The 144,179-nt window shown below is 40.5% G+C and overlaps 1 protein-coding gene and 1 long non-coding RNA gene across 2 annotated transcripts; one reads left to right on the forward strand and one right to left on the reverse strand.

Annotated features, from left to right (window-relative positions):
* The first annotated feature begins 25,675 nt into the window (after positions 1 to 25,675).
* On the forward strand, positions 25,676 to 99,108 carry GRIN2C (glutamate ionotropic receptor NMDA type subunit 2C). The gene is made up of 12 exons (XM_058173116.1): positions 25,676 to 25,903; positions 39,637 to 40,232; positions 42,450 to 42,564; positions 48,640 to 48,851; positions 53,641 to 53,803; positions 56,282 to 56,435; positions 71,109 to 71,234; positions 83,799 to 84,028; positions 86,582 to 86,742; positions 88,571 to 88,758; positions 93,168 to 93,400; positions 97,218 to 99,108. The coding sequence occupies exons 1-12, from the start codon at positions 25,676 to 25,678 to the stop codon at positions 98,760 to 98,762; spliced, it is 3,951 nt and encodes a 1,316-aa protein (XP_058029099.1). The 3' UTR covers positions 98,763 to 99,108.
* Positions 99,109 to 120,210: 21,102 nt separating this feature from the next.
* Positions 120,211 to 126,106, reverse strand: LOC131192054 (uncharacterized). Its single transcript, XR_009153634.1, has 3 exons — positions 125,816 to 126,106; positions 123,714 to 123,932; positions 120,211 to 121,689 (listed from the first exon to the last, which is right to left on the reverse strand). It is a non-coding gene; the product is annotated as an uncharacterized LOC131192054 (long non-coding RNA).
* Positions 126,107 to 144,179: the final 18,073 nt, after the last annotated feature.

Genomic DNA, 144,179 nt, shown 5'->3' on the forward strand with positions numbered 1-144,179 from the left:
TTTTCATTTCGAGGGGGAAATAGAATACTTTCTGCAGTAGTTTAGCACATCTTGTCTACAGGCTCTTGGGTGGAGAAATTGCTGTGCTGTGCTTTTCACAAACCTACCACCTGTATCATAAAAGACATGCAGAATTACACACACTCACACTCACACACACACACACACACACACACACACACACACACACACACACACTGTATTGTATATATATGTGTGTGTGTACATACACACATATTGAGTAAAAGAGTTGAAATGGACTTTGGAGGTCTTCCAGTCCTCCCCCTTGCTCAAGCAGGAAACCCTATACCATTTCAGATAAATTGTCAAATCTCTTTTTTTAAAAAAAACCACAATTTCTGGAGGCAAGTTGTCCCACTGATTAATTGTTCTGTCAGGAAATTTTTCCTTAGTTTTAGGTTGCTTCTCTCCTTGATTAGTTTTCATCCATTGCTTCTTGTCTTGCCTTCTGGTGCTTTGGAGAACAGCCTGACTCCCTTTTCTTTGTGGCAGCCCCTGAGATATTGGAACACTGCTATCATGTCTCCCCTAGTCCTTCTTTTCATTAAACTAGACATACCCAGCTCCTGCAATTGTTGTTTATATGTTTTAGTTGTCAGTCTCCTAATAATTTTTCTTGCTCTTCTCTGCATTCTTTCTATACTTTCAACATATTTTTATATCTTGATGACTGAAACTGGATGAAGTATTCCAAGTGTGGTCTTACCAAGGCATTATAAAGTGATACTAACACTTCATGTGATCTTGATTCTATTTCTCTGCAGCCTCGGATTGTGTTGGCTTTTTTGGCAGTTGCAGCACACTGCTGGCTCATATTTAAATGATTGTCCACTACAACTCCAAGGTCCCCCTCGCAGTTACTGCTATTGAGCCAGGTACCACCTATTCTATACCTACTCTATATTCTATATTCTATACCTATTTTGTGTGTGTAGTATTAGTAGTGAAACCTTTGAAGGTATATCCATCTAATGAAAGCAGACTTAAAGGGGTTACATTTCCTGTTATTTCAGTTTATTCTTTAAAAAACGAAGCAGCTGCAAATGTTTCAGTGTTTGTCCATCATTGCCAATGGATGATTTTTAAAAACTGAATCTTGAAATAGCATGTATCAGGACAGTTTGTCTTCGCTTCTTGAATCACAAACTTGATTTCAGCCACACCCTTTTCAGTCCCCTAGGTAAATAATCTTATTGCTGATTTGCACAGCTCTAGAATGTACATCAACATACACTGCCTTGAGGTGATTGCCATGCTCCTTTCTCTTTCTTGTTTGAATGTGGCACAATTCATATGTACCAGTTCAGAGTAGACTTGTATCTGTTTAGATCATTGTATGTCTATGAGCCGGGAAATATCTTCATTGACTCTGACATTCAACTGAGTAGTTTTGACATTTCTTATTGCTACTGCATTCAGAGTGTCTAGCAACAATTTATCCATTGTAACCCTCTAAAATACACAGTATACTGACAAAGATAGATTTTTCTTTCTACATCCATTTCTTTGAAGATGTCAGTCGGAGTGGTGAGTGCTCTGTTTCCCTTTTACCTGCCCTAATGGGATATTTTCAACTAGCAAACTTGGTTAATAGCATCAGGCCAGAAGTTCTACATATTAACACTGCTAGGATCTCAGTGCTTTGTTTCAAAAGTCTGACTGTACGCCTCTTCAAAACTGCTTCATGCAGCAAGACGGTCCCCTTCTTTCTAAGACAGAATGTTGCTTCATTGTGCTCTTCTTTGGAAACTCCTCAATCCTTTTTTGTGTGTGAAGAACTTGGGTTTGTACAACTGTCTAAGAGGAACCTGATCTGGGTTCCCACACTAGGCAGTGATGCTTCAGGAAAAAGGAACAAATGAAACATTAGGCTGGAGTATATTTCTTTTCTTTATTATTTATGAAGTTTACTTTCAGATATTTTTTTAAAATCACAAATGCAAGCTGAGATGCCTTTGTCAATTTTATCACATTCTTACATTGTTTGCACAGATTGGTCCTTCTCTTCACCCATAGCGTTATCTGTCCACTTAATATTCGTTTTTGTTTTTCAATTTTCCATAAAAGGGGGAAATCAGATTGGTTGATGATCTCAACAAATTCATTGGGAGCAGAGGTGGGTTTCACATAATTTTACCACTGGTTCGCTGTGCACCGAAAATGTGAGCACACACACACGCTCCCTTTGCTCTTGCACATGACTTGCAAGCATACATGCGGCTTAGAAAACATGGCTTAATAGGACGGCATAGTGCCAGGGCGGGTAGGCAGGTCCACATGCAGGTCGCCACTATCGGTTCGCCTGAACCGATCCGAACTGACTGAATATCCCCACTGATTGCGACAGAGATCCCAGTTATGCTAAAAAGGGTAAATTTCCATGAACCTGAGTATATATAGTTTGGCTCAGATCGATGAACTCTATCCTGTCCATGGCTACTCCTCTATGAACAGTGCCAATTGGCTCCCCTTTTGTGCTTTATAGAAAATAATTTCCATATTTAAGAATCTTTTTCTGAAATTTGCATGGTAAATCCAGCCCCAGATGACCTGGCTGCAATTTCCATGGCCTTCGCCTGGAGGGCTTCAACTAGAACAGCCTACATTAAGGTAGGAGGAGGCCTGGGGTAGAGTCCATTCCTGACAACATCGCAACCGTATCATGCTCTAGTTTGATGTGGTGATACTTTGATGTTCTGCATGAGTTGTGACAATGTGACATGCTCTGTTAGAAGGCAGAACTCTTTTTTCTGTGTGGAAATAGTTTAGAGGTGGTACTGCAGGGAAAGTCTAGTTCGGTTCTGCTTTGTCCCAAGGACTGCAAAATGAGATTTGCTTGTTTTTTCTGCTGTAATCTAGGTTTAAAGCTCAGAAGTTTGAATTTAAAAAATGGTTATCTGTCCATGGATTAGAAATTGCATTGTTCCTTAGTTAGAGCCAATGCCAAAGGGACAAGCTTCAGTAAGCTTGAATGATTTTCCTTAAAGCGAAGCCATTGAGTAAATATACACTACATCTTAGTGGTTCAAGTGTATTAAACAAATCAATTTTTTTTTACATTTTAGTACGATACTTCTGATTGACCAAAATAACAAATACCAACAGCAATAATAACAGGATGTTACAATACATGGAGACTACAGAATAGAAAAGAAAGAACTGGGGGAAAAAATCACAAATATATAAAGATATAATAGAAGTAGAATGACTGTGGCAAAAGAAAGCAGAGGTAGTACTAATATTAAAAGGTGCTTTGGGTACAATCCCAAAACCTCTGGCTCACCACTTGAACATCATCAGCATTGACAAAATTCACCATCAGTCAATTGCAAAACGCAGCTTTATTTGGAACAGCTTACATCCTATGATGATACTTTTAATACTATCAAACAACATCAGCCTGTCCCAGGTCCTTGGGAAGGACTCAATAAGTGGATTCATGGCTAAAAATGTGGAATCCAGTCTAAACATCTGACTGACTACTACTAAAGAGAGCATGACAATTTAGAGCAGGGATCTCCAACCTGGGCAATTTTAAGACTCGTGGACTTCAACTCGTGGAGTTGCAGTCCACGAATCTTAAAGTTGCCAAGGCTGGAGACCCCTGATTTAGAGGGATGCAGGGATGCGGAAGTGGTGCCGGATTCACCTTTTTCTTTTTGCTATTTTAAATAATTGATGGCCCTGAATTTAGAACCTACCCTGTGATTCTTGTCTTCAGAATAGGATAGAGACATGCAGTATTTTTCCATTTTGGGTATTCCTGATCAACCTGACAACTCTTGAATTTTGCTATCTCATGGCTTCTTTGGTTAGCTTAGTACCTGGCTCTGTGCCAGGCGGGGGGGAGGGGAAACAAAACTCCTGGATCCTTTGGATTCCAAGAAACAAGGGCATTGAAAAGAAAACTAGGGAAACTGGTGCCATGTTTAGGCATGTGCTTTGGAATCTTTCCACCTCCACCCTCCTTTTCCTGAAGCCATGGTTAATTCTCCAAAAGTATTGGACCGGCAAACCTTGTTAAGGGGAAATTTTCTGATAGTGAGAACAATCAACCAATGGAACAGCTTGCCTTCGGAAGTTGTGGGAGCTTCATCACTTGAGACTTTCAAGAAGAGATTGGACTGCCATTTGTCAGAAATGGTGTAGGGCCTCCTGCTTGAGTTGGGGGTTGGACTGGAGTACCTACAAGGTCCTTTCCAATTTTGTTAATCTGTTGCACCCAAGGGACCAGGGGAAGGGGAAAGGATAATTGTAGATTGCCATGAATGACTCCTTCTTTCTATACAGCAGAGCTAACCTGACTTTGAGCTAGTTTGGGGTGCTACACTGGCTGAAGCATGAGGTACAAATTCTGGTATCAAAATAAAATATCAAACTCTGTTGCATGACAAAAGTAGTAGCAGTTGGGACCGATACAGCCTTCAATATAGTCAAATGGCCTTGCAGAGAAATTAAGACAGGCAAATCATAGATGTAAGGCTCTCTTGGTTCCCCCCCCCCCCATCCTCTCTCTCCAGCTCTTGGGTAGTTGATGCTATATCCTTCATGAAATATTGATGGCAGAACTAAAAATACTTGAAATTTACTGCAAACATGAAAGAGATTCTTTCTCCTAGCAATTCGGTTAGATGGAGATTGTGATTAGTGTATATGTGTGTGTATTTGGATATGTGTTTATGTATATTTGTAGTTTCTAGGACCATGAACTCAATCTACAGTCCACCATTATGTTTTATTTTGTGGCCTTAATGTCTATTCCATTGGGGTTAGAGATATCTGGAAGGGGCTAGGACCTAATCTCCATCTTTAGTTCAAGAGCAGTTGAAAGGGGCAGAAAGCAGGTGCAAGAAGTTCACACCTTTTCTTCCCTCCTCATCTCTGCAATCTAGTACACTGACCTCATCTCAACCTTATGATGAACAGAACAATTCCTCCTTGCCTTGAATCATAAGAGGGATGAATTGCTGTGGTCCAATTCATGCAGATACATATCCACAGCATGTGTGGGAGAAATCTTGCAAATCAGGAATAGATCTCTCTCTCCCCCTCCCCCTCTCCCCTCTCCCTCCCTCTCCCTTGTTTTAATGCTTTATTTTGTTACTTATATTGATTCTAAGCCACCTTGAGCTAGCTCTATATGAGATAGGTGGCATATAAGTTTACTAAACAAATAAATAGGATGGGGGGGGAACTATCAGCTTCCAAGTTCAATCCAAATCAATGCACATCTGAATATCAGGATAGTTGAGGGGGAAGGGAGTAAAAAGAACCCAGCATATGTAACTATGGTTCCCTCTTTCATATCTACTATCTCCTCCCCCCCCCGCCCCAAACACATGAAGGGACCTTTGCTGTAATCGATATGTGAAGGGTTTAAGCCCTAGATTTGGATGAAATGCCATCTTCAAATCTCAACTGAGATAAACATTTGAGTAATCAAGATCTTGCAAAGAAAGACAGAGCCTTTCATATAGGGAGAAATGTCAAATGAACAAGCCACTTTCAAATCAGATAGCTAACATGAATGGAGAAGATCTGATAATTCTGAGGAATCTTTACAATAAGCAAGAAGCTAATGTAAGAAATTGAATTTGGAGAAACTGCTTCAGAATAGGAAAGGGGGGTGGGACAAAGGCACATTTTTTAAATATAGCTATTTAATTTATATCTGGACTATATTGTAAAATTGGCAGGATTGAAAGATATGTGATAGCTGGAGTCGGTATTGGAAGCTGAATCACTGAAATACACAGATGACACTATTTTGTAAACCTAAAGTAAGGAAAGTAAAAAATGAAAAATGAATAATCTGGGTAAATGTCAGTTATTAAGACAAAGTAACATAACCAACATGCTTCATGAACTTACATCTTACAGTGAAGATATAGTTAGATATAGAAGATAGATAATTTTGGTGTCTGGGATTCAAAAATAAAGATGGACCTTGTGAAGGATTAAACCTAGGGAGGAAAGCAATGACCAACTTATGGTAGGTAAAGCCAGAAAAGGAAAAGAATATTTCAAAGATCAGAATAATTACTGCAGTGGTCTTTCCAATGGTAATGTATAGCTGTGAAAGCTAAAAAGAAAGAAAAAAAGAAAGAAAAGAGAAAGAAATAAGCATTTGAATTATTGATTAGAAAATAATTAATAAGATTATCATTAACTCCAAGAAAAATTGGTTAGTCCTGAATCAAATTAAAGGCATACTGCTCCCTTGAGGCAATTATTAGCAAGCAGAAACTCATATACTTTGAGCATGTGACATGGACAGATAATAACCTTGGCAAGATTCAACAAAGTAGAAAGGCAGACAAGCCTTAAGTTGGATAGATGGGATCAAAGAAGTCATAAGATTGTCCTTGGAGGAGCTACAAGTTATCACTGGATCCAGATTGTGGTGGCAAGTATTCGTTCATACTATTACTAGAAGTCAAGCTTGACTCAATAACAACTAAGTACGGTAACTATTTTATCTCAAGGATGATTTTTACCAATGCCTCCCCTGATATCAGAATGTTCTGTATGGAGAAAATAATAACAAAAGCAATAAACAATCAATTTCCTAATAATATGCAGGGAATCTTTACTGTCTTTCTCCATTAGGGTTGGTCTATTGCATTAGTTTTTCACCCCTCCATGATTCAATTCTCATTAAGCATCTTTTTCTGACTGCATATGGCTATTACCTTTCTTCAAAAGGTATTATTGTTATAAAGTACAGTGATTTCTGGGTTTTCTTCCCTGAGCTGTACCGTTGCCTTTCCATGAGGACAGGTAACAAATAACAGTTGTTAACTCCTGTTCTCTGGACTGGATGCAAAAAAACATAATAGCATCAGGTAAATTGACTCTCATTAGCCAAAGATGGCTAAGATGATGAGAGCTGGCTGCCTTGCTTGGTCAGTAAAAGTGGCAAAGGGAAAGGCACATGAATCTGATTCACCATCTAAAGGTTCTCTTGTGCCTCTTTTAAGGGTCTTTCTATGGAGCATCCAACAGAATGTTTATTATATTGAATTGGACCACGTGCTATTTAAGTGCATCATCAAGAATGCGATAATTCACCTTTTTAACTCATAACAGAAGCTCACTATAAACTTAATAACTTGAACAGCATATATGTAGGACAAGGGATGGCAGAACCTGGGGGTGGAGTGAAAAGGAGGAGTAGCCTAGAATCCTTACCTAGTCACAAGAGAACTGAGTCCAACACCCTCCCCCCTTTATTGTCTGTTGACTCTTTAAGCAAGTGTCTGTATCTTTAAGCAAGTGCCCATCCTTAGTTGAGAAGATTCCTGTGCATCGGCTATAAATCCATTTAATTGAACCTTCACATGTGCACTTGATCTTTTGCACCTGACAATATAGGAAAGAAAGGAAGTTTAGATTTTGTCCACTGTGGACATAAACACTTCCTCTGTGCTTGCATCTATTTCTGATCTTTACCAACTCTTTCAGAGTAAAGAGAGCTCTGGGCAAAGAACTCTGATTGCTTACCCATTCCCTTTTCCTAAACATCGCATGGACAATTTTGTAAAGGGTTAGGCAAAAATTTTGAAGGATATGACTGCTAATTGTGGTGGCTAATAGGACTTTACTATGGCAGGATATTAATATGGGTGCTCATGCTCAACTAAGTTAATGAGATGTCTGCGAAGAAATGCACAAACTGAGAAATAACTACTACATAAGTGGGGTGCTGAACTAGAGAATCCTCTGTGCTAAGCAGGGCTCTTAATAAAGTTTAAATGATCTGAAGCATTGAAGAGAGTGGAGACAGTCTGACAGTCCTCTTTCATGAGGTGGGCATAGAAGAGGTAATGAATGCTTTGGGGTGGGGGGGACCTAATAATTCCCTGCTTTCTGTGTATGACTTCTATGTTTATGTTGTGAGTGCTCCCATCCGAAACAAAGCCTGATTGACTTTGATGGACTAATGTCAACTGAATTAATATATTGAACATTTGAATTCTATGTCAGTGCCATTGACCTTGAATTAAACATTCAGTTCGTTCATTCAATTATAATTTAGGGTATATTGCAGGGATGGTTAAGAATTTGTTTATTTTTTAAAAATAAATAGAACTAACCAAAAGTATAAATTTATTCATAAATGGAATCTAAAAATGTTGGTTTTTTTAAAAATGCAAACTTGGAAGAAAGAAAATAACAGCAGCACTGAGGTTGAGAGCTCTTAAAAATCTGCTTTGCTACCTGACGCTAAGAAAATTCTGTCTACGCTGAGACACTTCATAATAGCTACCACATTCTCCCAGGAGACAATTGTCCTGCTCCTGTGTCATCCTACTACCAATAGTTTTCCTTTCTATGGGCAGGCTATATTGGATGTGGGTGGGTGTGTGTGCGCGCGCATGCATATGCATGCATTCATACACGCACATAGATAAATAGGTAGACACTTATACACAAAATGTTTGTATTGAAAGTACTATAAATTGAATTTATGCTACATTAACACATCAAGAAGCACATGCAACAACTAGACTAACATTTTAAAAAACCCTTTCTTACCACTCCGCTGGTCTATAATCTAGATTTACTCTTATCAGTTAAATTACAATAATGCAGTGGTTATAACATTTGCCTTGCAATGAAAAAGTTGTTGGCTTGAATCCTAACTTAATATTTATTACCATTTTTTTTTATTCCTGAGTTACCTGTTGGACTTTATTACTTTTTTTTTAATGTCTTGTAGTGAACCATTTCATTATTTCTCCAGTCATTTGAGGTGAAACTGAGAGGGGATGAAATCCTTTTCCCTCAAGAGACTGATGAAATGGTGAAATGATCCAGAACTGGTTTTAATAAAATAAAAACCCAGGGGAAAGGGGTCACTCAGGGCAAGAAAGATACTATTTTGAAAAAAATCTACCAGGTTTCCAAATAGCAACCTTCTACTTACAAGCCTTGTGCTATTATAGTGATACTGATAAAAGTAACTCTAGAAGCTCTAAACAGTTCTGAAAGTTTTAAAATATCTGAAATATTAGAGAACAGGGAAACTATAGTATTGATTCAGTTGAAAGGACATTGCTGCCTCTGTTAAGTAGCCAATAAACTGCGGGGCTAGACTGCAATGAAGCAAAGCATACAATATCCCAATTAGATACAAATTTCAAGGCAACATAAGGGATAAAATTGTACTTTAATGACACTAAAACACATCTGAGAGGCACATCTGCAATTGTGTGAAGCAATATCATCTGTTCCGGCCTTCCAAAAATGTTTCTGATCCATTCTGATAAAAGAGCAACCAGGCAGATAAGCTGTTAAGAGAAGAAGGATCTGCTTGGCTTACCACTCATTTGTCTTTTTCAGCAGCTGTTTATATTTTGAGGTTTCATTAATATAAATAAAATTTTATTATAAAGAGAGTTTGTCCATATATTTAATTGGCATAAGCCATTTCTCATAAGGCGTACAATCAAATGGAAACTAAGAAATTTAACATGAGTAATGGGTTATGTTACTACTTGGTAATAGAGGACATGCTTAGAATGCAGAGTGTTCCAATTTTCCTTTCTGGTCTCTAATTACAAGGATCACAATAAGCTGCCATGCCTTAGACCTCGAAGTTCTTCTGCAAGTCCAACAGGACAATTTTGGTTGGTTCGGTTCATAGGAGGAATTGTAAGTTACATATTCTAAATTAACCAGTGAGAGGATTTATTCATTATGCCAACCATCATGTATTTTAGCCTTGGGTTTAGTTGTAATCAAAAACCTAAACAATGATGTTTAGACCACAGCTAATTCCAGGCCAAACAAACTACATTGTACAGTAATTCATTAGGTAAAGATAAAGGTTCCCCTCGCACATACGTGCTATTCGTTGCCGACTCTAAGGGGCGGTGCTCATCTCCGTTTCAAAGCCGAAGAGCCAGCGCTGTCTGAAGACGTCTCCATGGTCATGTGGCCGGCATGACTCAATGCCAAAGGCACATGGAACGCTGTTACCTTCCCACCAGTGGTAGTCCCTATTTTTTCTACTTGCATTTTTATGTGCTTTTGAAACTGCTAGGTTGGCAGAAGCTGGGACAAGTAACAGGAGCTTACCCCGTTACACGGCAGCACTAGGGATTCAAACCGCTGAGCTGCCAACCTTTCGATCGACAAGCTCAACGTCCTAGCCCCTGAGCCACCGCGTCCCTATTACAGTAATTCATTATTTGAACTATAGCTAATCTGGTATGACATTTAATAAGTTTACATTTCTGTTCTTAAGCCAGGGATAGAGAGCCTGTGACCTCCAGATATTTCTGAGCTACAGATGTTGTCATTCCTCATTTTTAGCCCTACTGATTGGTCTTGGTGGTCTTGTGGTGTTATAACATCTGCAGATGCTATTACAGATTCTCATCCTGAGGAAGATCTCAGACAGGAAGGATATTCCATGCTGGAACATCAGCAGTGTTGTCTCTGGAGAATCTCAAACATCCAGATATGGTCCATCTGCAGTTGAAAGACAAAGGCCACTCTTTTGAAGACACCAAAGTCCACATTTTGGATAGAGAGGACCATTGGTTGAAAGAGGGGTAAAACATCTGTGTTAGAATTGAACACCACCACCCCTCAATAGGGAGGGGGAGGGATAAGACACAACCTATCTCTGCCTATTTCTGCTTAGTTTACAACACAGGCAGAAATTCCAAGACCAATTGCACTCTGATACAGATAACTGAGAATACAGATAAACCCTTAGGTGGCCTCAACAGCTCTCAGAGAGTACTAACAACAAGACCACCATTCCCACCCTCCATCCTATCAGAATCTATCCTTCCACCCACACGCCTACCATCAGAACTGATGAAGTTTCTTGAATGAGAAGCGAAACGTTTTCTCTTTCTTAAAAAAAAAAACCTGTCCAGTTGCCTTCTGAAGAAGAAAAAAGCACCTTTGACATCAGCAGTGGTGGTGGTTGTAGGAAGAGAACGCTCAGAAGATAGCACTTATCCATAGCACTTAAGACTTATATACCGCTTCACGGTGCTTTATAGCCACCTCTAAGCAGTTTATAGAGTCCGTATATTGCCCCCAACAATCTGGGTCCTCATTTAACCGACCTCGGAAGGATGGAAGGCTGAGTCAACCTTGAGCCAGTGAGAATCAAACTGCTGAACTGCTGAGAGCAGTCAGCAGAAGTAGCCTGCAGTTACTGCATTCTAACCAATGCGCCCCCATGGCTCCCAGTGAACTGATGGAATCTGCTCTGCTGGGATACTGTGGCAGTGGCCACAGGAAAGAAGGGATTAAAAAAAAAACCTGGGCTGGAGTGGGTGCTGCCTTAAGATATTGGTAGGAGTGGTGGTAGGAAAGCAGGGTGGAAAGATTCTGGGAAGATCAAGAACAAGTTGTCCAAAGGATATTTTGTAGTGGCACATTAATAAATGTAGACAACCTCCTACAGAAAGGAGGGAGGGGAAGTGCTGGAAAGATTGGCAACAGACCAGGGGCGGGTTTCAAATCACGTCACTACGGGTTCGCTGGTGCATGTGCACACAGCACTTCTGTGCATGCGCATAAGCGTCCAGGTGGGTGGGCAGAGCCTCCCACCGCTGCTGCTACTGGTTCGCCTGAACTGGTGCAAACCAGTAGCAGCCCACCACTGCAACAGACCAATGATATATACTATGATGAGAAGTTCATACCAGTGATGCAAGGAAGGAGAAAAGTTTGCAATCCCATACTGCTTGTCCTGATTTACAACCGTTCATTTAGTGACTGTTCAAAGTTACAATACCACAGAAAAAAGTGACTTATGACCATTTTTCACATTTACAACCATTGCAGCATCCCCATGGTCATGTGATCCAAATTTGGGTGCTTGGCAATTGGTTCATATGACGGTTTACAGTGTCCCAGGATGATGTGATCTCCTTTTGCCATCAGTCAATGGGGACTCCACATTCACTTAACAACTTAACAGTTACTAACTTGACAGCCACAGTGATTCACTTAACTGTGGCAAGAAAGGTCGTAAAATGGGGAAAATTCACTTAAGAACTGTCTCACTTAGTAACATAAATTTTGGGCTCATTGTGGTTGTAAGTCAAGGACTATCTGAATGGGCTGGTGGGATATGCTTCAGTGAATATCGGGTATGGTAAAGACTGGAGGGAGGGACAGAAGTTGTTTGGAAGACCAATGATGGGCAGGCCAGTGGAATGTGCTATGCTGGGAACTGTGGGGGGAAGCCTTGTCCTAAAGCCCTATCTGGATTTGATGTCATATGAATCCTGAAACCACCATAGATGAAGAATGGAAGAAGAAGAAGAATAGAAGAAGAATTTTTTATTGGCCAAGTGTGATTGGACACACAAGGAATTTGTCTTGGTGCATATGCTCTCAGTGTACATAAAAGAAAAGATACGTTCATCAAGGTACAACATTTACAACACAATTGATGGTCAATATATCAATATAAATCATAAGGATTGCCAGCAACAAAGTTACAGTCATACATAGCGTTTCAAGCTGCACCAAAGGTGCTTTTTCAACAGGAAACTGGACTTTCTGGCTCACACTGAAGAAGCTTCTTGGATGAGAAGTGAAACATCTTCAAAGGAAAACAAGAAAGTCCAGTTGCCTCTTGAAAAAGCATATTTGGGGCAACCATGACCTGGATGACTGAGAATCTCCATAGACATTTTCAAACTGTAGTTCCGAGGAATCATGGCTGATACAGAAAGGTTCACCAGAAATACTGGAATCCTGCGGGTTTTGTTATAGGCTTGAAACAAAATATTTTCTCAATTTTATGCACATTTCTATTCAAAAATATTTGGTGAGGGACTTTGTCAAGGCTTGATTCAAACGTTCTCAAGACATTTCAGAATAACATGTAAATCACCCATTGGATTGGCTCATCTATTGTTGGAATTCAAATTTGGAGGCACAAGTTATTTTCATCTATAAGCCTATTGATTATTAGGAACAATAAATGTAGCGATAATTAGCAGAGGGATTTTAAGCCCTTTCGTTGTCCAAAAGATTTATGCCTCCAATTGTTTTGAAGATATTCTTGGGGCTGCCTTTACTTCCTTTTTCTCTTCTGCACATGTTCCCATTTCTGTTCTGATTCTGACTTCTACAATTTAAAGAGTGATTGGATTTTTTTCTCCATAATGAAAAATAACACGCTAACACACTCTTAGAGATAGAAACATTTAAATAATTTAGGCTTGCCTATCACCATATTGTTTCCTAAATACAACGGAGACTTCATTTCTTTTTCACACAAGCTGTAGTCTGAAAAATAATACACCCCTAACTTTGATGTGTCTCTCTGCCTGCATTCTTTCTCCTGCTTAATTAGCTATATGCTAGAGCAGTTAGAATGCTATGTGAACCCAGGCATTGATTTTGTATTGTGTGAGAATCAGGCCACTGTAATTCAGTAAATCTACATTTTTCAACCTTTGAAGGTCCACAGATCTCCTCTTAATTTTCTAGCAAGCACTTTTATGAAGTTACTGTTGCTGCTGCAACCTACCTTAGATTAAGAGGTGACCCAAAATTGCTATTTGAAGGCCAATAATATAAAGAAGGTAACAATTCACATTGATTAGGAAAAGTGTGTGTATAGCTTTCAGTTGTCAGCTTTGGAAGCCATACTAGGCCGGAAGCTTCCGTGCTGCCACTTTCTCATGTGTGGGAAAGTAGGAGGGGGGGGGATTTAGTAGAGGTGTTGTCTTTAGACATAATAGCATCCTTCCTGTCCGTCAAGGTCAGGTCAATCCTGCATCTGGAGAAGGAGTGGTCGGAGTATTGTCTCGAGATGGGACAGATGGCGATTGGAGCATGTGATCAACTGCGGAGTCAGAGGATGGTTTTTTTGTGGGGGGGGGGGTTTGATTTACTGAGGAAAAACCCGAACCTCTCAGATTCGGGTTTTCCCAGATGTGCCAGTTTACCTATCCTAGTAAATAGAACTTTGAAAGATGCTTCCTTCAGAGTTTTTACCTGGAGTGAGTTTTTTTTTTTTTCTGGAACGCTGACATCAGTAGGAGAGTGATATTGCTTACAGTGGGCATATAGTCTATAAAAGAGGGATAGGAAGATTGATCGGTTTTGATACACATTCATAACTTTTATGTTCCTCAGGACCAATTTGGGGGGGGGATACATTCACTAAATGATCAGTTACAGGTTTTTTTAAGTCATCATTTGATGAATGAAAGCTCTTCACCTGTGGGTTGACATAGAGAATGTGTACCCTTGTCGCTTAACCGGTGAAGCCTGAAAGGACCAGCCAGCTAAGGTGGGAAGGCCACTGCTCCACTACACCACTGCCAGCTTCTACTATCTTGACCTGAGTGCGGGCATCAGAGCAAGTAAAGCACTTGTGGGTGAGACAGTCAGGAAGACAGTCTGAGCCATAGCAGCACAGGCAATGTCTATGGTCATTTTGCCTGCAACACTGAGGACCTGCATGGAAAGGGAATCATTTGGGCTGCAGTTTGCCATCCTTATGAATCCATCACTTGAGATAAAGGGCTTCCTTTGCTTCAGGAGTTGTCCAGTCCTTAGGTTATTCAGTGCACACTTAGTACAGACCTATGTGAACGCTATGGGAAACATTGACCTTTAATGCTGTTATTTGTTGCTTCAAGCGTGCAATGCAAAGGTAGAAAAAAGCAGGTTGATGCTCAGGACCACGTGGAATTTATACGACTGTTAGTTAGACTGGGAAGTCAAAAAACATCCTGGAAAATAGCATGACATCACACCTGTATGGCTGCCAGTAAAATTGCATAGATGCATTTCCAGACGTCAAATGGACTTAAGGATGTCTTTTTTTATATGTACATGCCTGTAAGATTTCCAGATTCATGAGTATATGGATGTACACTGACATGCACATGCAAACATGCTGGTGCATTGGATGTAGGAAACACCACTGTAATACTACGTTTCCTCATAACAATCACCACTCTCAATTGCAGTGCCTCCATGTGAATTGCTTAGGATCAGGGCCCCAGGGTAGCTGAAGAATCCTTTTCCAAACTTGTTTATATTTTGCATACCCATGATTGGCAGCTTTAAGTGCTGCATTCTCCAAAGTCATTAAACCTAATTTCTTTCCCTTAAAGTGCTTTAAATTTTTTATTATTGCTGCTGCTTAATCTTTCAGTTGATGGAGTTGAAGGTACCTATCAGGCTGTGAAATACATATACCCAGACATACACAACTGAATGGAAGACAGGCTGTGCCGTGGCAGCTGACACCATGGGAGACAGAGGAGGAAGGGAATGGGAAGAGCAAAGACAGTAGTCCTCCATAGCTTCACTTCAAAGGATGTAAAATTGCACAAGGGCATTGAACTCCTTGGAAGCAAAGGACAAGTGGGGAGAGAAAGAATAGATATGAGAGGGAAATATATAAATGCATACATGCATATATATTGATCATCAATAATCTCTATCATCTATGATATAAAAAGGAAGGGATTTTAATTGAACACTCAAACATTGAGAAGCATGTGTGTATGTAGGTGAGAAGGAAGGAAGGAAGGAAGGAAGGAAGGAAGGAAGGAAGGAAGGAAGGAAGGACGGAAGGAAGGAAGGAAGGAAGGAAGGAAGGAAGGAAGGAAGGAATTATAGGTGAATGTGTTATCTGAAACAGAATACTTCAATCAAGTGACAAATATGTCACACTGTTTCAAGTCACATTTATCTGCCTGTGTTTTGTTGGGTTGTGGAGCATCTTAACTATAAAATAAAAACTCAGAGTCCCTATTCCCTATAGAAGAAAAGTTTGAGATATACCTGCTCTTTTTTTAAAGGTTTGGCAAACTTTTTTTTAAAGGTTTGGCATCTTTAGAGAAGATGCCAAACCTGGTGCTGTTACCACCCACCTTTGACTAAAACCAATTTGCCTAAATTTTATCACATTTGATGGTGGATATGATTGTTTGTGTTAATAGGATTTGAGTTGTCCATATACAGAATTAAAAATGGTTTTTCCCCCCCTTCCTTTGAACTTTAGCAAGATACGCTTTTTCAATGAATTTCTTCCTCTGATCACACTGTTATTTCCTGTCACGTTTGAATTCTGCTGTTAGCCTAGATTTCTTCGAGCTTTACAGATAGGTGCACATTGAAAGAAACAATGTCTCATTTCTCAACTTTCTTCCTGATCTTTCTTGATTACTCCGAACATCCATTTACTACTTTTCAGCAAATGCCCTGCATTTTTCCATTTTTCTCTAGCAAATACTATTGCAGACCATCCAATTTCACCAGATTATACTTCTCTAGGTTCAGAAGAAGTGAAAACAGTTTCATAGGCTGTGAAATAGGAAGACTGGGGGAATTCTCAATTCTTTCTCAGGGTTAAAAACCAAAAAGACCAGACAGAAAAAAATGTGAAGGCTGTTACACTGAGATGACTATTGTAGCTTGGGACAGAGAGTCCGGAATGGGATAATTTGGTGTATCCAATTCACCATGGCCAACTCACCAGGGGACAACTTGCTGTGGGACAATTCAACAATTCAATTTAAGTACTTAAAATAATTATTTTATTATTATTAATTATTTTAATTTCTATCATTCACATTTCATTTTGTCCTTTCTTTCGCATTTTTTAAAAAATGATTCTATTCCACCTTTTCTTCATTATTAGTGTAACTCTTGTCCTACAGTCAGTTGGCCATGGTAAGTTGACTGCAGCATGTTGACTGTTGCGAGGTGGCCGCGCCTAGTTGGCTGCACTGAGTTGTCCTAGACCCTAGAGGGTCAGCATGATAAATGATATTATGACAAAGGTCATGGGCCAGACTCAGATTTCAATTGGCCAGGAAGCTAGTCACTCTCATAGAACTTTTATAAGACTAATGTCTCTTTGTGTTTCTGGGAAGAAGAAAACAATGCAAATCGTCTTGGGAAAGATGATACAAAATTGACATCTTATCTAATACTGTTCAGATTAATTGATTTATAAAGGAACACAATTAGTGATCAGGAACAGATGAGAAAAAAAACATGCAAAGATATCTTTAGTGGATTCTTTGAAATAAAATCAAAGCAGCATGTTTATCACATTCAATATACATACATACATACATACATATATATATATTTATTTATTTTCTGAGGTTTTCGTGGGTGTTTGTATGTAGGTCTTTGGTTATTCGGTTTTTCTCCCGTGTAAAATTGGAAGTGTCTTGGCGACGTTTCGACGAAGTCTCATTCGTCATCTTCAGGCTGGTGTTATCAGCTTCATAATTGCTCCTAGAAGCACTGAAGCTGATAACACCAGCCTGAAGATGACAAATGAGACTTCGTTGAAACGTCGCCAACACACTTCCAATTTTATGCGGGAGTAAACCCGAATAACCAAAGACCTACATACACACACACACACACACACACACACACACGTTAGATTTAGCTGCTTATTTGTGAAAAACATTTTCCTTTCCCAACAGAAATATCTTATTTCTTCTATTCAATTGTAGGAAACCTCATAAAGCATTAGTGCTCAGCTCCATGTGAAAGTTTTAATATTGCAAATGCCCAGTTTAATAACTTTTGTGGCAATTCTATTATGTTTCATGGGTATTCTAAAACGTAAGTTCAGAAATGTTACAATGGATGGACAATCACTTTTACGTACCCACCTCTGTTAAAGCACCTGCAAGCTATTCACTCTTCATTATTTTCCTTGGGAGGAAAAGGTATTTGCATGGACTTTACGGTGGTTTAGAATATTTAAATTGGGTGATTCGGTCATTTCATTTCTATTTTCAGAAAAAAACGTAACTGTAATATGTATTTTGCCAGCAAATACGTGTACTCTGCAAAATTTAGACTGTACAATCTAATACAAATATTGCTCTAAATATTTGTATTAGGGGCTGCTGAAATGTTTCCAGGTAGCCTAATGTGGATGGCAGATGGAAATAACAGGAGGGCCAAATCCAATCAGGACTCAGATCTATGTCCAATGAAATGAGAATAAGATACATTGAAAGCAAGTTCAGCCAACCCCTCCCCCTGTATCTCTTCCCCCATTCCAGGCCTCTGCCTACCTGATACAGGGGTTATTCAGTCATCATGCAGATGTTAAGTCCAATCCAGCATCTTTCCCCAGATTTTCTTCTGATCATACGGACAGCAACATATAGAGTTTTAAAAATATTAAATCTGGGATAATCCAGAAGGCATCAACTCTGATGGATTTAATGGAGGGCCAGCTTTATCATGAAGCAAACTGAAGCAGTTAAATGGGTGATTGGTATGTGTGTTTATGATCAACTGGTTTAATATATTTTTAGTTTTAGAGTTTGTGATATTAGTTGCTTTAGACATTTACGCAACATGCTAAAAAGAATAAAATCATTTTAAACAAATAACGGTTTCCTATATTTCTAACAAAAAAATTAAGCTACAAGAATATATGGCACAAGGTGGCAATATAGTAATGATGATTGTAATTTACTATAATCACTATAGTTCAGATCTTCTCTATCTGAAGTAGCGGGTCTTTTTACATAATTTCCTTCCAATATGCCATTGGGCTAGAATGAGTAATAAAAATGAGTGTGGATTTTAATAATAGAAATATAAATAGCTTTCAGGAGAGAAAAATAATAAGAAATATAATAATTGAATAGTGAGGGACATGCTGTTTGTAAAATTAAAACAAAGAATTCTTTCAGTATTTCAGGAGTAAGAAATGGTTGCACAATGGGATAACAAGGGAATACACGGATTATAAATGGAAATTACATAGGATTGGCCCAAAGTTATCTTTCTCTTCCTCTTGGCACATACAAGAGGAATGTGGTCTTTGTGGTTTTTCCCACTACTTTTAGGGCGCATCAAATTTTTCAATGTTCCATTTCTAAACAGGGGTGCTCAAAAGATGTGACATGCCTTGGGGATTGTAAAGGTATTTTGGTTACTTTAATATAATTTAAATGTGCTTGGTAAGTAACTACATAAGTATCATAACTTTTTAACATTTTGTTTCATAAGTGTCACATTCACTGCACAGCGCTGCTTGACAAACCCTATAAGTTGCCCTCAAATCTTCTTAACCTGTAACCAACAACTTATGTGCTCCAGTTTTGGTCTCGTTGCCTTTCTCTCAAAATATCCTAGTTATCTTCCAGGGCTTTCTGTATATCCGACCTGTTGGCAGCCCTCCAACATTTTCCTTCTTCATAAATTTCCATAAAAGGGTGGGGAGGTTATTGTTTTTTATTGTTTTTTATACTGGGATTTTATCCTTGTAATCTGCCTGGAGTCACTGAGAGTGTGTTGGGTGGTCATATTAATTTTATTAAATAAATAAATTATGACACCCCTTAATCCCAACCTCTAGTGACAAGAAGGGGGGGAGGGGGAGAAATTATTCATATAAATATGACCAATGGTTTGCTTTTAGCTTCTATTTATTCTATTTTTTTATTTTTTTTGAACAAGGGTACCGGGAGGGGAGTAAAAGTAAGGGAGGAAGGAGTTGTTGATCACAACAGTGTTTCTTCCCTTAAAGAGAAAATATAATTTTAATTTGTTTGGTTTAATTAAATATTGTTTATTTCCATTGTACAACATTGAGCCACGTGATGTTGGTTGGGAGCCATATCAGTACTAGAAATAAGTAAATAAATTTAAATAAATAAAATATAAACTCATTTAAAACCATTACTTATGTTGGAAGAAATATCCATCTGGGTTCAGTTCCAAGTGGGGACAAAGACACTGGAAACATGGAGACTGCTTGGAAAGATGGTTTAATGGTGGTCAAGATCACATGGCTTGAGATCCTGAACAGAAAAAAAGGGGCGAGATCCTGTGTGCTCCCTGGTTTTATGCTTTTTCTGAGCTTTGAATTTCCTGGGGCACAGGAAGAGTATCCTGATTGGCTGTCAGACTCCCAGGGGGTGGGGGTCTTAGCTAGCCTTGCTGGCTGATGTAATCTTCCCAGGTGCCATGTGGTGAGTTTCAGTTGCTAAATGGGTTCTATTATGATGCAGATGATGGCCCATTAACAAAGGTGGAGGGTGGCAGGAAGTTGCAGGGAGCTGCTTTGTCTTTAAAACATGTTTCTCCATTTCTCATCCAGGGAAACATATTCTGCTTTTTTAAATATTTTCTAAAATATTTCATTCTTCTAGGAGGGGGATGGGTGCTAAATTCCTACACTTATCATTCGTGAATTCATCAGATAATAATGTAAAACTGCTACCATGTTAAGGGAAGTATGGATGTTTTCTCGATATTACAGTTTAAGTTTAGTTATCAGCCCTCAGGACATAATGATCTGATCCTCTAGAACAGAGTTCTCAACCTTGGCAACATTATGGACTCCGTCCCAGAATTCTGCAGCCAGTACACTGGATGGGGAATTCTAGGCGTTCAGAATCAAGAACAGAGCTGGAAGGGACCTTGGAGATCTTCTAGTCCAACCCCCTGCTCAAGCAGGAGATCCTATACCAAATCAGACAAGTGGCAGTCTCTTCTTAAAATCCTCCAGGGATGAAGCACCTACAACTTCTGAAGGCAAGCTGTTCCACTGGTTAATTGTCCTCACTGTTTGGAAGTTTCTCTTTAATTCCAGGTTGCTTTTCTCCTTGATTAATTTCCATCTCTTGTTTCTTGTCTTGCCCTCTAGTGCTTTGGAAATTAGGTTGACCCCCTCTTCTTTGTGGCAGCCCCTCAAATACTGGAAGTTGAAGTCCACACATCTTAAAGTTGCCAAGGTTGAGAAACCCTGCTCTAGACTAGACCATTGTTCTCATACATTAGGCTCTTACATTTGTATCTCTGCTAAAAGAAAAACATAATTCAGCAAAAAGGGCTGCATTGGATATGAATGTTCCCACTCATATTAACTAAAATGCACTACTCTTCCTATCTATACAGAAAGAGGGTAACACTCCAGTGCCTTGTGTGTTTACCTGGTGACAATGCTTCCTTTCAGAGGTGTTATCGTTGTGTTGGAAGAAATGTCCATCTGGGTTCAGTTCCAAGTGGGGACAAAGACACTGGAAACATGGAGGCTGCTTGGAAAGATGGTTTAATAGTGAACAGGATCACATGGCTTGAGATCCTGAACAGAAAATGGATGAGATCCTGTGCGCTCCCTGGCTTTATGCTTTTTCTGAGCTTTGAACTTTCTGGGGAACAGGAAAAATATCCTGATTGGTTGTCAGACTCCCAGGGGGTAGGGGTCTTAGCTAGCCTTGCTGGCTGATGTAATCTTCCCAGGTGTCATGTGGTGAGTTTCAGTTGCTAGATGGGTCCTATTATGTTGCAGATGATGGCCCATTGACAAAGGTGGGGAGAATGAGTTTCTGCCTCTGACCCATTGACAAAGGTGGGGGGAGTCAGGAAGCTGCTTTGTCTTTAAAACATGTTTCTCCATTTCTCATCCAGGGAAATATATGCTGCCTTTTAAATATTTTCTAAAATATTTCATTCTTCTAAGAGGGGGGTGGGTGCTAACTTCCTACAGTTGTATTGTCTTTTACCTTAAATATGTACACTTTGTTCAGCGTACAAACCATCAGCCAATTTATCCTTAAGTACTTTGCAACAGATGAGGTGAGGGAGAGAGAAAAAGGCTTCATAGCTGTAGAAGCATTATAGTAGCCAGGATAATAATAGGGAATAAAAATGAACAGCATAATAGTTCTCGGGCAGAATACAAAGACATAAAACATGAACTAAGGCTGGGTACATTAGTTCAAAGGGATCGTGAATCTATAGGAAATTATACAAGGAGGAAGCTTCGAGATTGGCCACTGAGTGGCAATAGAGGGAACTTGAGAAGGGAAAGGATTCAAATTTAGGAAAAAAGTGGGGGAAACGCGAAGCTTTTATGAGTTCAGCCGCAGGAACTTTTGTGAAAGTAATTGAATCAAACACATTTTGGAAAATAAATGCAGATGTTCACTACTGCAGCGGGTTTTGAATTTTTTTCCTTAGGGTCCTAGTTGTACCCAGAGTTCTGTGACTCCTTTCTTTCCCCATTGTTGAGTTGCTGGAGTTGTGTGGCTGTAGCTTTTTGTTTTTGTGTGTCTATGTGAGTGTCTGAGAGAGAAAGAGAGAATAGGCTAGCCTAAATGGAGGAAAGGGAGCAGATTAGTCAGCCTAATTTTTGCTCTTTTTAATGGGGGGATAATGAAGTGAGTAAAAGATTAGGGATTGGGAGATTGGGAGAAGTCTTCCATTATAAGCCATTCCCTATTTAACCATATAAATATGCACAGTTTAGTTTTTGAAAAGAAAAGCTCAGTGGGAATCCTTTCACAGGTCATCTGAATAACAACGTGAGGTTTTATTCAGAAAGAAACCAGTTAGTGGGGAAAAAGACTCAAAAGTTCCTCTTGCATAAATGGACCTCAGACAATATAGAAACAGCCGCCCCCCAGCAGCCCCACTTGGCACTCCCAATTTTATCAGCTTAGAAAAAGGGCTAATCTAGCCAGAAAAAAAGGCAGACAGAAAGAAAGAAATGCAAGAGGGATGGGGAGGGATAGACAGATGCAACAGCTTTACCCATAACAGACACCAGCCTCTCTTCTGACCTTCCCAAGAAAGCTTCCGGTCAATAGAAAAGAATGTTGTTTATTCTACGTTTATTCTACATCTCTCCTCTTTCTCATTGGACTTGGTGGATTATTTCCCCCCCAAAGAAAAGATGTTTATGAAGTAGAATAATAGAATTTTATGATATTCTTTTGGGAGGATGTGGGAGTGTGGTGCTTAATAATACGTTAAAGTATTTGTATCTTTAACAATTCTGATTCTGTGTCTGACAGACTATACAGTTTTCCTTCTTTGCACTTCACCACACAATAGACTTCCTCTCATGGGCCTTTTCTGGATTGCAAAGTGTGGGCAAACAGTAACAGAGTTGGAAGGTACCTTGGAGGTCATCTAGTCCAACCCCCTGCTCACGCAGGAGACCTGTACTAAGGATTCAAACCGCTGACCTTTCTGATTGACAAGCTTAGTGTCTTAGCCACTGAGCCACCTAGCCAGGGAGTTGTGAAGCTGTTCAAGAGAGGCATAACAGAAAACGCCAGGAACAAGGATTACATCCTTAGGAAAAAATATGTTAGCTCACGATTGAACTGAGGGTCCTTGGTGCTCTTTGAGCTTGGTGGTTTTCTTACAGACATTTGATTACCAAATTAGGTAACATCATCAGTGCTAGCATTGATGATGTTATCTAGTTTGGTAATGAAATGTCTGCAAGAAAACCACCTAGCTCAGAGGCCACAAAGGACTCCTAAATTACATCTCTTGACACCTTCCAACAATTAAATAAGCTCAAAAAATAAAGTAATCACAAACTAGAACTGGATCTGAAGTTCAAAATAGAGTGAGATAGTTTCTTCAATAGACAAAAATGATTCTCAGAATACAAAAACCAAATATTTGATGCAGTAAAATATGAAGATGGAGAGAAAATTGAGGAGGCAATAGATGTAATATGTTGTATAAAAGGTTACTGTAAAACAGAATGATGGAATACAGAATATCAAGTGCCCTCCACACTTATTTTATTTATTAATAAACTTTATAGAGCCATCCATCTCAACAAAGGTGATTCTGGGTAGTGTAAAAAACAACAACAAATAAACCCATATATAAAATCAACAGATATAAGAATAAAAACATCATTTAAAAATAAATAGTATAAAACAATGGTGGGTTTCTACTGGTTCACCCCAGTTCAGGCAAACTGGTAGTGGTGGCAGTGGGAGGTTCCGCCCACCCACCTGGATGTCATCACGGAGGCTCTGTGCATGCGCAGAAGGTTCGGCACATGCGCAGAAGCACAGTGTGCGAGTGAAGCGAGTGTGCACGTGTGTGCACTCCCAATTCTGAACCAATAGTGAAGGTAAGTGGAACCCACTACTGGTATAAAAAACAGAGATACAAATCCTAGGGAAGAGAGGATAAGAAGAGCCAACTCAGCAATGGAACCATAACCTAACCAGGTTTTGAGGGCCTTGGACTGTCAAAAGGGATGGATCTAATCTAATTTTTGCGGGGAAATGATCCATAAGGCGGATGCCATGGCAGAGAAGACACGTCTCCTAGGACCCACCAAATGAAGGTTCCTAGCTGATGGTACCCATAGCATGTCTTTTCTGTCAAATCTCTTAGGGAAGGCTTATATTACCGGGGAGAGGCAGTCTCTCTGATATCCTGATTCCATGCCATGAAGGGCCTTACAGGTCAAAACCAGCATTTAAATTAGACATGAAAGCAAACTGGCAACCAATACAGTTTGTGGAGTGGAGGTATAACGTGCTGTTCTAGGAGTGCACATAATTGCCTGTGCTGTGGTATTCTGTACCAGCTGAAGCTTCTAGATACTCTTCAAGGAAATTTCCATGTACAATGCATTGCAATGGTTCAACTGATAAAACAAAGGAAGAACCTTAATAAGGATGAATGAAAGACAATAAGGAAAATAGAAATGGGGGAGGAAAACTTGATGAACAGATGACATGCTTAATTATAGAGCAGGGATGGATGAGGCAAAGAGGTCTTGAATTATGAGAAAATGAGAGTCACTAGGGTTGAAATGCTAGATAGTTCAAATGTTGGGCAAAGTTCACTTCATCCATGAAAACGCTCTGTGTAACTTTGGACCAGGCACTCTCCCACTCCAATGGACCTCACAGAATTGTCATTGTAGGATAAAATGAGGAAACATCCTAAGGAAGATCCCTTGAGAATGGAGACATGATGGAGTATCAATCTCAGAAGCAAGCAATGCCCCCCCACATACCATTATTGCTTAGTAATATTTGATAGAATTTATTTTTCTATAACTCAGGACTGTTTCACCCATTACATATTCTTAGATGCCTATTTAAGACTTTCCCCTAAGTCTAGAGATAAAACTGAAGAAACTATCCAATGTGGGAAAACTGTAGATTATAGTTTGAACTAGTGTATAAGGCACCAGATTAGAAACTGGGAGATCATGAGTTTTAGTCCTATCAGAATCACACATGCAGAGCTTAAGCTAGCTACTTTTGTGGTTATGCAGTGACTCCAGGCTAAATATGTGCTTGATCCTTGCTCCCTGTCAGCCTGGGTTCTTCTCAACAAGTCCTGTCTTAGCCATGAAAGCCAGCTGGATTACTCTGGACCAGTCGCTCTCTCTCTCAGCCCAATCTACCTCACAGGGTAGTAGTTGTGGGGAAAATAGGAGGAGGAAGGAATATTGGTATGTAATAATAAAAGCAGGATATAAATAAATAAATGTGCTTCTCCTAGAGCTGTGGTTGACCCTCTGGGTCCTGTATGCTAAGAGGTGTAGTCAGGTTTCTTGAAATACAGTGTGTAAAATAGCTCCCCAAGGTCCAACTGATAAAATACATCATCTGTACTTTCCACTCATTCCTCCCTTGGATGCTTTCCATAATTTATCTTTGTTCTGACTTTCAGGGGCTCCTTAATGGCCATGGACAGAACATTGGCAAACACCCTGGTGCTGTCTATGGTGCTGGGCTGTTCAGCTGCCCTAATGGATACTTCGGTGCCAAACTCCAGGGAACCTGTGGTAAACGTGGCTGTGGTTTTCAGCAGCTCTTCATACTCTCTCCATATCCGGAGCCGACTTACATACCAGACCTTCCTGGACATGCCTCTACAGGTCCATCCAGTCACCGTGGTGGTCAATGACACTAATCCCAGCACACTCTTGACTCAAATCTGTGACATGCTCTCCAGCACAAAAATCCATGGAATTGTCTTTGAGGACAACATTGGTACAGAAGCTGTGGCACAGATCCTTGATTTCATCTCATCCCAGACCTATGTACCTATCGTTAGTATCAGTGGAGGATCTGCTGTAGTCCTTACACCTAAGGTGAAATTTCATTGTTATTCTGGGAAATTGAGCTGGAATGGGCCTGTAGATTATTCTCGGATAGCTCCTATGTATTCATTTATTTATCTATTGCCACAGTTTTCTACAAGACCATTCAGGATATAAATCCTCTTAACTTAAACAGTGGTATAATTCTATTGCAGTAAATGACTAACAGCAATTGTTGTTCACTAAGAGTCTGGTTTTTTAAAACAATATTGAATTTTGTTTAATCTAGACTTGAGTCACACTGTACACTTAACATCTGCAAGTGCCAGTGCAGATTGGGAGATTCACTAGTTAGTTAGCTGGGCAGGAAGACAAGGCTTGACAAGGGAAATTGACAGCAAAAGATTAAGCAACAACCAGGGAAGACAGCCATGCAAGCTCCAGGCACATATCATGTAAGACTTAAGTAGATTTGGCTAGGAAGCCACTTCTGCAAGCCAGAGCAAGGAGACCAAAAAATATGTTATTTTGCGAATGCTCTCTTGAATACTGGCTGCCTTGGTGATGTTGCATAGAGTATATTATATATTTACTCACTGATGACAAATCGATGGTCATGTTATTATGCTCTCTGTTCAATTATTTAGAACCTATTTCTACCTAGAGCCACTCCTTGCAGGTAGAGCAGTTCCTCTTCTCATTCAAATGGTCTCTTTTAAGAATGCCAACTTTTTTTTAATGAACTAGCACTTGTGCCTATAACCACAGTGAAATGAATAAGAATTTAAAATGGAAAGGAATTTGTCAGTGTGTGCACAGAGTGACTATTTTGAGACAACCCAGGATCAAAATAGTGTATATAGAGGTTTGTCTTTCAAATAGTGTTTTATATACAAGGAATATATACATACACATACTAGGCAAAATCAGGCAATCAGTCATCAACTATAGCATGGAAGCACACACGGAGAGAGAGAGACGCCCTGACAGGGCCTCTCTTATATATACAGCCTCTTAAAGTCGTATCAGCCCAAAAACTTTGCTGACTCATTCCCTGCCTTATATCATTGTAGCTGCTGGTCAGCTCTTAAAGTATTTCCCTGACAGGGTGGAGGGGAATCTCCTTGGAATTTGACCTGAAGGACAAATTTGCAAAGATCAATAAGAAGAAATGTGGAGGCCCTGATGTGAATTAAGGAGGTATATTTCTGAGTGGTTAAACAACAGTCTCTTCCAATTGGATGCCTCCAGATCTATGGGATCAGAAATCCCCTTCACCTTGCTGGCTGTTAGCTACTGTCCAATAAGTCCTGATGAACACCACGTTGACCGAAAGGCTGAAATGGGAAGTCATCACTGCAAAGGATTTATACTTCCCATTGAGTTTTAAAAACTGGCTTCTGATTTTGTCATTTCTATAAGAAGGAGAAGTTTTTTCTTCTTTTTTATAATATCTAGAAGTGTTGGTAATAATATTTAATGGTAGAGTGGCTCCATATACATAGAACTATTATTTTTTTTAAAAGTAAGGTTCTTGAAGAAAAATGTATAAAAAATAAAGCAATTAAACAGCATTATGATAGAAGTCCTTCATTGATCAAAAGTTGATCAATGAATCACTAAGCACAAGTAATCTAGTTCTTGGATGAGCAACCCAGAGAGAACAGTTCAATTGCAGTTGTGGTTTTATCAAGCAGGATTGCTACAGTCCAACATGATTGCTTGGGATCTACTAAGTATTTATAATAAGGTAGCTGAATGATTCCTAACCTGAAGTTACCTCTGATACAATGAATCCCACCCCACCCCACAGCTACCCTCCTGCTTCCCAGACCTGTCTAAACTAAATAGCAAACTGTCTAAATAGTTTGGGTTTCTTTTGGGGAGTTGCAGTTTGAATAGTGAAAGTGGATTGATTATTTATCTGTGCATGTCTTTGTAGAGGTGGGTGATATGGGAATTCTAAACGTAATATGTATTATGAATAGCTTATATAAACTATTTAAAATGTAACTTTTTATTCGCAGAATAAAAAGGTTAAATCTATCCTTTAAATACCACTTCACTCCTTATGTAAACTAAGCCAAGCCATAGCATTTATGTGTGATTTCCTTCCTTCCTTCCCTCCTTCCTTCCTTCTTCTCTCCCTCCCTCCCTCCCTCTCTTTTTCTGTAAGGCTATTTTTTATGGAGAAATGTGTATTCTTTTTATGGAGTTTATCAACTTTGTAATGTTATGAGTTATGAATTATTAAGGTTTTAAGGCTATCCTTTTGATGGATGTTTGTAAAACTATTCCTTTATGGACACAAACTATAACCTAGAATTGTGGAAGCTAAGGAAGAAGGCACAGTATTTTGACCACTATTTCACCAGATTATTCAGAATTCTTACAATATATACGTAGAAACAAATATTTTTGTCAGGCAGGTCAACCAGTGTTCATTGAATGCTGCTAAAACTAGTCTTTTGATAACCGTTTATGTTGCTGAAACAGGTATAAAACTGGAATATATTAATTTCAGGAATAGAGGAAAGTACAGTCAAAATCTTGTCAATGTGTAACATTTGTTTATTGATTTCTGGATCAATAATCCTGTACGATTGGGATGCAGCTCATGTTGGCAAGCGCAAAATCCTGTTCTGTTTTGTTCTAGAAAAGCAGCACTTGTGTCTTAAATCACTAATTTAGGGCACATGCAACTACATTGCAGAGACTACTGTAGGACACACTGAATTTTTTTTACAGATGGGCTGTGCACTTGGGTAATTATTTTTAGCTTGCTCACCTGTCACAAGTGTCAGTGGTGGTTACTGTCAACTTCTCACAGGAAAATAGGGTATGTTTCTGTGCCTTGTTAGCAGCCAACACAATGTGGTTTTATTTGTCTAAGTCTGATCCTGGATCATTGTGTTATCTATAGGCAGAAGAGCTCATTCAGACATGATTAGAAATAATGAGGATATTCTTCAGCCTGTTCCTCTGGCTTGGCCAGATCTCTGTTTATAATCATTCCAGTATCAGAAAATGGCCCATAAAGTAATATATAGGACTGTGCAATGGTGACTAATGACAAATTTTTGTTCTCCAGTCAAAAAAAGCTTTAGGTTATTGAAAGGAAATTTCTACCTGGAAGCAATTTATCCATAGCAGTTCAGCTTGACTGGCGATGATGTGTTTATGGCAGTCAGTGGCAGAAATATTAGGTATACTGTCCACTATTCTAAAGAGCAGGCTTCCTGCATGGAAGCAGAGAACGTAACAACCTTATTTAATTTGTTATCGTCCAGATATATTGGGCTTTGGTTCAGATAGGTTAGTATCTGACTAGCCATAAGTAACTAGCCAGCATGAGTATCGTCAGGCTGAATTAATCGACAATACAGAAAGTCACCAGTTTCTTAGCAGGTGTACATGTTCGTTAACTCAGTGGATCTTTGTCTGTTTTGGAGATAGTTACAAAAGTTCCTTCTTAGTGGTCTTTCTTCCGTTGTTGATGGTTTCTGAATTGGGTTAAGAAAGTGTGCTGTATTACGCAGTCATGAATATATTTCTGTGGCTAGTCATTTTGGGGAAAGTAAGGATAAGTCATCATAAAGATTACCAATTGTGGCAATATGGTTTATAAAGGACTGGAAGATTTTTGCTCTGCCCAATCTTGGAGGAAAATGATCCAATTTTTTTCTCTTCTAAGCAGAGTGCATTGCAAATGATCATACTTTTCTCCAGGCATGCTAGCAATATAACCCAAGCAATACCTTTGAGTAGAATGGGTAGAATTCAGGCTTGTGGGATTTACTTTGAGATATTTACTGGATAATTGACATACAGCAAGTGTTTGCATAGTAGCTCATTGAGGCATATTAAAGAATGGAAATGTTTGATTTAAGTCTTGCAGAGATTTAAGTCACTTGAAATTAAGAAAGGCTAAATAGTACTCTGAGCATATATTTAATCCCAGAATGTGCAGGAGATAGGCTATTAAAAATCCATTCCTGTTTCACCACAACTTCCCTTTACTTCATCAACTAGAAAAAGAGAGATGTATTTATGATTCAGCTTTTTTTTTTAAAAAAAATGCTTTGCTTCCAGAAATCACATAGTTGCTGATATTAGGAGGTCAATGGGGTAGAACCATTTCAACCTTTGGGGATGGGTAAATATTTTTGTCCTGTAAACCAATTGGAAAAATTGGGCCATGTTTTGTTGCTGCTTTGGGGTTTTAAGAAGATGAAAAAGTGACTCTACTTCTCCCTTAAAATCTTCAGATAGCCACCAAAAGGTACCCCTCAACTTCTCTGGGAATATTCTCAGGGCCACAGAAGTGGTGTTGAGGAAATGCATGTGGCCAGTTCTTTAAGCCACAGATTGCATGGATATGCTGTCAATTTTTATAAGGAAATGTTTAATAAATTTATGAGCAAAAGGAAAAGAATATAAAATTCAAGTTACTTTAAAATATTGGGCATCTATTCTATTTAAGTGGGTGGAGGGAAGAATTCAGGCTTAACTTGACACTAAGTTTGACTTTGTTTGACACAATCATCACAGCTAAACTGGAATGTAGTCTTTTCTTGTTATAAAAAGAATCCTTAGATTTTCTTATATATTGTATGATGTAATACCTTTCAACATTTCTATAAAATTAGCTGCTTTTGTCTGCCTGCCTGCCTGCCTATTTGTGTAATTAACCTTTGTCAGTTTGGGATGGGGAGGGGATGCAATTTCAGATCTATTTTTCCATTATCATTTCATTCAAGCATTGTGATAATAATTATGTCATTTGTTTAAACATGAGCAATGTTGTGATGAATTGGTTGTATTTACACAACAGGTTCCACTAAGTCAGTTACACATCTTTGCTAGGTTTAACTGTTTTCATGTATTTATCTCTATGTGTGAATGGTTAATGTCGATAACCCCAAGTTAGTTGCTCCAATGTGTTATGAATAGAATAGAATAGAATAGAATAGAATAGAATAGAATAGAACAGAACAGAACAACAGAGCTGGAAGGGACCTTGGAGGTATTCTAGTCCAGTCCCTGCTCAGGCAGGAAACCCTATACCATTTCAGACAAATGTTGTCCAATCTCTTCTTAAAAACTTCCAGTGTTGGAACATTTACAACTTCCGGAGGCAAGTTATTCCACTGGTTAATTGTTCTTACTGTGGGGAAATTTCTCCTTAGTTCTAGGTTGCTACTCTCCTTGATTAGTTTCCATCCTTTACTCCTTGGTCTGCTCTCAGATACTTTGGAGAATACTTGACTCTTCTTTGTGGCAACCCCTGATTAACCCAGAAAATGGGAAAATGGGTTAATTCAGTAACCAAACTAAATAGATTGTATTTAGGTGCCTATGCTTAAATTTCACTAGAATGTATATATTTCATAAATAGGCAAGTTGAATGTTCCCTATGATTCCTAGATATTCCATTTAGGTAGATACATAAGTAGATCTCATTTAGGTACCACATCTATTTCTATCTACCTATGCATGGAACCTACATTATGCTGAGAGCTGAAGATTATAAGGAGGTGCTTCAGGTCAAGTCTAATTAAGACTCCAGGAAGCTCAAGAATATCTGCACCGCTTGACAGCAGACAGGTGGGATTTTGATGAGCGCATCTCTGTAGAGATGGTAAGGAGTACATCTGGTCCTTTGTCATGCAAAAGCGTATGCAATACTGCTGACCTATATGTCTTCCCTAAGGAAGATGGCTGCTGTTCTAAACCAGTGATTTAACTTTATTGGCATGCTTATTTTTAAAGAAATAATCTTCTTCAAGGTCTTAGCTGGCTTGCATTTGATTGCAACAATATGTTTTGTTCATATTCATTACCTTCATTGCTAAATTAATCTGGGAATTACAGAATAATGACACTTTCCTATTCTGAAGAAATGTCCTTTTCTTCTGCAAGAACAATTTATTCCTTCTGCTGTCTCAGGGTTCCTTTTTTAAAATAAAATATTAAAAGTTTTAATTGCAATAGTAAAAGATAATGCAAACTAAAAAAAAATAGAAAAAGGTGCAACAAAGCAAAGAAGAAAGAAAGAAAAATGAAAGAAAAACCCTAAGAAAGCAACTTCACCTTCATCTTGAGAGGTCTAAACCATTTCCCAATCTCTTCACCACCTCTTAATTAACAGATACAGTTCTTCTTTCCATAACTCATCTCTTAACTATGGGCAAATCCAGTAAGTAACTTTCTCTCCAATTCAGGTGTCCAAAAAGTCCAAACAGAGTCTAAAAACATTAATTAACATATATAAAATGCAGCACTCTTAACAGTAAGCAAATCCACATTTAGGAGGCATAAAGCAGTCCCACTATCCTAGTATGAAGAAAAGACTGAAATTTAACATGACAAAGAAGAATAATTTCTCCTTTAAAGAGAACAAGCTCACAAAAATTCCTCGCTTTAAGTGAAAGGACAGTTAGAGACAAAGCCAATTTAAATACTGTCATATTAGGATACATAAAATACAGTAACTGTACTTAAAGAGGCTTAAATATCTCATTAACTGTAAGCTTGCGGTTTTAGTTTCTGAGACAGCTTGTCTCCCACCTTCTCTGCCAATTTATTTCATATTAAAATCTTTGCTTTCTAATGATTCACTTTGCTGGGATTGTTTTAGATCTCTCTCTTCTTTTAAAGAAAAATAACACAATTTATTTGGAAATTACAGTAAGTTGCTCTGAAAAGTTATGTGGAACTTCCATTTGAATTTCACAAGCAACGAAAGCATACACTCTCCTGTACACATTTTCTAAATGATTAAAAAAAATCAATGCACATATATTAAGAAAGGGCTTAATTAGTACTGAATATGTGTATTTTAAGACTGTAGGTTTTACTATAAAGAACAATATATCAAGGATAAAGATTAATACCGATTTGTTTAGAAAACTATTAAAATGTGATAAATGATCTTTCTACAAAATGTTACACTGAACATTCATAAGTTTGGGGGGGGAAAGTGAAGGTTTGTGTTTTGTTTTAAAGTCTGGTATATTCCATTGCTGTGTGGTATTTATTCAGTAGTTTAGAATTCAGGAAAATTACTTTTTCTCTACATGGGTCTTCTATGTATGTGTATTATGTCTACATCTATATTAGAGGGAAATAGTGTGAAATGCAATCAAACATAAAGGGTGGGAATTAGGAATTTAAAAAGGCACAACGAGTCAGAATACCCGATACAGGGTTGCTGAAGCAGACCTAGTAGGTGTTGGTTAAGAAATGATTACTATAATTTAAGTTCACAATAGATTTAGAGATTGTAGTGGTGATAATGCTTTCTGTTTTTACTTGGAAATGATTCATATGAAAGCAGATATCTTTTTATTTATTTATTTATTTATTTTGTCACACAGTATATATAAGCATAAGCATGAAATAACTATACAATACATAAGCATATATATAAATATGAGTATGTAATAACTATATTAATTGGATATAACGAAAGGAAACAATAGGACAGGAACGGTAGGCATGCTTGTGCTCTTATGCACGCCCCTTACTCTTAGGAATGGGGTGAGGTCAATAGTAGACAGTTTTTGGTTGAAGATTTGGGGATTTTGGGAAGAGACCACAGAGTCAGGTAGTGTATTCCAAGCATTAACAACTCTGTTACTGAAGTCATATTTTCTGCAATCAAGATTGGAGCGGTTAACATTAAGCTTAAATCTATTGTTTGCTCGTATATTATTGCAATTGAAGCTGAAGTAGTCTTCAACAGCAAGGATATTGTAATAGATGATTCTATGAGTTAAACTCAGATCATGTCGAAGGCAGCGTAGTTCTAAATTGTCTAAATCCAGGATTTCAAGTCTGGTGGCATAAGGTATTTTGTTGTATTCAGAGGAGTGGAGAACTCTTCTTGTAAAATATTTCTGGACACATTCAATTGTATTGATGTCAGAAATGTGGTATGGGTTCCAGATAGTTGAGCTGTATTTAAGAATTGGTCTAGCAAATGTTTTATATGCTCTGGTTAGTAGTCTAGTGTTTTTGGAGAAGAAGCTACGCAAGATTAGGTTTACAACTCTTAAAGCCTTTTTTGCGATGTAGTTGCAGTGGGCTTTGGCACTTAGATCATTGGATATGAAAACTCCAAGGTCTTTAACAGGGTGGGGTCATCTGTAAGGTAATGTCCATCAAGTTTGTACTTAGTGTTTAGGTTCCTTTTTCCAATATGTAAGACTGAGCATTTGCTGGTTGAGATTTGGAGTTGCCAGGTTTTAGACCATTCAGATACAAAGTCAAGGTCTTTTTGAAGGGTAGCTGTATTGTTGGTGGTGTTAAATAGTTTGACATCGTCAGCAAAGAGAACACAATTACTTCTGATAGGGTCACAGAGATCATTAACAAACTGCGCATGTCCAAGATGGCGCCACGCCGCTGAGTGGGAGATGCGGCGACGGGCTTTTTCTGGACCCAGCCGGGCCGGGGGGGGGCTTTTTGAGAGCTTGGGCCCCCTGCCCAGGTAGAGGACAGTGTGGGCACCTGGAGGATGGGTGGTTTGATGCTGGGCGGCTCCGGGTCGCTTCGAGAGGAGCCCCGGAGCTGTCTCTCCCCTGCCGGCGGTGATCTTGGCAGCCTTCCAGCCTTCCGGCAGCGGCGGCCTGGCTTTTTCCGGCGGCGACGGCCTGGCTTAGCGATTAGCGGCTGGGTCTGGCGGCCGGCGTCTCTCCCTTGGCGGCGATGATTTCGGCGGCCTTCCAGCAGCGTCGGCTTGGCTTTTCCGGCAGCGACGTCCTGGTTTGACGGTTGGCGGCATGGCCCAGCAGGCCCGGCGGGTGAGCGGCCTGGCCCGGTGGGCGAACGCGCGGCCTGGCAGCCTAGCGGCCTGGTGGCCTGGCGGCCTGGCTTAGCGGTCGCCAACTGGCCCGGTGGATGCCTTCTTTGTCATCTGGAAGGATGTCCACGGGCCCAGTGGACGCCCTCTTTACCACCCTGGAGGACGTCTATGGGCCAGCTGTGGGGGACCCTTTTAAGATCTTCGGTCCCCCCCCAGACCTTGGGAGAGAGATGGCTCGGCGGGTGAGCGGCCCGGCCCAGTGGGCGAATGTGCGGCCTAGTGGCCTGGCGGTTTGGCGGCCTGGTGGTTTGGCTTAGCGGTCGCCAACTGGCCCGGTGGACGCCTTCTTTGTCATCTTGAAGGACGTCCACGGGCCCAGCGGACGCCCTTTTTATCATCCTGGAGGACGTCTATGGGCCGGCTGTGGGGGACCCCCTTAAGACCTTCGGTCCTAGTTGGGGGAGTTGAGGATGGTCCTGGACAATCTTGGCAGTGTCATTGTAGGACTCCATTTTTTCCCCTCCCCCCTCTTCCACAGACCACCCCTGGATTGTATATGAGGGGTTGGTGAATTGACTGAACATAGCGATTTTTGTCCATCTACCGCCTAAGAACTATTCCTCGACTGTTTCTCACCCGGAATTGCTGGCATTGTCATTTACCATCTTGACTGGTCCAGGATGGGTCTGCTTGCCGGACTTCTGTTATGCGGACATTTACAGCGGCTGACCTTCTTGCCCTGCGAGATTCCCCTCTCTCATGGGTTTGGCCCTCCACATTATTGAGGGCCCACCTTGAGGACGGGTTTTGGAACCCCGAGAGGTGGCATGCCAAAAATAGGAGACTTAGGGGATTTTTAATTAACTGTTTTAGCCGATTTTTTAAGGGGAGTTTTAATGGGAATTTTAAGGGGAGGGTGGAAATTGACGGGTTTGGGTTGGGGGGAGGGGAAGGATGGGTCGGGGGGAAACCCATCAGGGAGGGAGCCAAGTCCAATGTGCGTTCGGGGCGTCAAGTTAACAGGTCCGAAGGTGATGGGGGAGGGTTTTGTTCCAGTTTATCAGGGTTGTGTTATTGACACGGTAAGTGGGAGAGGCAGATATGGCGGGAAGGGGGGGCCATATCAGGTTTCGGGGGTACGCCCTCGCTATTTAAGAGTGATCACGTACTCCAGCCCCCCAGATTTTTCCCGTTCCCCGAGTGGCCAGAGTACTTGGGACTTGGGCCTCCGGCTGATGTTATGCAATGCAAGGTCCGTGGTTAACAAAGCCCCCCTGATTTCAGATCTACTTCAGGAGGGGACCATGGACATTATGGGCATTACGGAGACCTGGTTGGGCACAGAAGGGGGGGTCCCCGTAGTGGAGATGTGCCCACCAGGTTTCCGAGCATTCCATCAGCCGAGGGCCCAAGGTAGGGGTGGTGGGGTGGCGGTTATTATTAAGGAAAGCCTGGAACCCATTGTGCCTCAGATAGCTGGTTGTGAATCCCTCTATGTGAAGTGGGGTCGTAGGACTCAGGTGGGCTTGTTGATTACGTACCTGGCTCCTTGCTGCGTAACAACAGCCCTGCCTGAGCTGTTGGAGTTACTGGCCGGGTTGGCAGTTGAAACCCCTAGACTGTTGGTCATGGGGGATTTCAATTTGCCATCAACTGGCGTGGCATCCTCGACGGTCCGGGAGTTCATGGCTTCCATGACATCCATGGACCTGACTCAATTAGTGGACGGCCCTACCCACATCGGGGGAGGCACTCTAGATCTGATTTTTATCTGTGGCCAGTGGTCGAATGATCTGATTTTAAATGATTTAGTTGTTGAGCCTTTGTCATGGTCAGATCATTCTCTTCTTCGTCTGGACTTTCGGACCGCTACTCACCACCGCAGGGAGACGGAACCAATGCGTTGGTTCCGTCCCAGGCACCTGATGGACCCAGAGAGGTTCCTGATGGAGCTTGGGCCGTTTCCCGAGAAACTGGCCCGCGGCACGGCTGAAGAACTAGTCGCGGCTGGAGCTTTGGACCGTGTCGTGCCTTTGCAGCCTCAGACCCGGCGTAGGTCTCAACCAGCTCCTTGGTTCTCCGAGGAGCTGAGGGAGATGAAACGCCGGAGAAGATGCCTAGAGAGTGCTTGGAGATCCAGCTGTTCGGAAGCTGACCGGACACTAGTTAGGTCCTATAGTAGGACCTACCTAGTGGCATTGAGGGATGCAAAATGTTCTTACGTTTCCTCCCTCATTGCGTCGGCAGATAACCGCCCGGCCGCCCTGTTTCGGGTGACCCACTCTCTCCTTCAACAGGAAGGGCGGGATGACCCATTACAAGGGCATGCTGAGGAGTTTAACAGTTATCTATACGATAAAATCATTCAGCTTCGGGATGGATTGGATCAAAATTGGGTAGATCCAGGCGAGAGATTCGAGACACGTCTTGTTGAGACTGTTTGGGATAGTTTTGACCCTGTGACTCCCAAGGACATGGACAGGTTGCTGGGGAGGTTGAATGCCACCACATGTTTGCTGGACCCGTGCCCCTCCTGGTTGGTGCTGGCCACGCAGGAGGTGACGCGAGGCTGGCTCCAGGGATTACAAATGCTTCTTTGTGGGAGGGGGTCTTTCCTGCTGCCTTGAAAGAGGTGGTGGTGAGACCCCTCCTCAAGAAGCCTTCCCTGGACCCAGCTGTTCTAGGAAATTATCGTCCGGTCTCCAACCTTCGCTTTATGGCGAAGGTTGTAGAGAGTGCGGTGGCACGTCAATTACCCCAGTACCTGGATGAAACTGTCTATCTAGACCCATTCCAGTCCGGCTTTCGACCCGGATACAGTACGGAGATGGCTTTGGTCGTGTTGTTGATGATCTCTGGAGGGCCAGGGACAAGGGTTACTCCTCTGCCCTGGTCCTATTAGACCTCTCAGTGGCTTTCGATACCATCAACCATGGTATCCTGCTGCGCCGGCTGGGGAGTTTGGGAGTGGAAGGCACCGTTTATCGGTGGTTCTCCTCCTATCTCTCTGACCAGATGCAGACGGTGTTGGCAGGGGGGCAGAGATCGACCCCGAGGCGCCTCATGTGTGGGGTGCTGCAGGGGTCGATTCTCTCGCCTCTCCTGTTCAACATCTATATGAAGCCGCTGGGTGAGATCATCAGTGGCTTTGGGGTGAGGTACCAACTGTACGCTGATGATACGCAGCTGTACTTTTCCACCCCAGGCCACCCCAACGAAGCTATCGAAGTACTGTCCCGGTGTCTAGAAGCTGTACGGGTCTGGATGGGGAGGAACAGGCTCAAGCTTAATCCCTCCAAGACGGAGTGGCTGTGGATGCTGGCACCCCGGTACAGTCAGCTGCAGCCATGGCTGACTGTTGGGGGCGAGTCATTGGCCCCGATGGAAAGGGTGCGCAAATTGGGCGTTCTCCTGGATGGGCGGTTGTCTTTCGAAGATCACTTGATGACCGTCTCCAGGAGAGCTTTTTATCAGGTTCGCCTGATTCGCCAGTTGCGCCCCTTCCTTGACCGGGATGCCCTATGCACGGTCACTCATGCTCTTGTTACCTCTCGCTTGGACTACTGCAATGCTCTCTACATGGGGCTCCCCTTGAAGAGCACCCGGAGGCTCCAGTTGGTCCAGAATGCAGTTGCGCGGGTGATAGAGGGAGCGGTTCGGAGCTCCCATGTAACACCCATCCTGCGCAGACTGCACTGGCTGCCTGTTGTCTTCCGGGTGCGCTTCAAGTTATTGGTGACCACCTTTAAAGCGCTCCATGGCTTAGGACCGGGATACTTACGGGACCGTCTACTGCCATCTTCTATCTCCCAGCGACCTGTGCATTCTCACAGAGAAGGACTCCTTAGGGTGCCGTCAGCCGAGCAATGTCGGCTGGCGGCTCCCAGGGGAAGGGCCTTCTCTGTGGGGGCTCCTACCCTGTGGAACAAACTTCCCCCTGGACTTCGACAACTACCTGACCTTCAGACCTTTCGCCGCGAACTTAAGACTTATTTATTCCGTCTTGATGGACTGCCTTGAATTTTTAAATTTTTAGCTGATTTTATGGGTTTGTAATTTTTATTAATTTTATAGGGTTGATTGTATTTTAATATGGGGCCAAACTGAATAAGTTTTTTAATGTTTGTTTTTAGTATTGTATGTGTTGTTGCTGTATTTTATTTTGGCTGTAAACTGCCCTGAGTCCTTCGGGAGAAGGGCGGTATACAAATTAAATAATAATAATAATAATAATAATAATAATAATAATAATAATAATAATAATAATAATAATAATAATAGTAGTAGTAGTAGTAGTAGTAGTAGTAGTAGTAGTTGTTGCTGTTGTTGTTGTTGTTATTGTTATTATAGTATGAAGAGTGTTGGTCCAAGAACGCTGCCTTGGGGAACGCCACTTTTGACAGGAACAGGATTTGATAGAGCATTGCCAATTTTGACCACTTGTTGTCTGTTTGACAGGAAAACTGTTGTCCAATTGTGGAGGGATCCTGAGATGCTGTAGGATTTTAGTTTTAGGAGAAGTTTATCATGTACTACTGAGTCAAAAGCTTTACAGAAGTCTATGTAGATTGCATCTGTTGCTTTGCCCTGATCAAGATTTGTAGTCCAAATATCAGTCCATATCCTGATATGCCCCATTTTTATGAAGCAAATAGGTGGCAAGGCTGAAAAGCAGGATGAATTTTCTGACTTCAGAGCTGCAGCCATGCTATAAAAGCCCTCAATTTGAGAGTGTTAGGAATAGTAACAAAAATGTTCCTCAAGGCCACTATTCTGAGATAATAGCTATGGGTGGCTTTCCCCAATTTTTCAGGTAGGTCACATTCACTTGCATAGAGGCCACGCTGACTGTAAAAATTATGGAAACTGAAGTACAGCACCAGGTTGGGGGAGGCTTAGTTAAGATATCAAGAAATATACATTGTTTGCTAAACTCTTGCTTATCCTCTTCATTCATTCTCTCTCTGTTTCTTAGGAGCCTGGCTCTGCCTTTCTACAGTTGGGTGTCTCCATTGAACAACAGATACAAGTGATCTTCAAAGTCTTGGAGGAATATGACTGGAGCTCCTTCGCTGTTATCACCAGCCTCTATCCAGGATATAACATCTTCTTGGATGTAATTCGGTCCTTCACAGACACCAGCTATTTTGGCTGGGAGATCCAAGATGTCTTGACCTTTGAGATGTCCCAGGATACGAGCATCTCCAAACTGCAGAAGCTGCTGCGCCAGATAGACGCCCAAGTCATGATCGTCTATTGTTCACGAGATGAGGCAGAGTTCCTCTTCCAGGTGGTCGAGCAGGCCGGTTTGATTGGCCCTGGCCATGTCTGGATTGTGCCTAGTCTAACAGTGGGGAACATGGATGTGCCACCTACCTCGTTCCCTATTGGCCTTGTCAGTGTGGCCACTGAAAGCTGGAAAATGAACCTGAGACAAAAGGTCCGGGATGGAGTGGCTATCATTGCTATTGGAGCTGAGAGCTATTTCAAGGCCCATGGTTATCTCCCCATCGTGGGCAGAGACTGCAATAGCAAAACTCCTTCTAGAGCACCAACGAACACTTTCTACAGGTCAGTAGAGGTAACACTGATTTAAACCGATGCTTGTGGGTGTGTATTAGAAATCAGAATTTGATTGACAACAATGTTTCATCATGAAATAACGGGCATTTTCAGCTATGTGAGAGGCAGTTTAGCGGTAATCCTAATAAGGCTTCTTAGATTTCTATAATTTAATAACTGTAGCTTTAAAAATTAACACACGTCTCTCCTCAGCATTTCTCATAGCCAGATATTTGCATGTTCAATAATAAGAATTCTTCAGGCTGAATATATGTACAGTGAGAATTTCTGAAATGGTGAAAAAGGCATGTTCATCCAATGGAAGAGTGGAGACAGTGGAGAACAGTGCAGCCATAGCAAGAGAAGCTTAATGGTTTTAGGAGCAATCAGAGAAGTTATATGCATTGTGCATATTTATCCTGATCCTCAACAGCCTAAGAACAAATTCTTGTTTCTGAATTCTGATTTAAAATAGATAGGCTCTCAATAAATTCAAACTTTATAACTCTTAATTTTAAAAAGTTTTCAAGACTGCCTCAAATTCTATCATTTCTGGACTTTGGGAATGAATGACATTTTCAATCATGATGAAGTGGGTTGATGAAGTGAATCTGCCGTGATAATTTTTTAGTCTTAAAGGATGACCCAAGTCTTTTATTTCTGAAATCCAGAGCACTTGGTTGTGTAGGAACAAGGACACATTTGACATCATACCACTAAGCTATAGCAGGGGTGTCAAAACTCGATTTCATTGAGGGCCACATCAGGGTTGTGTTTGACCTCGGGGGGGCCAGGGTGGGTGTGGCCAGGTTGGGCGTGGCTACCTCCAATTCACTCATGTCGGGGGCACCTATGGTGACCTGAGCTCCATTTTTACTGGCAGAGGTACCACGGGCTGGTCCTTTGCTGTTTCCAGGGCAGCCCCAAGGGCCGGATCCAGCCCGCAGGCCTTGAATTTGACACCCCTGTATAAGAGGATCTTGCTTCCTCTCGCTTCCCTTTCAAATAAAAGAGATTATAATTACAGTTAGTCCTTGACTTACAATAGTTTGTTTAGTGCCCCTTCAAAGTTACAACAGCACTGAAAAAAGTTACTTATGACCATTTTTCATACTTACGACCATTTAAGCATCCCTATGGTCACCTGATCAAAGTTGAGATGCTTGGCAACTGTTTCATATTTATGACGGTTACAGCATCCCGGGATCACGTGATCACCTTAGCAGTAGAAATGTTGGATTCAAATGTGTTCATTAGTTGGGGACTACCTATACTACCAAGGGAGTGAAGGAAGAGAGGAATACTAGCATGAAGTATGTGGAGAGGTCACACCAAGCAGTTGTCACTGCTGTCCCACCCAACACTCCTCTCTGTTTGAGATCAATCGCGCAAGGAAAGTTCACCTCCAAGAAGCAGTGACAGTAAGAGTGAACAGCCAGCAAAGTCCTGAAGCAAAGCAGCTACGCTGATGCTCCTCTGTTAAAAAAATGGATCTCAGAATATAATCGCAGCACTCTGAGTCTATTTTACTTTAATTTTATCTTTATTTTTAAACTGGTTCATCATCCAGAATTAAGAGCTGCATTGAATGCATTAAAAAACAGATCTTTCTTACATACGCTTAAAATGTAGGCCACAAAAAGACAATGTCATCTGTAGCAATTATAAAGACTGGGAGAAGTCCAATGAATAAGCAGATCAATATTTGCTATTGCTGATACTTTGCAGTACCAGTACAGTCCACATGGGGATTGTGCCCCTTTTTACATGGGGCAACAAATGGATGGCAGTGCCATGGAGAACTGGTGCCAGGACAGTGGATGCTACTGGCTTGAAATTCTATCTTGCTGGTGGTAATTGCTGAGTGGTTTTTCCAGCCTCATCCACTTTGAAGGCCTGTGAGGCTAAAAGTGGAGAAGCTCCCTTCCTGTGTGCTGCCTTGGAAATGAAAAGATCACCGTTCAGCTTTAACTAATAAATATCTTCTTCATAGCCAGATTTGCAAAATAATTTAATTTGCAAAATTAAAATACTTTCTCCCACTTTATGTTTGGCATCTGAGACCTCAGAGATCTTAGCTGGCAGCAAGGACGGGACTTGGTATAAAGTGTCCATTTGCCATCTTTTACAAGGTAAAGCCAGGCCAATTTGGGAGCATTTGCTTTCAAAAGAAATGAAAGTGTTATACCAAAAAATAAGATGAATGGCTTTCCTTATTCTCCATAGGCATTTACTCAATGTGTCATGGGAAAACAGGGATCTCTCCTTCAACAAAGGTGGTTATTTGGTAAGGCCCACCATGGTGGTGATTTCACTGAACCGGCATCGACTCTGGGAGATGGTAAGGTCCTTCCTCTGTCCTTCCCTCCCTCCCTCCATGCTCATCATCTTGTCTTAAGTGCATAGTCTCTTAGAACTATAGTTTCCTTGTTCTACAAATGTGTTTGTCTATAATTCACCCCCAGTTTTAAGCTTACATTGCAAGATTCACTAATATCTATTAGGGCTATGCAGGCTTTGACAATGATTGAAAGAACTGCTTTGGATCTAATGCAAACCTAATTGTGATACATAAGCAGATGAAGCCAATCTGACTTCATATCATTTGTCTACTTTATTTTTCATTGAATTTTCCTGTGATTGGAAACAGTGGAGGATATCTACGTACCTGGGAGTTCTTTAGATTAAGAAGCCGCCACCTCTCCTTCAGATCAGTGGTGGGTTGCTGCCGGTTCTCCCCAGTTCATGCAAACTGGTAGCAGAGTAGGTGTTCTGTTTCCCTCCCCCAATACTCCCAACAAAGAGTCAGTCAAAGGCCTTCTTTTCTAATTTATTTACATAGATAAATGTTCTGGCCACGTCTACCCATGGGCCTGCCAAGTCTCTGGAGATAACAAGGAAATTATAGATAAGGCCAGAATTACTCACGAATATATTCTTCCCTCCATTGATACAGTTTGCCCGTGCAAATTCACTGCTTTGTCCAAGACAAAAAACCAGGAAGTTCCGCCTCTTTTTTATAGTCTCTGCAGATGTCACTGCATGACTATCATTCTTTGGCTTTGTCCCAACGCTTCCTCTACTGTGCGCGCCGGTCACATCTGCGCAGTCTTGCATCACTCCAAAACTGTTCTTGGGGCGTTGCCAAATCAGAAGAAGGCCCGGGAGAATCAGGCCTTGCCGGCCCCTCCTCCTCCCTTTGGGTGGGTGCCAGGGAGGGAGAGAGCACAGGAGAAGCAGGCCTTGCCAGGTCTTCTCCCTCACTTTCTGAATCATCCGAGTCCAGGAGTCCAGGTCCAGGAACCTGGGTCACAACAGTAGGTGAGGTGAGAGCTCTGATGGTTAGTTTGGCCCTTCCGCCCGCCCCTGCATTATACATATCTTATATTTGGTCGTTTTTAGCCCAGCTGTTCCTTAATACACTGTGCTTGCACGGAGCGAATGCATGACGCGAACCGGTGATAACACCAGTTGAAACCCACCACTGCTTCAGATACAGAGAGACTGTGTCTATCTGAATTCCCAGCCAGCAAGACCACAAAACCAACATTTTGGAAAATGCCAAATGGGAAAGACTGACTCAGAAACTCTTCGATCGTATTTAAAATCTTATCTCTGTTATGAATATTAGGGCTACGCCCAACTGACATGATTCGTAAGAACTGCTTTTATACCTAGGTCAGGCATAGGCATCTCTCTGGAATTCATTAAAACAGCCCAATTTCTTTCTGGCTTTTGCAACAGAAGGCTGGCAGGTATGAGAATTCTGAGCAAGAATTGGCAATTGACTATTCCTAAAAGTCACCTCTTATTGTCCTTCTTACTTGCGCAGTGCAGGCTTTTTTTTTTAACATGTCATTAAAATAAATAATTTCATTTGATAAATAAATTGAAGCACCATGAAATGAATTTTTAGATTCATTTATTTTGTATGTTTGCAACTAATTTATTTAATTTGCAATGGAGGCTTGATGCATCACATGCCATAAGGCACATAACTCAATTGGATGAATGCTTGTTGAGCAAGATGACTTTGTTGTTTCTTTCCAGTCATTAAAAATTGAATTAAAAAATAAAACTCAACAAATGTTGTGAAAGCAGATTGGTTTAAACTGCTTATGTACCAAAGATTAGGTTTTAAAGAACATGTAGGCATATTAGAAAGCTTGCCAATAAATTACTGTCTTCCCAGAAAAAAAGGATAAATTTTCATCAAGAGTCAACCACAACATCATTAATATTGGTGTCAATCCAAAAGATAATTGCTTCCCAGATTGTCCTTTTTCTGGAGAGTATGATCAGTGCTCTTCAGAAGAAAAAGAGTTCAATGAGAGAAATTTATTTAGATATTTGGCTTCAAAACTCTGCATGTTAATTTACATTGTTATATCACATATCATGTCCATGTTTGATGTAGCCTATGCTTCACAGGGTTGGTTGTACTATTAAGCTAAATGAGGAAGCCACCGTAGGTCATTGGTATTCGTTTATCCTGAAGGGACAACAGTAATTGAATTAAATTCTATCTCAAGCGGCAAAGAATTTTTACTTATGTTTACTTTATGAATAACCTTTTGTGTGAGAAAGACTGCATGTTATGTTGTAGGAGTAAAATGCAACTGTCCATTTATTTTCTTCCTTACAAATCAGCCCAAATGATCACATTTTAAAACAAGGCCACCTTAAGCAACAAAAAGAACTATTTTTATATAAAATAATGTGATGTTTTGTTTGTTGCTCCATCTCAAATAATATGTCCTGAGCCCAAATTACATAATTTTTTTGCAATTTCTGCCGTTCCAAAGTCATTTCATTTATTCTGACCAGGTTTTTAATTTTGAGGAATGTTCCATATCTGTTAGCTCTGAAGCTCTCATCCCATTTGCCTACAATATTCCAGAAAACTGGAGGAATATTAGAATGATTTTAGCTAGCTGGGCATTTAGATTGCACCATCAATTTTCCTAGAATCTATTCCTGTAATTACGTATTTCTCTTAATGAGAGAATATTGATGAGGTTACTCTCCTGCTCTCCATATGCGCAAATGGACATCTAAGCATCTGCAATGTAATTTTCTATATTTCAATTGGAAAAAAAAAAAAATCACAAAGGAAACCAAGTTGCTTGTGGTATCTAAGTATTTCTCCAATTTTCCCTCTTTGCGGGTTATCTAAGTATATCTGATTGGGTTTTATGTTATCTTTGGATAATTACAAAAATAATCAGAAAGAGATGAACACTATTAGTAGAAAAATACTGGTGTTAATTAAATGAGCTATTTGTATAATTGCTTTCCATTATCACTTTTCCTTTATGATATGACTTTCTCTGTTCAAGTGTTTTCCATAAGTCACAGTAATTTACTACTGAGTTTTCGATAATTCTGTTAGGAATAAAGAATACAATTCTACTCAAACATTTAAAATTTATCTACATTTGCAACTTTAGAGTAAACTGTTCTTTTAGCTGCTTCCGAAACTCCATGGATGAAGGGCTTAGGAGACATGCCAGATGATAAATTCTCCACTTTATATTAACTCTTCTTCCTTATATCATAATATTCTATTGAGTTCCACTGAGAATAAGAGTAAAACCAAATTTGAAAGGAATTGTTTAGAGGTCTCAAATCTGAAATTTGTAAATTTCAGAACCATTATAAATAAATAGAATTTGGCTTGAAACATAATGGAAAAATGTAAGGTTTAATTTAAACTTTTTTTAAAAAAATAAAAGAAATGTTTAATGAATTTCAAGCTTTTGGGGAAGTATATCTGGAAGAGTAACATGTTTTGAGGGCTGTCCTTCAAAGGCCCTTGCTGTCGTATGCAGAATATGCATTGGCTAAGGAAAAAGGCCCTATTTCCATTATGCTGTTTTCTCCAAGGGGGGAAATACCTACATCTACTGTAATGTTGTATAGCTATCAAATGAAAGCCTTTTGATTTTTGCAACATTTTAGTAATGTGTTAAATGTCCAGTTTTCTTGTTTATTTCTGCAATAGATTAAAAAAAAAAGTTAGAACAGTTTGGAGGCAATAGGCTGACTCTCTAAACTGCTTAGAGAGGGCTGTAAAGCACTATGAAGCGGTATATAAGTCTAAATGCTATTGCATCCATCAAGGCCATATTATAGTGTCTGTTACATTTTTATGACTTTGATCTAGCCATACCAAGCCTTGGTCGGTTCCTTCCTTCCTTCCTTCCTTCCTTCCTTCCTTCCTTCCTTCCTTCCTTCCTTCCTTCCTTCCTTCCTTCCTTCCTTCCTTCCTTCCTTCCCCATGTGCCTTGGTAAGGCCACACTTGGAATACTACATCCAGTTTTGGTTGCCACGATATAAAAAAGATGCAGAGACTCTAGAAAGAGTGCAGAGAAGCGCAACAAAGATGATTAAGGGACTGGAGGCTAAATCATATGAAAAACAGGCTGCAGGAACTGGTTATATCAAGTTTAATGAAAAGGAGGACTAGGGGAGACCTGATAGCAGTGTTCCAATATCTCAGGGGTTGCCACAAAGAAGAGGGAGTCGGGCTGTTCTCCAAAGCACCTAAAGGCAGAGCAAGAAGCAATGGGTGGAAAGTAATCAAGGAGAGAAGTAACTGTTGGAAGAAATGTCCATCTGGGTTCAGTTCCAAGTGGTAAAAAGACACTGGAAACATGGAGACTGCTTGGAAAGATGGTTTAATGGTGGATAGGAATCACATGGCTTGAGTTCCTGAACAGAAAAGGTGATCACATGTTTCAAGGTGTTGGGTGAAGAACCAGAGAGGAAAGGAGAAGAAGAGAAGAAGAAGAGGGCAGAAGGGCAGAAGGGCAGAAGAAGTGTTAGGTGCCTGAGTTTATACCCTCTGTGGGGCCCCACCTTGGTGTTTCCTGTTCTTGTATAAGAAATGTGTGCTAACTTCCTACACAACCTAGAACTAAGGAGAAATTTCCTGGCAGTTAGAACAATTAATCAGTGGAACAACTTGCCTCCAGAAACTGTGAATGCTCCAACACTGGAGCACTTTTTAAAGAAGATACTGGATAATCATTTGTCTGAAGTGGTGTAGGGTGTCCTGCATAAGCAGGGGGTTGGACTAGAAGACCTCTAAGGTCCCTTCCAACTCTGTTATTCTGTTTTCTGTTTTTCCCTCTCCTATTCTCACACAAAAGGTTATTCATGAGGGGGATGACTATCCTAGCATATTGATAAATAAATTTCCCCCCTTGCTTTCCATGCATAAGTAGAGTGATTATAGCAATAGCAACAGCACTTAGACTTATACACCGCTTCATAGTGCTTTACAGCCCTCTCTAAGCAGTTTACAGAGTCAGCATATTGCCCCCAACAATCTGGGTCCTCATTTTACCAACTTCGGAAGCTGGCTGGCTGAGTCAACCTTGAGAATTGAACTGCTGCACTGCTGGCAGCTAGCAGTCAGCAGAAGTAGCCTGCAGTACTGCATTATAACCACTATGCCACCACAGCTCTTTATTTTAACCTGTGCCATGATCATATTTTTTTCCTGAACAATTGTTATTTCAGTAAGGAAAATAATACACTAGCCCTCAGGTTTTCTGGGTTGGTGCATTATTCAGTGGTTGGCTGCAGTGTCTAAGTAAAAAGAATACAAGTGACAGCGCAAACGGAGGGCAGAAGCCTAATGAGAACAGGCTTAATGGCAAGGTTGTCCATTTTATAATTACTTATTAGAGTTGCTCAAATATTCCCGAAACAACAACAACAACAACAACAATTCTGTACCCATTACTCCATTTTAAATCTAATTTTTTTCTGCTAGGAGTTACATCCCATTCATTTCCAATCTTTGTAAATAAATCTAATTACCTAGACTATTTCCACTGAGTCATTTAAAAATTCAGCACAGTTTAAAGCTAATATAGTAATATCTATTTGCGAAGTGCTGTAGCTTAATGCCATTTGCAGCACGAGTGCAAAAATGATCACCATCCATGAGGATAACAGAAATAAAATGTCTAACTGCTGTATCCATATAAAACAGATGGAACCTTAATAGTCTCAGATCACTCATTATTCAGTGATTACTGTCAAACTGCTTGGCAAATTGTTCTAGATTATGATTACCCAAAGGCTATAGATATTTTTCTGGGTAGAGCAAAGACTGTCAACGGCATCCAGTCCCAGAGCTCTAGAATCTGTCCTGGTATATATATTCTAATCTTGTAAGGATCCCTTCATGCTGCTGGTTTGCTTTAAGCTATAAAGTAAGAAAGAGAGTTGGTTATTCTTCCCCATGGTCTCCTCCTCCTCTGATGTTGTTGAAGGTGATGATGATAACGATTCTCAAGGAGCCTTGTTTACATAACCTATTGACAATGGTATATAAAAATCCAAAAGCACTCTTATTTACATGGTTCAAACAGCATCCCCCACTCCTTTCCTACTGCACAGGTGGGAAAATGGGAAAAGGGAATTATCCGCATGGAATATCCAGTGTGGCCACGCTATGGATCCTTCCTGCAGCCCATGTCAGATAATCGCCACCTCACAGTGGCCACTCTTGAAGAAAGACCATTTGTGATTGTGGAGAACACAGACCCTTCCACTGGAGTATGTGTCCGCAATACAGTCCCTTGCCGGAAACAGACCAACTCCTCCGTAAGGTAAACGAGAGGGATGAATTCAAAGGATGTAAAGCAGTACTGGAGCCAACAGAGGGTTGGCTTGCTAAAGGGAGGAGTGGGCTGGCTTCCAATGTATATCTTTTCCCAGAAACCCGAACATGTTTTCTCATGTAAAACAAGTTACATTAATTTTATTCCTAAACTAATTGCTTACTTCACTGTTCACCGTCATTCATTTGTTTTTGTTTTTTACTTGCCTTCTGTTTCATTATAAAAATTTTTCCAGTCTGGTGTCCTTCAGATAGGGTTGACAACTCCTCCACAATTCCAGACCAGGACATCCCTCAGTCTTTGATTGTGTTGCCTAGGAATTATGGGAGATTTAATCCTATTTATCTGTCATAGAAAGTAAGGCACAATCTATTAACTTTATGATTATGATAGTGAATTTTGGATCCCCGATGTCCACTTTCCATGATTCACCAAGGGAATTAGATAAATGTTTAAGCAGCTTTAATAATTTAGGTTTAACCCTTTAGGTTAACTTAAACTAAAGGTTCTCAGCCAAGTGTCTCCCTCAGTAGCAGAACCTGTGTGTCACTTATGCATTTGTCTATCCAGTATTGCTGCTGCTTCTATCTTCTTATTGGCATCCTAGTAAGATGGAAATGTTTATCCAACTTGGGTGAACATCTGAGAGACTGTGTCTTTTCTTTAGAAGGTGTGCTTGGAACACGCCAATCCTTCACTCTGCAGGATTTCCCATGAAAGAAGGAATGGTGAGGAAGCCTGAATAGTAGCTGCTGCAAGCTTTGAAAACTTTCCAAATTAGTGGATGAATTCCGGCATAGGCAACCCCTCTAAAGCATGGGAGGAGGGACCAAGTTTAGCATTCAAGTCTGTAGCGCTGGGATGGCTTTCAATTCAACCACATTGCCCAGAAGAAGCTACTGTGCAACCTTTCCTTATGTGCTGCCCATCAGATTATAGGTTTCATCCCTCCCAGCCAGCAGGGTCAAGGAATGATTGGCACTGGTAATATGATAAAATATTATTCCCTAGTGCCTATTCTGTACCTCTGTCTGAAACAATATGAATCCTAATGGAGGCATATAAAGAGCAGGGTACATGAATGGAATTGCTATATTTTAATTGATCTCATGCTGTTAAACTAAATTTGCATAAAATGAACACAAACATGATGGATATTAGGTCATGGATGAAAGAATAGTTGCCATTTGTTTGGAATGCCATTTGTGCGCTTCCTAAGGTGATACTAGAAGTAAAAGTTGTTTTGATTGATGAAAATTATTATCAGTCAATGGAGATCTCAATTTTGAAACATTTAACAGGGAAAATTACTCCTGTATGCAACAGTCAAAATGCTAGTTAGCTGCAAACTGTTCCTACTCTTACCAGCCTTTTCTCCCCCCTTTTGGCATGACCTAGGGCCTTTAAAGTTGCAAGTATCTACATGTTAGGACTATTGTGATTTATTGGCTTCAATTTCAACGTATTTTACACCAGATATGATGGCCTCCTTTGAGAGTACTTCACTCAACCACATATATTGGGTGTACTTTTTAAGGGCATATTGGTTTTTGATAATGAGATTGAAGTTTTGAAATCTAGAGGCCATTTTATTGCATATATTCATTGTCAAATGGAAAGCTAAATTTCAATTATAGGTTATGGAAATGAAGGGTTTTTTTTTCCATCCCAGTTCATGGGCCCCGTGAAATTTATTCATGGATTCCCCAAGAGTGTAGACCCCAGGCTAAGAATCCCTGCTTCGTATTAATAAAAGTAGCTGCAATTTTGTAGTGATGTTTGAAAATAAAACATTGATAGTCTTAGATGAACAGAAAATGCTGTTTCCTCTGAAACATGGGTAATTTTCATGACTGAAGTCAAGTCAAGATAGAGTGGTGATGCAAAACAAGTATGGCTATGTTATGTATGTGGGGAATAACAGATTACTCTTTTTGTCCCCAAGTTTAAGAGAAAGGATTGGGAGTAATAGTTTGCAATTTAAAGTATATTTGTCCTATTTTGACCACTATTTCCTGAAATAGCCATGCTTTTTGCAGCTGTGCTATCAGAATTCTGCAGTTAAATGCAGATTCTTAGGATTGCAAAACTGAGATTATCTAGCTGTGATTTAAAATATCAAAGAGTTTAAAAGGGATTTCCTTGGTCAGTGTTGAAGAGAACCAGGAATAGGTTCATGTTTCTGCTTCAGGCTGAGCGGTGAATAATCAGTCATGATTCCTGGAAGCATACAGTGGATAACCTGGTTTGCAGATTAAAGGCTATGGCTGGTTGAATGAGGTAAGTAGCTGGCACTAGCAGTCAATCTGCATTCATACATGTTGGGGCCCAGAGACTGAGCTTTTTAATCATTTGCCTGTTCCTGACCTCTGTAATTCTCTAATCAAGACTGAGTCATCAATGTTCCTGCTCAATGGAGAAAGTTACATTCTTCCCCTAATAAATGTAAGCTGAAAGCTAATAGAAGTTTCTGGCTTCATTCTTCAAAGATCCTCTTTACTGTTTCTGATGCTATAATGCTTTGTGTCATTCTGTAAGTCCCAGTTTTAACTGACATCACGAACAGGCTTATGTTTTATACATTTTTTCCGCTTAGAATCTTTAGTCTCCTCTAGTGTCCAGTTTCTAAAATCATAAAGTAATTTCTCTTTGTTATGACTTAACCATAACCAGGATAGCTAAAATAAGTCTGTTTCCCACAAGAAGCTGTTTATATTGTATAGTAAATTTCAGAATCTTATAGTAAAAGACAATTTTCCAAATTTATCTGGATCCTTATTCCATTTATAATCTCTTCATCCCGTGTACTCAAACCTGTGGGAAACTGCTGTCTTGCAGTCTTCTCATGAGAAACAGCCATCTGGAGCACAGGTGGGTGATCTCTCATCCTCTCCTTATCTGGAGAGGTTCCAAGGAATCAGTCTACTTACCAGTTCCCTGGTCTTCACTGTGCTCATTGGTTCCATTTTCATCAAGATGTCTTCAGTTTACTATACCTCAAAAGTCTGCAAAATGGTCAATTTTCAATAGCAAAAAGAGATATGAGAATGGGAAGGAGGCCTCCTTCTCCCAATCAGGAAGCAAATTTGAAGCCAATCCGTGCAACAGTATTAAAAATATGAAAACAAACATTATTCCAAACCTCCTTGTAAGGAGGAAGCTGTGAGTGCTTCCTGTTTAAGGAGATTTGCTTGGTAAATTTTCCTTCAACCGCAGGAGCTCCAACCTCTTTCCTATGATGTCTTCTCCTGTTGCTGGATAGTGCGCAAAATATCATATGATTTCCCCCCCAATCCTATTGATAAAAATCTTGGATACTTCTGATGTGTGCCCACTAGGTGACATAGGATCCTGGGTTCAATGGCCTGATCCATCAAGGCCCTCCTTATGTTCTTTCCTCTCCTCTTGGGTCCATAAGCTGTCACAGATGTTATTAACAACCGTCTTGATGATAAAGGTAGCATATCATCTCCTTAAGTTTATTGTAATGTACTTTGCAAAATTAATATATTTTCCCACCCTAAATTTGGTTGCTTAGGAAAAGCAAAAAAAAATGAATTATTGTGTAAAAGGACTAGCGAGCTCGAGTCTGGTACCAACCTAAAATTCTCAGAAGCATCCTGATTCTGAATTTGTAGTAAGTCCTTGCCCTTAGGAGTCATTATTTGCCACTTCAGTCCAAATGGCGAATCTTAGGATTTTTGTTTTTATGTTTCATTTAATGCAAGTGAGTTTCTTTGAAGGAACACTGACATTCTTACAGTGGAGGAAATGATTGTAAAGATATCAGAGTTGACTGAAGAGATTTTTGTAGTATCGAGAGGGAGCAGTAATAATGAGTATATAACTGTTAAAAAGAAAGTCAGAAGTAGCATATTTTTTCTTGTTTCTTTAACTAGAAGTTTAACAAGTTCTTTAACTTCTTTCTTATTCTGCTTTGCTTTTGCATTTATTTTTCTTCTTTCTCTATATTTCTTTCTCTTTTTTCTTCATTTTTTTCTTTATATTTGCTTTTACATTATGTAAACTTTCTTAAATATATATTATGGTGCATTGCAGAGCTAGCCAGATGTTCAGATTGGATTTGGTATTTTTATTCATCCGTCCATTGTCTGTCTGCCTGCCTGCCTGCCTGCCTGCCTGCCTATCTATCTATCTATCTATCTATCTATCTATCTATCTATCTATCTATCTATCTATCTATCTATCCACACACAAACACATACACACCTAAGACTACCCATCCCTGGCTTAGAGAGTAATAATAGAAAAAGTACATGTTGACAGCTAGAGTGTGTCTGAGCATTTGTGTGTAGGCATCCCTGCCTTCTATAATGGTCCTCACGCACCAAGGAGATGCTCCAGAAAATAACAAATGTGGAACATTACCAATTCTAGCCACTGATGAAGTTACACAGCTCATTTTTAATGTGTCATATCCTGTGATGGCATGCCCATTATTCAGTGCCATGCTAAACTGGCAAGCTGATTATTTATGACTGCGTTTTTCTAAAGACAACAGGACTGTAGATAGCAATAAGGATACAGGACTGCCACACATCCCAGTAATGGTTTAGTTATTTTTATTTTGGAATAGAGGAATTGGGCTAGTGACTATAATGTCACTCTAAGGAAACATATCAGGGCATAGTGATTTAGGTTCAGGATATCTCAAGGCTTTGATTTGAGCAATTGTACATAGTCCTGGCATGATTTGCTTGGAAGACAGCGGTTCAGTGTGATTGTTGAGTGCCTTCTCATCTTTTTTCAGTGGGAGTGAACCTATGGACCCATATACCAAACTCTGCTGCAAAGGTTTTTGCATTGACATCCTAAAGAAACTAGCCAAGACTGTGAAGTTCTCCTACGATCTCTACCTGGTGACAAATGGAAAACATGGTAAAATAGTGGATGGTTTCTGGAATGGCATGATTGGTGAGGTAAGGAATTAGGCATCCTAAAACCCTCATTGTTTGGATTTTAACCATGTACACCTACAGGTTTAGTACACTGGTATTTGTCAGAAGTTCTCCATGTGGAGAAAATAAAAACAGACATGCAACTTTGGTTCTCTTCTAAAGTTATCCAATCCTTCTGAACTGTAGCACATTCCTAAAGGCTGACTTACCTTAGACCAGTGGTCAGCAACCTGTGGCTCTGGAGCCGCATGCGGTTCTTTGGGCCCTCTGCTGTGGCTCCCTGTCAGGTGATTCCATCACTGGCTAGCCCCGCCCCTTACTCTCCCCTCCCATTCATTCCTCACCTGGCCCAAGAAGGTAAGGGCGATGGGGGGAGGATGGAAAAGTGGCCAGGGCAGAGACAGAAAGATACAGAGAGAGGGGGGGAGAGAGAGAGAGAGACATAGAGAAATACAAAGGGGGGGAAGGAAAGAGGGAGGGAGGGAGGGAGGGAGGGAGATGTCAAAAGGATTTTGTGGTTCCCTGTGTTTTTTAACAACTGGTTCTCTGCCCTAATGACTGGCTGGGTAGGCGTGGCTAGGAGGTCATGTGACTAGTGGATGTGAGTGACATCGAGTTGGCCATCCCCACCCAGGTTTTGTGCCTCCCAGTGTTTTCTTTTCTGTGGGAAATGGGTCCAAATGGCTCTTTGAGTACTTAAGGTTGCATTCCCCTGGCTTAGACCAAAGGCAATGAAAGCTCTATAACTACCTCCCTACACATCAACGAGAAAGAAGACCCACCACTCAGTAGTCCTCAACTTTGTCTGTGGGCTTCAGCCTTAAGAGATGGCAGCCTTAAGAAGATGGCTTTACAAATAAGGAATTACTCTCTTTCCTGGGCAAATTTGTGGAATGTGAAATGGAGCTAGAATCTTATAGTCAAGTTGGTATTGAGCTATGCTAACCTGGGAGTGAAGTCTCTTGTCTTTGGATAAGCATGTGTAAAAGGCATACCTTCCATTACATGCAACTTAAGAGTCTGTCTTCATCCCTACTGCTCTGCGATTAGGCCATCCTTTGAATAAGATAAAGGGCTGCTTGAGTGTCAAGAGCTCTACCTCTTGGTGCTGATTGGGATATTTAGAGTGACTCCTAATCTAGGAGCATGGTTTAGGATTTCTCACCTAGTTGAGATGCAGGAGACAGATTCCTCTGTGCTGCCTGAAAAGAAATAGAAAAAAAAATGAGACGCTGCACTTTGGGGTTCTCCTCCTGTTTTGCGTTAGTCCCAGAAGGAATTCTAAATCCTTCTGAATTGGATGTCTGTTCAGAAGCATTTCAAGAACCATCTATAAGAGAAAAAGGGCAGCGTTGTGAAAGAATCGAGCATCACACTATTTCTGGCCAGATCTATTCCTTTTCTTGTGTCTCTACTGAAAGGACATCAGTGGCAATCCTGACATGCAGAAGGGAAAATGGGATTGGGAGAGTGATAAATGGTGGGGAATTGTTTCTTGATGGTGCGTGAACACATTTGTAAGGGTTGGACTCATCCAGCTACAGAAATTTTCAATCAAGAAAACTCTTCTTAAGTACATGTACACACCTAATCTGAAATTATGGTAGTGTCATTTTATCTGTAGGGTTGCCATGCAAAGAGGTCTCTTTGAGGTACAACCTTTTTCCCTCTTGAAAATAAGTCCCACAGAGTTCTGTGTGTCTTATTCCCAAGCAAGTCTGCATAGACACAAAGGCTCATCCTCAACAGGGGGAAGCACCCGTCCCATCTTGTCTGTGCTTGGAAGGGTAGGGCCTGGTTAAAATTTGAATTAGGACACCTCCAGAGAAAATAACAGGGTTGTGGGCTACATTGGGAAGTTTTAAAAAGTTGTGGAAGAAGACAACAGGAAACCATTTGTTTATTTAACAGAATTCTATGGCTACTCATCTTGAAGCACAACTCTGGCTCAAAGACAACCAAACCATGTACAGAGGTGGTATTCAGCAGGTTCTGATCAGTTCTGGAGAACTGGTAGCGGAAATTTTGAGTAGTTCGGAGAACCGGTAAATACCACCTCTGACTGGCCCCACCCCATCTATTCTCTGCCTCCCAAGTCCCAGCTGATTGGGAGGAAATGGGGATTTTGCAGTATCCTTCCCCTGGATTGGAGTGGGAATGGAGATTTTACAGTATCTTTCCCCTGACATACCCACCAAGCCACGCCCACCAAGCCATACCCACAGAACCGATAGTAAAAATTTTTTGAATCCCATCACTGACCATGTACATACTGTTTCCAAGAAACCATATGAACATATTCACAGACTCACCAAGAATCACAGTTTAACTTCAGCTCATATTTACCTTTCATCCTTTAGTTTGCTAAGATTAAAATAAAAGCAAGCAGAAATTTATCAGTATAGTATAAGATCCATTTGGAGCTGGTTCTGTTGAAGGACATTATTATTCAGGCCCTCTCTCTCTCTCTCTCTCTCTCTCTGTTCCTCAACCTCCCAGGTATATTACAAGCGAGCAGATATGGCCATCGGATCTCTCACCATCAATGAGGAACGCTCACAAATTATTGATTTTTCCGTACCTTTTGTGGAGACGGGCATTAGTGTCATGGTAGCCAGAAGCAATGGGACTGTCTCACCCTCTGCTTTTCTAGGTAAGAGCAAACAAACATATGCTATAAATACTAAAAAAAAAGTGAGATTTGTAACAGAATATAGCCATATGGAATGCTTGTGTGTTAGTTGGTTATGGAAGGTCATTTTCACTGTCCTTTTCATCTCATTTCTTGACTATTGTAATTATTTCTACATAGTCTGCGCTTGAAGACTTCTTAGAACCTAGAGCTGGTTCAAAATGTGGCAGCTCATGCAGTGATGGGTTCTCTCCCTGTTACCCATGTGTCTCCTTTATGGAATGAGGTTATTGGTTATCAGTTGACTTCTGGGTGCAATTCAAAGATAATTATTACCTTTAAACCTTATAGTTTTGGGCCTGAATATCTTAGGAGCCTGCTTACTCTAATTATTTTCTGTTCAGTGAGAATTAATAGGGGGGCATGTTATGAGTATCATCCCTGAGAATATCAGTGATAGGTTGGTTTTCCCTTTCTCTGGAACAGTTCATCCATGATGTAGTGGCACAGTGGTTAGAATGCAGTAACTGCAGGCTACTTCTGCTGACTGCTCTCAGCAGTTCGGCAGTTCAATTCTCACTGGCTCAAGATTGACTCGGCCTCCTATCCTTCCAAGGTTGGTAAAATGAGGAGCCAGATTGTTGGGGGCAATATGCTGACTCTGTAAACTGCTTAGAGAGGGCTCTAAAGCACTGTGAAGCGGTACATAAGTATAAATGTTAAGTGCTATCCCTGTTGTATTTCAGAGACCTGGCTCTTTTGTTCAAGCATTTGAGGATACCATAGATAATTGAGTTGCTCTTAAGAATGAAAGAGAATGCCAGTTCTTGGCTTTTATTTGACTGTTGTTTAATCTTAATTTTCAGTCTTATGTTTATAGTTTAATATTATTTTGTTGGGGAATTGTTAAATACTCAAAGTCTCAGGATAGGAGCTACCTATATTGTCAAGCAAGTAAGAAAGTAAATAATTTTGGCCCTATACATTGATACTGTCCTCTGTCCCCTTTCCTATATTGAGCAAGCTCAGTCCCTATTGAACTGTTTTAAGATTTTCTTAAATCACTTTTACACAGTTATTTCTAAGTATTTTGGAAGCCTGCATAACTTAGGCTTCGATTACTTAAGGAACACCACTCACACCAGCAATAAAAAAGGAAGGAAAGGATTTCCTAACATAAATTTATATGAGGTAAAGAGTTTTGACTTGCAATATTAACATACGGTTAGATGTTTAATATTCCCTAGTTTAAATTTTCAGTGTGAAAATAGCGATTTGGGGAATAGAAATCTTTTCTAAAACACTGTTTTTGAATATGTCATACTTTGGGCATTAATGTTTAAATAATAGTATAGAGTAGAGTAGAGTAGTAGAGTATAGCCTTTATTGTCATTGTACATCATATATACAATGGAATTGCTTTAGCCTCTCTGGTGCAATTCATAACAGAAAATACAAAACAACATAAATAGTGTAGAGCAGTGATGGCTAACCTTTTTGCCCTCATGTGCCAAAAGTGGGGAGAGTACTGGTGGTGGGGGGGTCACACATGTGCATGCCCACACCTATAATTCAATGCCCCCGTGCCCTGCCCCCCACGAATGTGCGCACAACCCCTTCCTGCGCTCCCCCATGCATGCACGCACAACCCCTCCACGCCCTGTTTTGGGCCTAGCAGGACTACCTGAAGCCTACAGAGGCCAGAAACGGCCCAGTTTCAGACTTCTGGTAGGCCTGGTAGGCCCATTTTTCACCCTTCCCAGGTTTCAGAGGCTTTCCTGGAGCCTGGGGAGGGTGAAAACAGGCTCTCCCCCCCAGAGGCCCTCCAGAGGCTGAAAACCCCCTTCCAGAACCTCCTTGCGAGCCCTGTACTTACTTGGCATCCAAAACATGCTGCATGGAGACTCCTCAGAGGGGTGGGGCGTCATGAGCGGGGCCAGCTGAAAATCAGCTGGCCAGTGCGCGCATGCGAGCTGGAACCGAGCTAGGGCAACGGCTTGCATGCCCGCAAATATGGCTCCACGTGCTACAGGTGGCACGTATGCCATAGGCTCGCCATCACGGGTATAGAGAATAATCCCTATACAAGTAGGGAAAAAGACTAGTCATATGTTTCCGTATGTGCATGGAGTGATTGTGAGTGTGCTTAAGAGTCTGACAGCCCATGGGTAGAAGCTGTTTTTAAACCTGTTTGTTCGGCTGGCTATGCTTCAATGTCTTCTGCCCGATGGTAGAAGTGAAAAGAGACGCTGGCCAGGGTGTGAACTATCCCTAAGTATCTTCCTTACTCTGCTGAAACAGCAAGACCTGGCAATGTCATCTAGTGGTGTTAGAGGGCAACCGATGGTTTCTTGTCCTGAATTGATCACTCTCTGTAGTGCCTTCCTGTCTGCAGCTGTTAGACCAGCATATCATACTATTATACAGTATGTGAGGACACTTTCATAGACCGATAGAAAGAAGTCGTCAGCTGTTTTTCCACCTGATTTTTCCGCAGGACTCTAAGGAAATGTAGTCTCTGTTGAGCCTTACTAACCACCAGGGACATGTTGTTTTCCCAGGTGAGATCTTGACTAATGAGCACTCTCAAGAATTTAAAAGAGGAAAGCCTCTCCACAAAGCCCCCCTTGATATACAGTGGGGCAGGTTCCTCTCTGTGCTTCCGGAAATCTAGCACCATCTCCTTTGTCTTGCTAGTATTAAGATGTAAGTTGTTTTTTGAACACCATATGGATACCTTCTGGACTTCTTCCCTGTATGCTGATTCGTCCCCTCCAGTTATAAGCCCCAGCACCGTTGAGTTATCTGCAAAGTTTATTATGGTGTTAGATGGATTCGAGGATATGCAGTCATATGTATACAGCGAGTACAGGAAGGGGCTGAGCACGCAGCCCTGAGGGGAGCCTGTGCTGAACTTCAGGGTGGAAGATGTCAGACACCCAACCCTTACTGTTTGTGGACAGTCCGTCAGGAAGTCTTTGACCCAGTCACAAGTGAGGGGAGGGAAATTCAGGTCGGTCAGCTTTTCAGTGAGAATGCCTGGTAAGATGGTATTAAAGGCTGAGCTATAAAAAGCATTCTGACATAGTTCCCAGATTTTTTGAGGGGTCTCAATGTAGTATGTAAAGCAGTGGCAATGGCGTCTTCTGTCGACCCGTTGCTTCTATAAGAAAACTGGTGTTGATCAAAATTTAGTGGAAGACAGGACCTGATGTGTTGTAGAACCAGTCTCTCAAAGCACTTCATCGTTATAGACATCAGTGCAATAGGTCTATAGTCATTCAGGCTGTTTATGGCTGCTTTCTTCAGAACTGGAATGATTGTGGCTGCTTTCAAGCAAGATGGAATTCTAGCCAACAGCAAGGAGATGTTAAAAATCCTTGTCAGGACCCCTGTTAATTGGTTAGCACACATTTTTTATCACTTTCCCCAGCACTCCATCTGGACCTGCAGCTTTGTTGGGATTTACGGCCTTCAGCACAGCTCTCACTTGATGTTCATGCAGGGTGAGTGGCTGGAGATTAGAGGGCCTTTGAGCTACAGCCACAGAGACAGGTCTTTTAACCTCAAAGGGGGCGAAGAAGCTATTCAGCTCCTCTACCAGCAGGGCATCAGTGCTGGCTGTTTTAATTGTATTTCCCTTATAATTGGTTAGATGTTGCAACCACTGCCACACCTGGGTTATTATTTACCAGATGCTTCTCTACTTTTTGTTTGTAATCCTGTTTAGCCGCCTTAATGCCTCTCCTCAAGTTTGCCCTGGCTCGTTGTATTCGTCTTTATCTCCTGCCTTGAAGGTGGAGTTTCATGCTCTCAGAAGTATTTGTACCTCTACTGACATCCAGGGTTTACAAATACTGTAAACTCTAATGCACTTATTCACTATTACATTGTCTGTGCATGTTTTAATGTAAGAGAGTACAGCATCAGTGAATTCTTGTAGCTCCACATGTTCAAATATACTCCACCCATTAGTCTCAAAGCAGTCCTACAACTGGCAGAGAACTCCTGTTACCCATGTGTCTCCTTTGTGGCAGACATTTATTGATTATTAGTTGATAATAATATCAAATAATACAAGAATATTCATTTTTGCCATCATATTTGCTGTTATTACTTATAAGCAACTTGTCATTACTTGCTTCTTAAAGTATTAATATAAGGTATCTGGAGATTGGGGATTCACATAATGAATATGATATCAAATGTTGCATACCTAATAAGATTTTGCTATTTTAATTATGGTCATTGGAAGAAAACAAAGGTAATTGACTATGAAAGCACTTTAAAATAATAGAAAATACTTGTAGCTCAGGTTTTAGATTTCGGCAGTGGTTTGTTTTCCAAGCTTGTTTTAATTTAGTTTCTGAATGTTTTGTTACTAGACTAGGTAACATCATCAGCAGGATTTTCTCGTCCTATTCTCTTCAGCTTATAAATGGCTTGCGTATAAAGACACTTTTTCTTGCATGTAACTAGGTATCATACAGCGACGAGCATGACAGGCAATGCAGCATAGTCAAACATTTGATTATGTAAAGACATCAGTAAATGGCTTTAACTGAGAATGAGAAGAACAGTGTCAATGAAATGAACAGTGTCAGATATTTTTTAAAAAGTGTTTTTTAATGTTGCTAATAATAATTACACCCAAAAATATAGTCTGTCTGAATCCTGCCAAACAGAAGATGATCTGAACATTCTTGAAATGCATGACATCCAATCCTTTGCATTAGAGAATTGGGCAAGAGTTACAAATTAATATCTGAGCTGATGATTACAAATATGGAAAAATCAGTTAATAGAACAGACCATACCAATGAAAGGCAGAGCCAAAATGATGCCCTGCCTCACAAGGTATTTGCTGCCATTTTCTTCTTCAGTTTGGTTTATAAGAAACCTATAATGTCCATAATTCCATAATCATTGTCACAAAGTTCCTTCTCCTAAAACATTGCTTAAATGCCCATCAACTCTTCTGATAGATCTTCCTTGTGACAGAATGTTTGGAAACGAAAGGATCTCTACTGTTTACTCTAGTTGGCTGGTATTCAGCAAATGCCTCGGTTCAATCTCTAGGCACAAAGTCATAACCACTGTGGATCCTGATGAGGAACTATTTATTGGCTCAGCATATCTTGTTGGATTTTGTTTTGGTCGTTTTCATTTTCATTACCGCTGAAAACAATGGGTTCCAGGAACAGAATGGGATAAACAAGCTTACTGGCATCCTGAGAAACATTATCGTTTGTGGTAAATTGGGCAGGGTTGGAATTTGGCAGAAAAAGTGTAGAGAACCCTGGCATTGGTGTATCCATTCCCTCTCCTGTTCCAGAAACAGGAGAATAGACAACTAAGCTACCTGCTGACCATTACTGTCACTTTTGCAAATAGGTTGGCTAAGCAGACTTTCTGTCTCTCAATATTTTTTGGAATATCTCTGGGTGTAGTATCCTTACTCCCTGAAAAACACCTTGTCGTATTCTGCCAACATGGAGGTTAAATACCTGTCTGCATCAGTCCATTTCCTTCTTCCTCCTTGGGTCACAATGTAGGCCTTTGCTGTGATCTTCTTTTTATCTGAATATCTCTTCCCCTCATCAGAGACTCCAAGTCCATCAGTGTTAGACAAAACTGCCCTCAGTTTCAGGTAATTAATTGGCATTTCTAACTGGGACATTTAGTAATTAATTGGCATTTAGTAATTAATTGGCATTTTTAATTGTCAACCTAGCAGTTCGAAAGCTCGTAAAAAATTTAAGTAGCAAAATAGGGACCATCTTTGGTGGGAAGTTAACAGTGTTCCGTGCGCCTTTGGTGTTTAGTCATGCCGGTCACATGACCACGGAGATGTCTTCAGACAGCGCTAACTCTTTGGCTTTGAAATGGAGATGAGCATCTCCACCTAGAGTCGGGAACGACTAGCAGGTATGTGTGAGAGGAACCTTTACCTTTACCTTTTTACCTGGGACTATTGGCCTTGGACTGAACAGGACTGAAGATGGCTTCCCCAGCCTGTGGTCAGCTGCTCTCCATTCAGCTGTCTAAATCGCATCTCTCTTGTCACTGTCTGACTCTGGTCACCAGAACAAGGAACTGGCTCTGTCAGTCACAGCTGGGATCGGCAGTTTTTTGTTTCTGGAACAGGAATAAATGAGATAGTCTGGAACAAAAACGGACTGATGACACCAGGTCTCTGGTTGCTGTCTTCGCCCTCTGAAGTCTTGCCGATGCTAAAAGGGAAAGGCTGAGGGGGTGAGGTGGGGTGGGGGGAAGGAAAGGGAAAGGACAAGATATAGATCTTTCTCTGCCAGGGTGTTTAGCGTCTTCTTCGTTTCTAAAAGTATCTCTTCACTTCTTCATCTTATGGTTATTCTCTTCCTTGCAGTTTCTCTCCCTCCCATTTTTTGGATTCTTCAGTATAAAATAGAACCACCAGTAACCCATTCTTCTTCAGGAGACAGTTAAAGATTGATACAGAGGGGTTAGCCTCTCTTGGATAGCTAAATTAAAAAAAAAGTTGAGGTTAATATTATCCTGTTGGTTTTCTCTTTGAGTGCTTGAAAATGAGATTTTCCCCCCTAGAAGGATTATATTAAGTAGTAAGAATTTTTGAATTCCTTCGAGATGAACCACAGCCACCTTCAAAGTCTTTGATCAGATTTCTATAGATGAGGACCTAGGTTAGCCTGTATTCTAGTTGACATTGTTTATAGTATAGTTAAGTGGTTAATGTGTTTCTTAAAAAGGGTTCTACTTTGGGCACTGAAGGCTGTTTTCACAAGTACGCATGAAACTGAATTAGGTTAGGTGTTAAGCCAACTTATTTTGTGCATCTGGCTTCACAGGCCTAGTCTCTCTCATCATCTGTTATTTTTCTGGCGCCTTGATATGTAAATTTTAGCAAGGTACATATTTTACGTTTCTTGCCTTCATCCTAATTTGCAAAAGGACTTTACAAAGCTAAGATTCAGTCATTTTCATCACTGATTTTATGAATTATTTAATGCTTCTTGGAGAAAAGATAAAAATTTATTGCTCTGATTATTCATTCTGACTGATCATTGCTCCACTGTATTTGTGTGGCTGAGCTCATATCAGCTCTCATATATATCAGTCACCTTCTGGATTCTTAAGAGTAGTTTGGAAAAGGCATGAAATGAAAACTAGGGCATGTTTTAAACTAGGATGTCATATCAACTAGATTGGAGAAAGTTCATTTGACAGAAAAAAAATAAAAGCAAGATTTGTTTTTCTCATGCATGTTAGCATTCCCCCTGGCAAATCTTTGTTGAGTGTTGATCATCCAATGCTACTTAATAGTCTCAATTTACAGTATTGTATATCAATATATTTTTGCTTCAGTGTTTCTTTTTGTTTGGGGTTCATTCTCCTTCTCTCTAGAGCGAGAGAGAAAGTTAAAAGCCTGAAATAATGAACTTGTTATATATTAACTAGAACATATGACTTTTATCTGATAATTGTAAAGAAGGAATCCTTTTCTTTTTCAGAGACTGATGTTTAATAGTCCAGAATGGCTCAATTAATGGGAGCTATTTGTCTGACCACTTCCTGATATAACATCTCATTGGAAAGTTGTGAATAGGAGCGTTGTTAGAGTTTGAAAAAGGCACAGCACTTCCCTTATAGAAGGTCTGGGTAACAGATGGAAGATAGTTGTGTCGTAATTAAGATGCTGGGCTCATTGACTGGAAGGTTGGTAGTTTGTGACCCTAGTACCACAGGACGGGGTGAGTTCCTGCTCTTGCCTCAGCTTTTTTTTTTTTTTAATTTACATTTATATCCCGCCCTTCTCCGAAGACTCAGGTCGGCTTACAGTGTGTAAAGCTCTTGACAGCCTAGATGTTTGAAAGTATGCGAATGCAAGTAGATAAATAAATACCATTTTGGTGAGAAATTAACAGCATTCCATGAACCTCTGCATATAGTCATGCCCATGGAAACATCACCAATTCCATTGACTAGGAAAGGGAAATGAGTACCGCCCTCTAGAGTTGGAAACGACAACTTTAGCTCTAGTTGCATTGTCATGCAATTGTTGTTCACATTAACAAGCCATAGTTAAACAAACCATAGTTTAGCAATACAGTGAATGAAATGCTGTGATATATTTACCTCAAAGTCCACTTCTGTAGTTTATCCCCAAGGCCTATGATCCTGACCTCATCCGATAGCTTCTTGATCGACATTCTGGTTTCTGAACTGAACAGGCTCTCTGGTTCATTGGATGCTGCAGAAACAAGGACTTCCTGTGGAGCTCTTGGTGCTCTTTGAGCTCGGTTGTTTACTTGCAGATGTTTCATTTCCTGGGTAGGTAACATTGTCAGTGCACAGGAGCATCGTCAGTGCACAGGAGCATATGTGCAAGAAAATAACCAAGCTCAGAAAGCACCAAGGGCCACACAGTTCAACCCTGAGCCACCGATATTTTCTTTTATTGAAGAGAATAGCCTCAATGTCAAAAGTAGCTGCAACACTGACAAAGTCAAAAAGACTCAGGTCAGAGGGAATTTAATCTTCAGCAGAGACTGATTAGTGAAAGAAGCAAGCTGTGAATCCACAAAGATCTTAGAGTTCTGTGCACGTGCACCACGTGCATATAAATAAGTGACACAAAATGCCATTTGACAATTATGTCAGTGACTTCGGAAATGTTTAGACCTATTTTAGGCATATGTCAGAGAGTGGAAGAAAAGAACGGTAATATGATTCTACTGAATGGAAAGCCACAAAGAACAGCTTCCTTCTTTCCTAGAGCTGTTAAGACAAGTGATAAAATCAAATCTCCTTCAAATCAGATCCGGCTGCATCCATGTAGGTGTTCCCTATTGCTGCCTTCTGGGATGTTTTTCAACTGTCCAGTCCACCTAAGTTTTTCTGATAATCTTTCATCCAGACTTGACTCTTCTTAATTTCTCAAGGTCAGTTGGGCTGCATTGGACAAAGACTTCCTTAAGAAGTAAAAGCATCCGCCTTCGAAGTGAAAACTCAGTTACAGCAGCCAGCAACTGATAAGTTATAAACTGCTACAGACATTGCTGTATGGATCTTTATCCTTTTCAGATGGATGTGTGTGTGTATGTGTGTTATGTTTTTGTGTGTGAGAGTCAAAGGACAAAAGAGATTCAAGAAAAATTCAAGAGAACAACCTTGGTTTGTCACATGCTGTAAAAACAATGTTATGTCTGTCCCAAAGGGAACCATTAAGTTTGGAAACAGGAGAAAGAATGAGTAGCATCATGGCCTTTCTCTCAAAATTCACTCCCAAGATATGGATTTGCTGCTTGGTAGGAGTGCAGATTGCCTCTGTTTGCATTTTTTTTTTAAATAAATAAGCAAATAATACAGAAAAATAAACTGTGAGCCTCTTGAAGTGAAACAAGTTTCAAGAGCTTCTGATGCTTTGAGGAAATGGAAAATATGAAACTGTACTCTAACAGAGCTTATCCAGCATTGCTATCTTATCATTTTTAGAAAATCATCTAGTGAGCTTGCAATCAGAGTCAAAGTAATGGTGATGATTTCTTTCTTTCTTTCTTTCTTTCTTTCTTTCTTTCTTTCTTTCTTTCTGTTCTTTTTCTTCTTTCTTTCTTCCTCTTTCTTTCTTTCTTTCTTTCTTTCTCCTTCCTTCCTTCCTTCCTTCCATCTTTCCTCCCTCCCTCCCTCCCTTCCTTCCTTCCTTCCTTCCTTCCTTCTTCCTTCCTTTCTTCCCTCCCTCTCATCCCACCCACCCCCATCTCCACTCACTCTTTCACTCATCGCCTTTCTTTCAGGAATTCAGGAAGACTGGCAGTATTCCTTCCCCTGTTCCTTATCTCTGCAACAGCAACCCTTTGAGGTAGACTGGAGTGAGAAAGAATAATTAGCAGATGACCTGTAGTATAATAATTATAGTTGTTCATGTGATGAATGTACAGCTCCTCATGATTGTATCTCACCTTTCATCAGCTGTAGCTTAAAACCTATCACACACAAGTACAAGTTAGCATCTCATTGTATTCCCGAACAAGTGAATTTCATCTCACAATGCTGCCATTTTTCCTGAAAGAATTGAAATGCTATCCTTAAAATGTACAGCCGTGTTTGCCTTTTGAGCTGACAAGTGATTCATTGACCTAGAATGTCACAAGAAGGTTGCTTGACAATTGAGTGGACTCTATTATTCTCCACAATGAATCTTTTCACATAAAGACAGTATTCCTTGAGAATGTGTTATCGGCTAATTCCTGGATGAGTAGAGATTTCATCAAACCAATTCCTACTCAAATATAAGTTCAATGAACACCAGCAGCTGGTATTTCTAGGAAGAAAACTGTAGGCTCCCTAGGGAATACTTTATTTAGAATTTAGAATTTCAATGGGATTAATAGGTAGACTATTAATAGGTCACCTTACTGAATGAATCGTTAGGGATGTTTGGGGCATTTGCTGAGACTGTACAAACTGATTTGATTTGCATGTTCCAGATTAAGGTACAGTATGCCTTTACAGTTGTTTATAATTCCAAATTTTGTGATGCCCCATTTTGTGCAAAAGAAATGTAACATGTTTTCAGAAAGTCAGAAGCATTCAAAATAGTACTTTTACTATTGATAATAGAGGAAGAACAGGGGCCCCCTTGGGTGAGCATGAGCTGCCTAGGGAAGATCCCTGGGCCAGTGCAGAAGATTTTCTCTTGCCAGCAGAAAGATTTTTTGGTCCGCCTTAAACAGGATTAAATATTGCAATTCATTTACCAAGGGTGCCTCTGGTATACAAGGTGCCCTTGTGCAGAATTCCATTAGTGTCCCAGCAAGTTTTTAAATATTCCAGCTGTGTGAATGTGCTCTTGCTTGCGGTTAAAAGCATATTTTAATGTTCCAGTTAATATGCCCACTTGTCCACTGTTAAATCTTTTTCATATCTTGCCTCTCCCTCGTGTGGCTCCTTCGGGCAGCGCCAGGTTGTGGTGGCCTTTGGGACAGTGTCTTTCTGTGTTTAGCAGAGTGTGTCCCCAGTTAAATGCAACTAGGACTCCAGCCTAAGAGTATTTAAATGTATGCTATTGAACAGATATACTATTAGAGAGCAATCTGTATCCATTTAGTTTTTCCTTCCCTCGGGTCCTTCCCTCGGGACAGACCTAAACTCAATAGAAATGGAGGACTCTTCTTACTATTACGAAACCTCCTTCCCTTCCCTTTCATCTGCCTCTCAGTATGCTAATGAAATGCATCTGATGCCATCAGATAAAGTTTATGTCCTTTATGACAGGAAAGGACAAGCTGACAAATGGCCTCAGTGATGGTATTTGGGGGGACTGAATTAATCCCATTATTCAGTCTGCCTTTAATGCTGGAGCTCTCAGTGTCTCTCTGTTGCTGCCAACATCTGAAAATGGCCTGGTCTCCCTCTCTTTCTCTCTCTCTCTCTCTCTCTCTCTCTCTCTCACACACACACACACACACACACACTGTTTTTCTTCATCCCATATGTTTTTGTGATTCTGTGATTGTTTCCCTATATTGATCATGTCCAGGTGGGTGTTCTGACACCAATGATGGAGTCTCTCACAACTGTCTACTCATCACAAACACAAGATGGGAGTCCTAGCCTGTATGGCCTGATGTGCAGAGTTGGCTTTCTCTCTGCCCCTTGAAAACCGCAAGGCTAATAATCATCTCTGTACCTCTGCCCCATCCATCTCCCCTGGGTCCTCTTCAATCCTTACCTGTTAGGTAGCACATCTGGAACCTTGGACATTGCCCAGAGAAATGGGAAGAGTCAGAAAACAGCCACGCTGAACCCCGATCTGCAGTAATCTATTAGACAACCCCCAGGTGACAGCATTATCATTGTAAGGTACCCTGAGCTGCCTCTAAGCAAGATGGGTAGCACATAAGTTTAATCATAAGTAAAAATAAATTTGTGAAATCATTGACCTGCTATGATATTGATAGAATCTATCAAAGAAATATAGGTTCAATATGAATCAAACATGAGAAAAAACAAGTCTGAGTGACTGGAGGGGCTGATTTGAAGTATTGTTTTATTCACGTTTACCAGTGGGAATATTGATCCCATAGAAAATACCGCTTTCATGAAATCAATATTCCTATGTTCAACCTCCACACACACACCCAATAAAAAAGAAAAAAATAGGCTGCATAAATGAGAAGACTGGACTGTCATAGCCACAATTATATGGCTATGAAGACCCATGGCCCATTGATTGGACAGGAGTGGTCATCTTACAACGACGACTAAACCTGAGTGAATTTCTGACTATATCATTCGAAGCTTCCTTGAGATGTGAATTTTATATTAGGGAGTTTTGAATTGGGATAAGAGGAAAAAAACCACTTTCACACTGGAACTTCTTAAACCAGTGTCAGATTCCCACATCTGAGGCTAGCAATGAAATATACATATTTTCTATGAATGGTTAGTAGGGTCTCTTTTTACCTCAGTAAACAGTATATGAGGGTGAATTGTTACTTTAACAGTATTAACTTGTGCTACATGATCCTCTATCAATTGGAGATTATAATTAAGGAGGATTTGATTTCATTGCCACTGTGTGGTAGTCTAGCTTGTGGCTGTTTGAAGATAATATTCTGATCTGTTGGTTGCACTCCCATCATCCCCAACCAACAAGGCCATGGTTTCTTTTCTATACTATCCTTTTGAACACATCTCTAAAGGAATATTTATTTTCTTCTTTGTCTTTGGGGTTCTTTGCAAGACAATACCAAAATGACAATATCAAAAGAACCTCTTTCACTTCTGTCCTTTTTTAATTTGACTTTGATTTTCTAAATGCTTATGAAAATGTTTCACCCTTGGTTCCTTGACTGCTAAATGCTAGTGACAATCTTGTGCTAGTGATAATCTTGTGCTGTCTTCCTTCATTCCTTGCATATATTTCCTGTGATTATCTGCAGAGTCACCTTTTAGCGAGTGAATGTTTCTCCTGTTGGGTAAAACTCTTGTTCTCTCCTTTTTGTTGTCCTATCAGTTTAGGTTTTATTTTTTTTTAAAAAAAATGCTATATATAGCAGGAGTGTAGCAAAGGTCTTTCCTCAGCGGGTGCATAAAATCATTCCAGATATGAGTTTGATATATGTGATATTTGTTCTGATTGGAGCTAATGTAAGTACTCCCCTCCCCATGTCCCTTTCTTTTACTTGAATATCTTGTAATCTGGATCTCCTGCCTTGAGTTTCAATGGAAAAGGGGTCAGGTTAGATTCAGCGTTAGCTTCCTCTGGGAATTAACTTCCACTTGTGTCTTCAGGGGCAATGCTTCTTCGGTCTTTGAGATGAGGGATGTATCTAGACTGCCCCATCTCAACAATGAACCAATGTAGATCATGTGACTGCAGAAGGGGGAAAAAAGCATGCAGCTACAGCATAAATGCTTGTTTTTGAAATGGGAGCCTTCTGTGAAATCAGGAGCTACATATCAAGCATCATACTGACATCCTTCTGATTATGAGTGACAGCCTCCCGACAGCACAGGGAGAAGAGAAAAGAAAGTTGGGGGAAACAAGAGAAGCTGGAAATTCTACAGACATTTTCTAGGCTCTTGGGTCATCAGGAGAGCAACCATCACAGCAAACCATGGCAGCTGTACTTGCAACAACTAAGTGAATGAAATTGCATCCAGCAGAGTCTTCTAGCTCAGTCTTTACCAAAATTATATCCTGGAGATTCATTGGATTCCACGTATGCCTAGTTGGATGGGGAATGTTTGGAATTGACTCCCAACCCATTGGGAAGACAGCAGAGTAAAGAACGCCATCTCTCTATATAGTTGGCACTGCTCCTTGTGTGTGCAAGGGCTACTTAGGAATTTAGTAGAATGTTTGTTCCTTTCTATTTACATGAGTCCATTCTCAATAATCAGTATATAGTCTTGGCTTGAATGTTGCTTCTGCCAACATCCATACATACTTTGAGTTTGCTCTTGGAGAAGCAACAACTCATGAATTAAAAAGGCACTTGCTCTTTTATAATATATGCTAGTCCTGCCTACTGTTTGACTCTCATGTCAAGGTAAAATTCTTTATATCCATCCCATCCACCCATCCATCCATGACTGACTAACTGACTGATTGTCTTCAGGTTCTTAGGACCAATTTCTAGTGAGTCTTGACACCAACTATGTTTTGGAGCTGTTTTCCATTTCTTTATTGCCAGTATTCAGAAGTAAGAAGAGATGAGGAATTAAACCCTATTAGCTATGCACAAGAGAGAGACATCAGCAGATATGGAAACACACACACACAAAATTTGGCAGTGTATAAAGAAAATTCCAAATGAGAATTTAGCATGCTGGTCCTTCAACACAGATGATAGCAAGGGGTTATGAGGGAGAATAGAAAAGGGGAGGGGCAATAAAATAGAGTGTGTGGGTAGGGCATGTCATACTTCTTGGGACAATAAATTGCAACATTTTTGTATTCCTTCCATGTTATAGATCTCATTTTTGCTTATGACGATGTAAAGTTATAAAAGATGTGATGGCAAATTTTTTTTTCTCAGCAGACATTGCATGTAAGTCTTGGTTCATGTCCTTTGGGTTATCCTTCCAATAGGAAGTACATATAGCTTGCAGTAAGAGTGCATAAACAAATGATTTTTCTAATCAATCCTGTTATCCTGACTTGATTGGCTTCCTCTCATCTTCTAGAGCCTTACAGCCCAGCTGTGTGGGTGATGATGTTTGTGATGTGTCTCACGGTTGTTGCTATCACAGTCTTCGTGTTTGAATATTTCAGTCCTGTTGGCTACAACCAGAATTTAACCAGCGGCAAAAGTAAGTAAGTTTCCAAATACCTCAGTGATTGAGTTGCTTTACTTGGATGGTGGGGAAGGAAAGGACAAAAAGCGGGATTATTCTTTTATTAAGCATTTTCCTGCCAGTTATTTCAATGAAATAGACTAATGAAGTCCAAAGGTACTTGCCAATTGGCTTTTTCCAAGCATCCTAAGAAGAATGACAGCCCAGAATGAACAGAAAGATTTAAAGTAAGCAAGGAGTAGAAAAAAATATAGAGCATGCTCTCTTATGGTAATCTATTAAACCAGTGATTCTCAACCTGAGTCCGGGGAGTCCAGGAGGGCAGCAAGATGTCATCACAGAGGGTCCATGAAAGCTTGAAAAAATATTATGCTTTAAATCTTCAGTTAAGTCTGGGGGGGGGCTCCATGGCCATAGTCCATGGCTACAAAAAGTATTTAAAGAAGGTCCATGGTGAAGAAAAGGTTGAGATGCACTGTAGTAAACCACATGCATAAGAGAAAAGGTTTGCCACTGCAGAAGATAATGTCTCCAATTAGCTTATAAATATTTTCTGTATTTTGCATGGAACCCATTGCAGTCCCTGCCAATGAAGATGTTGTGACCAAGGCCCAAGTAGTGATTACTAAATACAATTCAGTCCTCAACAAACTTATTTTATTAAAACAGCTGAGAATTAATTCATTCTCAGCTTAGTCCAAAACAAAATTCTTAATAACCAGTCCGTCAGCCTTATCACCAAACTTTGATGTCTTTGGCAACCTGCCAAAGGTTTTTCTTGGCAAAAACCCCACAAAGTTCAAGAGACGCTGACAAGAAGCACGGAAATCAATGTTTATTTTCTACAAAGAACCCAACGGCTCGTTGCTGCTCTTTTAAGCTTTATTTATTTATTTTTATTTATTTTATTTGTCACAACATTATATATATATAATTATTATATATTATATACAACATTATATATATATGAAATAACTATACGATATATAAACATATATATATAATCAAAAGTATGTAATAACTATATGAAATTGTATACAATCAAAGTGAACATTAGGACAGGAACGGTAGGCACATTGGTACTCTTATGCACGCCCCTTACAGATCTCTTAGGAATGGGGTGAGGTCAATAGTAGATAGTTTTTGGTTAAAGCTTTGGGGATTTTGGGAACAGACCACAGAGTCTGGTAGTGCATTCCAGGCATTAACAACTCTGTTTCTGAAGTCATATTAAGCTTAAATCTATTGTTTGCTCATGTATTGTTGTGATTGAAGCTGAAGTAGTCTTCAACAGGAAGGACATTGTAACAGATGATTCTATGAGTTAAGCTCAGGTCATGTCGAAGGCGGCGGAGTTCTAAATTTTCTAAACCCAGGATTTCAAGTATGGTGGCATAAGGTATTTTGTTGTAAACAGAGGAGTGGAGAACTCTTCTTGTAAAACATTCCTGGACACGCTCAATTGTATTAATGTCCGAAATGAGGTATGGGTTCCAGACAGGCGAGCTGTATTCAAGAATTGGTCTAGCAAATGTTTTATATGCTCTGGTTAGTAGTATAGTGTTTCTGGAGAAGAAGCTACACATTATACACTATATAATCTTTTCTGTATGATACTTATATATATTGTTGTGACAAAATAAATAAATAAAAATAAATAAATAAGATTAAGTTTACAACTCTTAAAGCCTTTTTTGCGATGTAGTTGCAGTAGGCTTTGGCACTTAGATCATTTGATATGAAAACTCCAAGGTCTTTAACAGGGTGGGGGTCATCTATAAGGTAGTGTCCATCAAGCTTGTATTTAGTGTTCAGATTCTTTTTGTTGGTTGAGATTTGGAGTTGCCAAGTTTTTGACCATTCCGACACAAAGTCAAGGTCTTTTTGAAGTGTAGCTGTATTGTTGGTAGTGTTAAATAGTTTAACATCATCAGCGAAGAGAACACAATTGCTTATAATATGGTCACAGAGATCATTAATGTATAATATGAAGAGTGTTGGTCCAAGAACACTGCCTTGGGGAACGCCGCTATTGACAGGAACAGGATTTGATAGGGCACTGCCTATTTTGACTACTTGTTGTCTGTTTGACACGAATGCTGTTATCCAATTGTGGAGGGGTCTGGAGATGCCGTAGGATTTTAGTTTTAGGAGAAGTTTGTCATGTACCACTGAGTCAAAAGCTTTACAGAAGTCTATGTAAATTGCATCTATTGCTTTGCCCTGATCAAGATTTGTAGTCCATATGTTTTTGCAGTGTAAAAGTTGTAAATTACAGGATAATTTTTTTCTGAAACCAAATTGTTTATTAGAGAGTAGGTTGTTTGTTTCTAGGTGGAGGGTAATGGATTGGTTGATGATTGATTCCATTACTTTGCAGGTGACGCAGCATAAAGAGATTGGTCTGTAATTTTCAACTAGGCTGGGGTCTCCTTTTTTGAAGACAGGGATGACCGTGGCTAGTGACCAAAGTTTGTTAAGGGAGCTGGTCGTGAAAGCTTTTTCAAAGATTATGCTTAGGGGTTCTGCTAAGTTCGTGGAAAGCTTTTGTAAGAAGTATGCACATAGACCATCAGGTCCAATAGATAGAGATAGTTTCAGTTTGCGAAGAGCTTTTACAACATTATCTTCTGTGAAATCTATTTGTGTTAGGTCATTGTACTCATTGTTGGTACGACTGGGGAATGATGGGTATGAGCCATTACTGTTAACAAAGACTGAGCCGAAGAATGTATTAAAGAGGTTTGCTTTAACTGTTTCATCATTATATTCTTTGCTGTTAGATCCTTTTAGTGATGGAGTTTGTTGTTCACAAAATTATAAAAAGTACGATTGGATTTTGTGCGCAGAAGGTCTTCTTCTTGTTTGGTGTGGTAATTGGTGCATTCAATTTTTATTTGGTTGCATATATTTTTGTAGCAGTTTCTGAAGTTGGTTACATAGCCAGTTTTGCTTCTTCGCCAGAGGGATTTCTTTTTGGATTGGAGCTTTTTTATTGATATGGGTAATTTGTTTTTCCTGATTTTGGTGGTGGTTTGTAGTACGTATAGTTTAATGACTCTATTGACTTCAAGTAGGAAAACTCTATAGTGGTCTTCAGCAGTGATGCAGGTTGAGAATAGATTTTGCCAGTCAAGAGATGAGAGATTGGTGTTTATAAGTTCATAGTTGGCTTTTTTGAAAATGTAGTTTGGAATACCATTATTATGAAGATTTTTGTAAAGGCGTATATTGAGACAAAAGTCTATCATGCTGTGGTCACTGTTGGAAAAGGGTTCTTTTATTTGTAGTCCATAAATTGAGTTTGCGTTGTTGCAGAAGATGAGGTCAAGGCAGTTGTTGTGTCTTGTATTGTTAGTTACTAGTTGTTGTGCCTCGTCCTCCCTCCTCTCCTCAGCCGGGCCCCTCCCGTCTCCACCCGGGCCTGTTATCATTCTCCGAGTCTGATAATGAAGATCAATGGCCTGTCATGCCTCCAGCCCCTGGCCCTGGCCCCATGTCCGGAGAGGATGTCAGGAGTGAACAGACAAGCCCGATAAACTTCACTCCTACAGCGTGTGAGCAGGAAGCCGATGTCGTGTCCCACTCCTCCTCTGACAGCCGGGTCTAGGGAGTCCGTATCAAGCGTGGCCACGAAGCCTCTGCAGCTTTGCCAAATTCCTGTCAGAGTTCTCAGGGCAGGCAGGAATCCAAGGTGTGACTTCAGCGACCAGATTAGACTTTGCCTGACTCAAAGAATGCCAGAAAGCAGATCCTTTATATAGGCCATGGGGTGTGGCTCCATGACTCAGCACTTATCCAGGCCTGCCCCTCCCTTCCTTTTGCTGATGTCGCCACTCCATTCTCCGGAAGCATGGATCTGTCCACCCTTCGTCTGCCTGCCCAGCTGCCGGCAATTCTAGCTCATGACTGGCTTCATGCTCATCATGCTCACACGCTGTGGGGGGGAGGTTTATTTGCTCAGTCTGTCCGGGCATGGTGCCAGGGCTGGGGGCTGGAGGAATGCCAGGCCATTCGTCTTGCTCAGTCTGTCCGGGCATGGTGCCAGGACTGGGAGCTGGAGGCATGCCAGGCCATTCGTCTGCACTATCAGTCTCTGGCTAAGATAGCAGGAGATGGGAGGGGCCCAGCTGCGGAGAGGGGGCGGGCGAGGCACAACAGCCAGCCACATGTTGGAATTACTGACAGCAGATCCAGCTGAAGAGAATTGAAAGTGGGAGGATCCTCGCTTCCGGAGATCTGAGAGGCGACGCCAGCAGAAGGAAGGGAGGGGCAGGCCTGGATAAATGCTGAGTCATGGAGCCACACCCCACAGCCTATATAAAGGACCTGCTTTTGGCATTCCAACCTTGAGTCAAGCAAAGTCTCATCTAGTTTGCTGCTATCGGACTCTATCGCTGAAGTCACAACTTGGACTCCTGCCTGCCCTGATAAACCTCGGAAGGAATTTGGCAAGCTGCAGAGGCTTCGTTGCCATGTTTGATACGGACTTCCTTGACCTGGTCGTCGGAGGGAGAGTGGGACACGACACTAGTTGATCAAGACCTAGATTTGTAACAGGGTAGTGTGGATGGGTTCAGTTTGTACATTCATTTGTTATCCAGTTAATAAGAGGTAGATTGAGGTCACCCAGGAAGATGAGAGGATATGGGCAAGAGATGGCCCATGTTAGTAGTGTGGTTAACATGTTCACATGTGCGATGTCGTAGTCAGGGGCTCTGTAGCATAGCAAGGAGCGAAGTGTGATGTTAAGGGACAGTTCGCATACAATAGTTTCAGGAAGAGCGAGTTTATGTGCAACTTGAATATTTTTTAGATTCAGTGACTTTTTGTAAAAGATAGCCACTCCACCTCCTCTGAGGGTTTCACGATCTGACTGAAAAACATGATACTCTTTGTCTGAAATAATGAAGTCAGGGAGGGATGAGTTCAGCCGTGTTTCGCATACAAATATAATGTCAAATGTATCAGTATTTAACAAGAGGAGAAATTCAGGCAATTTGTTTACAATGCTTCTTGCATTTATCAGTTTGCATTTGAGATCTGCAGTGTTTGGTGTTGAGGAAATAAGGGGCGTGCGTACCTAGTTCTGAACGACGGGTGGTTGGAGGTTCTGTACGACGGATGGTTGGAGGTTGATTGGTTGAACGACAGTTGGTTGAAGGTTCTGTACGACGGATGGTTGGAAGTTTTGTACGACAGATGGCTGGATGTTTTGAGTGATGGGGGGTTGGATATTTGTCAATTGACTGTATGTTTTTCTTTTTATTCAGTCAGCATGGTAGTCAATGTAAAGGTTGGTTTTGCCTTCGTCTTGTCGTCGTTTGAGTTCTGTGCGGAGTTCACTGGAGCTAATCCGTTGCAGAAATGATAGATCAGGCCTTGCTCTAAGTTTGTTGAGGCTGGGGGTGCTTCTGGCAATTGAGTATGTAGCATGAATGAACTTTCGTTTGCTGGTCTCATTTATGCAGATGACTCTACAGAATTTAGGCGCCACTGATCCATCACTGTTTTTTTATTCAGGTCCATCTCTGGAGACTTTGGTTATTTCTTCAGGGAAGAAGGTGGGTGAATTGTAATTTTTAATGGTATTACGAACTTTAGATAGATCTGATTCATTGGTAATATCTAATCCAAATAATATAGCGTTTTGATGTTTTTGTTCCTCTCTCGATGGTATCTTTTACTAGTATTGCTACGTTGTTTGGTTGATTGGCAGATATTTGCGGTTTAGGTTGTGGATTAGGTAATGTTTGTTGGATTGAATTGGATTGTTAGATTTGGAAAAGATTTTGATCTGCTGAGTTTCGATTTTTTTGTGCTGTAATTTTTTTTCAAGATTTGTGAAACGTGGTTCTAAACATGCTAGTATTCTTTTTTCTAAGCTTGTCTAAATGGAGTCAATGATAGCTTGTTGTGACTTTATAGTTGTTTCCATGGTATGGACTCTATCAGACATGAAATTTAGGTAGTCTAATTTAGGAAGACAAGATGGACAAAAATGGATAAATGCAGGATCTGATTTCAGGAAATTGACTATTGATTTGTTTATTTTCAGGCAGGAGTGGTGGGCATAATTGGTGCATAGTCTGCATTTCTTGTATTCTTCACTTTCTTTTATGGAATCATTACATTTATAGCATATTCTGGATTTGTTTTGGTCATTATTTGTAGTGACAACTTTTGTTTGAGGACATTTGGCAGGTCTTTTGGAATTTTTGCTTGCCATGTTCAATGTTCCATATGTATTTTAAAAATTAATTTGTCAATATCAATAGTGAAATAGTAACCATTAAGTAATTATTATGATAACAATTTATGCTAATAGTATATCAATTAACACAGAACAGTAAATAATGATATTTTACTTAACTATAGAGTTGCTAATAATTAATTAATTTGATTATTTATATTTAACTATACAGTGTTAATTAATGAGTAATGATAAATTGGTATTTGATAATTGATAAAAGTTAGTAGTGGTAATTAATGATTAGAGTTACCCTTAAAGGAGTATAGTTGTATGACAGGATTAGCTAGGCAATTTAGGATATCAATTAATTATACCGAAAAAGCTACGTTTTAAAAGTTTGTGGCTTCCAGTATCAGCCTGTTTTCTGTAGACTTCCGATTGGAGGGTTTTTTGAAAAAGCCTGCTTTTGTGGCTTTCAGGAATGGCAGAAACTCCTTCTGGTGCTGGTGGAAGCACGATGGCTTTTGTTGTTTTTGCTGGGCCTCCCAGATGGGCTGTGGCGTCGTTTGTTGGTTTGGGGAGGGGAGGCACGATGTCAGTGGCCAATCCGATTTCCATAAAAGCCCCCAAGCAAAAGTTTTCTCAATCTATCTCAGATCCACAACGAACTCATCAGGACAGGATTTAGCAGTCCATCTGCATCCAGAATAAGTCCTAGTGATCCCAATGAGATTTACTTCCAGGTAAGACTTTTGAGGACTGAGCTTTTACCATAAAATATCATCCGGAGCCTGCAGTCAAAAGCTTTTTTCAGGCTGGACTCCCATGCGCTCTCTGCTTGTGTTTCCTCGCTCAATTCCAGTTACCTAAGCACAGTGCTGGCATTCAAGGAATTTAACAACCAGTTCTCTGCCCGAATAATTTCTTCCAACAACCAGTTTGCCAAACTGCTCAGAAAGTTAACAACTGGTTCTCCCGAAGTGGTGCGAACTGGCTGAATTCCACCACTGCCTAAGCAGCTTCCTCCAGCTGCAGAGGAATGAGGTGAGCAGCTCCCCTTACTAAGGCGATGCAGATACGGTATAATGCACTACCGGGCACGTGCTGCAGCCTCCTCTCCCTTTCTCCAGGCAACTTCTTTTGTAGATGGAAGCTGAAACTTGAGAGTGCCAAATGCTTGGCTCTCTCAAGTTTATACCGGACGATCCCACTTACCTCTGCTTTTTCTTTTCTTTCCTTTTCTTTAAAAGCTGCTAGGTGAAAAATATTCTCTTTTGCAAGCAGCTTCAAACAATACCGCGGCTTTTTCTCAATTCGGCTGAGGAGCGGCTACTCGCTGCTCACCATGCCGATCGCCATCTCCTGGCCTTATTCCTGAGTTGTCCTCTTTGCTTTAGCTGCTCTTGCCTTCTAGCAGCTCTTCGCTTACATGCACTAGGAACAGGCTTCTCCTGTTCCTCTGCCTCTCTGCTGTCCGCCTCTGGAGGCTCCGGAGTCCGCGCATCGCTCCCAGATGGCCCTGGCCCCATCTCTGCCTCTGATGCAGAGCCCTCTTCCAGACCTTCCCCTGACTCCAGGACTGGCCCATTGTCCTCCCCAGCCTCCTCACTGTCTGACTCTGTTGCCAGGTCCGTGGGCTGCTGGTGGATCACAACAGAAGAGTCATACAATGTGTTCCTTCCAGGGTCCGCTTTGGTCTGATTCCCAGGATAAGAATTCTTATACTGCTTAGTTACAGGGATGTGCAGCTCTTCAGAGCAAGTGTGGACTTGCTATTGGACCTCTGCATCTCAGAGATTGTGCAACTGCCATGTAAACCAATGGTGGTATTCAGCCGATAATATCCGGTTTGGGCAAACCGGTAGTGGCGGCTCTGAGAGGCTCCACCCACCTGCCCAGATGTCATCACGTCCTGCTTTTGATGCTCTGCACATGTGCAGAAGGTCCTGTGCATGCACGGAGGTGGCGTGTGCAAACGAAGCAAACACTCATGCACGCACGCTCACATTTGCAAACTGGTAGTGAACGTAAATGAATACTACCCTTGATGTAAGCCCAGGAAAAGGCACAACGTTTTGAAGGAAGCAGCAGCAAGTGTAGCATATCTGCCAGGATTAATTCTGAAGAGCTGCACAAGCCCGGTTGATAGGGTAATTTTTCATTCAGTGGCAAAGGGCCGTAATAGCTCAGGCTGTTAGAAGCCTGTTATTAGAACACAGCAGCCTGCAATTACTGCAGGTTCAAGCCCGGCCCGAGGTTGACTCAGCCTTCCATCCTTTATAAGGTAGGTAAAATGAGGACCCAGATTGTTGGGGGGGCAATAAGTTGACTTTGTAAATATACAAATAGAACGAGACTATTGCCTTATACACTGTAAGCCACCCTGAGTCTTCGGAGAAGGGCGGGATATAAATGTAAATAAAAAAAATTAAAAAAAGGAACAATGAAGCAGTATGTGACATTAATTTATTTGTAATTGTTCCCAGATTTGTAAAGTCGTAAGTGCAAACTTGGCAATTACCACTGATCTCTAATACTCCAATGCTTGAAGGGCTGCCACAAGGAAGAGGGGCCAACTTATTTGCCAAAGCACCTGTAGGGCAGGCAAGAAACAATGGATGGAAACTAATCAAGGAGAGAAGCCATCTAGAACTAAGGAGAAAATTCCTGACAGTGGGAACAATTAACCAGTGGAACGGCTTGCATTTGGAAATTGTGGGTGCCCCAATATTGGAAGCTTTTAAGAAGAGACCAGACAGCCATTATCAGAAATAGTATAGGTCTCCAGCGAGAGCAGGAGGTTGGACTAGATCAGAGGTGGGCTTCATGTAATTTAACAACCAGTTGGCCTAGTGCAGAACTGAAAATGTGAGCGCGCATGGCTTCAAACTCACAGCAATTTTATGCAGGTGGCTTCCAGCACACCTTCTCGGGCAGCCGAAGTGAGTAGAGCGGGCGAGGTGTGGAAATCAGCTGGGCTGCGTGGGTGGGGTGAGTGAGCCAGAGAGTGAGATATATAGGATGGGGTAGCACCAGGGCAGTTGGTCGGAACTACCAGTATGGGCAAACTGGTCTGAACCGGCAGCAGCCCACCTCTGGACTAGATGACTTCCAAGATCTGGGTGGCAGATAAGGGTGGCAGATAAGGAAATGGGAACATGCACAATAGATTGGAGGCTTAGCAAATCTTGGGTGAGAAATCTAAAGGATGTTCAAAAGCTTAGATATTTTTTACACTATATTAAACACTGAACACACTAGATTTCAAGAGACCAAATCTGTTACGACTGAGTGGATTATTATTTTTTTTTAAATGAAAACAGCCATCCAAGGGTCTTTTGGGCAAGCTATACACACCAATCAAATGCAAAGAAGAACGATGTTCAAATGGATGTATAAAACTGGAAATGTCAGAAAATCCCTCCATTCTAGTCCTGGTCAGTTCTTCAACAGTTCTTTGCCCCTGAACTGTCATCAGCAAGCTAGATTAGCCTGATCTGCAAAGGTGCCTGTAGGCTTCTTGAGCAGATTCTCCAACTAATGTATCCCACTTCTTAGAGATTTGGAGAGCTTTCTCACGGCTGCTTTTAGATGCAAGCTGCTGTTGACCTCTATCCTTGATAAAACTTATACATCCTGACATGTAGATAATGAAAAGGGTGTGAGTGGAATAAATTCCTTCCGACTGTCCATTGCCACCTTTGTTCAGTCATCTCACCTTCCAGAAAACTCTCTGAATTTCTCACCTTGGAAAATTTGCTGCTGTTCAGAGATCATAGTTAAGGATGCTGGAATGAGATGGCAAACTAATCAGAAGGAGTGAAGAGCCCAGAGTAAAAATAAGCAATCTTTTTTTAGCTTCCATAATGTTCTTTGGCAGGGTATGGGACACCTGGATGTTCCTGATTGCTTTATTGGAATCTCTTTCTCCCCCCGCCCCCATCTCATTCACACACACAGAGTATTTTACATTTTCAGATTGTAGTTTTGTTTGTTGCATTTTTCATTTAAAGCAAAAAAGACTGTCGTAATACAAGGGTGGGTGGGAATGAAATATTCAGAACTTGGGCCCACCACTTTGCTTCCCTCCTGCTTAGAAATTGAAGGAATCTCTATACCCAAATGAAATGTTACAGCTCTAATCCCAGGGAAAATCTGCACTGCTTGGCCAAGTTCAGCATGTTGCTGCCTTCCTTCCTGCGGTTGCGTTTTAGCTGTGTGTGCAGAGAGGGATATAACTTTCTATTAGTCTGGGTTGCCTGTAAGCCAGTACCGTCTTTTTTCCTCTCTCTCTCTCTGACTCTCGGTTCTCCTTTGGTATCTGGTATCGGCGTTTGCTGTTCAGAGTCTACTTTAGGCAGCTGATTATGTTGGTCCTGCTCCTTCATCTTCTCCGATGACTCCAATAAATAGGAGCAGTTGTAGGGCATGTAACACCAATGCAGGGGCCTGGCCCAATCTAGCTGGTCAAAGGGAAATGGCAAAAACGTAGCCATTAACTTTTTAAAATTTAATACATGTATAGGTAAATGTCTATGGAGATTCTCAGTCATCCAGGTCATGGTTGTCCCAAAGTTGCTTTTTCAAGTGGCAACTGGGCTTCCTTGGGGTTTTTTTTGTTGGGTTTTTTTAAGACATTTCGCTTCTCATCCAAGAAGCTTCTTCAGCTCTTGAATAATATATGTACATTTAATGGCATATGCAGTACCATTAAAGCTAGACTTAGATTTCTAAGGTTCATATATTTAAACACTCAATGGCTGATCTCTTGGAATACTTAATAAACCCTTAGCCTTCGTTATTCCAAAGTATTTTGCAAAATTGTCCCGTTATTATGGTTTAATTAGAATTACATGTATTTTCATGGTTATAGACAAAGTTACCTACACTTAAATACATTGGAGAATCTCCTAACCACAGCTTCCCCTTTTTAGGGCAGAATGACAACTAAATATATAAAAGCAAAATCAGTCCAATCTGTTTTTACTCAATAACAAGCAAGCAAGTTACACTGAGTCAAAGAACACACAGAGATCCTATAGGAAGGATTTCGTCTCTCCAAAGTTCAAATAGATTATCAAATTGAAGATTCCAGTCAAGGGGCCGACAGGAATTCTGAACAGTTGAGTGGTAGAGCTAGAGAAGCTGGGGGATAATTAGAGAGAGGGTGGGCACATGTATCTGGAATACAGCCATGATCTTCTGTCCTCTCCACACCCCTGTTCTTTTTATCCTCTTGTTGTTGTGGCCCGCCAGCTGCCAAATGAGCTGGCGGCAGACTCGGATGATAAGGAGATTGAGGAGGAACTTGGGCCAGTTCTGGAGTCTGGGGAAGGCTCTGATGGATGTTCTGTGTCGGACGCAGAGATAGAGCCAGGGCTGTCCAACATTTCCCAGCCACCGGAGAGGCAGCTGCCTTTGGAGGCTGATATGAATGAGGAGGAAGAACAGCTGGGGCCTGTTCCAGATGCACGTATGCGCAGAGCAGTTAGAAGAGGTGAGCAATGAAGGACAAGGAGTCAACTCGGGGAGCAAAATACACGTGGACGCTGAATGGCCCCTCCCTGGCTGGGGAATAAATAGAAGGAAAGGGGAGTAGTTGTCGTAGGAGACAACAGTTCCTATTTCTGAAGATTTTGATCATTGTGTTTGGGCCACAAAGACTGCTTGCCAGAACTTAATTTGCAGCCTTTTGGCTGGGAGCTCATGGCCTTGCAATTATTGCAAGGAACTGATAAGGTCTGTTACTGCAGTTAACTCTTTGAAGAACTATTCCCTGGACTTTTCGGTGGGTGAATGCAATTAATTCACAATAGGTAAATAAAGAGGGGCTTTTTGTGACAACCAGTCTGTTTCTTGCCTCTGCTAAGGCAGGGAACAGGGAACCCTGTTCCCTTGTTTGCCTTTATTTTGCGGCCTTTGAATATTTCTAGTTATTTCCCATCAGCTAGCAAAGATAAACCACAATATTTAGCTTTAGTTCTAAAGAGACAGTTTTATCTCCAAAAGTGTTAATGTGTGATTAAAACAATAAGCAAAGCATGCAAATTCCAAAGTACACTACTAAAAATGCTCATTTTTACAAAATTTTGTATCAATGAATGAAAAGTCTTCAAGGTTGCATCCCTCAGGTGGCACTCATAATACTGAGGATGAAAACTATGCCTTACAGGCAGTGTTGGGATTCAAATAATTTAACAACCGGTTCTCTGCCTTAATTATTTCTTCCAAAACCAGTTCACCAAACTGTTCAGAAAGTTAACAACCGGTTCTCCCGAAGTGGTGCGAACTGGCTGAATCCCACCACTGCTTACAGGTTTACTGTATTGCTAAGAGACGTGTTTCTTATTTCAAGAAAGACTTGTTATTTATGTTCCTCCTTCTAGAGTCCGGTGGGCCATCCTTCACTATCGGCAAGTCGATCTGGCTACTCTGGGCTCTGGTTTTCAACAATTCTGTTCCCATTGAAAATCCCAAAGGCACCACCAGTAAAATTATGGTCCTCATCTGGGCTTTCTTTGCTGTCATCTTCTTAGCCAGCTACACTGCAAACTTGGCAGCATTCATGATCCAGGAGCAATATATTGATACCGTCTCTGGGCTGAGCGATAGGAAGGTGAGCAATAATGATGATTTAATTAATATGATATGAAGGTGGTAACAGCATTAATGGAGTAAGTCAACAGAAAGGTCAATGGTAGCAACTTGATGCCTCCATTTGTCCTAGGATCCCTTGTTATCGGCCATGCTGCTGGGAGCTGATGAGCTCAAAGCAGTGGTGAAATGTAAAATTCGTTACTACCGGTTCTGTGGGCGTAGCTTGGTGTTAGTGGGGTAATGTGACTGGGTGGGTGTGGCCAACTTTTTTTTTACTTTTAAAATCATTTTTTCTACAACCTCTTAGGCTGAAGAGATTGTAGAAAAAATGCTTTTAAAAGCCTCTGACAATCGGGCAACTCAGCTGGGATCAACAGAGCCTTTTAAAAGCATTTTTTACCACCTCTTCTGCTGAAGAGGTGGTAAAAATGCTTTTAAAAGGCTCTGACGATCCCAGCTGAGCCGCACTATCATCAGAGGCTTTTTTTTTTTACTTTTAAAGGCATTTTTCGGCCAGAGAAAAAATGCTTTTAAAAGTAAAAAACAAAACAAAAAACCTCTGATGATCGTGTGGCTCAGCTGGGCACGGTGGCGGGCAGGGATTTTTGCTACGGGTTCTCCAAACTACCCGCTGCCATTGCTACTGGATCGGGCGATCCGGTCCAAACCGGGAGCATTTGGCTCAAAGTATGGTTTTGAGGTTTGTTGTTTAGGACATGGTTTAAGACGCTGTTGATAATCAGTGAAGGTTTGTGAAGTTGGATTTGGTTTATCTCCAGAGTCATTTTGAATAGAAGTTTAGGGCCGTGTGAGGCACAACAGTAATAATTGTTCTGCTATCTTCCTTGGGGGCTCATAGAGGATCATGCAGCCATGGGGCTGGTGAGCAGCCCTGAAGACCCTCCCCCTTCTGTTAGTTAACATTGGATTTTAATCATCTATGCCTCTTTTTATATGTTATATATCGTTTTTATATTTTAATATTTTATTTGTACACCGCCAGAGTTGCTCTTTCAGACTGATAAATAAATAAACTGATAAATGCATCAATACTACAAGAAGCACACTGGTTCCAAATAGATTTCCAGATTCAATTCAAAGTGCTTGTCATCACCATTAAAACCCTGCATGGCAGAGAGCCAGGTTATTTTTGGAATAGGTTTTTCTCCCTTGGTTTCAGCCAGGTCCATCAGGGTGGGCCTGCTCTGGAGAAGGAATGGCAGAGTCAGGCGAAGAGGTGAAAAGAGGAATCAGCCTAGAATCACTACATAGCCACAAACAAAGTCCAACCTCACTTGACTTTTGTTGATCCATATCTAACTCTAAGCAGATGCTGACAGTTCGTTGAGAAGATTTCATGCGCATGGGCTTTTAGCAATAAATCACTTAAATCAAATGTTGCATGTGGACCTGGTCTTTTGCGCCTGACAAAACTCTCTCTGAACCAACTTCCGGACCTCCGAACCTTTCATCGCGAGCTTAAAACACACTTATTCATCTGCGCGGGACTGGATTAGATTTTAAAGTTATGGGTTTTAAGGGGTTTTTATTATTTATACTATTTTTAAATTTGGCAATAGAATAAGTTTTTTAATTGTCATTTTTAATCTGTATTTATATGTATTTAAACTGCCTGTGAACCGCCCTGAGTCCTTAGGGAGATAGGGCGGTATATAAATTTGAAAAATAAATAAATAAATAAAATAAATAAATCCTATGGGACCCAGGAGACATGTTTTCTCTACTTCAGAGCCTGCCCCCTGGGACAGCCTTATTCCTGAACTTACAGATAACCAGACCCTGTTCTTAAAGGACAGAATAACCTGGTTTCCTCAGGTATTAGAGCCAAGATACTAAAGCCCAATTTATATGGCAGTGTATGAGTTGCTAATAATGTGTGAATTCCCTTGCTTTATGTTTATATTATTTCATTATTATTTAATATTTTATTATTGCACTCTATATAGTTTTACATTGGTTTTTTTTATGAACACAGTTTAATGCACTATTTGTTAGTCACTCAGGTTATTTCTTTCAGATCGATGGCCATATAAATTTTCCAAATAACATCACATAATTAAAAATGAAAAAAAGTCAAAATGCAAGACACATGGAGACCACTCAGTTGTCTTTCATGGGCATGATAATTGTCAGAACCTGAATTTATATAAGTATTTGTTATCATAGGAAACCAGTCTTTGGAAAACAGCCATGTGAAAACTCATTTCTGGCTAACAGCAAAAGTTACTAAAAAATAATAGTCTCTGTATCTATATTATAACAAAGCAATTTTCTGGGAAACCATTTTGTGCTCTTATATTTGACTTTGATATGACTGAAGATAGCAGTTTTTCTTTCTTCATTTCCTTGAATGTATCATGACTCTCTGTAAAACGTAAATGGAACATTGTGGCAATCAAAGTTATCTGCTAAAATAAAATGAATGTGTATGTAACCTCCTTTCTCAACCTGTAAAATGGAAGGTACACAAATATGCACACAGCTCTTTCTGGGCTAGACTCTAGCGCTGAATAAAATACACCAACTATTTTCTTTTGGTCTTCCTTTTCAGTTCCAAAAACCTCAAGAGCAGTACCCTCCGTTCCGATTTGGAACAGTTCCCAATGGTAGTACAGAGAGAAATATCCGGAGCAATTACCACGACATGCATTCCCACATGGTAAAATACAACCAGCGTTCGGTGGAAGATGCCCTCGTCAGCCTCAAAATGGGGTAGCTTTTCATTTCTTCATCCTCAAGATTTCCTGTGTCTAATAATATTGTTTCTAATGAGATCTGATTAGGACAAGGTCTCTAGTCCTTTTGACGTAGCACCAACATTGATTTCTAGGACTTAGTCCTTTCAGGTTGTAGTAATTACTTTGTTTCGGTGAGGAAAAATTTATATAGGCATTCCAATTTGAGTCGGCTGTATCTACAATTACTTTCAAATAGTAGGCAGATGTGTTGAGTATAATACTATATTAGAAGGGGCAGCCTATGGTAGCCTCCTCGTGTGTTAAAACGTCCTTGATGCCCGAACTTTCTATATATTGTTAATGTTTATGGCATTAACTATTATGGAACTTCTACCAGTCTTCAGCCTACAGATAGCACTTTTGCATATTCTCATGTTACAACCTTACTTAGTCCCTTCTCTATCCGAAAACGTGAACCTGTGAAGAAACAATTTGATGTCTCCAGTAGAAGAGCATATATGTAGCTTAGGGTTGAACTGTCAAGTCCTTGGTGCGCTCTGAGCTGGGTTGTCTTGCTTGCAGATATTTCATTACTAGGAAACATAATCAGTGCTAGTGAGTTGGGTCTACAGCAACTCACCATGGCCAACTCACCACAGCCAACGTACTGTGGCCAACTCACTGTGGAACAACTCACCATGGCCAACTCACCGTGGGACAAGACTTATACTAATATCAAAGAAATAGTGGAATAGAATCATGAAAGAAAGTATGCCAAAGGAGGGACAAAATGAAATGTGAATTACAAAAATTAAAATTATTTTAAAATTATTTTGCATAGTTTGCTGTGGAAAGTTAGCCACGGAGAATTGGCCGTAGTGAGTTGGCCATGGCAGTTGGCTATATCGAGTTGTCCCATTCAATTGTGACTGTGGGGTTTGCTCCCTATTTATATACAGGAGCTTGCCTATCAGTATTGGTGGGGTGGGGTGTTCTCCCTGGTAGTTCTTTGATTAGGATTTTGGTAGTACCCTGAATAGGATTAAATAAGAATCAACAAAGCAAGAATTAATTTACAATTAACTCTAGTGGGAAGCCCGACAGATAAAATATTTGATGAAAATACTAATTGGATGAAAGATATCTTGATCAGGTTTATGTACTCACCTGGCATATGGGTCATTCTTTGTATGTGAAGAATGGCTCAGTAGTCTATAGTCCAGCTGAAGTTGCAGCCTTGGCATTCTCTGATAAGTTCAAATCCAGCAGTACCTGATCTACAAGCAGGATTGTGCATGCTTTGAAAAAGATTTGGAACATGGCTTCAGACCAGGGGTGAAATTCACTTACCTTTCCTACTGGTTTGCAAATGTGCATGCGCCGTCATCCACAAATGTGCAAAGCATTCTGCGCATGCGCAGAGGCTGAAATCATTGCAGAAAAGGGACTACATGGTGTCTGCGTGGGTGGGCGGAGCCTCCTGCAGCCGCCACTACTGGTTCGCCCGAGCCAGATAGAACCAGCTGAATTTCACCCCTGCTTCAGACCTCACATGAAGACAAGTATTCATTAATGCATTCTGACTTTTACCTGGCTTTCAAGTGAGCCTGGAGAAGCATTGAGGTTGCCTTGAAATGTTGACTTGTCTGAGAAGCCTGAAAACAGATCAGATTCCCTTAAATAACAGAGACATGCTATACTGGTACAAAGTTCAAAGCATTTCTTCAGAGTCATTTTAAAAACAGGGACATTCCTATTGTCTAATACAGCTTTTCCCAACGTGGATGGAGTCCCTAGGTTCCTCCTATTGTGTTTCATAACAATTGTTCCCTAATCTGCTTTTTCTGTGTGTTTGATTCCAGAAAGCTGGATGCTTTTATCTATGATGCCGCAGTGCTCAATTACATGGCTGGCAAAGATGAGGGCTGCAAGCTGGTAACCATTGGCAGTGGGAAAGTCTTTGCCACCACTGGCTATGGCATTGCCCTCCAGAAGGACTCCAAGTGGAAGAGAACAATTGATTTAGCTCTTCTGCAATTCCTGGGAGATGGTGGGTTGTTTTCTCTGTTAGTCACACGTTGCTAGCTAATGTTTAGGAGAAATTACTGCTTCATCCTATTTGTTTTCTTCCAGGGTCACAATGATTTGCCAAGTTCAGAGTAGAGATTTTTCTTTATTATAATACAGAGGCGTAAAACAAAAACACAACAAAAAAAACCCCCAAACATAAGAACCAAAGGAAAAAGAAAATAACAAAAAGATATTATATTACATGTTCTGTAGGAAACATGCAATCCATTTTTGAAACTACCATTAAACCTTGATCAAATGCAATAATACTGATGATTTTTTTCCCATTACACTAGCCCGTTTGTAGATAAAAAGTGAGCATGTATCACAGGTTCAATATTGTAACCTTGAGGCTGCAACTATCTAACATCTAAGAATAAATGTTTTTGTTAAACATCAAGCTTGATAAACCCATTATTCTTCATATATGATAAATTCCATTTTTTATCTATATAAGTAGTCCTCCATTGAGCCCCAATTTTTTGTTGCTAAGTGAGACATTTGCTAAATGAATTTGGCACCATTTTACAACCTTTCTCATCACAGTTGTTAAGTGAATCACTGCAGTTGTTAAATTAGTAACAAGGTTGTTAAGTGAATCTTTCTTGCCAGAAGGTTGCAAAAGGTGATCGCATGACCCTGGAACACTGCAACCATCATTAAATGTGAGTCAGCTCCCAAGCGTCTGAATTTTGATCATGTGACCCATGGGGATGCTACAACGATCGTAAATGTGAAAAACAGTCATAATTCACTTTTTTCAGTGCTGTTGTAATGTTGAACAGTCACTAAATGAACTGTTGTAAGTCAAGGTCTACCTGTAATAGAAAAATATCTGCAGAATTTAAATATCTATATTGTTGTGGCATATAAAATTATGGATATTGAATAAAAATGGGAGATAGAGAGACATACCTGTAGCATATGAGTAAGCATCCTCTCAGGCCTTCCACTCAATGATTTTTCAACTTTACAACTGTATTTCCTATTTCCTTTGATAGAAACAAAGCAGGATAAAGCAGCATCTGCAAGATGGGAAGAGGCAGTGGTGAAATGTAAAATTTGTTACTACCGGTTCTGTGGGCATGGCTTGGTGGTGGTGGGGCTAATGTGACTGGATGGGCATGGCCAACTTTTTTTTTTTTTTTAACTTTTAAAAGCATTTTTTCCACAACCTCTTCGGCTGAAAAGATTTTTAAAAAATGTTTTTAAAAGGCTCCTCTGACGATCCCAGCTGAGTTGCTTGATCGTCAGAGGCTTTTGTTTTCTTTTAAAAGCTTTTTTTTTTTGCCTTTAAAAGAAAAAAATGTAAAGGCAATTTTTTTTTCCTTTAAAAGAAAAGAAAAAAAGCCTCTTACGATCAGGCAACTCAGAAAAAAAACCTCTTACGATCGGCCGAAGAGGTTGTAGAAAAAATGCTTTTAAAAGTTAAAAAAAAAACCTCTGATTATCACGCGGCTCAGCTAGGCATGCAGGGCGGCAGGGATTGTGGTTCTCTGAACCACCCGCTGCCATCGCTACCGGGTCGGGCGATCCGGTCTGAACCGGGAGCATTTAACTCCTGGGAAGAGGGCAGATATTTTCACCAGAAGACAAATGGCTACTCCCACTCTCTCGTTGATCATTTGCAAATGTGCTGTTCACATAGTTTAATGAAAAGAAGGGCTAGGGGTGACATGATAGCAGTGTTCCAATATCTTAGGGGTTGCTACAAAGAAGAGGAAGTCAAGCTATTCTCCAAAGCACCTGAGGGTAGAACAAGAAGCAATGGGTGGAAACTGATCAAGGAGAGAAGCAACCTAGAACTAAGAAGAAATTTCCTGACAGTTAGAACAATTTATCAATGGAACAACTTGCCTCCAGAAGTTATGAATGTTCCAACACTGGAAGTTTTTAAAAAGAGATTGGACAACCATTTGTCTGAAATGGTATAGGATTTCTTGCCTGAGCAGGGGGTTGGACTAAAAGGCCTCCAAGGTCCCTTCCAACTCTGTTATTCTCTTACATATAAATTAAAATTGAATTATAAGATGAAAATAAAAGTAGCTCCAAAGCTTCAGCAAAGTGAAATTCATTAAAATGGAAAGCATTTACTTCAAGTTACTTTTTTTTCTATTACAGTAACACAATAGTTATGAAAGGCATCATTAGTTCTTATTTCCTCTTTATTTCCTAATATATGGGCTAAATGTTGCCCTAGACACCAACAGCATTTTACCCATTCTGTATTTTCCTCAAAATTCTGGTGCTGAATGTTGATGACGAATTCCTTAGTCATTGGAGAAATGTTGAAAAGTTTTTGGAAAACTGTTGTCCTCTGCCCTGCAAAGATTCATATTAAATGAAGTCAAACTCCTGGCAATTCCCTGATGAGATCTTTCTCTCTCTCTTCACTTCAGCAGGAATTAAATTTTCCACTACTTCAGCAGCTTTAATAAGTGGTTGATATACTATAAGTAAGCATGCAGGCATGTGCTTAATACGCATTAGAACTGGGGAAATTTAGGAGAAGTATTTTATTAACCAGACGTAGAAGGAGAAGAAAGAGAAGAGGAAAGCAAAATAAATATTTATGCCACTTACAGAAAGTGCTGTAAGTTAAAAAACAAATTTGGGATCCCTATGCTATGTCCTGGCACACACATGGAATGTGTCTTTCTCCAAAGCAGGGGTCTCCAACCGTGACAATTTTTAGCCTGGAGGACTTCAACTCCCAGAGTTCCTCAGTCAGCAAAGCTGGCTGAGGAATTCTGGGAGTTGAAGTCCACAAGTCTTAAAGTTGCCAAGGTTGGTGACCCCTGCTCTAGAAAGAATGCAGAGAACAGTAACAAAGATGATTAGGGGCCTGGAGGCTAAAACATATAAAGAATGGTTGCTGGAATTGGCTATATCTAATTTAATGAAAAGAAGGACTAGGGATGACATGACAGCAGTTTTCTGATATCTCAGGGGTTGCCACAAAGAAGAGGGAGTCAAGCTATTCTCCAAAGCACTTGAGGGCAGGACAAGAAGCAATGGATGGAAACTAATCAAGGAGAGAAGCAACCTAGAATTACAGAGTTATTTTCTGACAGTTAGAACAATTTATCAATGGAACAACTTGCCTCCAGAAGTTGTAAATGCTTCAACACTGGAAGTTTCTAAGAAGAGATTGGATAACCATTTGTGTGAAATAGTATAGGGTTTCCTGCCTGAGCAGGGGTTTGGATTAGAAGACCTTCAAGGTCCCTTTCAACTCTGTTATTCTATTCTAACTCCTTGGAATCCGAATGGAAATCCTATTGCAGTTCCTGTTTCTAGGGTTCTCACCTGCTCACTGTGCAAACACAGTGGTAAACTAGGTATGCCTTTAGATTTAATCTCCCAGGGTTTTCTGATCTGGCAAGCAGGAGCACTGAGTGGGTATATCCTAATTATCAGCAGTGGCCTATTCAAAAAATAATAATCACTGACACCTGCTTGCCTGGATGCCATTCCTGTGAAAGAGATACCAAACTAATGTAAAGGGAGAGATAGATTTAACCAATAGACAATGCATATGCATAGAAGACTTATATATTCAGTTATGTACTTCAGCATCTGCAAGTTTTAGAGACATCTCTGGCTTAAACTATAGCTTTATTTGTTAGCAGATTAAAGGTTTCAGTATGGCAATGTGCTCCAGAAAATGTCTGCCTTGGAAGCTTATAGCGATCCCTCTTAGCTCAATTCTAATTGTCTGTCAATTTAATTGAGAGTACTACTACATTTGGTATGTTTTCAATATCTGGTTCAGATACAGAGATTTGACATCGATGCAGAGCTTCATGCATACTGCTTTTAATCTTGTGATTTAAATGAGAAACTGGCGGTCAGGATAATGAGCTGGTCACTACCCACTCATGCTGTTCCACTGATCTAAAAGGCTGCACCTGCCAGGTGCTCACGGTTGTGAACTCCATAGGAGCGAAGGAAGATGATAGCTACACCCTGGATCCCTTGAACATTTGCACTGCTTGGAAGTTAAAACTTGAAATCATAATTGTGTTTTGCCTACATCATTAGTTCAGCCACATAAATGCAGAAGTAGCAAAAACAAAAATAAACAAATATGATTCACTGTAGGAGAAGAAGCTACTACCCCATGTTTTTTTTCCACCTCGGATCTGGCCATGTTAAAATGGTCACTTTGCACAGACATTAAAAAAAACCGAATAGCAAAACCCCTTTTCAGAACAAGACAATCCTTTTTTTATTCTTTTCTGTGAAATTTGTGCACCCCAAACATCTCCCCTCCCCAGAAATGTTAAGAGTTGGCCCACGAAGGGGATGTTGTTTAATGTCAGATGGATTCTTTAGCTAAAAGCATTCCCTCTTCTACCCTTTGTCTATTTGTGTGTCGTTTTGCAGGTGAAACCCAAAAACTGGAGACTGTGTGGTTGTCTGGTATCTGCCAAAATGAAAAGAATGAAGTGATGAGCAGTAAGCTAGACATTGATAACATGGCGGGGGTCTTTTATATGCTGCTGGTGGCAATGGGGCTGAGCCTGCTTGTCTTTGCTTGGGAACACCTAGTGTTTTGGAAGTTGCGGCATTCCGTGCCAAAGTCCCACAAACTTGATTTCCTTCTAGCTATAAGCAGGGTAAGTAATGTTCCTGCACAGGCAGTTTGTTTATTTATCATATTTTTATTGCATTTTTCTGTTGCCCAAATTCCCAAATGATCTCGCATAGCGGGATCACATGATGCCAGGACACTGCAAACATGATAAATGCATTCTAATTGCCAAGCATCCAAATTCTGAACTTGTGACCCTAGGGATTCTGCAACAGTCATAAGTGTGAAACATGGTCATAAGTCACTTTTTCAGTGCCATTGTAACTTCGAACGGTCCCTGAATGAATGGTTGTAAGTTGATATGTACTACCTGTATATAATAATAAACCCAAATAAAGATTGGCAAAGATAACAAGAGCTGGGTAGGGATGGAAAAAGAAACAAACCCACACTATTCAAGGAGATTTCATTCAGCCTTGCCAAAGGTCTGTGAAAAGCAGCAGATCTTCAAAGCGTGAGTAGAATGGAGGCTGACCAGCTCTTGGTGTGGATGGAAGTGTGGGCCTTGAAACCAGAAGATTGATTGTTCTAGTCTTCTGTTAAGATGAGAATCAGCTCCGTAAACTTTGAGCCATTTACGCTCTCTCAATCTGACCCATCTCACAGGGTGGGTTGTTGTAGGGAAAATAGGAGGCGGGAAGCAACATAATGCAAGCGGCCTTGAGTTGCACAAACAGAAGTGGGATACAAATCTGATGAACATACTAATCATTATCAAAATCCTTCTTCCATTCCCCCAGGAAATGCTCTTTATTTTTAGGGCTATTCTTTTGTATAAATATTCATTAAAAAAAGAGCAATTTAAATTATTAATTCATTCATTAGATTTGTGTTCCACCTACTGTTCAGTGTGCTCCTTTCTCCACAACAACTGTTCTGAGGCTGAGCTCCACAAACTGCACTAAGCAGTAATATATGGATTCAGCTGCTGTGATTTATGAAACATGACTTATAGTTCAACACTTTGGGTGGACTCCACCAGCTGTGGTTCATCTGGTAAACCATGACTAAAGATATGGCTTAGCCTGAGGTGTAAACCCATCCTGAGAGATAGATTAAGTTGGAAAAGAGCAATTTCTCCAGGGCGCCAGTTCCCAATTCAACAGCCTCATCACCTCACTGCATGCTGTTTTCTTGATTTTAGGGGTAACATCACCTTACAGAGAATAAGTTCTACGCTAAAATTGACTCTACAAATTAACTATCTATATTTTTAGGGTGCTTTTCATTTTCTTTTTTTTAACATTTATAATAATATAGTAAGGGCTTTACAATTTATACTTATATAAATTATAATTTTGTAACATAAAATCAACTTGGTGTAATCTGCTTAGTATCTTAGTATCTACCCATTTCTAGATACTATCTTTTTTGAAAATACATTTTTCTTTTAAATGAAAATAAAACAAGTATGAAGATAAGAAACAGAATTTAAAAATTGGTTCTACACAACAGGATATCTAGCAAAACATTAGTAGCATCATCAATGTGTTCAAATGCTCTAGGCTCTGAGTTGCCAAGACATTCATTCAAAAAGCAATTTTGTGACTCTTGCTAAGGGGAGTATACATGACACTCTTTCTCTCTTTAAAGGGAAATTAATTTTTTACTTCCCATATTTTGGTTAAAATAGTCTCAAATCATTGTGTGTGCAAGAGATAGGAGATTTGTTATTTTCTAGATGCAAAATTCCCCCCCGTTTTGGGTCTCCAGAGAGAGCCACAACAAAGGAGGTGATACCCTCTTTCCCCAAAAATAAGACCCAACCAGAAAATAAGCCCTAGCATGATTTTTCAGGATGCTGTTATTATAAGCCCTACCCCAAAAATAAGCCCCAGTTAATATCGTCAGCAGCGTTTAGTGCTGTATTTCCCCCAAAATAAGACCTAACCAGAACATAAGCCATAATGCAACTTTTGGAGCAAAAATTAATATAAGACCCCATTTTATTTTGGGGGAAACATAGTACTTGAATGTCAGTTTATGGACTAAGGGCTTAAATTGATGGGCTATGTTTTCAATAGGCTGTTTGGATTGGAAATTGTGATCAAAGCCTCACCCCAAAAATCCTTTGGAGCAGAACTGGTTGGGAATTATGGGATAAATATGTGGCAAGATAGTAACAAATTTAATGCAGTAAATAATTTAATAATAAATAATAATAAATTTGTTTTTCTCTCAGTTCCTTTGTCAAGTTTGCAGCTTTAGGTCTGTCTAGTCAAAGTGCTGCCATAAATCAATTAAACCCAGCTTCAGCTAACTGATGCATAAGGAACAATCTTATTTGTTATTCAATCATTTGTCGTCGTCCCTTCCACATAAGGCCGCCTGCTCTCTCTAGGTGTTTTAAATCTTATTAAACTTGTGACAGCCTAAATGCATAGTAAGAGTTCTCATGAAACTGTGTGAATAATAATAGTCTGATTCCAAACAACTCAGTAATTCTAGTAGGTAGGAAGATACTTCGGCTGTCTTCACTCATAACAACATGTGTAGAGGTGAAGAGCTGCAAATTATGAGTGTTTTAGGCAATACAATCTTTATACAAACTAAAATGATTGCCAGTTCAGACGATGCAATAAAATCTGGAAGTTGATTATGAGAATTATTCCTGTGCATATAAGACTTAAGGATTTGCACTGCTCATAACTTGTCATAATTTTAAGTACGACATTTTCCATCCAATATCTCAACTATGGTTACACTGGTTTTCAAACTTGCCCCACGCAGAGCATGCTGGTATTTGGGCAAGTCCCCAAAAACTTATTCTAAACTGCTTTTGGAGAGTTTTCAACTTTACTAATAATCCCATTCTAACAAACATCCCTGGTATAGATTCATGAGGTGGGGTGTGCTGTCAGGATTTCTAAAAACAAATTAGAAAGGTGCCACTAATATTAATTTGTGTGAAGTGTATTTGAAAATAAAGTAATTAGAAAACAGCTTCCACAATTACTAAGAAAGAAAACAATCATGCTTATTGAACAAGAATTTATTTGCCTGTTGAGTTCTATTACATTTATATTGCGTATACATTTTCAAGTCCTTTTGTCTTTTCCATTATAAACACCTTAGCTAAGCAATAAAAGCACAATAAAAATACTTATGTTTCAAGTCATGCGTAAATAGAAGCAAGACAGAAAATAACTATTTATACAATTTGAGTTTTAACCTATTAAAACATTCATTTCCTTTTGTTGTTAAATGCTTTAAATGCCTAAATTAAAGTCATGTATTTGAGAAACATTTTCTGAATTCTAGTTACATGAAATTTCTTAACCAGCCACTAGATTCATTGCATCTCAAACAATCATTATTAGGGTCCTCAAGGAATATTTTACAAAATTTAATTAAGCAGCAAACACTTTAAAATACAGAATGAAGACAGTTATGAAGCTAACAACTTGAACATACGATTCCATACTGAGATAAAAAGAAGATAGCTTCATTATACTACAACATCTGCCTGAATGAGCAGCTCATTGTAGAAGAGGGAGCAGTTCTTTCCAATCACTATTTAGTGAGCTATTGGATCTTCATTGTGGAATCAAGATTTTCTACATAAGACCAACAATTGAAAAGAAATTTTAAAAAAGTTCTGTTCAATCTTCCCTAACTAATTTTAGTAGAAAATTCTCTCTCTGAATCTTCCTATTTCAAGGGTGAAGAATCTGTATATAGGTTTATATGATTTTTGCATTTAGTTTTGCTCAGATAAAGGAAATTATTCAATATTTATGGGTTCTCTCTGCCAAAAAAATGGTAATTTAGTATCGCCATGGGTCATTCCTTCTCAAGACAATTTGTCATTCTTTTTTTTTTGTTTCATCTTGTATTCCCAGGGTATTTACAGCTGTTTTAATGGAGTCCAGAACCTGGAGAGTCCTGTTCGTGTTTACAAACCAGATGTCACTGCTAACTCTGCTCAAGCCAATGTGCTTAAGATGCTGCAGGCAGCCAAGAATATGGTATCAACAGCCAGTGTTGGGAACTCACTGGAAAATGCTACACGCACTATAGAGAACTGGTCTAGTAGGAGTGAAAACTTCCAAACAACTTTCTCCTTAAGGACTCCTCAATTTGTGATTCAAAACACTAGTGGGTCAAACAGGCCAGCTCCTTCCTCCAACACTACAACAACTGAGAAGCTTGGGAGGAACCTTCCACCCTTGCTTCTGGCACCTCAGCAAACTGTGGGACCAGCCAATGAAAGCTGTGGAGAGACAATTGAGCACTCAGCGATACTCCATCCACTCAAATTACAAGGCAACTGCTCTGAAGATAAGATTATTCCAGGTTTTGCTGTGTACCACTCTCCACAGTATTTGGTAACCACATCTCAGGCTAACCTCAGAAAACACATTGGAAGTTCTCTTACTGATGCTCCTCATTCCCCAATCAGGGCTCTTCAGGAACTTTCTCCACATAATCATAAGCTCCCTGTGTCCAGAGGCCATGGGAAACAAAAATTCCACCAGAATGATCACCTGTATAAAGAAGGTGAGCATAGCAGTGCAACCCAGGAGTCAAGGCTAGCTTTCTCTTCTGAAACGAAAAAGAATTTGGAAACTCACTACTTGCCTCATCCCTGCATATATAATTCCTTCCCAAAGGACAACAGAACTTGTAGACCTTTTGCACATAAAGAATACGACCCGCTAGAGCTGGGGAGAGAAAAGGAGACCTATACAGCTAGCCTTTCAAGATCAACTTTGGAACAGCATGAACAGTTCCATTCTCTAGGCATCTGGAAGCATCCACCAAAGTGTTCCAGTTCCAGGGATGTCCTGGACTTCTTTCCCAAAGCTAGCTTGATCCCCAAAGCAAGACTGCTGCCTGGGATCCATCATGGAGTCCACCACCATTCTCCTGATGCCCTTAGGCCAAGCAATGCGTGCAATAGGAAATGTATGCAGGCCGACGGTATCAGTTGGAAGGAGAAACAGCTGCTACATTCACAATCTATGCGGCTTCCATCCTATCGAGAGGCCTGTCTACAGAACATCTCAGGCATACACAGGGCTTCTTCAGCTGTAGTGCAGAAGCAATATGCTTATGTGAACTCATACCCAAATTTACCTATTTATTGGAGAAGTTTTCATCCAGGCTCTTCTCACCTATGTGAACAATCCAGTGCCTCCCAGCACTGCTTCAGTCAGGCATCCTGGCCCTCGTGCAGCAGGGATTTCTTAGTCCATGAGGATGGACAGAGGGCGACATACTTTGATAGCACACAGAGAGACTGCAGAAATCAGAGCAGGGTTTATCCAACGTTTATTCAGATGGCCAACACTGAGAGGGGAAATACGTCGACAACCCCAAGGATGCACAGCCCTTGTGCAACAAGATCATGGAGGCGCATATCTAGCCTAGAATCTGAAGTCTGATCATGGAAAAAAGGCGGGGGTGGGGTGGGGAGAGGGTGACGCTAAGAGTGCCGGCGCTTAATGCGTAACTTATCATTCTCATGCACAAGAAACCACTTCTGTGGGGGCACTCTAGAAACAGACTCGTATGGGCAAATGACAAACCGTCTTGAACTATCGATCTCCTTCTCCCTGTGATACCGGTACTAAGAAAAAGTCACAGTCTCCTCTGTACACACAAGAGCGAGTGACCTTTCTCTTTTATCTCCTGCTGGAATTAAGATCAAAGCAACACTCAAAGCCCAGTCGAAGGCACTTTAAGGACTGCATTCCAAAGTCTTCCATTGCTGAGCACTGGAGCACTCATTTCATGCAAAAGGCTCCTGATGGCAATTCACAGCATGCAGCCTCTGTGTGGATAGCTTAAGCCGCATCGATTCCAGTGTCAAACATCTACATCGCAGTGCCAGCTATTTTTCAGAGCATGCTGTCCGTAACACAGCTGGAAATGGGCCGACAGCATCCTAATAAAAATTAGGACTATCTTGTTTACCCCTATGCACTGATCTAAATGGAACTATATAAATGATTAACGGGCAAATACTATATTTTTAGTGTTTTACATTACCCTCTGATTCTTCCTAAAGAGCCTCAAATGCCATGTGTTAAAATGTATTAACTTCCCTTTTCTTTTTCTCATGTAGCTTTTGGCTGCATTGGCAAGTCTTGTCTTTTACACTATCCCTAAAACAGTAAAAAGGCTTTCTTGTCCTTTTAAAAGTACAGCATTATATAAAAGACATATTTAAAAACAATAGCTGCTATTGCCACATCAAATTTGAACTGCTGAGCAAATACAGGTGACAGGAAAGTATTCATGAGAATGTTATTGTCTCATTATGCAGACTAATTTTCCAGAATCATTCAGGTGTCTTTCATACTCCCAGAGCATGACCAAAAATTCAAATTCAGGCAGAAATATTTGTCTATATCAAGAAGGCATCAGAAGAAGCAGCTGTGTAGCTTTCCAGCTTTGGATAAGATATTTGTAGCAGTCTAATGAAGGCTCCCGTGTTTAGAAGGGATCAACCAGAGAGGCATTCAGTGGCCCTGTTGACTGTCTTTAAAAACAGTTTATGTTAACAGCAAATGCAGACTGGTTTATTGGTTTGCAAATGAAAGGAGATCGCCAACATACAAGCTTTCTATATATTTGGAGAATTCCAGAAACACGCTGAAGCTTATAGCTATAAATTAAAAGGCAAAGATTTGGGAGCCAAGAAGAACTCCAGAACTAATGGGATGCTGATGATAGATAGTTGAGCCTAGAGAAAAACAAGCAAAGAAACAATTGGTAGCTATTTCACTCACGTTGTCTGCGGACAGAATTGCAAAAAGGAATGTTATTTTTTGCTACTATTTTTTGCTTAGAGATGGGAAGACATGTATCCCTTATATCCTTGTCCCTGCAGGTAAGCTGCCCTTGTCCCTTCCATGAGAGGCTTGCCCCAGGTGCTTGCTTGCTGAAACTATGCAGGAAGAGGCACCCATCGCATGCACATTCTGCTGGCTCTTTATCAGATGGGCATATGCCACTCAGAGCAGACAGTCTTGCAGATAGCCAGCCTGAAACAAAATAGGGCTTTGCAGAAAATAATCCACACCTTAAATTGTCCCAAAGGTGCCTTTCCGAAAGGCAACTGGACTTTGTTTTTCCTTTGTTTGAAAAACCAAGTCCAGCTGCCTTTTGAAAAAGCACCTTTGAGACAACCATGACTTGGGTGACTGAGAATCTCCATAGACATTTAGCACCTTAAATTCCACTCAGAAGCTGTCTGGCAGTTCTGCAATAGTGGTGTTGCCAATTGTTACATGACTAAAGCAGGCTTCACTTGTTATTCTGTGCAGCTGGATTTTGAATTGGCTGTAGCTCCCAATTGGCCCTCAAAGGCAGCCCCATATAGAGCGAATTCCATTCGTTATGAAGAGACAAGAGCATGAATTACCATAGTAAAACCTCTTCTTCCATGAAAGGCCACAACTAATGTACCAGCTGAAGCTGGAAAAGGACTCTTCTGCCGTGACTTCCATTGTTATTACAGCAGGAAGCACAGGAGAAGCTCCAGGTTGCAAACTTGCTCTCCACAAGGGGAGTACTGCTTTGTTCTAGGGTCAGTTGGATTTTCTTTTTCTGGACTTGGAAGACTTTAATTCAACAGTGATTCCATTTGGCTGGGATAAGCCCAAGCTGTTTCTTTCCCCATCCAATTTTTAACAGTTTATAGGCACCAGATCAGGCCTTAGCATTGCCTATTTGGATCCAGGTATAGGTATGCAACTTGGATTATCATCAGCCTATTAAAGATGCCTCACCTATGCCAGTAGGGGACCTCCCCTAGAAAATTTGGTTAGACCTTAAATAATAAGAGGGGCCGAGTGCCTCACCTGGTCTGGAAGGAAGAGAACTATTGCCCTATACATTGTAAGCCGCCCTGAGTCTTCGGAGAAGGGCGGGGTATAAATGTAAACAAAAAAAACAAAAACAAAAAAAAAAAAAACTATTATAACAACTGTTGCGAGGTCTGGCAGGACCAGAAACTTTATCCTCTTCCCGTCCAAGTCCTGCCCCAGGTTATCTACAAGAAGGACCAATGCATTTCATTTTCATTTTCCCTTCTCACCATTGTGAACGTAACCTCCACTGAGAAATTCTTGATGAAAAAATTAGGAAATGGACAGTAACTAACTCAACGCTCATGTTTTCGTTTGGCTTCTCTTATGTAAGCATTGTTGACCATAAAGCCATCCACTAAAACATTGCATTAAAATAATATTCTATTCTGAGCAATACAACGACAGCAAAGAGCTGTGTTGAGTCTTCAAAATTTATTGTCATTGAAGTTGCTAGATTTCTTTTTTTTCTCCCTCCAGGTGAATCCTGTTTCTCAATGGCAAATATTTTGCTTGCAAACCCCTGGGAGTTTATGGCCATGGCTAAAGCACAGGATTTGATATCTATGTTTGTGGGTAGATCTTGGGGACATAGGAAATAATCTATGTCCTTCATGCATAATCAATCTTCAGTCTTCTCTACTAATATTCTGGGAAATATTTCTAACAAATGAAGAAAAAACTGTTTACCCTTCATACTTCATAAACTGTGAAAATTACACTGAGATCTGCAGTGCTGACTCTTTTTTTTTCCTTTCAAGGCACTTTAAACATAACACCAGCTGTACTGACACTTCCCGCAACCCCAATCCCCACCAAGGGCAATACATTTATTATTATCAATTAAAATATAAAAGAATATGCAATAGGGGGCAGGGTTTTATAAGGCATGGGATATGCAGCTGGGTACCATACATCATTTGTGCTGCTTTAGAAAAGAGAAAATACATTTTTTAAAAAAATTCTGAAGAGGATAACTTGCTGTGTGTCTGTGTCTTCGAGTCAGTTTTACAAATCTTGGTGACTAGCTTAACTAGTCCCTGAAGTTTTCTTGGCAAAGTTTTTCAGAAGTGGTTTGCCATTACCTCCTTCCTAGGGCTGAGAGAAAGTGACCAGTGGTCACCAAGCTGGTTTTATGTCCAAGGTGGGACTCGATCTCACCATCTCCCAGTAGCCTGATGCCTTTGCCCAGAGGTGGGGAACGATGGCCAGGAATTCTGGGAGTTGAAGTTCACAAGGCATAAAAGGGCCATCATTCCGCACCCATGCCTTAGCCACAGTGGTGAAATGTAAAATTTGTTACTACCGGTTCTGTGGGCGTGGCTTGGTGGGGGGTAATGTGACTGGGTGGGCATGGCCAACTTTTTTTTTTTTTACTTTTAAAAGCATTTTTTCTATAACCTCTTCGGCCGAAGAGGTTGTAAAAAAATGCTTTTAAAAGGCTCTGGCGATCCCAGCTGAGCCACACGATCATCAGAGGCTTTTTTTTTTACATTTAAAAGCATTTTTTCGGCCAAAGAAAAAATGCTTTTAAAAGTAAAGAAAAAACCCTCCGATCGCGCAGCTCGTCTGGGCATGGAGGGGAGCAGAGATTTTGGCTACCAATTCTCCGAACCACCCGCCACCATCGCTACCGGATCAGGTGATCCGGTCCGAACCGGGAGCATTTCAGCCCTGTTTAGCCAGTACACCAAACTGGCTTTCACCTATCCCTTTACAAGGGAGCAATTGTTACTGAAGCCTGATTTATTATAATTTTCAAAATGTAGAGAATGAGACAAAGTGGTAACTGCCTGCCCTGGCCCATGCAGTGTTCTTGGCAAGATTGTTCAGAAGTGGTTTGCCATTGCCTCCTTTCTAGGCTGAGAAAAAGTGACTGGCCCCAAGGTCACCCAGTTGGCTTTGTGCCTTAAGGCTGTAGGCAGAGTTTCCTGGTTTCTAGCCTGATGTCTTAACTGCTGACTAAACTAGCTCTCAGTAGTGTTGCTCCTGGAATATATTTTACCTCAGCTTCCCCCTGCCTGGTTGAACATATTCAGAGTTAACCTGACAGCATGAACGTTCAGGCTTTCAACAGAAATTAGAAAGAAAAGAAATGTTTCAGTATTTTAGCTTCAGTATGTTGCTGGAGGTAGGGGAGTGGAGAAGGACCTTTGATATTTTTGTCTCTTCATTTCCACAAAGCTTGTTTTTTTGTGTTTCACTCACTTTGCCTCATTATAATCCCAGCAGGATCAAAAATGTCTCAAGGAAAGATCACCTCCTTGCTAATTTTTCACTAATGTCACTTGCTAGCTAGGGGGTCATTTGACTTCAGTGATGGAGTTGCCCTTTTTCCAGATGGAATCTGTGGGGGCCGGGAGTGCCCAAGCAGCCTGCAAAATACCTGAGACAAAACAACTTAGCAGCACAACTGGACCGAAAAGGGGCCTGGGAGTTCTTGCTTTCCCTGCCGGTAGAGGAGAATCATTTCTCCTATGCCAATTTTTCTTTTTATAGAGGGTTAGTGTAGACATTGGTGGCTCTCCAGTTTTTGCTGGATAACCGACTCTTGTCTGCCTGTGCAGATGGGCAGTACACAGCCCATCCTGAAGTTGTTACAGTTAAATTTGTCAGCAAAAGGGGCTGTTTTTATTTCACAAAAAGGGAGAACAGAAATAGATTGTAACAGTAACAGTAACAGAGTTGGAAGGGACCTTGGAGGTCATCAAGTCCAACCCGCTGCTCATGCAGGAGACCTGTAATAGAGATTCGAACTGCCAAACTGCCAACCTTTCTGATCGACAAACTCAGATACTATAAGGAAAATGAATACATTTCTCTCTCTCCCTCTTTCTCCCTCTCTCCTATCCCACAATGATGAGCCATGGTGACAGAGTGGTTAGAATGCAGTACTGCAGACTGACTCTGCTCACAGCAAGGACATTGATCCTGACCAGCTCAAGGTTGACTCAGCCTTCCATCCTTCTGAGGTTGGTAAAATGAGTACCCAGATTGTTGGGAGAAATACGCTGACCGCAGATCTCTTAAGAGGGGACTGTAAAGTACTATGAAGCGGTATAGAAGTCTAAGTGCTATTGCTATGTGCTATCTTTGTGTCAGGAACACTCCCCCACCCACCCCTTCTCCATCTGATCTTTGGAAGCCTTCACAAATCACAAAAGTGTTGTTTCCAAACTAAACACAATTGTCTGACTCTTTTTCAGAGTAATGTTTGCAAATGAGTCATCCAGTTGACTTAAAAACGAAAACAAGAAAGCAAATATGACAGTGCCTGGTCCTTTGTTCCATTGCGTTTGAAACTTTTTAAAGGCATAATCCACCTTAAAGCTCAGCATTAGGTGGTTTGCATGCTGGCTTGGTTTCAGGGTAACTTTTTCACATTGAGAAGGAGGATGACTTCCTAGACAGTGAGCAATGTGCCCACAGTTGCTGTCTCTGTCCCATCTGGTGACTCGATGACATCATCCAAAAGAGCAGCGCCAATTTTCCCAGCCTTTTTTTAAAAAGCGCTTTTAAGAATGGGAGCAAATTGAAAGCAGGGTACCCCTGACAGCTCAACTGCCTCCTTTTCACCCTCCTCCTAAAACTGGCCTGCTAAAATCTGGCATTCAAATGATCATCACAAGGATATGGAACTAGTCTGGGGAGGTTTGAAGGATGGGCAGAGAACATTTGGCCTCCCAGGGGTCAAGTCTCCTGTTCTAGTTGTGTGCAATGATTTTGCCCCCAAATTAATCATTTTGACACCCTAGCTCAGCGGTGAGATCTTGGGGGCTGGTGTTCTCCTCTGTAAGAAGACATGCTGTGACCACGTCTTGGAGCTTCTCACTAATAGCAAGCAGGGATGCTTATTCTATACACAAAACACTTGATGGCAAGAGCAGTACAGAGGGGGTATTCAGCCAGTTTGGATAGGTTTGGGCGAACTGGTAGCTGCGCCTGCAGGAGGGCCCGCCACCCCGCCCCGGCATAATGCCGTTCTATTGAGCCACGTTTTTGAGACCGGGCGCATGTGCGGAAGGCATGCACACGAGCAAAATGCATGCCTGGAAGGCCGGGTGCATGCACAAAAGGCACGCACGAGAAGCAAGCATGTGCGCGGGGCGAACCAGTGGTAAGAATATTGGAAACCCACTACTTGAGCAGTACTATTATTAATCTAATTTGAGCAGAAAAAATAGGAAAAACCTACCTCTGCTCCAACACACTTTCCATCCCCCAAAATGCATTTCTTTGTGCATGTCTGTTTAACTGAGTTTGATTCTCGACACAAATCCTTGTACAGATCCCTGTAGTTGCCTCGGCAAAGTTTCTCAAAAGTGATTTGCCATTGCCTTCTTTCTACGGCTGAGAGGAAGTGACTGGCTCATGGTCACCCAGCTGGCTTTGTGCCCAAGATGAGACTAGAACTCACCATCTCCCAGTTTCTAGCCTGATGCTTTAGTCAATACACCACACATGCTCTCACCTATCCCTTTACGAGGGAGCGATTGTTACTGAAGCATGATTTATTACTTATTTTTGAAATGTATAACCGATCAGTGAAACATCTCATATTACAAAATATGAGATGGCAATCTGTTCTTCACAACAGCTTACTAGAATTCCTTGTATATACACAGAGTGTAAAATGTGTGCATGGTGTACGTTTTATTAAGCAAGGTGATTTGTCTGGAATCAGAGTTGGAAGGGATCTCAGAGGTTATCAAGTCCAAGGCTAGATCTGCTAAACCATTTTGGACAAAAGGTGATCCAGCCTCTGCTGGAAGGCATCTGCTGAAGGAGGAATAGATCACTTTGCAAGACATCTCATTCAATTGGTTCGCAGCACTTATGGTGCAAAAATATGCCTAATCTAAATCTACTTTTCTATCGTTTGAACACAGCAGTTTTGGTCCTGACCTCTGGGGTGACAAAGAACAAATCTTCCTCAACATGACAGTCTTTCAGAGATTTGAAGACTACAATACTGTTGCAATTCTCCTCAGTCTTCGGTTCTGCAGCTAAATAGACCCAGTTCCTTTTTAAAAAATCTCATAGGAGTTAGTTTCTTCCAGTTTGTAATTTTCTGAACGGGACACAGTACAATCTTCCTAACAGAGTCTGATCAAGCTAGAGGGGGTTGGATTAGTTACTTCTTGTGATCTGGACTACATTAATACAACTCTATATAGCACATGCCTCTTTGGCCCCTGCCGCCATATGTTTAATTCATGATATATTAGAACAACCTACAGTAGTTTGTTTTCAGATACACTACCGCCAAACCAGGTCTCCTCTATCCTATATAATTTATTTTTCTTCCCAGATTATATATTTCATCTTGTCTGTTTCAGGTCATTGTTCAAGCCTGGCTAGATATTTTTGAATCTTCTCTTTTATTTTTCAAACTTGTTTTCTGCCTTCTGCAAATTTGATAATCTGACTTCATAGCTCCACTCTGTAGAACCGGTCAAGGTTTAATCAATGCAACCTTTAGCGTTTACTTTAAATGCAAAAGCTCTGGCAGAGAATCGGTACTGCTCAAAGGAGGAATGAACAACCTGTTGTACTTCCAGATATTCAGTTCAACTCTCACTAGGTCCAGCAAAACTGGATGTTATAGTGTTGTGGTGTTTGGAGATTATTTGTTCACTCTCTGTGGAAAATATTGTGGTTGGTGTCCAAAGGAAAGCAACCTAGAATCCTCTTAACCATCTCCATCCTTTTCCTCTACACCATTGTTTCTCCTCTTTAGCAGTTTGTAGATGTGTGGATTTCAACTGTATGTATTCCCCAACCAGATGGAGTTGAAGTCCATAGTTCTTCAAGCTGCTGAGGTTGAGAAACACTACTCTACACTAATTTGTCATGAACCTTAGACATGTATTATAAATACATTTATATGCCACCCATTTCACTATCAGAATGACTCTTCTATAACCATCTCATTCACTGACCAGACCAAGGAGGATTCATCAGTCAATGATGTTGGCATTCCGGCAGATGATACACATTAAGCAATAAAAAGAAAATCAAATTGATAACATTCAGTATACAACAAAATGCCACCCTTGTAATAAAAATCTTTAGCATTACGAGATAAAAATGACAGAGATCTGAATAATAATGCCAATATTTTTATTGAAATATTTTTTTCATTTTTTTCTAAAGATCACGGTGCTCCAATTCAATATAGTGTAAATGTCAGTAATAAAGCAATACTTTCTAAGAACCTAGAGGTAATTTGTAGACAAAGGGCAATCTGCATGATACACCTTTTGAAAACAAACCACATGGGGTTTTCAGTTGGAAAGAAACCCCACTTTAAGTGATATTCAAACACTCAATGAGGAGCAGGGCAATTATTCTCCGAGAGTTGTAATCTTTTTGTTAAGCCCATAGTGCAGATTGAAAGACTTCTCAGAATTTCTCTGATACCCCCTACCATGGGACAAGAATTTAGTGGCTTTTATCGGTACCATCTATTTTCCTGCAGACCCCTCACCTGGTGTTCATCCCCCTAATACAATGTAGTGGTGGGAGGAGTGGAAATTCTCTCAATCTGTGCTGCCTTTCTGGCACTTATAAGGTGTTCCAGGGATACCTCCATATGATGCTGATGTAACAATGAAAGTTTATACTTGGTTAAATGATGTGAGATTTTATATGAATAGCATATTAGAAAATTATAAATAAAATTTCTTCCCGCCCAGCCTAGAGAATAGAATGCAAGTGGAAGCACATATGCAATATCCTAATCTGTGCAGAGAAATAAGAAGATATACAAATGTTAAGTAGTAAAACACACACACATCCAAATACCAAGAATCTTAATGCAAGATCCAATTTGACTTCTGTCTGTCGTTATAGAAACAATGATTTTCTGAAGCAAAAGTTCATTATTCCACAGTCTTCCTACAGAATGGTGTGTGTGGGTGTGTGGGTGTGTGTCGGGGTTCATTTTTAACCTGGCTGACCTCCCAAATGATGATCTCCTACTCTTGTTCAGCCTCTCTCTAGGGCTCTCTCCTCACTTTGAATTATTCTTTAAAAACCTAAGCCTTTAGCAGATGAGAATGAGAATTTCAATGAGAAGCGAAATATTTTCAAAGAAAAAAGCAAAGTCAAATTGCCTTTTGAGAAAAAAAACACATTTGGGACTCTCAGCTATTAGAACTGTGGCAATCATGCCAACCTATTTTTCTTTTAACTCAAGGACTGGAGGAATATAGCCATGCAGATGAACTCATAATAAAACCTAAGCCAGTGCAGTCCAAGTTCAAACAATGATAGTTCTTTCCAATTGGCAAAATAATGAAGAGCAAGCTATTAGAGATCTCAAATAATCAAATTAACCTGAGCATCAAAGGGAGAGATTCCTGCCCTGGAAACTGAACCATATCCATCCATGTGTAGCTGATTGGCTTCATTAAACAGTTTAGCTCTTCCAAACACTCAGCTCAACAGCCAGAAGAGTAGCAGAATGACCACCAACTAGCAGTCAGAAGACATGATGAAAACTCCTTACTTGCACAACACATGGACAAACTTAACCATAGTTTCAACTGGGAGACAGTGAGCATCCTAGACCAAGCCAAGTCCAAAAACACTAAAGAATTCCTGGGAGCCTGGCATTTGGGCAAATTATCAACAGGCACATAAACAACATCCATGTATCATTCAACAGAAACTATCAATAAAAGACCACAACATCCCTTGATCAGCAATCAACACCCAGATAAACAGAGATTAACACGAAGCAGCAAATAGTACCCAATCAAGGAACTACCAACTGGTAAACAACAGCCTATTCAAGAAACCATCAAGAACTGGAAAGAAGAAGACAGGCACATACATCAAACATTAAAATACAAAATACAAAACAAATATAGCAACATTATGTAATATATTACAACTTCCTGCATTGACAGTTTCCTTGCTATTAAATTCAGTCTTTCTAAATAATCCCTTCTTCTTGTATAACCATATTGAGCATTCTTATATACAATTTTGTTATATATATTTACATCCTATATATTGACATATTCAGTATTTTATCCTTACCAATATTCAATACTCTTAGATTTCAGTTAGTCAACATATGTAATAATAATAATAATAACAACAACAACACAACAACAACAACAACAACAGAGTTGGAAGGTACCTTGGAGGCCTTCTAGTCCAACCCCCTGCCCAGGCAGGAAAATCCTACACCATCTCAGACAGATGGTTATCCAACATTTTCTTAAAAATTTCCAGTGTTGAAGCATTCACAACTTCTGCAGGCAAGTTGTTCCACTTATTGATTGTTCCAACTGTCAGGAAATTTCTGCTTAGTTCTAAGTTGCTTCTTTCCTTGATCAGTTTCCACCCATTGCTTCTTTTTCTACCCTCAGGTGCTTTGGAAAATAGTTTGACTCCCTCTTCTTTGTGGCAACCCCTGAGATATTGGAACACTGCTATCACATCTCCCCTAGTCCTACTTTTTATTAAACTAGACATACCCAGTTCCTGCAGCCGTTCTTCATATGTTTGAGCCTCCAGTCCCCTAATCATCTTTGTTGCTCTTCTCTGCATTCTTTCTAGAGTCTCAGCATCTTTTTCTCAGCATCATGTCTTCTTTCTTTTTTTTTCTTTTCTTTTTCCCCCCGGTTTTTGTCTTTTTTCATTATGTTTTTGGTTTTAAAAATGTAAAATACTCAATAAAAACTATTTTTTAAAAAAAGAACTGACAAGGTGAGCCACCTGTAGATAAACAGAGAGCAAATCTCTCTTCCTTCTAGCATTGATGATATTACCTTGTTGAGTGATAGCATTTAGGCTTATATACCACTTCACAGTGCTTACAGCACTCTCTGAGTAGTTTACAGAGTCAGCATGTTGCCCCCAACAATCTGGATCCTCGTTTAATGAAATGTCTGAAAGAAAGAAAAAAACAAGCTCAGAGAGCACCAAGGACCCTGCTGTTCAACCCTGAGTGACAAATAATCTCTTCTGTTGATACATTTAGTTCAGTTTACGGTTTCACTTTTTTGTGGCTCCTCTGCTTTGCCACCATGTAATCTTTTGTAGTGACTGGAATGTGGTGGCCCTGAGATAAATGCCAGAATTTGGATTGGCAGATCCAGTTTTTGTGTCCCTGCAGGGTATGGTTTTTCCAACTTTGAAAGGGCTATCAGATCTGAGCTGCAAAAATCCAGCTGACCACTTGATTCGGTAAGAAAATGCTTAGATATCTAATATTTGCCATCTAATGATACCTTACTTTTTGCATTTCTAAGATAACCCATTTCTCTATTTGCTCTTTATCTTCTGCATGAAAGATACATTTAGCAAACTTTGAGATAAATGTTTAGTCATGAAGTTACGGGGAGAAATGTCTCTATTAGCATTCTACATGCAGAGGAGGAAGATAGCTAAAACTTTTTCCTAGAGTGATAGTACGCAAATATAAGTTTACCGTCCATAAGAACTGGATGAAAATGTGTTGGAAACCCAAAGTTTCACTCAAAGACCTTCAAACGGCATAGGACCAGGTTATTTACAGGACCGCCTGCTACCACCAATAGCCTTCCAACGACCTGTGCGCTCCCATAGGGAGGGCCTCCTCAGGGTACCATCAATCAAACAATGTCGACTGGCGACGCCCAGGGGGAGGGCCTTTTCTGTGGGGGCTCCTGCCCTCTGGAATGAGCTCCCTCCAGGGATACGTCAACTCCCTGACCTCCGGACCTTTCGACGCGAGCTGAAAACTTTTTTGTTTTATCGTGCAGGGCTGGCCTAACGTATTTTAAAGCTGGGTTTTTATTATGGTTTTACTACTTTTTATTTACTTCGGCCTTTAATTGAATATAGATTTTTAAACATTTCTTAATTTTTGTAACTCTGCTTTTTATCTGGCTGTAAACCGCCCTGAGTCCTTCGGGAGAAGGGCGGTATAGAAATTGAATAAATAAATAAATAAATAAATAAATAAATAAATAAATAAATAAATAAATAAATAAATAAAAATACTTCTTTTTAAAAAATGCATGCTTCACAACTCAGAATGCTACAATAGTTTCCCCTAAACATGTGTTTCACTATCGCAACATAGTGGAAAATTGAAAATAACATCTAATCTGCTGGAGAAAGCACTTCTAAATGTCTACTGTATTTTTGGTTCATGCTCTAATCCATCATCCTGTCAGAGAAAGAGAAAATCATTATCCAAAAAAGGGGAGGGGAATTACCCTCTTCGCCCCTTTGGACTCTATCAAATTCAAAAACACACGCAAAAAGTGTCAAATCCCCTGATATCCATATAGAAAACAAAATAATGACTTTCATCCTGCCTTAAAATCTGTGGAGCTCCAGAACATTTGCAAGGCCAGGAATGCAAGCATAGAGCCTATCGCAAGAGATGGTCCAGATAAGTAACTCTCACTGCTTGCCTAGATGGCTGCTGAAAAACCATTGTGTTATCCAAGCAATAAACCATGAAATAGAGCTACATCCTCAAAGTCCAGATTTGAGTGATTTATTAGATAACCTCATATTGGAGCAATACCAAAAAAGAGATTGGTTGCATACAATAAATATTGCATATGTTAATTTGTTAATATGTTAATAATATGTTAACCAGTCGTTCCACTGGTTAATTGTTCTCATTATCAGGAAATTTGCCCTTAGTTCTAGGTTGGTTCTCTTGATTAGTTTCCACCCATTGCTTCTTGTCCTGCCTTCAGGTGCTTTGGAAAATAGGTTGACCTCCTCCCCTCTTTTTTGTGGCAGCCCCTTCAAATATTTGAACACTGCTATCATATCAGCCCTAGTCTAGGATCTAGTCTGATGTTTTTCACACTTGGCTGGCTGGGGAATTCTGGAAGTTGAAGACCACAAACCTTAAAGGTGCCAAGTTTGAGAAACACAAGTGTAGTGTATTTGTCCAAGTGGTTTCTATGGGGATTTATTCATGATACATGAGTGGCTTTCGGGATAGGGGAAATAAATATTTGGCTACCCTCACAGCAGTGCATGTGGTGGAATGAAAACTTCCTGCAATTTTTTACTGGTCCCCTCCCTCAACTGCATGTTTCACACTGTTTTCATAGTTAGATGAAGACCTCAAATATTCCAAGATATTAGGAACAGCATGTAAAGGACATTTTGCTTGATACAATTATTTTAAAATACAAGGTTAAAATGGCCATGGACTCTTGTACCCAGCAAGATGTTCTCTGTACAATGCTGAAACAGATTCCTTGACTTTTCTCTGGGTCAATATTATGTGAAAAAAATGGAAGTCCTTTCACTTCTGATTAGAACAGTCTCTACAAATACATCATCCTCTTCTCCTTCAGTTTCCCCTTTACACTATCCAGCTGAAAGGGCATGTATTGTTGTGGTCTGCCAGCAGCCTGTGAAGCTGGCAGCAGAGTCAGACAGTGAGGAGGCTAGGGAGAAACACGGGCCAGTCCTGGAGCCTGGGGAAGGCTCAGATGAGGGTTCTGCATCAGAGGCAGAGATGGGGCCAGGGCCATCTGGGAGTTATGTGCTGACTCTGGAGCCTCCAGAGTTTGACGTCAGCGGGGCAGAGGAACAGGGGGAACCTGTTCCCAGTGCACGCATGCACAGAGCTGCCAGAAGGCAAGAATAGTTAAGACAAAAGGGGCGACTCAGGAGTAAGGCTTGGAGATGTTTGGCCCCTCCCATAAGATATAAAGGATGAGCAAAGGCACGTGAGCCTTTGCAGGAAGCAACTTTGCTCATGCTGGTTGGTTTAAATTCTGAAGCTCCGTTTTGACTCTGTGCTCCGTGTGGCCTTGGAAAGCTAATTGCCAATTAGGTCTTTGGCAACATGGCAAGGGAGATAAAGGTGGGTGCTTATCAGCCTTATCCCGAAGGACTGTGGCAGACTTCTGTCGGACACTTTACAAACTATTTGTGACTCATCACGGGCTATGAATGAACGGAATTCACAGCCGTTGAAATAAAAAGAGGGTTTTTGGGACTAATTGTGTGTTTTTTACTGTCTCAGGAAGCCTACGTCAGAACATGTGTGCCATCAGGGTGATATTTTACTTTATAATCTGCCTGATGACTTAAGCATTATTTGTTTATCACCACAATTTTGTTTCAATCAGTTGAACACTATCTTTCAGAACATCGTGGTAGAGTAGGAGGGATTTTGGTTCATGAAAGAGATGAACAATAAAGGATGCCCTCTTTCTGGTTTAAAAAGTCACAGGTAGTTATTATTTTCTAGGCCAGGAAGCCCGAGCCTCCAAAAATTAAGAGGTGGCACTGAGGACTGAGAGGATGGTAGACACCATCAAATTAAAGGCAGAGCCCTTAATCCAGATTTAGTACACAGATGCCCACTGGAAGCACCGCACTCTCTTCCTTTGGGATTGTAAAACATTTCATCTCATGCTTACATTCTGTTGATTACAAGAAACCCAACTGGGTACTTCAAATAAAGTACTTGCTTGACTGAAAGGTCTCCTATGGCATCTTCCATCAAAGACTTTATCCTGAGCGGGCAAGCTGAGAGCTTGACATCTCCATCTCTTTTCCAGCACTGCAAAACTAGGCAGATTTTTTCCCCCTTCTCTGAAATATTTAAAATAGAGATAATACCTGACTGTAGGTAGACCAAACTGAGAGATTTTGTAGACCTATTTGAACAAGGGAAGTTCACAAGTGTGCAAAAGTCAGCAATAGAGATGTAGAATGAGTGGCCAACCTGCACTGTTAATGATGTAACCCCAAGACAGGTTGGATCTCAGGCTACACTGCAGCCACCAGAACATGTGCAAGAGATAATTGGCAGGATTGTTGATTTCTCAGATTAAGGACCCATTAATTAATATCAGATTAATTTCATTTTATCCATAATGCATATACATATACATATGCATACACACACACACACAATAAACACAGAGCATATATACATACATGTATAAGAGCCCTGATGGTGCAGTGATTAAAATGCAGTTTGCAGGGTAACTCTGCCCACAGCCAGGACTTCGATCCTAACCGGCTCAAGGTTGACTAAGCCTTCGGTAAAATGAGGACCTAGATTGTTGGGTACAAGATACTGACTCTATAAACTGCTTAGAGAGGGCTGCGAAGCACTATGAAGCAGTATATAAGTCTAAGTGTGCTATATATCATTTTACAGTTAAAAAACAATTTCATTTATTCTGCTTCTGAACTCAGATATGAAAAATCACATTTCCTCAAGCACTTCGCTGAGGAAGAGCGGCCGTGCTCAGGGTTGGAGAACGTTGCAAGTCAGCAATTAATAAACACGGCCCCAAGAAAGGGACCTAATTCATAAGCTGCAGCCTAGAGTGAGGCTTGATTACCAGATTCAGGCAGTTTCTGCAAGAAGAAACTAAGGCCAGTTTGCAAAAGAGCAGAGTAGGTCGCTTTAAATAAGGAAAGTGCTATTAAAACTGGATTGTGAATATGTGTCCATTGGTTTAGATCAGGGGTCTCCAACCTTGGCAACTTTAAGCCTGGAGGACTTCAACTCCCAGAATACCCCAGCCAGCTTTGGGAGCTCTGGGAGTTGAAGTCCTCCAGGCTTAAAGTTGCCAAGGTTGGAGACCCCTGGTTTAGATAGCTGGCAGTACTTTTTTATTTATTTTTATTTTTCGCATTTCGCATTTTACATACAGTGAAAGTAGAAGCTTTTTCATTCAGCTTTCACTTTAATAATATTGGGTACAGCGGTGGGTTTCACATTTGGTTACCACCGGTTCACCGCACGCAGTGCGTATGCATATGCTCAGCCTCAAAATTGTACCTAAATAGGATGGCATAGCGCCAGGACGAGTGGGTGGGCTGCTACCAGTTCGCCTGAACTGGCTGAATACTACCTTTGGTTGGGTATTATCAAGCTATGATGGTAGCCCAGACCATGTGCATAATGAGACTCTCTTCTCCCAGAGACTTTGTCTCTTCCATATTAAGCCCCCGTGCTCAGTAGCTCAACTCTCTTAGACGTCAACAGTCTGCTGCATTTGCTCCCCACGTTTGGGTACAATTCTCCTGGACCCTGAAATACATTGAAGAATCCATGCCCTGATATAATTTGCCTTTAGAAGTGCTATCATGCTATCCTACCACTTGGAACTTGCTATCATCCCTTCAAAGGAGTAGATTAATTATTCAGAAAACCACAGCTCACATCTCAGCAAATGTGAGCAGACAGTCCTGGAAAAAACGCATAAAAAGGGTGCACTCTTCTGCATGTTTGGAATGCAGCCACAGGTGACAATAGTCTGGTGATGTTCCTATTCCTGTTCTCGATTATCACAGTTATGTTCTCTTCGGTTTCATCCGAGTCAGAGGCTGAAGGGCCTAATCTGACGTGTTGTCATCTTGGGAGCCGACAAGCAATCAATCACCTGAAGTAGAGCAGAGAGACCACCAGCAGATCAGGGGAAGGCAGACTCAGATCACGAGGGACCAGGTTGAAACATGACACCCAGCTCCAAGACATATTCCCAATTTTGAAAGACAGAACAAAGGCAATCCTGAGTTGTGCCCATAGTGGAAGTTACTTTGAAGTAGCTACCAAGTCTTGCTCTCTCTGATGACATCAATCTTGCGATGTCAGATCTGCACGCCGGTATCCTTACCCCTTGCTCTCAGACTCTAGGTTTACAACTCAGAATAGCTTATAGAAGTCTCTTGTGTCTGAATTCTAACTAGACAGACCAATCTGGTTTCTCTGCTGTTGATTCTTCCTATTTTTATGCCTTGGGCCCTCCACTTCCTAGCTCTGCCTCTTACTGCTGACTCCAGTTCTGGATCCTGAAGTGTCAGGTTGGCTGTGCCCTGATTACCAGGCAGACCTTCGCTTCCCAGAATGCCTCTTGAACTTTGTGTGCAATCATTCAGCCAAAAGTTCTACCTGCCTCTGTTTGAATTACAACCCTGTAATAAAACCAGTTGCAACTTGCTATTGTTTGCTCACATCAGGCATGTCACTAGAAGGCAAAATCATGAAACTGCGTCTCACTTACTTTGGCCATGTTTTGCAGGGGAATTCACTGGAGAAAGCAATTATGTTTGGAAGAGTTAGTGGAAAAAGGGAATCCAGGCCTCCAAAGAACGTGGTGGCTGGACACCATCAAAGCTATGCTAAAACATAGAAAAACGTAAATAGTGCAAAATCAGAAGATGTGGAGAGACTTGTCCCATAGAATCAGCAAGAATCAGACTCAACTGGATGGATATCATCATCATCATCATCATCATCATCATCATCATCATCATGATGTTTGCTCAGGTTAGGGCAGTTATTACCATCATCGCTGTCCAACTACACTTGTCTGATAGCTATTATATCAAAACCCACTCTTGCTTTTTAATTTTATTGCACAATATATTCTGGTTTTGGGAGTTTAATGTTCCTTCTTGCAGTTATCTGGTTGTAGAAAGCCCCCCACCCCCAGAAGAATGAAATATTTTGGGGGATACTAACAAAGGCAGGATAGAATATTTCCTCTAAAGGAGAAATGGGAAAAAAAATCTTAAGGGCAGCAGAAAACCAGCCCCAATTTCCCTGCTCCAAGCAGAAACTGAGGAGGCCAGCTTTTAGAAATGCAGATTTGGTAATCCATTCAGAAACACTGGGTCAAGACAGAAACTCAGATAATCAAGGAACGAAAGTTTGACAAAATTAGCTCAGACAAATACCTAGGATTTGCATTTCCCCTTTTGCCTATAGAGCCAGCCATGACCCCTACATGACCCCATAAGAATCCAGAAGGTATAAAAATCAACTCCATTTTGTCAGCTGTACCAGAACCACAAACTCTGGTGGGTCTGTTAATCAATAAATGCACTTTCTTTCCAATCAGCTTTCAGCCTCCATTTTATTTCCAGCGTCTTTCTCCCAGCTTGGAACGGAACCAGATGGATTTTCCTTCCAAACATGGTGCTTTGTAAAAATATATATATATATATATATATATAGGTCTTTGGTTGTTCGGGTTTTCTCCCGTGTAAGATTGGAAGTGTCTTGGCGACGTTTCGACGGTCTCATTCGTCGAATAAATAATAAGATTATTTATCTTGGTAATAAGATTACCAAGCTAATCCAAAAAGAACCCCCCACTAAAATCCAAGACAGAGAACAAGAAAACGGCGCAGCCCTCCTCCCATATATAAAAGGCACCACAGACAGAATCAGCAAGATCCTCCACAAACACAACATCAAGACAGCATTCTGCACAAACAGAAAAATATCCACCATCCTAAGAAACCCCAAAGACAAAATTGAGTTAGAAAATCAAGGAGTATATGAAATCCCATGCACCGCCTGCCCCACCACATACATTGGACAAACCAACAGAAGAATAAGTGCACGCATTGAAGAACACAAGAACTCATTCAAAAAAGAGGAACCAACTTCTTCCCTGGTCCAACATTTTAAAGTCACAGGACATGATATTGAATTTAAAAGACCAGAACTATCGCCAAAACTGAACACTTTAACAACAGAATAATCAGAGAAGCCATTGAGATAGAAAACGCCCACACAGCATGAACAAACGAGATGACACCTCCGCCTACCAGCCATTTGGAAACCCGCCTTATTGACAAACGAGTCCCTAACACGAGGAATGACACCAGACCCACACTCACAAGGTCCACACAGGATGTCACCACTGCACATCCACCCAGAAAGCAGACCCAAACCCACACTGATCATGAAGCACGACCAAGGACCAGAAGCCAGACCGCAGCTGCAACATTAGCCATTTCAAACCCCTCCAATCCATTCATGCAGCAGACTGACACCCACTACGAAGATGTAGCGACCACAAAGCCAAACAACAGCTATGCAGCTCACCAGCTCAAATCCCCCTGCAGCACAGACTAGACTGAGCACAACCAAGCCCCAACACAGGACACACCCCCAGCCAATCAGAGCACAGAAAAAACCCCATCCAATCAGAGCACAGCCAAGCTCCCACCCAATCAGTTCAAACCCCCACTAGCAGTTAAAAGGAAGAAACAGCTGCGATCACACATTGCTCCCAGAAGCACGAAGCTGAAGCCTGAAGATGACGAATGAGACTTCGTCGAAACGTTGCCAAGACACTTCCAATCTTACACGGGAGAAAACCCGAACAACCAAAGACCTATATACAAACACCCGTGAAAACCTCAGAAAACATATATATATATATATATATCTACTGATGTTTGGTCATGTCCTTTTCTGTCCTAGCTGGAAACATCCAGAACATAGAGAAAGCCTTCTATATGTATTTTTGACAAGGCTTGTCTTACCGAATCGGAAAGGTTTTATAAATGCTCTTTTGAACTAGGCTAACGACCCACTCTGCTGCTGCTTGGGCTCCACAGCCAGTTTATTTTCCTTAGAGAACCCTGCAAAGACACAAGCAGCCTCCTCATTAGTATCCTTGGAGAGACAGGATGAAGTCAATCTTCACTTTAAGCGTTTGGGTGAAACGGAGATGGAGAGAGGGAGTCCAGCCAACAGACTGCAAACTGTTCTCAGGGCTGGGACTCCCTTCCCTGCAGCTGGGGAAGGTGGTGGGAGAATGTGCGATAACCTCAATTATTATAAACTGCCCTGTCAGAAAAGAGGGGGAGTTAGGGAGGAGAAAGTAGTAGCTTAAACATGAAATCAGGCCGGAGGCATTTGTCACAATGAAATTAAAGAGATGAGAGGCTGGAAGCAAACGGCTTGTCGAAGCAGCCACCAATTTGGCTCACTTGAAAGAGCAAGCATCAAAATGCAAAGACAGCTAATTGCCACTGTAAATTCCTTGATGAAAAGAGGCTCCTCTCCATGGGGGTTACTGCTCAGTTTCCTGTGACCATCTCCCCGTCTCTAACCTTATTAGCATCCAGTTTTCAATACAGTGAGCTTCTTGTGGGATAGTTACGTCACTTCTATTCAACTACTACCAAGCCGGAGCTAACAAGAGGCAAAGCATCTGGTAAGAGACAGACATATACATACACTGATTTTTTTCAAATCTAAAGTTTGGACCAGGGGTGAAATCCAGCAGGTTCTGACAGGTTCTGGAGAACCGGTAGCAGAAATTTTGAGTAGTTTGGAGAACCGGCAAATACCACCTCTGGCTGGCCCCAGAGTAGGTGGGAATGGAAATTTTGCAATATCCTTCCCCCAGGAGTGGGGAGGGAATGGGGATTTTGCAGTATCCTTCCCCTGCCATGCCCACAAGCCACGCCCACCAAGCCACACCACGCCCACCAAGACATGCCTACAGAACTGGTAGTAAAAGAATTTGGATTTCACTACTGGTTTGGACCCCGGAATATTCACAGGCTTTGGTAATCATGGTATTTCATTGTTTCATGTATCAATCATACTAGCTAAGAAAGAATTTGGGTTCCTATTTGGAGAAAAAATTTCATACATGTTTCTTATTCATTGCAATAGCCAGCTCCATACATATCTTCTGGATTTAGCTTTACCATAACATTCTCTTGCAGGAGAGATCAACCGTCTTCTACCTGAGTTTATAAGCAATAGATGACGTGCAGAAACTCATAAATCAATTTTTCCCATCTGGAAATTTTTTCCTGCAGATGTGTTAGAGTAGACCATCTATAATTTCCAGAGAGCTGTTAGATATGCTGGGTGAGGATTAATGATTTCTTTGTGTTACGATATTTCAAGTACCATTTGTTCCTCAGGAACGTACAAAGGCAAAGATGAGGAGACTGTTAGATGCTATTCAGGACAGAAGAGGAGGAGAATTACTACAGTTGCACTTACAAACTTTATCTAAGTTTTATTAAAGATTTTTTTTTAAAAAGAGGAAGATAAAGCTAATACAAATTATATAAAGTATATAAAAGTCTTAAAAAAGAAATCAAAGAGAAAACTAAAAGTGTTTTCTTTCAGAAAGTTAAAGAAAAATAGAAAAGAAAGGAAAAAAAGGTACATAGAAACTAGCTTCCAATCTTCTTTATAGCAGTTATAAGTGCCACTATAAATTTACCTCTTATTCTATGGTGACTTGCTCCTTTCTATAATCTGCACTTACATTTATCATAGCACTCAGGACGTTATGCTTTATGGCAATTAGGATTTTATAAAGAAAACAAAACAACCTGCAGCTTTAGAATGACCAGATTGCACCTCAAGCATCCGATCATCACAATACAGTTGATTAAGGTTTTTAAGGATATTTTAAGAATCCAGACCCAGCTTCTAACCATCAGTGCAGAGGCGCATTCTTTGGCAAGGCAGCCAATACTCAGTGGCATAGAAAAATAGATTCCAGGTCCTTGCTGTGTAATCTGTTGCACCCCCCCTAAGACAAGGAGTTGGGAGGCATCAAGTAGTTTATGCTGTGAGGGATTCTTGGTGCTCTCGGAGCTTGCTTGTTTTCTTGCAGACATTTTATTACCCAAAGTAGGTAAAGTGATCAGTGCTAGCAAGGAGTGGGGTTTGCTCTCAGTTTATATTCTAGTGGCCTGTCAGTGTTAGTGGGGGTGATCTTAGAGCAGTGGTGTCAAACTCGCGGCCTGCGGATTGGATGCATCATGTGATGGTTCCCACCTGCCCGGTTTAGCGAAGGGGGAAAAAGTTCCAATACGTCATGTGACACCACCATGACGATGTGAGTTTGACACCCCTGTCTTAGAGGTTCTTTGGTTGGGCTGTTTACTGTCAGCTTCTTTGGCAGTTCCTTGATTGGGGTATTGTTTACTTCTTATTGTTGATCTGATGTTAATCTTGGAGTTAATCTATGCTCATCTGGGTGCTGATTGCTGGTGGGGAGGTGTTTTGGGTTTTTTTGTTCTATTTTGGCTTGTTGATTGTCTCTTTTGCATAATATGTAGATGTTGTTTATGTCTATGTGTCTATTGATGGCTAATTAGTCAGAGTGCCAGGATGCTGGAAGTTCCCTGGCATTTTTGGACTTGTCTTGGTCTAGGAGAGTCATAGTTTTCCAGATGGAATTATGGTTAAGTCTGTCCATATGTTGTGAAATTAAAGAGTTTTCATCATGTCCTCTGACTGCTAGTTGGTGTTCATGGATGTGTTCTGCAAGTCTTCTGCCTGTTTATCTTATATAGTGGATGTTACAGTCATTCCACTGTTTCTGTATGTTGTAGATTATTCCTGTTTTTTTTTTCTTTTGAGGATACTAGGTCTTTTGATTTACTTAGGATGTTTCAAATGGCTTTAGTTGGTTTGTGGGGCGCACTCATGCCATGTGGTTGTAGTAGCCTGTTGGTGGGTCCTGAGATGTTCTTGATGCATGGTAGTATTATTCTTTTTATGGCTTGTGTTGGTTGTGCTATATTGGATTGAGTGGCCAGGCCTTTACTGATAAAAGTTGTTGCTGTCCCTTCACTTCATCACTCTTCCATGGTGTTCCTTAAAATGATGTCCCTGCCACAATTCATAATTAAGCCTTTCAGCACCTCTTCATGGGAGGTTTACTTGTCAGACAACTCACAGATGGCAGGAAGCGGGCAGATGACCTTCCTAAAGTCAAACAGCAAGGCAAATATATATTAGAATTATACACACACACACACACACACACACGTCCCAGTGAAAATACAGGCATCAGGTACAAACTATGTTGATGGACACTGACAAAGTCCGTATTGTGTCACAATGAAACTATCCCATTTTATACTTGCTCCAGATATCAGACATGAGGGAAGCCGCCCCTCTTGGAAGAATGAAATATTTTGAGAAATATTTTTAAAAAGCCAGGATAAAATATTTCCCCTAAAAGAGAAAAAAAAATCTTAAGGGAGACAGAAACTCAGAGCTTCAGCTCCTTGCCCCCAGCAGTTATTTGGTGCCCAATAAGAAAGACTGGGCCATCCTATCTACAAGACAAAAGACCTTCAGCTCCAGGGTGATGGGTTAAGACATGACCTTCCAGGACATAATCGGATTAACCCACTAGCAGCAGAGCTCACTACATTGCACAATCACCTAAGGACATTGCATCAGCACACTTCAACCAAACCTGGCTCAGACAAACATGTCCCCACATAGCCCCATGGGAGTTTGACAACAGCCAATAGAATACATGTTCTGTACAGGAACAGGAAGTTCAAGTGTAAAGCCCAAGAGAAGCTATAAAAAACCCCCTCTCTCAATTTCACAGGGTCAGCTGCCCAGAACTATGTGCTTGGTGGTTCTGCTTCACCATTAAACCATCTTTCCAATCAGCCTCCATGTTTTCAGTGTCTTTCTCCCGGCTCGGAACTGAACCAGATGGATATCTCTTCCAACAGACATAAGTATGTGAATTATCTGATTTTTTTCTGATGATACAATACATATTTCATCATTTCTTGCTCCACCAATTCCATTCTGGAAGAGCAGGGCATAATGCAGCAACCAGGCCTGCCACAACCACTTTGCTCAATCTCTCTAACTTAATTAGGACTTGTTGAAAAAATATCCTTGGAAACATTTTCAGTGACATTTATTTGAAGCTCTAAAATTAATTATTACATTTTTATACTGCCCATCTGCCTTATAAGGTATTGAAGAAACAGATTCTCAAAGAGAACTTCTAAATGTTATTATATCTTTTGCTTAAAACATGACATATAAAATATAATAGTCTTCAGCAATATGATGCCCATCAGATGTATTAGATTACAGTTTTCTATCTGTGTCTCTGTTCACTGGAGGAAATGACAATATATTTGAAAAGGATCACCTTAGAGAAGGGTTGGGTTTGGGGTTTTTGAAAGGCTTCTCCAAAGACTAGTGGGAACCATGGCTCCTTAAAGATTAAGAGGAAGCCCTTAAAGGTAGCAATCAACTCAGATTGGAATGCAAAATGGGGCCTGTTCCTCCAAGGAGCCTTGATTCACAGCTTTACAGTCACTTAAGGAAAATCAATAGCCTACCATTTGACATATCCTCATTTGCATACCCTGCAGAATTCTTTACCAAGTGTTTCTTAAGTTGAAAAGGAAAGTGGTGGGAACCGGAGGGAAGGTTTACTGATTTTTTTTTTTTTTGGTCTGTATTTTCTATATAGAAGCACTAGTTGTGTGGACACCACAGAGACCAAAAGAAGAGAATCTATTACTTCTTGAGCAGTGAAGGGGAACCTGGGTTTATTCAATTTCTGATGGGAGAGAAGTCTTGCTTTTTTCCTATTAGCCAAATTATCCAGAACAAAAGACAAATATGTCAGCGTATTTAATGGTGTGACAAAAAGGGAGTAAGAAGACTCCTGATATGTTGACAGTGCGTTAAATTAAAACAAAGCAGAGCTCAAAGAAATGAAGAAATTTCACTTAGATTTGAACTGGGCAGACACACCATGATGTTGGAAAGCTTTCCCCCCATATTTCAAGCAGCTGTAACAGTTAAATACAGTCCATCTCCTACTTGAATTTGACCTTGAGATACATGTGATTCTTTTCTTTTTTAATAAACATTTTAGTAAAGTTAGTAAACATTTTACTACATTTAGTAAACATTTTACTAAAGTTTTAGTAAAGAAACCAGGGGTGAAATCTACTTACTTTCCCTACTGGTTTGGAAGTCCACATGCGTGCATCATGTGTGATTTTGGACCCTTTGCGCATGCACAAAGCCTTCTGGGTAAAAAACAGGTTACTTCCTGGTTAAAACCTGGAAGTAATGACGTCCGGGCGGGTGGGTGGAGCTCGCGCTGCCGCTGCTACCGGTTCTCCAAACCACCCACCGCTGCCACTACCCGTTCACCCGATAGCATTTCACCCCTGAAAGAAACACATCAAAAGTAACACAAACTAGGAAAGTGGAGAAGCAATAAAGAAAGAAAAGAAAAGAAAAGCAAAAGTGTAGAAAGAATTGAAAAACTGATTTTCTTTGCATTGAATATAAGTACATTTATAAAATTCTTTCTATAATTATATAAAAAATCCACAGGCCCTCACTTTTTTTTCTCTTGTCCACCAAAACCACAAACCATTTGTGCATTTTTTTTCCCTGTTTCATGCAAAAAGTCTATAAGGGGTTTTAAATCAACCATAAACGTAGATACTGTTATTTTTTTCTCTAAGCAAAGAGAATTTAGCTATCTCTGCAAGTTTCATCACCTTCACCCAGTCATTCCACCATTGCGTATTGTGTCAAACCTTTCCACTATTGAGCATACAGTAGTTTCACTACAGTTATCATATGTAAATACAAAGTTCTTTGACTTTTTTCTGGTTTCTAGTCCCCAAAGAAAAAGTCTCTGGTTTCTAAAGTTGTACTTTAACCTTCAAAAATTTCTGAATTTGTATTTGTATCCAAAAGGGTTTGTTGTTGTTTTTACATGTCCACCAAACATGACAAAATATTTCTATACAGTATGTTGTTCACATTTCCAGCAAAGAATCTGAAGTACCGTTGTACATTTTAAACAATTCCTCTGCTGATACTTCTTCAATTATTTACATATTTATTCAATTGGAATAGCTGCCCTTCTCAAACAAGTTCCCAGCCCAACTCTGCAATATGTGGGAGGGCGGGGGGGCGGGGGCGGGAGAGAAACCCTTTGGAAATGCTTCACTACATATATATCTTTCCATCTAAATGTCTTTCTGTCATGGTGATCTGATCATTGATTCCCCACCCCACCTCGTTTTTGGTGAATGTAATAAGCTAGATATAGATTAAACGAAGTACGTGACTTTCAGGATAAGAAATACTATGGAAGACCCAGAAAAGGAGGTGAGAAGGTAAATGGAAGAATGAAGAACATCAGATGAAAATTAAAAAGGTTGTAAGGTAAAAATGGAATAAGATGAAGACAGTGTTAAAAATTAAAACATATAAGGGAAATTCTGAGAAATATACTTAATAAATGGGAAAATCAGGGTTGTCTGGACACCATAGTCAAAAATATTGAAATGAAAATGAATACAGCAATAGAGAGAGATAAAAAGGAGGAGAGAGATGGAAGAAAGGGAGAAGGAGGGAGAGAGAAAGAAGAAAGGGAAGAGGAGAGGAAGAAAGGGAGGGGAAATAAGAGTAGCAGAGAAGGTTAGAGAGGGAGGAAGAATGGAGGAGCGGGAGAAAGGAAGGGGAAGTAGAGAAGGAGTAGGGGAGGAAAGAAGAAAGTAGGAAGGATAAAAGAAGGGAGGGAGAGGAATGAGAAGGAGAAGAAAGATTGCTGTAAAATGGAAAAGATGAAATGGAAGAAAGACAACCCCGAATATGTTTGAATATATCAGGATAAAAAGTGAAATAGCTAAAAAATAATAAAAGAGAATAAATATTAGTAAAAATGGAGAAATTAGAACTGGAGGGCGAAGGAAGATGTGATTTATATAAATGAGCATGGAAATATTAAGACACGATCAAAATATGGAAAAAGAATACTTTGGCAGAAATTGTAATAAAGTAAAATGTATTTGGATATGTTAAACTGTATAAGATATGATATGGCCAATACTCTGTTCATAAACTATGTATGTGTGTAGGCCGGGGGGGGGGGAGGAATTAAAAAAATCAATAAAAACTTGTTTTTTTAAAAAAAGAAATTTAAAAAGCATAGCATCATCTGGTTTACTAGGTCTCTCTCTAAATTGGACTCCCAGAATTGTACCCCTGATTCTATAATCTGTTTAAGAAAGAGTTGGCAGCAAAAACTCACTCTTATAATGGAAGCTGGCACTCTTAAGAGACTCCAAAAAGGCAAGAAAGCATGTAGGTTCGCTGGCAGAGGATCTTAGGTAGCAAAAGGAAGGTGTCTTCATACAGCAATGCCTTTGCTCAGCAAATCTGGGAAGTGATAGGGACTAAAATGATATTAAGGTGACCCAAGAGTGAGACTTAAGTACCATGGTGTGTAAACATCCCCTCCTCCACTTCTCTATTTGCATTGCTGATTTCTGGATCTTGGCAAAACAACGGCAGATTTAGCAGAAAGACACTTGCATCCGGATGTCTGGCCTGGCAGGCCAAGGAGGTAAGCAAATATCAGCTTTGGCAATCTCTGTCCCTGCCAGCAGGAAAGCCATTAACCAATCAAGCCCTTGAACTCTTACTATGTATATCCTCAAGGATATGGCCAATTTATGCTTCTCTTCATCAATCACTCTTTTCATGATTTTAGCTTTATACGAGGCTGTATCTAGGCATCACTGCAACACAGAATTATCTTTTTCTCTCAGTTTCCGGTGATGTGCCTTGGGTTTGATCTCTCGCTTCTCATTAGAAATAAATTCTCTTTCATCCGTTGTTTAAGAGCTACAAGAAGAAAAGTATTAGAAATCAATTAGCTGGTCAAGTTACTAATCAATCTCATTTAGAAGAACCAGCTGCAGCTGGAACCTCTTCAGTAAAAGACACTTCCTGAGTGAAGTTTAGCAGCTTGGCCATGCAGGGGACTGTAAGAACAGGAGAGGTCGCTTTGAGATGATGAATGCATCAACAAGTGTGTACAACCCAGGACGTGGAGAGATGACTGACAACTGCCTGTAGATACTATTGCACTAGATCTACGGTATTTATGACCCATATTTGGAGTTACAACAGTTGGATCCCTCCCAGAGTGACTCTGGGCAAACTCTGGGGGCTTGGTAACTGGGTTGCAAAGAACATAGAATAACCGAGTTGGAAGGGACCTCAGAGGTCTTCTAGTCCAACCCTCTGCTCGAGCAGGAGACCCTATACCACTTCAGACAAATGTCCAATCTCTTTTTGAAAGACTCCAGTGATGGAGCACCCACAATTTCTGAAGGCAAGCCCTTACACTGGTTGATTGCTCTCACTATTAGGAAATTTTTCCTTATAACCGTTTGCAGCACTCCATGGTCATTGCATTTTAGGATGGTTTTGCCAAAAATCGGCAGTTCTGGGTTTTGGCAAAACTGTGCCCGTAGTGAACCGCTAGTTCACTTAATGACTGCAGAATTTGCTTAATGACTCTGGTGGCCACTTTATGATTACCATGTTTGCTTAATGATCACTGCAAAAAGTTTTTGAAATCATTAAAAAGTCACATGACTGACCTATTTTACAACCATCATAACTTATAACTGTGATGGGCAGGCTCCATTAGTCACGTGTTGTTTGGTAGCCACTTGTCTGAGTTGGGCAGCTCTAGAAATTGAATGAATGAATGAATGAATGAATTAGCAATTTCTACAAACATGCTTAGTGAATTCTCTTTGATTCTACTCCTTTATTAATACTTGTAATATTGTGACAATGACCACCAACAACAGCCAGAGCGATCAAAAGGGAAACAAAAGAAAAAAGAAAACAAAAAGGAAGGATAAGCCTTTGTATCATTTTTCAAATATTCACTGTACAATAAACAATCGAGATGTTGGAATAATCCATATTCTATGTTCACAACTGAATCATTGCCTGATATTGCCAAATTAGACCATTTTTAAGGATAACAATTGTAGAGAACGTGTCTGGCACTGATCATTATGCTGAAGAACCTCCTTAGCCCAGGAAAGAGAATGAAAAAAAGATAAGCTTTTGTCTTCTTCTTTTGTATGGTACCTTGCTGATGATTTCTTAAATCCTGAAGAAAAATTTAGTTTTAACTTGCTAAATCCTGCAAGGAAAGGACAGACACAAACAGCATATCTCTCCATTCCCCATGGTTTAATTTCTCACGTTTTTCCTACAGACTTAGCCACTATAACTTCCCTTCACAGTTCTTTCTCTTAAATTTACTTTGTTCAATTCTCATTTTGACCTCAGCCAGTTAAGCCACTGGCCATTATAGTCTTCAAATGTGCTTCACCTTAGATATTTTTTTGCTGCTTGGCAAACTGTTAATCGTAACAGTTTGAATCCCAAGTGACTTTATGTCATTAACCCAAATGTTATTTAATATACTGATTTAGTAAGCTTTACGGTCTGGTTCGGACAGACCTGGCAGTGTAAGAGGCCAGTTCATTAGAAGAACTAAACCTACTTTCCACATTACCATTTAATGTACATCCAAATATTTAAAGTATTAGTAATTTGCTCCAGTGGAGGAGAGTAAAGCAGACAGGCTAAGGATATTTCAATTTCCATGATTCCATGGAAGAAACAGAAGTCAGGATGGCTACAATTACAAAAAATAAGCTGTAATTAAAATCATAGTAAGAGATACATTGATCAGATCAAAAACCCACATCAATGGTTTTCAACCTAGGCCACTTGAAGAGGGGTGGACTTCAAGTTCCAGAATTCCCCAGCCAGCCATGGGGAATTCTGGGGATTGAAGCCCACCCCTCTTCAAGTGGCCAAGGTTGAGAAATACTGACTTATACGGTTGACCAATCTGTTTGCCCCCCAACCCAGTAAATAATAGTTCTCCCTGTAAGTCCCACTAGCAGGTCATAAGTTGTACATTCACCACCCATTATTTCCTAGAAAATAGCAGTGAGCAGCATGTTACCTCTGATCCTGAAAGTAATATTATATATAATCTATGCGAGGAATAGTTACCACCTTTTATCCTCCCTTAATTTGTTGAATCTCTTTAAAGGTAATGTAAACCATTTGCCAATTCCAGATTTTGTGGCAAAGAATTACCTGTATACTAACTCTGTCACCCAAATAAGGCCATCTGGAGTAAACCATTAGAATAGAATTTATTGGCCAAGTGTGATTGGACACACAAGGAATTTGTCTTGGTGCATATGCTCTCAGTGTACATAAAAGAAAAGATACCTTCATCAAGGTTACATTAATTGTAAATCATTTGGATCTATTTAGCCAAAAAGTGCAGTAGCAGGAACTATTATGTCCAGTTTCCTTAGCGGAAGCTATTCCACATTTTAAATATTGGCCCCCTTATGTCAAAAAATTGCAATCATAACTATTCAGTTGTTGACCTAAAGTACAATTTACACAATCCATTCCCAATGGATCTAATTTGGGACGTCAGAATCAGAGAAAATGAACAGGCTTCTTCTCTCTGCCACCCAGATGGCCTTTTCAATAGTTAATTACAAATCAAGAAACCAAACAATAATTTTAAAGAATTTACTTACATAGTGTATAGAAATACTGCAGAAACACTTTAATAACACTGATTGCATTTGATACATCTGGAATAATCCATATCCTGAGAACAAAAATGCATACTCGGAACATTAATTATGTAAGCACAAAGTTTCCAAGATGAGACTGATTTCCCAGGAATAACCAGTAAACTTCAGGATTTTTGGAGGAAAACTTCTGAACAGTCACATTTATTTAAAAATACAAAGTAGACGTATTCATAAGTCCAGTGTTAAATACTGAACCAAATTAAGGGACCATGCTTGGCCAAAATATGACAGTTGTTTTTCCACTGTTACAGATACCAAGACACAGCGTTCATGACATGTAATAAAACAGAGTCTTTAATCCAAAATCTCCTTTTTTGTCCTAGGATATCCAAAGGAAACCAAAATGAATTCAGTGGGCCAGCGTCTTCCAATCCGTGGAAGATATTGATGCTGTGCCACTTGTAGAAGAAGCAGTAGAACTAGTATCCTTTTGCTCTCGTGAAAAGCTATTTCCGGCTGATGGCACGTTATAAAATGTTTCAGAAAGTTCTTCATTATTGTTTACAAGTGGGCTGATCTTTGCTTTCCTTGTACTTTTTTCATTCTTATAGTGTGCAGTTAAATCAATATAGCATTTGTATATATGCCCCTTAAATTTCTTATAATCCAGATGACTCAGTTCTTTCGGTAATGACAAAAGCAGATCTAGTAGAACAGCTGACTCACCAGGTGGTAGCTCTGGTGCTTTAGATCCCCATGAGATCACTGAAAGATACTTGTATCTCTTTTCAAAGTCCACATGTAATTCACCATTTTCTGCAGGAGTCAACTATTCTGTATCAGTATAGAAAATTAGAATATGTGCACAGTAGTGAAATATGTAACCCTACTGAGACTTTTATAGCTAACACTAGTTGATGACCTGGTGCTGCCCAGGTATTTTTTCATCTTAATCCCACCCCCGCCTCCTGCGCATGTGTGCACGACCCCCCTTGGGGTATTTTTTTCCAGAGAGTAAGTCATCTGTGTACCAAGTTTGGTTGAAATTGTTCAAGGTGTCCCAGAGTTATGCTGGAACACACACACATATCTCTGATATCTTCGTTCAGCAATCTTATTCTCCAAGCACCTACCTTGTTTATTTACTAAAACTCCTTTATTTGTTGTTATTCCAGTAAATTTGTCTAATTTCATTACCCTTTCAGTACTGCCTGCTTCAGTTCTGCCAGCTTGTTTAAAAGGGGAAAACTGGAAGCATTTATTCAATTCACATCAATACCTCGTAATCTGTAGAATTGATTCAGAAGTCAGAAAACCCTTATGCTAAATACCTGCTGGCTTCAAAGAGCCTGAGGCCAGGTCTGGAGCCACGCTATAATCAATGCAACATTTCCTACGGATTCAGAGTTCTCAGAGGATCCAGATAAGTAGATGCAAAAAATGAATGTCATGTTTTGATTGAAAGACTGATTTGCATGCAGCCTTTAATACTTTCTTTAGTTCTGCTTAATAAGCCTAGATCTTACATTATTTTGCTTTTCAATTAAGAACTCATTAAAATTAAGCTAAATTGGGAATATAAGAATAAAATCTGCTCCTTTGGGTCCAGATTTATGTATGTTCGACTGAACTGATGGAAGTCATCATTCCCCCCTGCCCCATTCTCTCTCTCCCTCTCTCTCTCCCTCTCCTCCCTCCCTCCCTCCGTCCCTCCCTCTGTCTCTCTATCTCTCTCTCTCTCACACACACACACACACATTCAGTTTTATGAAAATGCCACTGAGATTTTTGTGACTTTGTCAAAGAGAACACCTCATTGAATGGGTAGTGCAAGAGAAGGGTAGTTTTGAGCTTTGTTAAGGAACAATATTGTGTCCAATCTGGAACACCACCCATTCCTTCCCCATTGCAACCTACAACTACACTAAGTAGCATTTTTCAACTCTTTGGAAAGGTTGCATGGGTGGAGAAAGGGGAAATTTGTGATTTCTTTTTTATGGGGTGAGAAAACAGAGGAAAATGAATGAGCAAGAGTGAGCAGAAGAAATGAGAGCTGTAAGACATGAGAAAAGAATAGGAAATATAGTGGAATCTACTGTTAAACAAAAGCACTCACTCTATTTCTCCATGCCTTTCTAGTATTTCTATCACGTTTGTGCACCATTTCATTCATCATTTTGTTCTTAAACTTCATCTCTCTTTCTTCTCAGAATCATTTCAACTCCATCCGACCATGACTTGCTGGGTGTTCTTCCTCTTGATTAAGTCACCTTCCTTCATATATAAGTTCTGCAGTTTGATCCTCATTCATTTTCTCTGTATGACTCAACTCTCCCACTGTATTTTTGTACCGGCCGCTCACTTTTATATTCAGTTTACATTTGTTCCGCATTCATGCATTCTTGCGCTTCCCTCTTCTTGCTTTAAGCCACACATTTCCCCAGTACTCTGTTGACGCAGCAATCAAAGTAATTTTACATTGCTAATGGTGTACCCTCATTTCATTATAATAATGAACGATGAATACAGATAGTCCTTGATTTATAATCGATCGATTAGTAGCCATTCAAAGTTCCGATGGACCCACCTGGAAGGCGCTTGCAATCTGGATTTGAAATTCCAATATTGAGTCCCTCCTGCAGTCACGTGACCCAAGGATGGGTTCTAATTTTTTTTACTACCGGTTCTGTGGGCGTGGCTTATTTTGTGGGCATGGCTTGATGGTCATGTGACAGTGGGTGTGGCTTGATGGTCATATGACTGGGTAGGCATGGCCAAATCAATGTCACTCACGTCAAGGAGTACCTTGCCTGACCCCTCCCCTCCCAGCCATTCCTTGTCACACCCAGCCTCAACGTATCTATAGTTTTGCAAAAATGTTGTTCACCTTTTTTCAACTTTATTATCTACATACTATAGATCAGGGGTCTCCAAACTTGGCCACTTTAAGACTTGTGAACTTCAACTCCAAGAATTCCTCAGCCTTTGCTGTCTTAAAGTCTTAAAATGGCCAAGGTTAGAGACCTCTGCTATAGATGCACTTTCAGGGACCACTGAAAGGAGAAAATGGCTCACATGCTTTGCCCAAGAGTGTGATAGGCAACGGGTTTTAAGGGGCTGCTAGAAAGAAGGGGGGGCAAAGTATTTTCCAAAGCACCAGAAGGCAAAACAAGAAGCAATGGATGGAAACTCAACAAAGAGAGAAGCAACCTAAAACTAAGGACAAACTTCCTGACAGTGTGAACCTATATAGGTTTCAGTCATAATTTCACATATAAAATAGCCATTCATGTAATACAACCTGCATATTGTTCAAAACAGTCATTAGTATTATGGCTGATGTTTGACAGCAAGCCTAAAATCCCCATTCCCTCCCCACTCCAGGGGAAGGTTACTTCAAAATCCCCACTAATCTGTTCTGGGAAGGAATCAAACTTTTTTGAATCGCCCAAACCTTTTTAGAAACACAAAGCCCCATGTTGCACAAACCCCAAAACTTCAAAAACTTTGAACCATATAAGAATTCCTCCACTTATCCAATTTGTTCAGCTCACCCAGCTCACCCAGAAAGGGGCTTCCAGCTCTGTCAATTTAAAGCAACAGCGTTCCCCCCCCCCCCCGCCTTCTTCTTTGTCAAGTGATCTCCTGGCTGAGAAGCGAGTCCTGATTTTTTCATTGTAGCCGATCAGTTGGGAGTCTTCTTGGCTTCTCAATTTAAAGTGACGGTGTCTTGCGGTTTTTTTTCTCTTCTTTGTCAAGTGAGCCCTGAGTTTTTTCCTTCCAGCCGATCAGCTGGGAGTCGGGAGGCAGCAATAGACTGTGGGCAGAGCCAGGCAGAATTTTTACTACCGGTTCTCCGAACTACTCAAAATGTTTACTACTGGTTCTTGCAAACTGGGGAGAACCGGTAGCAACCCACCACTGACGTGACCACATTTTGGGTGCTCAGCAACCAAATTGCCATTATGGTCATTTGCAGCATTTTACAGCAGTTTTACTGAAAAATAGCATTTACATTGGATTTTCAGCCAAGTTGATGCATGCCAAACCATGGGTTTGCTTAACAACTGCAGCATTCACTTAATGACTGCTGCAAAAAATGTCATAAAATTTAGTCAGTCATGAGAGCGATTTGTTTTACAACTGTCATAAGGTAAGATTGCGATGGGTAGGCTCCATTATGGTTGTAATTTGAGGATTAGCTGTACATAGCTATACATAACCATTTTTACTTTTTTACATTAAACACTCATCCTTGTGGCAGGTCACATACAACCCACTACCTTACGACTAACAACTGCATGTCTTAAAAATGTTTTCCCACTTTTAGTAAGCATTCTATCAAGCTAACCAAATTTATGTCATCAATAAGGTGGGCATTGATAAATAATAAAATGAATAAATATGTTTGCTTTAGATTTTGGTAATATATCTAAAACCTGCAATTATTCATTCCATTTTCCTAGTGAAATACTATTGCTTTGGTTTCTGTTAGACTAATTTTTAGATCCATACACCTTGCTATCTATATAATCTATTTAACATTGTCTGCTAATTATTCAGCTTCTAAGCCAAGAACATGGCATTGTCTGCAAATAAAAATACGTTTCCTCAACCAGCGCACCTCTATCATCACCTCCTTATATCACTTCCTTATCAATTTGGGCATATATAAATTAATCAAGGGACATTACACATTTTTGTTTTATTGTCTGCTCAATATTGAACTATGCCCCACTAAGCTTTTCACCCATCTCATATGCGCTTTCTTTCTATCATATACCACTGCCATCCCATTCAGCAACCAATTGGGAACTTCATATCCATTGTAAAACATTCTGCACTTCCACACTATTCACTTTATAACAGGGGTCTCCAACCTTGGTCCCTTTAAGACTGGTGGACTTCAACTCCCAGGGTCCCTCAGCCAGCAAAGCTGGCTGAGGAACTCTGGAAGTTGAAGTCCACCAGTCTTAAAGGGACCAAGGTTGGAGACCCTTGCTTTATAATACTTTCTCAAAATGAAAGAAGTGTAAATAAGTTTTTTTTTTGCTCACCTCCATGTTTTCCTTAATGACACTCCCTTCCCCCGAAAAACAAATCTATTTTACACATCCTTTGCCTGTCATAAAGACACACTACATCTTGCTTATGGCACCTCTTAGCGCTGTTTTGATAGAACTTCAAAAAACGTTATTGCAGCATGAACTAGTCTGCCTAGAGTTTTTATAATAAGTCTTATTACAGGTAGTCCTTGACTTATGACCACAATTGAGCCCAATGTTTCTGTTGCTGAGACAGTGGCTCAGTGAATTTTACCCCCTTTTACAACCTTTCTTGCCACAGTTGTTAAAGTGAATCACTTCCGCTGTGAATTTAGTAACACAGTTGTTAAGTGAATCTGGCTTCCCCATTGATTTAGCTTGTAAGAAGTTCTCAAAACGGATCACATGACCCCGGGACACTGCAACCGTCATAAATATGAGTCAGTTGCCAAGCGTCTGAATTTTGATCACATGACCATGGGGATGCTGCAATGGTCGTAAAACAGCCATAACTCTTTTTTTTTTTTCAGTTTTGTTGTAACTTCAAATGGTCACCAAAAGAACTGTTCCAAGTCAAGGACTATTTGTACCTCTCTCTTTATAGGAAGGGCGACGCGGTGGCTCAGGGGCTAGGATGTTTAGCTTGTCGTTTGAAAGGTCAGCAGCTCAGCAGTTCGAATCCCTAGTGCTGCCATGTAACGGGGTGAGCTCCCGTTACTTGTCCCAGCTTCTTCCAACCTGGCAGTTTCGAAAGCATGTAAAAAATGCAAGTAGAAAAATAGGGACCACCTTTGTTGGGAAGGTAACAGTGTTCCGTGCGCCTTTGGCGTTGAGTCATGCCGGCCACATGACCATGGAGACTCTTCGGACAGCGCTGGCTCTTCGGCTTTGAAACGGAGATGAGCACTGCCCCCTGGAGTCGGCAACGACTAGCACATATGTGCGAGGGGAGCCTTTACCTTTACCTTTGTAGGAGGGAAACAAAATTGGCATGCTTACAAGTGGCACCAATGCAGCCAAACTGCTGTAAAACAAGCCACTTAGCCATGTCATAAGCAAACCACATCTGCAGTTCTTTTACTGTAATTTCACCATTTATACCTCTAGCCTTATCACTGTTCAGTATTCAGAGAGCATTTATAGCTTCCTGTCAATCATATTTTCATGGATGCTAACATTTACAGCATTTCTTTGAATTCTATCCTTCAAAATTCCCGTATAAACTTCTATATATTCCTTCCAGGACACACACACACACACATACCCTTCAGTTTCAGCCCAAATAATTACGGTATAATCAATTTTATTTTTTCCCTTTGCCAGAAGATTTTCCTGTAGACATATTTACCCAGTCACACAACATTTTTGATTTTCATTTCTATTTAATTTTCTCTGCTTCTTTTAATCATAACCATTTCTTGCTCTTTTACAGTCTTTGTGTCCCTTGTTTTTCTTCTTTTGTGCAAAGTTTCTCTCTCTCCCTCTCCCCCTCCCTCCCTCCCTCCCTCTCTCTCTCTCTCTCTTGCAGGAATCATTCTGTTATATGCATTTTTCCCCTCAACCACAGCCTTTTGCACTTTACTATACTAGAAGGCTCTCTTTTTTTTAACACATCTCATTAATGTAACTTCACACACTTCAGTGGCACTCTATCATCTAATTTTTTTCATTCCCTCCCAGCAGCTTCCACATCATTTTCCATTCATTCTGTTGGGCAAATCTAATATACATATATATATGATTCTACTTTCACTCTATTTTTTTAAAAAAGAAAACATTTTTCCATTTCTTCTACATCCTTTTATTCATTATCCATTCTTGATACTGTGAAAAATGATCAGTTCAACATTCAGGACTTCTCATCACTCACAAATCCTCTGGATGTATACATGAGTTCACGGGTGTTTAAACCCTGTAACTGAAACAACAAAAACTTATTCAAAGTAGATGCTTACAAAACAATTACCATTTCCATTCCTTTCCTGGGTAACATAAGCCCAATTTTATTGCCATCCATTCCTTTATAACAGCTAACAGAATATTTTCCACCTAGATTATTTATTATTCAATTCATTTAGCCATTCGACATATGACTCAGGGTACATGCACAATTGGAAAAAATAGATTACAAGTATGTATATTTGTGTGTGTGTGTCAGGGGTGAAATCTAAAAAAATTCCCTACTGGTTCTGTGGGTGTGCTTGGTGGGTGGGTGTGTCCTGTGACTGAGTGGGTGTGGTCAACTCAATGGCACTCACAGCCATGCCCACTCAGTTGCAACCCCCACCCCCACCAAGCTGCACCCACAGAACCCAATAGGAAAAAAAATTTAATTTCTATTCTGCTTTTTCCTTTTTACGAGATGCCTGCAGCTGCAGCCTCTCTTTTTTTCGGTGTACCTGGAGGCACTTCTTGTGCTGAAAGATGCAGTGGCTGCAGGCTTCTTCCAAATGAAAGTTACCAGAGCTGCTCCCCTTTTTGAACATGGCCTTGCCCCAGAGCCTCCACTTGTTTGCCTCCTGCTCGCCACCTGTTCGCCCTTTGCCTTGGGTCGGGGGCCAGAGCCCAGGGATGCACCATTCCCCAAGGCCCCGAGCTGCCGCCTGCCTCAACCGGGTCAGGGAATGCACCATTCCCCGACTCCGGCCTTTCTCCGGCGCTGCCACCCACTTGCCGCCTGCTTACCCTTCGCCTTTGGTCAGGGGCCAGGGGCCAGGAATGCCCCATACCCCAAGGCCCCGAAGCTGCCACCTGCTCGCCGCCTGCCTCAACTGGGTCAGGGAATGCACCATTCCCCGACACAAGCTTTGTCCCGGAGCCGCCGCCCGCTCTTCCTTCGCCACGCGGCATGTACTTACCTTCCTCCAGCGGCTGGCTGCCAGGAAAGGCAAGCATCCAAAAGTTACCGGAGCTGCTCTCCATCTTGAATATGCCGCTGCCATGTGCCGGCAGCACAAGTGCACGCTGTTTATTTCAGTCATTCATCAGTGGCAGGTTGGGTGTGTGCTGCCAGTTCCTTCCCTGAAGCCCTGCCATGCTTACCTGTCTTCCATGTGGGCTTCCAGTTGCCTGCCTTCGCAAGCTGCCCCTGGGACGCCAGGAAGGCAGCGTGGAAGGCAGGCAAGCATGGCAGGACTGCGGGCTGTGGACTGGTTCGGGGGTGTGGTCAGACAGCCATTGCTCCCGGTTCAGTGAACTAGCCCCAGTCTCTGCTACCTATTCACCCGATCCGGTCCAATCCGATAGCATTTCACCCCTGGTGTGTGTGTATGATTTTGTACACAAAAAATCATGCATGAATGCGTAGATACACGCACATATTGCATCAGGGCAAGTTCAAACAATTAGAAATAATCAAGACAAATGCTTTAAAGACCCATGGTGGCAGAGTGATTAGAGTGCAGTATTGCAGGCTGACTCTGCTCACTGCCAGGAGTTCAATTTTCACCGGCTCAAGGTTGACTCAGCCTTCCATCCTTCTGAGATCAGTAAAATGATTTTTGGGAACAATATGCTGATGTTGTAAACTGCCCAGAAAGTGCTGTAAAGCACTATGGAGCAGTGTATTAGCCTCAGTGCTATTGCTATTGCTAACCCAGTATTGGAGGGGGGCAGGGACTGGGGACAGACAGTTCTTAAGAACCTTTTGAAACTCTGGAGAATGCCACTTTGTAAGGTAAACTTAGCCACTAAGAAGCTATGAATCCTGTCATTTCTCCTTCATGACACTGCTTAAGAGATAGGGAGGACTCAAAACAATCCTGGCCAATCCTATTGGATGGGCAGAGGTATCAGAGACATATAGTACCACAGATAACTACTCTGTGATATGAAATGTTGAATTGCACTTGGAGTTGCAGTTGAACTGTCTCTGTGTGAAGTTTTTAATATTATTTTTTAAAAAATATACCTTAATATTATTTTTACTAAATATAATAACAGATAAACTATCTTAATGTAAAACCAAGGTACATATAGAACAAACAAATCTATCTATCTATCTATCTATCTATCTATCTATCTATCTATCTATCTATCTATCTATCTATCCATCTATCTATCTATCTGTCTGTCTTTGGTTATTCGGGTTTTCTCCCGTGTAAAATTGGAAGTGTCTTGGCGACGTTTCGACGAAGTCTCATTCGTCATCTTCAGACTGGTGTTTACAGCTTTGTGCTTTAGGAGCAATGTGTGATCGCAGCTGTTTCTTCCTTTTAACTGCTAGTGGGGGTTTGAACTGATTGGTTGGGAGTTTGGCTGTGTTCTGATTGGGTGGAGGTGTGTTCTGATTGGTTGGGGTTTTGGCTGTGCTCTGATTGGCTGGGGGTGTGTTCTGTTTGGGTGGGTGGGGCTTGGTTGTGCTCAGGTGAGTCTGAGTTGCAGGGGGATTTGAGTTGGTGAGCTGCATTGCTGTTGTTTGGTTTCACGTTCGTGGTCGTGCTACATCTTCATGGTGGGTGTCAGTCTGCTGCATGTATATATTAGAGGTGTTTGAAATGGTTAATGATGCAGCTGCGGTCTGGCTTCTGGTCCGTGGTCGTGCTTCATCATCGATGTGGGTTTGAATCTGCTTTCCGTGTGGATGTGTGGTGGTGACATGCTGTGTGACACCCGTGAATGTGGGTCTTGAGTCATTCTTCATGTTAGGGACTCGTTTGTCGATAAGGGCAGGTTTCCAAATGGCTGGTAGGCGGGAGGTATCATCTCGTTTATTCATGCTGTGTGGGCATTTTTCTATCTTGATGGCTTCTCTGATTATTCTGTTGTTAAAGTGTTCAGTTTTGGCGATAGTTCTGGTATTTTTAAAGTCAATTTTATGTCCTATGGCTTTAAGGTGTTGGACCAGGGAAGAAGTTGGTTCCTCTTTTTTGACTGAGTTCTTATGTTCTTCAATGCATGCACTTATTCTTCTGTTGGTTTGTCCGATGTATGTGGTGCTGCAGGCGGTGCATGGGATTTCATATACTCCTTGATTTTCTAACTCAATTTTGTCTTTGGGGTTTCTTAGGATGGTGGATATTTTTCTTTATTGAATTAGAAAATCAAGGAATTATATATATATAGGTCTTGGCATTTTTGGGTCTTTTCCCGTGTAAGGTTGAGAGTATCTTGGCGCCGTTTTGACGAGGTCTCACTCACCAACTCGAAACGTCGCCAAGATACTCTCAACCTTACACAGGAAAAGACCCCAAAATGCCAAGACCTACATACCTATACCCGTAAATACAAACAGGTTCTACTGAGGAATGAGGATTCTTTAGTTGTTGATTTTTAAGCTTATGGTTTGGTCCTGTAAATAAATGCAGTAAGCCTGGTTCTGGGGAACATTCAGTTCTTTGATCAATGATAGTACTTATCTCCCAATTTTTTTAATCCGGTTAATCTAATTATTGGATCCAAGTGCTAGTGCCAAGGTTTCTAGAGCTAGGGTGAATAGTAAAGGTGATAAGGGGCAACCCAGCTTAGTACTTGTGAAAATTGTGATGGAATCTGAATCATAACTGTTAAGTATTAAGTCTTATCTGGACTTTAGTTGGGCTGTATCATCAATCATGTTACAGAAAAACGACCCCAATTTTAAATTTAAATAATATTTAATCTCTTCCAACTGATGTGAATGTCACATGGTTTCATGGTGAAGTTTCTTAAACATTTTAAGTATAAGCCATATGAATTGACAGAAAGAATGAAAATCTGCTTATGTCCCTTCAGCTGTCAGAAATCCCACAAATGAGGGTGGGTTTACCCCGTAGCCAGCTGAAGTGTAGCGTTGTCCTAAGAATCCCAGTCTACTCAAAGGTTCATCTTTCAAGTGGGGAGAAAAAGTATGTAGTACCATATTTTCCAGAGTGTAAGACGCACCGGACTATAAGACGCACCTACCTTTTTTGGTGAGGAAAACAAGAAAAAGAAATCTGCCTCACTGCAGCAAACAGCAAACAGTAAACAGCCTGCTTTACTTTCATTTTCGGTTTCAGCATAGCTTGATTAGCACAAGAAAAAAACCCTGCTCCCAGCAATTTACTTCCTTGCAGCAAGCAGCAGAGGCCTGCACAACAATAGACAATGGCGATCCCTGCAGCCTGAAACAGCTGAGTCAGAGACAATCAACTTGTGCTATTTAGGCTGTGCTGAAGCTGAAATGGGCTGTTTCTTCTTGTTGCTTGCTGCAAGGAGGTAAATTGCTGGGAGGCAGAGGCCAAAGGGTGGGGGCCAGTGGGTGGGAGGGGCTACATTCGGTGTATAAGACGCACCCAAATTTTCACCACCTTTTAGGTGGGGAAAAAGGTGCGTCTTATACTCTGAAAAATATGGTATATTGATATGCAGGATATATGCTTTCCTCTGCCTGCAATAAATTGGATAAGACAATGGGAGAATAGACTGTTATAGTTTCATATTAGAAATGGCGATATTCAGAGGGTAAGAGGCAGCAGACTATTTCTTTATATTGGCCATTGATTTTGTTGGATTTAAATCCACCAGTTCCAGAGAAAGAGTCATTATTGCAAATACTGGAAGCAAATGCTTCAGGAATGTTTTTTAAAAAAAAGAAAAAGAAGAAAAATGTTAAATTAGCCATCCTTTCATAAAGTTCAGAAGGCAAATCCAGCAAGAAATCTTCAAATTGCAATTCATCCAGAACTTTAATTTTGCATTTTTCTTTTTATCTCACTATTTCACCAATGTAAAGTTTTTGGCCTTCTCCCCAACATCACTCAATAAATTCTCACAGTAGCTATTTTCATTTAAAAAGAAAAGAAAAGAAAAATTAGCCAGCAACTTTGCTTTTTGTTCTGTATTGCATCGTTATCCTTGTCCTTGTTTTGATTTCCACAACCTCATTTGTCCACCAATGCAGGAGTGAAATCCAGCAGGTTCTGACAGATTCTGGAGAACCGGTAGCGGAAATTTTGAGTAGTTTGGAGTACCGGCTGGCCCCAGAGTGGGGTGGGAATGGAGATTTTGCAATCTCCTTCCCCTGGAGTGGGGAGGGAATGGGGATTTTGCAGTATCCTTCCCCTGGAATGGGGTGGGATTGGAGATTTTGCAATATCCTTCCCCCAGGAGTGGGAGGGAATGGGGATTTTGCAGTATCCTTCCCCTGGAGTGGGGTGGGAATGGAGATTTTGTAGTATCCTTCCCCTGCCATACCCACCAAGTCACGCCCACCAAGCCACACCAAGCCCACCAAGCCACACCCACAGAACTGGTAGTAAAAAAAATGGATTTCACCACTGCACCAGTGTATGTATGCTCACATATACACACATGTGTGTGAATGTCAGTTTTGGATTAAACTTCATAAATGAGAAGTAGATTTAGGTTTGCAAATGCTCCTGCCGTAATTAGCATGCTAGCCTGCCAAGTGCCCCCAACTCTGGTTCTCTTTGCCTAGTTGAAGCTCTTATCTCTTATTAAAAGGCACACAAATGGCCTTGTGCCACTTAATTAAAGATGACATCACGATGTACATTCAGAAGCATTTCAAGAAACAGGCTCGGTCTCAAACTGGCACTAGCTAGAGGGAAGTTGTCTCAGCAATGTTACTGTTCAAGGTCACTATATATGGCAGGCTAAATAAAGGGACGATGGAAAAAATCCTTGCCACCTTTCAGCTGAATGGTATTTGAATTTCTCATTCTGCAAAAACATCGTGTAGAGCCTGTTACTAAACTGGGAGCTTAACTGGTTTAATAGCAGGCTGCTGGGATAATTTACATGTTCTCCCAACAACAACAAAGAGATCAGCCTGAGCCCACCCATTACTGTAACCAGAGAAGATACAACAGGGAGTTTACTTCATCCTTCTTTGTCAGAAAAAGCAAACTCAGTCCTTCTGAGATTTTAGAATTTAATCGAAATAGAAGTTGGCTCCTTCCCATACACCAGAGTATAAGGCCTATTAAACATTATTTGACCTACTGCAATCTAGGCTAGAACTTCAAACATTAATATCGGAATTTGCTTTTTGTCTCCTGTTTCCTTTTTTTGTCCCTATGTGGGATTATATTCAATGAACTCCAAGACCTATTTTAGAAATGATGAATAGTAGCTGTTTCCTTTCTCCGAGTGAAGAGTGGTTCTGCAAGGAAACTTACTCAACTGTCATTTCAGGATTGGGGAATGGGGATGTGAACACCTCTGATAGTTAGGCTAATATAAGTGTGTTTGCATTAAGAATCTACCTTAGCACGGACCTATAGGAGGAGAAGAAGATAATCAAAGAGCTTGTTGCAGTTCTTTCACAGGTAGAAGCTGAAACGTAGTCCCATCTTCTGCATTTGTCTAGAGGACAGTAACAGTTTCAATGAGACAAATATTCTTTTGGTGTTTTTTTTTCTCTCTCCGACAATCTTTCTCAGCACCTTGGAGCCTATCTGGAACAGTTGCCTAAAGCTAACTTTAATTGGATGAATTTCATGGGTGGACGATGCAATGTAGAAGGGTGAATGAACATTTGCATTTAATCTGAAGTCACTGGACAATTGAAAACTACCATCTGACCTTGTTCAAAAATGGAAATTTCGATCAAATACGTTGCTTAAGTAAACTAAGGACCTATTTGAATATGCAAAAAAGAAAAAGAAAAAGAAAAAAAAACTAATTAAAGCACTGCAGTGGAAAAAAAGAGCCTCAATTCCCCAGCCATGAATATAGATACACCCATTTGAGCCAAAGGCTATTTGGCTTGGAAATTGTTCCTTGTATATAGAAGACAATAAGTCCTCAGTCTTTACTTACAAGTAAGTCAGTATGACTATTATTAGATGACCTTGAAGAGATCTTTCTGTTTCTTCCACTGGACATTGTATCTCAGCCTTTTTTAAGGCATTGAAATAATAGTAATAGCGCTTAGACTTATACACTGCTTCACAGTGGTTTACAGCCCTCTCTAAGCAGTTTACAGAGTCAGCAAAATGCCCCCAACAATTTGGGTTCTCATTTTACCCACCTCAGAAGGATGGAAGGCTGAGTCAACCTTGAGCTGGTGAGACCCGAACTGCCAAACTGCTGGCAACTGGTGATCAGCAGAAGTACCGGTAGCCTGCAGTACTGGTAACCCCATTATTTTAATTTTAAACATTTAAAAGGAAGTCAGAATGCTACATTATCAATTATCAACTTTCAGAATCACCCTTATAGTTCAGAAACCAAGGAATGCTACATAGATCTCATAGGCATTCTTAAAACTGTTTTTTTTTCATATATTATCTTAATAATTGCTGTCATGGATCAATTCCAAAATATTTTCAACTAATATTAAGAGGCTGAATAATCCATGTGTGGAAAAATATTTATTTGCAGCTGAAATATAACTGTATATGTATATGGAAATACAAACATGCAACTGTATATGCAAAATACACCCATATCATATGGTTTCAAGAGGCTTACATCAAAAAAGGACAAAATAAATTTATTGGCATAAAAACATTTTGGCCAAAATTGTGTAGTTTCAGACAAATGGGAAAAAATGGAGTAATGGGAAACTTACCATTGGAATTTAGAAAGATAAATCCAAAATGAAGAGTTGTAATATTACAATTTCACATGGGAAAATAACAATTACTTTGAATTGTGCAACAATTTATGCTCCAAATGGTACCAAAATAAAGTTACATTAAAGATTTTTAATCATGTTTGAAATTGCAAAGGGAGATATTTTCATTTTTTGGAGATATGATCAGAGTTCTTTTTTCAAATTTAGACAAATCTGCTTTATTAGGTATATGTCATTACTTCCTTATTTCAATGTATGGAGACACAAGTATCTTATAGAAAAGGAATATTCTATTGCTCTACAGTTCCTAAAATTTATTTGAGAACAGATACATGTTGAATTTCCAATTGATTGTTAATTAATCTCATAAACATGCAATCTTACTCAATAATATTAAAATTAAACAGAGGAACCTCTAGATCTAAGAGGTGGAATCTCAGTGGACTATTATTATTGGAA

The sequence above is a fragment of the Ahaetulla prasina genome, chromosome 2, assembly GCF_028640845.1.
Source record: "Ahaetulla prasina isolate Xishuangbanna chromosome 2, ASM2864084v1, whole genome shotgun sequence".
NCBI lineage: Eukaryota > Metazoa > Chordata > Lepidosauria > Squamata > Colubridae > Ahaetulla > Ahaetulla prasina.

Coding starts and splice junctions, on each gene's coding strand:
- GRIN2C (XM_058173116.1), top strand. CDS start 25,676: ATGCCTCTACAGGTCCATCCAGTCACCGTGGTGGTCAATGACACTAAT. Junction 56,436..71,108: donor CTCACCCTCTGCTTTTCTAG/GTAAGAGCAAAC, acceptor CTCATCTTCTAG/AGCCTTACAGCCCAGCTGTG. Junction 93,401..97,217: donor TCCTTCTAGCTATAAGCAGG/GTAAGTAATGTT, acceptor TTGTATTCCCAG/GGTATTTACAGCTGTTTTAA.